General features: G+C 32.2%; 1 protein-coding gene across 3 annotated transcripts; it reads left to right on the top strand.

Annotated features, from left to right (window-relative positions):
• Positions 1 to 648: 648 nt before the first annotated feature.
• On the top strand, positions 649 to 109,473 carry LOC124107713 (ubiquitin carboxyl-terminal hydrolase 15; the record flags this gene model as incomplete). Of its 3 annotated transcripts, XM_046465878.2 has the most annotated exon segments (20): positions 649 to 806; positions 29,520 to 29,647; positions 35,254 to 35,384; positions 40,289 to 40,415; positions 46,532 to 46,677; positions 54,213 to 54,274; positions 68,513 to 68,599; positions 73,843 to 73,987; positions 95,400 to 95,573; positions 98,363 to 98,521; positions 98,599 to 98,823; positions 103,661 to 103,744; positions 103,835 to 103,929; positions 104,024 to 104,215; positions 105,094 to 105,209; positions 105,387 to 105,659; positions 106,047 to 106,117; positions 106,485 to 106,600; positions 107,259 to 107,408; positions 109,370 to 109,473. In XM_046465878.2, coding segments are annotated over 20 exon segments (2,674 nt in total), but the record flags the coding sequence as incomplete, so codon positions are not given.
• Positions 109,474 to 114,283: the final 4,810 nt, after the last annotated feature.

The raw sequence follows: 114,283 nt of genomic DNA on the forward strand, positions 1-114,283 counted from the left end.
TCCCCTTGGTACCTGTCATGATTCAATACATGATTTTACTCCCTGTTCACGGAGGAACTGGGACATGTTTTTCACTGCAGCTTAGTTGTCTAGGTGTGCCTGAGGAGGCGTCACAAAGAGCCTGTAAAAAAGGTCCCTACCTATAGCAAGGGAGCTGGAAGGAACCTAGGAAGGGCACTGCGGCCAAACGTTCGGTTTCGGATTGTTCTTTGTGCCAGTAATCATTGAGTTTGGGTTCTGCAACTCGCAACCAAAAGCCCAAAGTCACGGAGCTGTAAATTTTCTGCCATATCTTAGCCGTCCCCACACTCCCCGCCCCACCCCACCCTCAAGCGTGAGTGAATACGCAAATAAGGGTTTTTCAGGCGTCCGCAGGAAGAAAGGAGGGGTAGGCAAAGTCGAGGCTGGACTGGCCCTGGCACCGCTGAAGCGCAGAACGCCCGAGCCCTCAGCCACCAGAGTTAAAAGCCGGCGGTCCCGGGCCCGGAGGAGGCCCAGGCGAGATGCTGGACGGGCGGGGACCGATGGGGGGCAGCAGACCACAGACGCGCACCCAGTCCACCCCCGAGGCTTCCTCTTGTCCCGAGGCACCCCCTCCCCCCGCGTCTCTTTTGGTTTCGACCTGCCGACTGGGAGGGGCCGCGGGACGCCATTCCCACAATGCTCTGGGCGTGCCGCCGCCGTAGCTGCCGCCTCCGCTGCCGCTAGTGGAAGAAGATGGCGGAAGGCGGAGCGGCGGATCTGGACACCCAGCGTTCTGACATCGCGACGCTGCTGAAAACCTCGCTCCGGAAAGGGGACACCTGGTAGGGGAAAGATGTTGAGGTGGTTGCAGTTGCCTGAGGACGGTGGAGGACTGGGCGGGAACCGCGGGCTGGTGTGTTTCTGTAGTGACAGGTGCGGGCAGGTCCGGCGGCGGCCGCCTTAGGCAGCAGGATTTTGGGGCAAAGGTTAGACCCGAGATGAGGGCTAGGGTTCTTGGCTTGTCGGTGCATGCTGAGAGGTATGTGGGGAGCGGCGTCGGCAGCTCGTGCGGGTCCCTTCGTCCTCCTTCCTTCCGTAGTGCCGCTCCCACCTCAGGCCTTCCCGAAGGATAGGTTGTAGTCGTTCGGCGTGGGTTTTACACTATTTTGACAGGTCCTCGTCCCATAGCTTATCGTAGTCTCATTCGCTTTACTTTTCCAATCATCCCTTCCTGGCATTGTCGGCATCCAAGTTCCCCTTTATTCTGATTCTGGTAGGCTTCCGGGAGTCAGGCTGCAGGATGTTTGCGGTCTGTACTACACAGGTGGCATGTGTCAGGGCTCTACTTAAGAGAAAGAAACCTTAATTTCCAGGTCCTTGTGAAAAGGAGGGAGAGGAGTAGGGAACCTTAAGCTTAAGAGAGATACCACGTGGTCTGGTGCTCTAGTGGAGGCTTGGTAGAAGCCGGCAGTGTTTCTGTTAGAAGTGCAGCCCTTCCCTCCTGTTTGAAGGATAACATAGGCCTGCAAAAAGTAGATAAGTCTACTTGAGGCTTAAGTAACTTGCTAATATTCAAACTTATAAAATACTGTACTTAAAATACTGAAGGAAGTGTGTGGAGCTTTTAATACTTGCAGCCACATCAAGGGACATCCAGAATAACTTGAATACATGAATATTTAACATAAAGGGAAAATACTTTTTGGAAGAAGGATAGTGTGCCTCTTCATTATAATAAAAAATTTTCACGTCCCTCTGTCATCAGAACAGTGATATATAATTCACAGTGTTTTTTTTTTTTTTCCCCCTTATACTCCAGTGTGACTTAGTGGAAGGAATATAATAAGATTTAGACTTATTTCACTTAATTTATTCCATCACTTAACTTGCAATATGACTTTGAGGCAAATTCATGTAAGTCATTGCACCACAGTGTCTTCATTTATAGAATGCACCTTAACAATTTTATTACAGGGGTTATATTTAGATTCAATCAAATATTCCAAAACATGTAATACCTATGAAATATAGTCTTAGTTACCTTTTTATCTCTGCCATTGACTCCTGACCAAATGCTATAGTATTGGAATAGTTATCAAATAAGCTAATAGTTGGCAGATCTGGGACTTGAATTTAAGTACTTTGATCTAAGCCTTAGTACTTTTTTTCGTACTTTGTTATGCTACATACTGTGTTTCTGTAATGAAAATCCCTAAGGGTGCAATATACACTTGTTGCTATACAGCAAATATAGACTTACAAATGACTTAATAATCATTTTTGTTCATACTGGAATGTTGTTCCTAAGATGTTTATTTTTGAGGAGATTTTGAGCATTTCCTAGGACACCTATGTTTACCTTGGCCTGTAAATTTTTAAAGATGAAATCAGGCCTTCTTTATTGTATGCAAAAGAATATCTTTTTTTATGTTTTTAAATATTGTTTAGTTGGCAATGGATGTTTATTTTATTTATTTATAAGTGGTGCTGAGAATCCAACCCAGTGCCTCACACATGCTAGGCAAACGCTCTACCACTAAGCCACAAACTTAGCCCTGCAAAAGAATATCTTTTAAAAAATTTAATTCACTCACCCTGTTACTGTGTCTTAAAATATAAATGTGGATATCCATAAAATATAAATCTTTGAGTTATATATTAATGTCATGTTTTGGGTATATTGAGTAATGATTGGTTGTGTTTACAGTATGATAGAAGCAATATGTTGAGGCATTGAAGTTTGGTATTTTTCAAATGAGTGTATTTTTGCTTTTTGGCAAAGTTACTGAGAATCATTTTTAGAGTAGGTCCATATTCGAGTCATTTCAATACTTTCATTTTAAAGAAAAGAAAACAGGGCACAGATATTCAGGTATCTGTGGAAATTTTGCAAGTTTGATCCACACATTAGTTTTCTCTTTTATTTAAAGGAAAAAATACAGGCAAAAAAGGTATTCGGGAATTTCAGAAACCAATTTGGTTTATCCATGAGCCACTTTGCTCGCCAATTAGCAGGTGAAACCTGTCCAAAAAAAAGAGTGTAAAGTAAAAACTTGATTATAAAGGAAAATAATCTGATAAATAGAAATTATATAATGAACTCATGAGTACAGAACTGATAGGAATATTTAATAAAAATAATTTAGTTGTTAGGCGAATTTTTGAAACTCATTAGAAAGTTTTTATTTTTAGGGCCACTCTGTAAGTCTCTAGATTAATCTTTAATAGGTATTTGGGCAAATCCTGTCATATTAGAGCTGAAACTACCCTTAACAAAAGTGGAATATTTTCCTTACCACATACAGAAAACCATCTCAGAAAGACTGTGCTGCTAATAAAAAATGGTAGGTTTATCATAAAGTTTATTTACTCTTGAGAGTTTAATACAGGTATTTAGAGTTAGAATCAAATGGATTAAATTAGTTCTTGAGCACTTTGCAAATAAGACTTTTTCCTAGACCTCTAGTAACTAACTCTAGTACCTAGGCAAGTATAAAGATTTATTTGATCTTGCATGAATACCAGAATTTGCTCATTTGTAAGCAGTGAATGATTTTTATATATAAACCGATATTCTACAGGTGAAAGTAAATTAGGTAAGTCTGAGATGAAGAGGCACATACCACTGTGAAGTAGTAGAGAGGAAAGTAACACCAATTAGCAAAGGAAGTAAGTCAGTAGTCTCATTATGCTATTTGTTGATCTGTTTGCATTATAATGAGATTCAGAAAATCATGAACAAGATTAAGCTAGAATTTAGAAACTATACAAAAAAGACTTAAAAATCTCAAAATTCTAAGACTGATCTAGGTAAACAGATGAGTTACAAGGAAAGTTACTGGTTTGGAGGTTTCTTTTAAAATAGACTTATTGAGAACAAATAAACATTTATCAAAATGAAATCACTACTTTATTTTCCCCAATTTACTAAATGGCATTCATCTACCAATCATTTTCAGTAATTTTTTTGTTCTGTTTTGTTTTCGTTTTTGGTGCTGGGGTTTGAATTTGCTCAGACCTGAAAGGCAATTACTGAGCTACATCCCAGCCTTTTATATTTAAATTTTTACTTTGAGACAGGATCTCACTAAGTTGTCCAGGCTGGCCTTGTACTACTGGTCATCTTTCTGCCTTAGCCTCCTGAGTATCCAGGATTGCAAGTGTGTGTGTATGACCTTGCCTAGCTTCATTTTCAGTAATATTTATGTCTGATTATATTTAATGATAATGTGTAGCTAAATATTATGTGTCATTTTTGTGTAACCCATAGTAACTCTGTTAGGTTTTAGGTAACTTTGGAAAGTAATGTTTGTTAACTTGTATTTAAGAATCATTTAATATGTCTTTATTTTTGTTTCAATGAATTGTCAAAGAATTTCAAAGATAAGTGAAGTTTTAAATAGGAACCCTTGATTTCAGCTTTTAGAGCTTTCCCTCTATTTCGCAATTTTACTTAGAAATCTTTAAGGTTTTATTTGTTCCCTTATGTTTATGTCACTTTGAGTGACACAGAAAATAACTTTATAATCATAAATCAGTTAATAATGTGAAGGGAAATTATACCCTAACATGAGTTCCAAATTGTTTAGTATGTACTTAAGAAAATTATACATTACTATTTAAATTAATTTTAGTTGTGCCAGGGTGTTTACTACTAAGTAGGATACTTATGCTATTTACAGGAAATGAAACAAGACAGCAAAACTTTTTAATACTGGTAAATGGGTGAAACTAAGGACAGAAATAATGCCATTAAAACACATTTTTCACAATTTAGTTGTTTAAACATCTAGAAAAGCATTTTTTTTCATACTTTAAGCGTTTTTCTGTAAGTTCATTAGTAAATCCAGGATTAATATACCCTATTTAGCCAAGAAAATTCAGTACTAGTCAGTGATTTCATTTATGTAGTTTGTGACATTCAGACTTGATTTTGAACTATTTTCCTATTAGCACACGCAAGGTATTTTTACAGAATAGTTCTATGTTAGTTACTAATCTTGCTTGTACATAAATATAATAAATAATAAGTTTGTCAGGCATGACCTACAATGTTACATTTAAAAATACTATGTGCCAATTACTGTTATACACATAGAGACAGATTTGTTTACTCTTCATCACAATTCAGGGCACTTCATATTTGACAAAATAAGAATCCATGGCTCAGGGAGGTGTTCACATGGTGGTTCAGCTGGGATTTGACCCTAAGTGGTCTGGTTTTTTGGTTCATTCCCTTAACTCGCTAAACTAAACTTGCTCTTATTTTAAAGATTCATTTAAGAGAGTTTTAACTGTAAAAAAAGAAAAAGAAGGACTTTTTTTTTTCCTCTTTAAAGGAAGTCTATTTTATATTTAGCTGCAGAATTCTACCATTTTATCCCACACTTGTCTCTTGTGACTGTTCAATTTAGATATGATGGAGTATGTGGGAAATCTTAACATCTTGCTTCTGGAAATTAAAACATATTTAAAGACTGATAGGTGAATAACTGAATATATAGAACAGATATAATTTTGTTCTGAAAATACCTTCAAACAAAAGAATCTGGGATCACTTATTGTTGAGCTTCTAAATTTTAATTGTTTTATCAATAAGCATAAGCTTTTATTAGTGGCAATATGCCTTTTTCTCATAGTATTTTACAAAGATAACACAGCAAGAAGGTAGTAAGATCTTTAGGGTATTTTGTTTCAGTATTTTGTTCATAATTTAAAAGTATTGGCTTACTGTAAGCTATAGGTACATGAAGTTCTCTTTTTGGACTACGAATCCCTAGAATTAATCCAGTATAAACAACACAGTTATTAATATTTGGTGTTTTATGTTCCATGTTTATCAACTGATATTTTTCAAAAATACTTCATATAATGAATTTTTTTTAATTTGAAGAACATTTTTAAGACAGTGGAAGGTATAGGTATAGTCTTAGGATCTCCTTAGTTTTTCTAAAAAAATGACAGTCCCAGTAGCATTACTGCTGATTTAACAATTTTGTTATCTTAGTCATTGGATATGTTCATTTTGTTTAGAGAGATTTTTTTTCCTCACTTTGAGAATCACTTTATTAATAAGCCTTAATTATTTGGTATAGCTCAGTAGTAGATTGCTTGCCTACACGTGAGATACCAGGTTCAATCTTAGCACTGCATAAAAATAAATGAATTAAATAAAGGTATTGTGTCCATCTACAACTAAAAAGTAAACCAAAAAAAGCCTTGATTATTGATGAAAATGAGTTGGGATGAATGTGTTCGTGTACTCCTGTAATCCCAGCTACTTAGGAAGCAGAGGCAGAAGGATGGCAAGGTCAAAGCGAGCCTGGCCAAGTTTAGTGAGACTCTGTCTGAGAGAAAGAGGGAGAAGAGGGGAAAGGACAGGAAGGAAAAAAAGGAAAGTAAGTTGAAACTACCGGTATATTGGCAGAGAAGTAAGGGGAAGGTTAAAAACATCTTAAGTTGATTACACATATTTTCTGATTTTATCCTCAAAATAAGGATCAAAATATATATTTATATTTCTTTATAGGTGAGGAATCAGAGAAAAAAATTGGCTTGCCTGTGGTTCACTATTGATAATAAACATTCAAAAATGTTTACTGATAGTGGTATTCTGTGCTAGTCACTATTTTAAATGTTTTACACTTGTGTGTCCTTAAAGTACATGTCCTTATTTACCTCATTTTTTGTTTGATGATTTCAGAGCTAGTATGAATACCTGGTTATAATCTTAAAATTATAAATACTGTCAATTTTCCCTTAGTATTAAAAATAGTTTTATGCTATCACTACTCAAATGTAATTCAAACAGTATTTCACATCCTCTTTAGTCTCCACATAGATTTTTTCTTTTTTCTTCCCTGAGTAATGTCAGTTCAGTTTGTGTCTTTTATTTTCATTTCCTCAGTTACCGATGCAGTTCACACTCTGACTCATTTATTGCCCTGAAATAATTTCTCCAGATTCTTTCTCACATCTATTCTTTAAACAGGAAATGTATTATCCAGTTTACACAAAAGTCACTATTTAGAAGCCACATCATAATATTGATAGATAGTGACCTCTCTTTTAGATAAGATTAAAATTAAGTACCTGAGGAAAGGATCAAGAACATGTCTCCAAGCCAAGTGCTATAGTGCACTCCTGTAATCCAGTGGCTCTTGGGAGGCTGAAACAGGAGGATCCTGAGTTCAAAGCCAGCCTCAGCAAAAGCGAGGCACTAAGCAACTGAGTGAGACCCTGTCTCTAAATAAATACAAAATAAGGCTGAGGATGTGGCTCAGTGCCCCTGAGTTCAATCCCTAGTACAAAAAAGAAAAAAACAGGTCTCCAATAAGAAGGAAATTTATTCAGCTTGTGTTCTAAGATAGAAAACCCATCTTTGTTTCATTCATATATATATATATGTATGTATTTATTTATTTGTTGGTGGACTTTTATTTTCTTTATTTATAATGTGGTATTGAGAATAGAACACAGTGCCTCACGTGTGCTAGACAAGTGCTCTACCACTGAACTACAACCCCAGCCCACTTTTACTACATTCATGACTAAGATTCCACATGTTTTCTTTATAGCTTTCCAAAAAAAGAGAGGGAAGTAATTACTAATTATTCTGAGAGAGCTAAGAATGCTAACCATCCCTTCCACTCTCCTTTTAATTTTGAGAAGACCCAGGTATTAGTGTGATAATTCCCACCCTTAGAGACACACCCATAGAAAGGACTTCTTTTGTGAAAGAAGTCAAAGGATCTCACTAAAAAAGCCCAAAAGTGTCTCTGAAGCCAGGCTAGTCATAGTTCCAGGGAGCCAATTAAATCAAAACCTTAGAGCATTAGAGCCAAAATTAATTGCTTGTGTAAAAGAGCATTAGGTTTCTTTATTATGGTAAAATAAACTTTTAATGACTTATTGTTTTCTATTTTCAATTGTGGTTTTAGAACTTATTGAAGAGATTTATCTTTGATAAAGATGGAAAATGTTGTATCTATAATACCTATATATAGGTGTAAATCTATAGATATATTTTGTGGTATGGTATCCATGTTACAGGGGATTAAACCCAGTGGTATTCTACCACTGAGCCGCATCCTCAGACCTTTTTTAATTTTTTATTTTGAGACAGGGTCTTACTAACTTGCCAAGGCTGTTCTCAAACTTGTGATCCTCCTGCCTCCCTAGTAACTAGGTTTATAGGTGTACACCAATACACCCAGCTTTATGTTCATTTATTTTTATGGCTTTCAAGCTGAAGAATTTTTCTATTCTTGTTAGAAAGTACAGCTAAGTAGTTACATGTACCATATAGTTGTGGCTGTGGTTTACAAAAATATTGCTCATTTACTATTTGTTTGGTTTAGATCTGGAATGTCCCCCAAAAGCTCAGGTGTTGAAGACCTAGTCTCTAGTGCAGCAATTTTCAGAGTTGGGGCTTTGGGGAAGTGATTGGATCTTGAGGATTCTGACATCATCAGTGGATTAATCCATTAATAGCTAAATAGACTATGGGGAAGGTGGGACCTAGTTGGAAGAAGTAAGTCCCTGGGAGTATACCTTGGAAGGATTTATCCTCCATCTCCCTCTCCCTCTCCCTCTCTCTCTCTTTCCCTGCTTAAGTGGTGGTATTGTACAGATACAAAAACTGAGGTTGCAGAGTTAAGTATACACGGTCATATACTTGGTCAGTGAGTTTCTAAGTTAGGCAGTCCAACCCTGAAACCTGCATTTTTAGTAAACTAGCTATATTGCCTTCCTGTGCATGAGAGATTTATATCCAGATTATGGGAGCAACTTTTTGAGCATTGAATACCCAGAAGTATTGAAATCAAGAAGTAACAGGTTTGCCATACTAGATAAATATTTTTATCTGTTATGAGGAACCTATAGAATTTCTAAGTCTCCTTGTCTGTTAACCTATGCTTTCCTACTTCCCACAAATTATTTACCTTTTCTTGCCTTATTGGCTTTATACATCATTCCTATTATTTCATATACATTTTACCGATTCCTGATTTTCTCTTACTTCAAAACTGAGCTCAAGCTGGGGTCAGCGCATGTGTAATCCTAGTGGATAAGGAGGCTGAGATAGGAGGATCACAAGTTCAAAGCCAGCCTCAGCAACTCAATGAGATCCTGTCTCAAAATAAAAAAATAAAGGGAACCTAGGGATGTGGCTCAGTGGTTAAACACCCCTAGGGTTCCATCCCTAGTACTAAAACAAAATAAAACAAAACCCACACAAAAAATCTCAATAAAGTCATTCTCAATAATTTCATCCAGATCTATGGCCCCTTCACTCTTTGCTTTTTAAAGAAATACATACATGATAACAAATTATATATACATTTTCATATGTATATAAACAACTTTATTATGATTTAATTCACATACAATACAGTTTACCTATTTGAAGTATTCATAATCAATTCATAATCAATTCCAGAATATTTTCATTATCCTAAAACAAAACCTCCTACACACCAACAGTCATCTCTCATTTCTCCCCAAACTCTTATACTGTAGGCTATCATGAATCTTAATTTCGGTTTTTATGAATTTGCTTATTCTCGATATTTAAATGGAATCATATGTGTGATTTTTGTTTCTTAGTTCTTTCACTTAGCATAATGCTAATGTTCATCTTGTAGCATATATCATTTCTTTTTATTTCTGACCATTGGTTATATAGATTCAATAATTTATCATTTTTATTTCAAATTTTTTTAAGTTCAAATTTTTTAGTTGTCAGTGGACCTTTATTTTTTATTTATTTATATTTGGTGCTGAGAATCTAACCAGTGCCTCACATATATTAGGCAAGTGCTCTACCACTGAACCACAATCCCAGCCCTCAAATTTTTGTCCATTGTGAATAATCCGCCTATGAACGTCTCATGTGCAGGTTTTCATTTCTCTTAGGTATACCTTAGAGGAATTGCTAGGTCTTTAGGTTTAACTTTTTGAGGAACTACTATACCATTTTACATTACCACTAGTAGTGTATGAGGGTTCCAGTTTTTCCACATTCTTGTCAGCACTTGTTAATATCTGTCTCTCTTATTATACTCTTGTTAGTGGGTGTGAAATGGTATCTCTTGGTATCTCATTGTAACTTTGATTTTCATTTCACTGATGATTAAAGCGTTGAGCATCTTTTCATCTCCTTAGTCATTTGTATATCTTTGGATGTCTATCCAAATCCTATGACTATTTTAAAAATCTGATTTTTTTTTCTTTTTATCATTGAGTTGTAAGAGTTTATATGTTCTAGGTACAAGTCACTTATCAAATAAATGATATGCAATTTTTTTTTACCATTCTGTGGGTTTTCTTTTCACTTTGTGTTCATTGAAGCACAGAAGTTTTTATTTTAATGCAGTTCAGTTTTTTTTATTTTGTCATCATCATGTTGTGTGTCATGAATTAGAAGCCTTTGCCTAACTCAAGATCATAAAGACATATTCCTTATTTTCTATAAATTTTATGTTTTTAACATATATAAGTCTATGATCCAGCTAAGTTAATATTTTGGGGGTGTGGTATGAGGAAGTGGTCATTTCATTTTTTTGTATGTGGATATCCAGTTTTATCAGCTCCATGTATCAAAGACTATTCTTCCCTGTGTACTTGTCTTGACACTCTGCTCAAAAGTCAGTTGATTATAAAAGTAAAGGTTTATATTTAGACTTTCCACTCTATTCCGTTAAAATATATGTCTATCCATATTTTTGAAATTTGAAAGTAATGAGTCTTCCATCAAGTTATTTTTCAAGTCTGTTTTGGCCTTCTTATTATATTGAAATGTTATTTTTTAATATTCTTAAATATGTGTCAACATTTCATTAGCTCTTATAAATAGCATACTCCTCTTTTTAGCAATTTGTCTTATTATTGTCTCTCATGGAAATCTCCTCCACTCTTTTCTTAAAGATATCTGGTATGGTAATATTTACTCAGTGAATGTTGTATGTCATTTAACCCACAGATCTCTCACCAACTCTTATCCTTATGCCCCAAAGGCACAAACACTATCTTAAGAATATAGGTAAATATGCTAATTATCAAAAAGACATTTACAGTGTGTATGGAAGAAGGTAGTACAACAAACTCTGCACCTAGAAAATGGCATGGCATGCTACAAGGGGGTTAAACCTAAATTAATCTTTCAAGTGGAAAGGCAGTCAGATACCATGTAAATGTCTGAAAACATTCAAAATGAATCAGGCATGATGGCACATGCCTGTAATCCCAGCTGCTCGGAAAGCTAAGGCAGGAGGATCGCTAGTTCAAAGCCAGAAGCCAGCCTCAGCAACTAAGCGGCCCTAAGCAATTTAGTGAAAGACCCTGCCTCAAAATAAAAAAAAAAAAAAATTAAGCAGGGGACGTAGGCATTCAGCTCCATGGTTAAGCACCCGTGAGTCCAATCCCTGGTTTAAAAAAAAAAAAAAAAAGAAAGAAAAATTAAGCTAATATGTATATCGTTCATGGAAATAGTTATGTAAGAAAAATATAAAAGGTAAGTGCTGAATTCTGGGAAACAGTTGCAAAGAGAGGGATGTTTAGGTATCTATATATTTGTAATAATTTTCTTTTTCTTTAGCTACATAGTTTGGGTATGCACATGAATGTTTATTATTCTCAGAATTATAATATGTGCCAGCATATGATACAATTTTTTCTTAAAGCAAATTTGCTTGTAAGGACATTTTGTTTTGAGAAATTCCCAATTTTTCTTAGTGTTTTTTCTCCCTCCCTCCCTTTTTTTTTTTTCGTTATTTTCTCTTCCTTCCTTATTTCCCTCCTACCCTCCGTCCCCCATTTTTCTACTGTAAAACAATTAAACACATTAGCTCAGGAAATTTATATAGTAAAAATCATACATTATTAATTAATGTTTCCTTCTTGATTCACATATGCTTATCCAAATTTACATGTCAGATAGAGGTACAGGATATATTTAGTAGAGGGAGGCACACATATCTAAGCTATCAGTGATCACATATATGTAGTCTGGATGCATAGTTTATAAAACAAACATACTCTGACCTCCTTCTCAAGTTGCCTATTTGTCTTGGTTTAGATTTGAAAAGAGGTCATAAAAATTAGTTCTTGCTAACTGATGGAGTTAATATGGAGAACAGAAAATAGGTTAGAAATGCTTGAAATCTGACAGTTGAAGATAAACCAGGCCATTGGTTTATTTTAAAATAATTCAGTTTTCTTTGGTTAAGTTTTACTGAAATAATGAAATTCAGAGTTTTAGATATTTCATTAAATAAGGAAATTAGTCAAAAGAGTGAATTAATATCCAAAATTGTTCATGCTCTTAATTCTACACAAAGTAGTTATATTTTTCTAAAGTTAAATGTGCTACATTGTATTAGGCTGAGATTGTTGTGTATTTTCTTATGTATAAGAAATTATAAACTAGAGCTTATATATAATATGCCTACTCTGCAAAGAAAAAGGTAGGATTTTCAAAAATAAGCAATATTATATTTATGTGTTAGTTACCCTGGAACATCTATCTGGAAGCTGTCAGCATAAACATGTACAAATTAATACACACATACACACAGTGTCATATATATCTACAAGTAAGGAAGCAAAGAAACCCCGGGAAGGAAGAAAGACAGATGTATATATCTTCCTTTTATACCACTTTGGCTTCCTAAATCCTGCTATTGGGATTTCTTCACATTGTTTTTAAACTGTTATATCCAGGACTATTTCTGAATCATATATTGGTCCCTATATATCTTTCTTAAATTTGCTTCTAGGGTGATATTCTTCTGTTTTACCCTCCCTTGCCTCCACAATGAAAATCTTAACTTTTTTAGTTCTTATGATAGCTTTACTGCATTTAAAGAATGTCTTAAATTTGACTCAGATGCCCTCAGCTTTTCTGGAGCCATTGAAAATTATTTCATCCAGCCCACAACAAAACTGTGGTCTTTTGAGGCCTTTTAAATATTCAGCACCATACCATTTAGACCTTTTTACTCTTAGTAATATAACTTTATGTAGATTTGTTATTTACTAAGCTTTTCAAAAGCATGTGATTCTCCCAGTAATCTTGTGAAGTATTTCCAGTGATCTTCATGAAATTTAAATCAAACATATCTCTTCATTGTTGAAAATCATTCAGTAGTGTCTAGTACACTTAGGATAAAATCTTTTATCATTTCTTCAAAGATACTTAAAGACTGTATAGTCTTGATTCTAGTCTACCCTTTCAGTCTTATGTAGCTTTTACCTCCTATTTTCATAAATACCAACTTGATGTAGTCAGTTCCTCCAACATAGAAAATTCCCAGAGTCCTTCTGACTGTAGTATATGATGTTCATCCAGTTTAGATAGCTTTCTTAACTTTCCTAGAGTAAATTTCATTCATATGCTAAAAATGTTATTGTTTGGAGAAATTCTCCTTTATTTTAAAGAGCACCCCTATTACATGCTTTCATAGTTTTGGGTTCTTTCCTTCATGGTTTTTACCACATTTACTGTATGTCTCTTCTCGGGACTCCAAATTCCACAAACATAGGGACTTTGACTATTTTACTTACCACTTTATATGTACTAGCACATACGAAGTAGGCCACCAATATTTTTTTGAATAAATGAATTCTCATTTCTAAGATAAGCAATTTAAGGGTTTTATTTTAATTGTCTAAGATGTCACAGCAAATAATGTCAGAATCTACTGGCCTGGTTTCAGGAGATAAGAAAATGTATAAACAAAAGAAATTGTGAGAACAAGTTGAGATTGGGTTTGAAAAAGTTCATCCACAATTTAGTATATATCACAATTCTAGAAAAGCTCGTAAAAGAAAAATAGTGGGTTTTGTGGGTTATCTTAAATGAAACAAAAGCATGACTCTCAGATAGCCATAGCATTGAACACTCAGGCTTTTTGTACTAAGTTCCTGATAGGTGAAGATCTAACATTCACCAAAGATACATTGCTTTGAAAATACTTTCTCAAAATAAGTAAAATGGATAAAAAAGTTAGATTTTGCCTTAAAATTTAAATGTGTTTTAATTCTTACATATAGCTTAGTAATATATCTTCTTACTTTATAAAAAGAACTCTGTCATAATGAGGGAAAGTTGTATATGATTTTTTACAGTATCTGTTTTCTACTTAAGTCTTTCTAAATTAATGAAATTTAATCCATTTTGTCCCACCATCCCATATATGAAACACCTATAAAAATTTAATATAGTATATAGTAGATATATAATATATAATGTAATTATATAATATATTTATATAATAGGAACATAACTATAAATTATAATAATGTTAACTCTATTGATATTATATATATGCTCTAGATTATAATTTCCAACCTATTTTAATGTACCTATATCAGTTGTATTGAAATATTCCCAGAACAGGAAAGTTGAAAATTAATGGGTTTAAATGAGTGTTAACTTTTTTGAGGGCACATTGAAGTAGGAAGACCTATTTATTGTACTAGGTTGGGAAGTAAATAAGAGTTGAGGAAGAAGATTGTAAGACTAAGTCAGAAAAACGAGAACAGAGGAGAAAATGAGTATGTGAGTTTAAAGATGGTGTTGAAATATGCTGAGTGGGAAAAGTCAGAAGAGGGAGAAAGAGGGGATAGGAGCTGTCTGTGGAGAAAGTTTCCAAAGAGGCAGAAGGAAATTGGATCCAAAGCAAAGAAGCAAAAATTTTTGGCCTGGGATTTAAGAAGAATTATATTGTCCACCAATATATAAGGGAATCTCTGAGATTAATGTGTGGTACCGTGGAGTTATACAAAAAAATCAAGGTTTGCTTTCTTGTACGGAAGACAACAAGGTAACAAGATTGTTGAAGTTAGAGACTAGTGAAGATTCAAAAAATTATTGGGAATGACGGAGATTATGCCATAGACAGGAGGATTGCAGGTAGTCTTTAAAGGACTTGATAGATTGAAAACTGTAGATTTTTAGAACGCATTAGATTTTCTTTAATAATTTTGAGCCCAGATAGTATTGATATAGTATTTTCATGTTGATGTACTAGTACGGAAGAATCAAGATAAATGACCACTGAATTGTTACCCACTGAAATGGGGAAATGATGGTGATTAAGCCACAGAGGTCTTAATCATAAATGAAATGATGTTCTTGATTATATGTTAATATATTTACTTCATAACTTTTTATGTGTTTCAATAGTATACAGAAGTATTTCACCTTTGGACTCATCTGTGAAGCATAGACTCCTGTATAGAAAATTAAAATTAGTCTGTTAGTCACAAAAAAGTTAATTATTACTTGTATTTTGGACTATTCTAGATGTTTACATATTAATAATTAAAATTAATCTTTAAATTTTAGATGATTGTAAGCTATAGTCTATTGTAATATTTGCTCCTAAAGTTTGATCAGCTTCAAGTCAGTAAACATGTCAATTTTAGGATTTTTCTATTGTTTATAGTTTTCCAAGATATCAGGAATAGTAATCTCTATATGCTTCTCCTTTGTTATGTGCAGTCACTCCATTTTTATTTTTCTGGCTTATTTACTGGTTGTTCTAGTTATCAAAAGGAAATAATTTCTCACGACTGAATATTCTGATAAATTAAAAAATGATCATAAATGAATCATACTTTTCTAGTGACAATTCTTCAAGCCTCATAGGGATTTTTTTTTTGTTACAATCTAATACAAGTTCATCTGTTTAGAAAACAATAAAAATATAAAAAAGAACATAAATTCTTAATGTCTTTCAGGGTAAATAGTTGTAAGCCAAAGTGATATAAATTTTATTAAATTTACTGTGTATTTTTTATCCCAACTAAAAAGAAAGCTAATCTGCTATTTATAATTGTTTTTCTTGCTTTTCTGCTTAAAATTTCATTTGTCATTTAACCCTATCAGTTTTGGTGGCCTTAGTATTATTCATAGTTTATAGTACGTGTGAGTGTACATATGTGCCATCACTTGATGTGCATATAAACTTATTATTCACATTAAACAGAAAAATTTATTCATTCTTAATTGTAATATTTTATGAAGACAGAAGAATATAAAGAAAAATACAATAAAACACTTGTATACCCCCATGTTAGTTTAAAAATGAAGTATTATAAATACAGTTGAATCTCCCTACATGTTTCCTAATCTCATTCCCTTCCTTTCTTGCTGAGGAAGCCATTATTCTGAAACTGAATTTTATAATTCTCTTTATTTATACTTTACTACTTATGCATTCATTTATAAATAATATGTAGTATCTTTTAAATTTTCATGTAGTTGTACTTGTCTCATATACTTGTATTATATTGCATGTACAATTTTACAGCTTCCTTTTTTCGTTCAACATTGTATTTTTTTTGGATTTTTTTCTCATGTTATATGTAGTTGTAGTTCTTACTTCAGTTTTTATTTAGTATTTCATGGTATGAATAATGCATATTAGAATTTTCCAGTTTTCATTCTTATATATTATGGTGCAGTAAATATTATTATAGTTTTATTCTTGTAAATGTGTGCAAAAGTTCTGTAGGGGTAGAACTTAACAATATCAAAACATGATTGTGTGGAATGCATATCTTCATCTTTAATAGATCTTGCCAAATTGCTTTCCAAAGTGAGGGTTCTTGCGTAACCCATGAGCCCCCCTACTGGCAGTATAAAAATTCCTGTTAGTACACATCTTCTACATGTTTAATAACATATGTGCATACATGTGCATCTCTTTCAGATATTAATTTGCATTTTCCCCATTGCTAATGAGGGTGAGCACCTTCTCTGGTGTAGAGAATATTCTAATTAGGTAGATGTTTGAGATGTGTTTGTGCATTCCTATGAAGCTCAGTACAGATGGGTAATTTTCTGTGTTTACATAGTATTTGAGGTAGAGTTAGGACTAGGATAATGCACCAAGGCGATATTCATTCTCAGTGTCTCTAGACATCTTACTTGCCTCATATAATCTGGCCTTGCTTGTGAATTAAATAGAGCTTAAGCACACAATGTTCATTGTAATTCAAATTATTCCCTAATATATCTGTTTTTATTGTGTTAATACTTGATACAAGAGCTACACTCCATTATTACATCATTGTTAACTATAGGCACAATGTTGTACAATAAATCTTTTGGGCTTATTCATCTTGCATTACTAAAACTTTATATCCATTGAACAGCAACTTATTTCTTCATCGCCCCCGCCCCCTCAAGTTCCTTCCCTATTCTGCAACCTACCATTCCACTCTGGGCTTTTGAGAGTAAGACTATATTAGATGCCTCATATAAGTAGAATCATGTATATCTGTATTTTTATGACTGGTTTATTTCATTTAGCATAATGTATTCCAGGTCCATCCACATTGCTATATATGCGGGATTTCCTTCTTTTTTCAGACTAAATACTGTTGCATCATATATATGTGCCTGGTTTTTCTATATCCATTCATCTATAGGTAGAATTTTTAGTTCATTTTCCTCTATTGGCTATTGTAAAAAATGCTGCAGTGAACATGGAAGTGTGTATATGTCTTCCAGATCTTGATTTTAATTATTTTGGATGTTTGTTTTTTGTTTTTTGAGGAACCTCCACTTGTTTTCCATAGCTAATGCACCATTTTACATTCCTCCCAAGAGAACAAGAATTCCAGTTTCTCTACATACCACTAACAGTTGTTAACCTTTGCTTTTTTAATAATAGCTATCCTAACAGGTGAGACAAACCTCATTGTGGTTTCCATTTATTTAATATAACAATTGCATTCTAATACATTCAAGTTTTCAAAACAAGCATTAGAGCAGAGCTGACTGCGTGTATAAAGTAGAGCTGTAATTTGTTTTTTCCCACGTATGTGGTTCGTTGTCTCAGTATTTTTTAATTTGTTTTAATTAGTTATACATGACAATAGAATGCATTTATGTACTTTGATATATCATACGTAGATGGGATATAATTTCTCATTTTTCTGAGTGTAAATGTTGCAGAATCATATTAGTCATGTAGTCACACACACACACACATATATACACACACACACACACAGTAATAATGTCTGTTTCATTTTACTATCTTTCCTATGCCCACATCCCCTTCTCTCCCCTCCCATCACTTCCCTCTGCCTAATCTAAGGTAATGGTGTTCTTCCCTAGTCCCACCCACCCCATCCCCAGCGCCTTATTGTGAATTAGCATCCGCATATTAGAGAAAACATTTGGCCTTTGGTTTTGTGGAATTGGCTTATTTCGCCTCAGCATGATATTCTCTAACTCCAGCCATTACTGGCAAATGCCATAATTTTAGTCTTCCTTAAAACTGAGTAATATTCTCATTGAGTAGGTGAACTGAGCTGCTATAAACATTGATGTGGCTGTGTCACTATAGTATGCTGATTTTAAGTCCTTTGGGTATAAACCAAGGAGTGGGATAACTGGATCAAATGGTGGTTCCATTCCCAGTTTTCCGAGGAATCTCCATACTGCTTTCCATAATGGTTGTACCAATTTGCAGTCCCACCAGCAATGTATGAGTGTACCTTTTTCATCACATCCTCGCCAACATTTATTGTTACCTGTATTCTTGACGATTGCCATTCTGACAGGAATGAGATTAAATCTTAGAGTAGTTTTGATTTGCATTTCTCTAATTGCTAGAGATGTTGAACACTTTTTCATATATTTGTTGATTGGTTGTATTTCTTCTGTGAAGTGTCTTTTCAGTTCCTTAGCCCAATTATTGATTGGGATATATATATATTTTTTTTTTGGTGTTAAGTTTTTTTGAGTTCTTTATATATCTAGAAATTAATGCTTTGTCGGAGGTGCTGTGGTAAAGATGTTCTCCCAATCTGTAGGCTCTCTTTTCACGTTATTCATGGTTTCCTTTGCTGAGAAGAAGCTTTTTAATTTGAATCCATCTCATTTATTGATTCTTGGTTTTACTTCTTGTGCTTTAGTCTTGTTAAGGAAGTTGGATCCTAAGCCGACATGGTGCAGATTTGGGCCTGTTTCGTCTTTTATTAGGTGCAGGGTCTCTGTTCTAGTGCTTAAGACTTTGATCTACTTTAAGTTGACTTTTGTGCAAAGTGAGAGAGATTTAATTTCATTTTGCTATATATGGATTTCAAGTTTTGCCAGCACCATTTGTTGAATAGGCTATCTTCAGCGAATGTTTTTGGCACCCTTGTCTAGTACGAGATAACTGTATTTATGTGGGTTTGTCTCTGTGTCCTCTGTTGTCTCTGTCTCCTCTGTTTTGTACCATTGGTCTACAAGTCTGTTTTGGTGCCATTACCATGCTGTTTTTGTTACTAGCTCTATAGTATAGTTTAAGGTCTGGTATTGTTTTACCTCTTGCTTCATTTTTCTTTCTAAGGATTGCTTTGAGTCCCTTATTTTTCCAAATGAATTTCATGATTGCTCTTCCAATTCTATGAAGAATATCATTGGGATTTTAATAGGAATTGCATTAAATCTGTATAACGCTTTTGGTAGTATGGCCATTTTTACAATATTAATTCTGCCTATCCAGGAGCATGAGATCTTTCAATCTTCTGAGGTTTTCTTCAATTTCTTTCTTTAGTGTTCTGTAGTTTTCATCTATGGGTATTGATTTTATATCCTGCTACTTTGCTGAATTCATTTATTAGTTCTAGAAGTTTTCTGGTGGAATTTTTTGGATCTTCTGGATAAAGAATCATGTCATCAGCAAATAGTGATAGTTTAAGTTCTTCTTTACCTATTTGTATCCCTTTAATATCTTTCTTTTGTCTAATTGCTCTGGCTAGAGTTTCAAGGATGATGTTGAATAGAAGTAGTAAAAGAGGACGTCCTTGTCTTGTTCCAGTTTTTAGCAGGAATGCTTTCAATTTGTCTCCATTTAGAATGATGTTGGCCTTGTGTTTATTGTACACAGCTTTTACAGTGTTGAGGTATGTTCCAACATCCCTAGTTTTTCTAGTGTTTTGAACATGAATGCTCTATTTTGTCAAATGCTTATTTTGTATCTATTGAAATAATTATATGATCTTGTTTTTAAGTCTATTAATATGATGAATTACATTTATTGATTTCCATATGTTGAACCAACCCTGCATCCCTGGGATGAAAACCACTCGATTATGGTACACTATCTTTTTAGTATGTTTTTGTATGTGATTTGCCAGGTTTTATTGAAAATTTTTGCATCTATGTTCATCAGGGATATTGGTCTGAAGTTTTCTTTCCTTGATGTGTCTTTGTTTGGTTTTGGTGTCAGGGTGATGATATTAGCCTCATAGAATGAGTTTGGAAAGGTTTCCTCCTTTTCTATCTCGTGGAATACTTTGAGAGGAGTATTGGTGTTAATTCTTCTTTGAAAGTCTTATAGAACTTGGCTGAGAATCCATCTGGCCCTGGGCTTTTCTTGGTTGCTAGGCTTTTTTTTTTTTTCAATATTTTTTTAGTTATAGGTGGACACAATATCTTTATTTCATTTTTTTGTGTGGTGCTGAGGATTGAACCCAGTGAGCATGCTAGGTGAGCACTCTATCTCTGAGCCTCAGCCCCGGTTGATAGGCTTTTGATATAGTTTTTCTATTTCATTTCTTGATATTGATCTGTGTAAATTTTGTATGACTTCCTCATTCGGATTGGGTAGATCATATGTCTCTAGAAATTGTCGATGTCTTCGATATTTTCTATTTTATTATAGTATAAATTTTCAAAATAGTTTCCAATTATCTTCTATATTTCAGAAGTATCTGTTGTGATATCTCCTTCTTCATCTTGTATTTTAGTAATTTGAGTTTTCTCTCTTTTTCTCTTCATTAGCATGGCCAGGGGTTTATCTGCTTTATTTATTTTTTCAAAGAACCAACTTTTTGTTTTGTCAATTTTTTCAAATTTTTTTGTTTCGATTTTATTGCTTTCAGCTCTGATTTTAATTATTTCCTGTCTTCTGCTTTTGGTGTTGATTTGTTCTTCGTTTTCTAAGGCTTTGAGATGTAGGGTTAGGTCATTTATTTGTGACTTTTTATTCTTTTAATGAATGCACTCATTACAATAAACTTTCCTCTTAGTACTGCCTTCATAGTGACCCAGAGATTTTGATATGTTGTATCAGTGTTCTCATTTACTTCTAAGAATTTTTTATTTCATCCTTGATTTCTTCTACTATTCATTCATTATTAAATTGTGTATTATTTAGTCTCCATTTGTTACAGTAGTTTCTATTTTTTATTTTATTGTTGATTTCTAATTTCATTGCATTGTGGTCTGATAGAATGCAGGGTATTATCTCTGTTTTTTGTATTTTCTAAGAGTTGCTTTGTGGCATACCATATGGTCTATTTTAGAGAAGGAGCCGTGTGCTGCTGAGAAAATATATTTGCTTGTTGGTGGATGAAATATTCTATATATGTCTATTAAGTCTAAATTATTGACTTATTATTTAGTTCTATAGTTTCCCTGTTTAGTTTTTGTTTGGAAGATCTGTCCAGTAGTAAGACAGGTATGTTAATGTCATCCAGTATTATTGTATTTCGATCTATTTGACTCTTGAAATTGAGAAGGGTTTGTTTGATGCTCGTTTGTTTGATGTTCATTTGTTTGGGGCATAAGTATTATAATTGTTATGTCCTGCTTATATATACTTCCGTTAAGAAGTATGAAATGTCCTTCTTTGTCTCTTCTGATGAACTTTGGTTTGAAGTCTACTTTATCTGAAATGAGAATGGTAACCCCTTCTTGTTTACGCAATCCATATGAGTGATAATATTTTCCCCATCCTTTCACCTTCAGTTTGTGGATGTCTTTGCCCATGAGGTGAGTCTTTTGAAGACAGCATATTGTTGGGTCTTGCTTTGGGGTCCTGTAAGCCTCTTGTATTTGATTTTTCATTAATCCAATCTGCCAGTCCATGTTTTTTGATTAATGAGTTTAGGCCTTAACATTCAAGGTTATTATGGAGATGAGATTTATATTCCCTGTCATTTTGATTTATTTCTGGTTTTTGATTTGTCTTAGTTTCTCATTAGGTTGAATATCCCTTTAGTGTAGAGCCTTCCTTTTCTGGTTTTCACTTTTTTTTTTTTTTTTTTCACTTCATCCTCATGGAATATTTTGTTGAGAATGCTTTGTAGTGTAGACTTTCTAGTTGTGAATTCTTTTAATTTTTGTTTATCATGGAATGTTTTAATTTCAGTTTAAAATATGAAACTTAATTTTTCTACATAAAATTCTTGGTTGACATCTGTTTTCTTTTAGAGCTTGAAATATATTATTCTAGGACCTCCAAGCTTTGAGGGTCTGGGTTGAGAGATCAGTTAAGAGCCAAATTGATTTCCCCCTATAAGTACTTTGATTGTTTTCTCTCACAGCCTTTAAGATTTTATCTTTATCCTGTGTTAGTCATTCTCATTATAATGTGTGTTGGTGTGGGTCTGCTGTGATTTTTGTACGTTAGGGGTCCTGTAAGCCTCTTGTATTTGGTCTTCCATTCCGTTCTTTAGGTTTGGGGAAACTGCTGCTATTATATAATTGAAAAGATTGTACATTCCTTTGGTTTGTACCTCTGCTCCTTCATCTATCCCAATAACTCTTAAATTTGGTCTTTTCATGTTATCCCCTAATTCTTGGATGTTCTGTTCATGGTTTGTTATCTTCTCTGTGTTCTCAACTCTACTTTCAAGATTACATATTTTGTCTTCATTGTCTGAAGTTCTGTTTTCCAAGTGGTCTAGTCTGTTGATTATGCATTCTATTGAATTTATAATTTGGTTTACTGATTCTTTCATTTTGAGGATTTCTGCTTGGTTTTTTTTTTCCACAATCTCTCTTTATTCAAGAGGTCTTTCACTTCCTGTATTTTTTCTTTGATTTTACTCCTTATACTATCCTTTACTTCTCATATCAATTTAACTACGTACAATCTGAACTCCTTCTTAGACATTTCTTCTACTGTGTTATCAGTAGCTTCTGTTGTTGAAGCATCATGGTTTGTTTGAGGTGCTTAATTCCCTTGTTTTTTTTAATGTTGTTAGTGTGTTTTCCCATCTAAAAGTATGGATCAAAGGCAAGATAAATTCTACCCTGTAGCCCTATAGTGTCCCTGAAGGTTTCCATCACCTCACCTTTACTGGTAAGACCAATATCAACAGCACCCAGTGTACACAATATATAGCCTTAAACCTGATAGCTCCCACTAAAGCCTCTACTACTTTCTCACGTTAAACCAAAATGATGAGTTCAATAACTATCCACAGTATAAACCGAATATTTGTTAAAATGATTTACAATTTCAAATGGTGGATGAGAAAATAGGCAGTGTAGTATGCAATATTCACAAGGGAGCAAGAGAGAAGCTAGAAGTAAAAATTCACAGGAAGAGTGGAAGAGTTGCTGACAAAGATTGGCTGTTGGTTGGAGGAAAATTGGAAAGAAAATCCAAGAAAATAGACAAGAGAGAGGAAGAATACAAAGAAAGAGAAAATATTAAAGACAGAAGAATACAACAAAAATGCAAAACACCATTCATATATCATCGTCCTCCACACACTGATGCGTAAAAAAAATCCTGTTCCAAATATGGTAGAGAGATTAGTGAATCAAAAAATAAAGTAAATCTTGCTGGAAAGTCGAACCTCTCTGTCAGTGTTTAGCAGTTTCTCAGACCTGTCTCTGACATCTCTCAGGATCACCAAACTCAGATCAACCCTTGCAAACCCAGTCTCTATACCACCAATCTGTTCTTCAGATACCTCAGGCTTGGCCATGCTGCAGTCCCAAGATCTCAATGTTGCTCCTACTTGCAGAGAGACCACCAGGGATATACTCATGCAAAGGAGCAACCCCGAGATGCAGCAGCAAGACAGGGGCCACCAGCACTCTCAGGAGGAAGACCCCAGGCTTCACCCCCACACTGGACTTGCAGGTCCCAGCTGGAGTCCCCAGACAGAGGCTGGTTAAGGTAAACCTACTGTCACCCAGGCCCCAGGCCCTGGCTGGTGTCCCAAAATGGGTGCAGCCATGAGCAACCAAACCTGGAGTCTCTCCTGAAGTAGTCCTCTAGGCCATGGTAGCAGTGTTTGTGGCAGCAGACAGCAGGTCATCAGTAGCTGCAACTTCAGGTGTGGGGGCAACATCACCAGGTGATCTCTGGGGGTCAGCAGCAGTGTCAGCTTCAGTTGCATCCAGAGCAGCGGTTTCTTCCATGACAGCAGCACCCAGAAAGAAGACCTCCAGGCGACCTCAGGTTGGAAGCAGTGGAATCAGAGGCCCAGCAATGGCGGTAGTGGTGCAGGTGGTGGTTGATTGACAGGAGACTTCCAGTTCAATGGCAGTGACCATGGAGGTAGTGTCAGAAAACGTGTCCGAGGTGACCAAGGTCATGCCCAGTGAAAAGACCTTGACAGCCCAGGAAGACCTCCAGGCGACCTCAGGCTGACAGCAGCAATGGCGGTAGCAGTGCAGGCCTGTCTCAGTATTTTTTAATAGAGGTAGTTCTTTCCCCTCTAGTCTGTAATGATGCTTTTGAGATCTATCATATCTTCACATATATGCAAGTCTAGTTCTTATTTCTTTGTGCTTTTTCACTGGTCTTTTTTTGCTTCTGTGTATGCCAGTATCACGTTTTCTTAATCACAGCTCTTGTACTTTGTAACCTTTGATATGTTAATTTCTGTGGGCTTCTGTGCACCACCTATGAAATTATGATAATAGTACCTAAATCATTGGGTAATTAAGGAATAAGTGAAATAATATATTGAAGTGCTGAGAAGTTTGCAGGAATAAAACTCAAACTTTTATTATTAAACGTAATTTTTATAACCTAATAAAGAGTCTTGGTATGTAGTAGAGATTGCCATCTTCCAAACTCAGAGGAAGTAGGTAGAGGCTTAGAGAAGTAATCCCTGAGAAAGTGTCATTTAGGCTGATTTGTGAAAGTCTGTAGGAATTAGCTAAAAGAAAAAGTCTTGGCCCATTCAAGCTCCTATAACAAAGTATCAAGAAGAGACTTTAAGAAACAACAGGGAGTTATTTCTCATAGTTGTGGAAGGCTGATAAATCCAAGATGGCAAAATGCTGACACATTCAGAATGTGGTGAGGGCCCACTTTCTGCTTCATAGGTCTTCTTCATAGGGTGGATGGAATGAGGTATCTCTCTGAGACTTTTTTTAAATAAAAACACAAATCTCATTCAAGAGAGCTCTACTCCGGCTAGGATTGTGGCTCAGCGGTATTATGCTCACCTAGCACATGGAGGCCCTGGGTTTGATCCTCAGCACCACATAAAAATAAATAAAATGAAGGTATTCTGACCAACTACAACTAAAAACTAAATATTAAAAGAGAGAACTCTGCTCTTATTACCTTATCATCTCCTAATATCTTGGGAGTTAAGACTTTAACATACAGATTTTAGCAGGGGGACCCAAACTTTCATGCTATTTATGTTTTGTGTTTGGGGAAAGGGAGAGTATTTTAGGCAAAAGGAGCCATGAGCCAGAAAACAGTGTGTTGAAGAACTGAAAGAAGGCTCTTTCTTATAGCAGGAACTTAGCACAAAGAAAAGTGGTTCCACCTGCAACTGAAGGAGTAGGTAGGGGCAGATCACCCAAGACCTTTGAAGCAATGTTAAGGATTTTATAACTATTCAAAATGAAACACAGAAGCAAAAATTTGGTTTGTCTAGACCCCAAAGGCATACTGAGTGCTATTGAGAATGTATAAATTCAGCTTTGTTCATTTATTTATAATCTTTGTGATTGATTCTGTTTTGTTGAGATTATTGAGATTTTAGCAGATTTCATAGATTGAGGGGTACAGTTTTTATGGGACAACAAATTTACAGAGATCTTGAAATATAATTTTTTAAATTTACTTGTCTACTTCATCTAATCTTATCTTACTTGTGTATACCTAATAAGATTTCCATGGTTTTTTTTTTTTTTTTTTTTTAATAGATGCCTCTATTATTTGTTTCTCTGATGTTTCATTCCCGCAGAATGTAATAGAATATAATGCCCATTTTTAAGTGAAGGTAGTACTGAATGCAACTCAATATCATTAAATGAGAAAGTAATACTTTATACTTCATATCATTATAGAGAAAGTCACTTCAAGAATCTAGGAAAGAGAGTTGATCTACTGATGTTGTGACAGCAGATAAATACTGCCAATTCCAAACCTCCAGTATAACTGTAAAGGATTCATTAAATACTTTGGAGATAAGATCCCATCTTTAAGAAATATCTCTTAAGTAAATATACATTGAATTTTGATACTATTCCACAAATAGTTTGCAACATAAGGTTTGGAAATGACATTTGTAATTATAGTAGTAACATTATCTCAAGTCTATTTCTATTTTTCAAGCATGTGACATTAGCTATTTAAGAAAATGAACTGGGAAATCTGTGTTTCCATTTTAAATGCAAAAGTCAGTGTTTAAGAAAATTAACTAGAGATTAAAATCTACCCTCCAACAGCTTTTCATACAAGTACGCCAAATCATAAAGGAACAAATTAATCTATCCTTTCAAACTACTTTTATAAGCTAGTGCTGGGTATGGTGCTACAAACCTTTATCCCAGCATTTGGGAGACCAAGTGAGAAGGATCGCAAGTTTAAGGCCAGTCTCACAGTTTAGCAAGGCCCCAAGCAACTTAGTGACTCAGTAGTTAAGTTACAAAAAAAAAAAAAAAAAAAAAGGAAAAGGAAAAGCTACCCTAATTTTGTTCAGTAAGGGGAAAAACATTAAATGCAGAAAAATTTCACACACAATTAATCATGGTAGTCTACACAAATGTTAAGTAGAGAGGAACTTCTCAAACTTATTTAAGAAAACAAAAAAACGGGCTAGGGTTGTAGCTCAGTGATGGAGCGCTTGCCTAGCACATGTAAGGCACTGCGTTTGATCCTCAGCACCACATAAAAATAAATCAATAGGGCTGGGGTTGTGGCTCAGTGGTAGAGCACTTGCTTAGCACTTGCAAGCACTGGGTTTGATCCCCAGCACCACATAAAAAAGCTAAATAAGTGAAATAAAGATATTGTGTCCATCTACAACTAAAAATGTTTTTTTATGAACCTACAGCAAAAATTATCTTACCTAATGTGAAACTTTAGATATTACTATTAACGTTATTACAAAAATGTCTTGTCTTCCCCTATATTATTTTTGAAGTTCTAGTCAGTGTTTAGACAAGGAAAGCAGAAGTAGAATTAGAAAGAAAAAGGGAAAACACATTATTGTTGCAACAAAATGACTTTTTATAGAAAAATTCAAGGAAATGTACAATCAAATAGAGCTATTAATAGGGATGCTGGTGTCTGTTTTATTTTTATTTACTATTTTAAAGACTAATAACTTTAAAAAAATTAATCATTTGTTGGAACAACACTGTGCCCATCAACTGATGAATGGGTAAAGAAAATGTGGTACATATTCACAGTGGTGGAGTACTTTTAAGCTATTAGAAAAAGGATGAAATCCTGTCATTTGCAACAACATGGGTGGAACCACAGATAATTTTGTTAAGTAAAATAAGCTGTGTATAGAAAGGTAAATACCACATGATTTCATTCATGTGAAATTTAATACAAGTTTTAATTTCATAAAAGTTGAAAGTACAATGGTAGTCAAGGTGGCCGGGAAAGGAAGAGTTGGGGAGAGATTGATCAGCATGTAGTAAATTATAGTTAGGAAGTAAGAAGTTTTAGTGTGCTGTTGCCCTAGGGTGACTATAGATAATATACTGTGAATGTCAGAAAGCTAGAAGAAGGGCTGGGGTTGTGGCTCAGTGGTAGAGTGCTTGCCTAGCATGTGTGTGGCACTGGGTTTGATCCTCAGAACCACATGTAAATAAATAAATAAAGGTATTGTGTTCATCTGCAACTAAAAAGATTTTTTTTTAAAGCTACAAGAAAAGATCTTGAATGTTTTCACTATGAAGAAATGATAAATGTTTGAAAAGATGTTTACCCTGATTTTAACATTACACAGTGTATACTTGTGTCAGAGTGACACATGACATGCCACAAATATGTAGTATTTTTATGCATCAACTACAAAGTTGTAAAATGTAACTATTAAAAAAGTAAAATTCACATAGCAGAAATAACTGAGGTTCCTAAGAATAAATTCAACAACTTAAGATCTTTATGGGGAAAAAATAATAACATTTATTGAAAGATGTTAAATCGTACCTAAATAATGGGGAGAGATTCTGTGCCTATGGATCAGAAGGCTCAGGATCAGAAGGCTCATCATTGTAAAGAAGCCAATTCTCCCAAATTAATCTGTCAGTTTAATGCAGTTTCAGTTGAAACTAATAAACTGATTCTAAAATTCATGGGGAAAACATGTATTTAAATTTCAGGGAAGGACAAAGTCTAAAAATGTTTTAGTGAGTTAATTTCTTTTTTTCTTTTTCTTTTTTTAAAGAAATGATAAATGTTTGAAAAGATGTTTACCCTGATTTTAACGTTACACAGTGTATACTTTTTTTCAGTAGTAGGTATTGAACCCAGACCTTGCACATGCTAGGCAAGCAGATAGGGAGTAATTTTAAACCAAGTATGATTTATTTCATTAAAAATTTTTTGTTCCAAATATGATTTTAGAAAACAGTGTTTTCTCAAGACTTAGTGCCTCATTTCCTTTTTTAACAATTCTTAAGTTCCACAATTCTTCCAGTTGCATAACTCTGACAGTGGATTTGGAATACTGGTACATAGATAATTCTGCATATTCACTTTCAGGAAGTTAAAATACTTATGAATATTCTTAAAGAATTATGGGGTTTTGCTACTTCGGTGCCTTTGCTTTAGTTATTTTCAGACATAATTGTGGGTTTTTATTCCTATAGTGTCATATGTGATAAGCCCAGAAGCATTAGGATGATGATCTCCTGAAAATCTGTATTATTACACACATGAGCTATAAACATCTCACAAACCTTCACTTTTGCTTTTGTTTGCAGCTGAACCCAGTTAAATATGAGGAAAATGCCCCAGCAGATTTTACTACTGTATAAGAACAGTCAGGGATAATATTGTTACTAATTTTTGTTGGTAAAAAAAAAAACTTATTTTTCATATTTTTAAAGTTTAATTATAATTATTCTGATCAACTTTGCAAGCTCTTAATAACAAGGTTTTCCTTCCCTCAAAAAAAGCAAAACACATTAAAGTATATGAAATACTGTATAAGTTTCTGGAAAAGAGCCATTTTTTTGTATTTCTTTTTTACCACATTGAATTTTAAAGCTATGTTGATTGATTCTTATAATTATTTGAAGTTTTGTTTAATTAACAAGTATTTTCTTGAATATCTATTACTTGCATCTTTGTAAAATGACATTTTCATGTCAATACCTATCCTCAAATAGCATAGAATAATAGAAATAATACTTAAACAGATATAAATGAAGTATTTTTCTTCCAAATGCTGAGTGGTATTACAGTAATTCTCAGTAATCCTTTGAGATAGGCTTGTTCTTTAATACAAAATGAATCAAAAATAGATAGCTCTTCTGCTGTTCTTGTGTTTCCAGGTATTTTCCTAAACCAATTTCTTTTCTTTTCTAGGTACCTAGTCGATAGTCGCTGGTTCAAACAGTGGAAAAAATATGTTGGCTTTGACAGTTGGGACAAATACCAGATGGGAGATCAAAATGTATATCCTGGACCCATTGATAACTCTGGACTTCTCAAAGGTCATTATTTTCTTCATTAGGTTGTAAATGTGTTAAATTGCAATATGTAAATGTCAATGACTGTAATATGGGAATGTAAATAAATGAACAAATTAGAACTCTCTTTTTGTATTATAGAGTTGACCTAATGAGCTCAGATTATTCTATGATAATTAGTTACTGTTATGTATTATGACAAATTTTGTTTTTTCATTAAGGTTTATTGTTCAAACCTTGAAGTGAAGAATGTAAATTATAAAGCACAGTGTTATTTAATGTTTCAGGAAAATGATCTATATCACATGTATTTTTCCTATAGTATAGGAAACTTTTTTTTTTTTAAGTTGAGAGAATCAGTATATGTTTACCTTCTTGGATTTTTGCATTATCCTTCTACACCCTCATCACTTGCCAGCCCCTCTGTATCTCATTACATTTAAAGGGAGTGAAACGTAAGTACCAGAACTTCCATTTCTGGCCAAAATGAAGAAACTTCAAACTTACCCTTCTGACAAAAAATAAATGAGATAGTGATTCTCAGAACATTGGTTATCAAGCACCTAAAAACGGTGATCCCTGAGAGATGTAAAAATCAGGTGAGTTAATTACTTTCAGCTTTCTATATTGAAAATTTCCAGGAGGCAGCACAGAAAGGAGAAACCCAATAAGACTCTCAAAGTATCCCTTAGTTAAAGAGACAAAATTTGAGTTCAGGAAGACCAGGGAAGAATGAACATCTCTAAGAGAGAGACCTAGAGATCTGCAGAGGATCTGTCTTCTGTCTTTTAACTGACTATTGATCTGCATATGTGTATGAAGAAGCTGTTAAGGCCAGGAAAAGAACCATCCAAAAGAATCTGAGGGAACATTCAGGATTTAGGACCAAAAATAATGGTATGCCCAGCAGCCAGTGAAAAACCTAATAATTCACAGTGTAAACTACTGAGAACAGTTTTATCCTTACAATTGGGTGAAATTAATTCTCTTGCACTGCTAAACTGAAAGCATCAAACTGTTTCCAAGTAACTTAAGCAAATTTTTGGATAAAGGATATGGTAATACAAAAATATCCAGCGTATGATATAATATTTATAATGTCTTGGATTCAACCAAATATTTCCCAGTGTGCAAAGAAGCAGGAAAATATGACCCACGGTGAGAAGAAATATCTTAAAAAACAAACAAAAAAAAACCTCCCTCCAAAAAGTGGACAAAAAACAGATGAGACAAGTGCAAAACAAATAAAGGTCGTAGATTTAAACACAGCTCTGTGAATGATCACACTGATTGTAAACAACCTAATTAAAGGTAGGGACCATAAGATTAGATTAAAAAGTTAAGACCTAAAAAAGAAAAAAGTCAGAAAAAAAAATGTGCCATGCTGATAAGACTGACCTCCAACAACTGTCTGGTATAATCCTCTGCCCTTTGAATAGATGGAACTTGTAAATAGGATATCAGTCCCATGATTGATTATAAGGCAGAGGGGAGATTATCCCAAGTGAGCTTTATCTAATCACATATGCCCTTAAAAGCAGAGAATTTTTTCTGGTTGTGTCAGAAGTAGTTAAATTCAAAGCAAAAAAAAAAGACTCAGTGCATCGTTGCTGGTCTGTAGGAACAAGACAGCCAGCAAAGAAATGGTGATCTCAAACATGCAACCATGAGTAAATAAATTCTGTCAACAACCTGAATGGGTTTGAACCTGAGTCTTCTGCCAGGAAAGGAGAAGAGTGGAGCATCCTGCCACTTAGTTCAGTAGCTACAGGGCTAGTTTCTGCTTGTTTCACTATGCCTGACTGACCCAGCATAGTTTGGATTCCAGAAGTTAAGAACAAAGCAAAAGGAGTCAGTAACTTACTTCAGGTGTGATAGCTCTACAATGTTGGGAGAATATGCAGAACATTCCCTGGGGATTATCCCCTAGGGAAGAGGAGTGGAGTATGCCTTTATATTATTTTGACCTGTGGTATGGTAGTCAGTTATCAGAGGGAGGAAGAGATTATGGGTTCATAGAATAAAAAGAAATCAATGAATAGTTACAATTAGGAATTTACATATTCTGGTACAGAAAAGACATATCCAAAGAAAAAGTTCTCACTGGTCCCTGAAGGTATTTTCCTGTCAAAGCTAATCCATAAAGACTAAGAAGGGGTGGTTGGGGTTTTTTTTTTTTTAGTTACACAAACACCAAATGCAAAACTACAAGGAATATAAAGAATCAGGGAAGCTTGTACGGTGGCACATACTTGTAATCCCAGTGACTCTGGGGGCTGAGGCAGGAGGATTATGAGTTCAGTTTACCAAGACCCTCAGGACTTAATGATACCTGTCTCAAAATAAAAAAACAAAGCTGGGGATGTGACTCAATAGTTAAACAACCCTAAATTCAATCCTTGATACCCCTGCCCCACCACACACAACACATTAAAAAAAAAGAAAAAGCATCAGGGAAAAATGACAGAAAGAAGCAAAGTAAATTTCCAGAAATGGAGATCTGCATGACAGAATCCAAAGCAGTTGTCTAGAAGAAGTGCTGTGAGTTTCAGAGAACAACAGAGTTAGGAAAATGAAAATATCAACCAAGAGATAGAAATTATATAGAAGAACCAAACTAATTTTAAAGCTAAAGAATACAATAACTGAAATATTCGATAGAGTTCTTCAAAGACGGACTTAATCCAGTAGAAAAATTGACAAACTTGAAGACTTATCATTTAAAATTATTCCACCAGAGAAACAAAAAGAATGAAAAAGTAAAGAAAACCTGAGGAATTTATGGGACACCATCAAGCAAACTAATATATGCATTATAGCAATTTCTGAAGGAGGAAGAAAAGAGAATCTGGGAAGGAAAATAGATATACAGATCCTTAAGTCCCAAAGAAAAATTGAGTAACACTGACTGACCTAGCATAGTTTGGATTTCAGAAGTTAAGAACAAAGCAAAAGGAGTCAGTAACTTGCTTGTTTCAACTTGACTTGGTTGACATTATAGAACATGCCACTGAAAAATAGCAGAATAAAAGTTTTTTTCAGGTGTATATTCAGAATATTTACCAAGATAGACTGTATTCTGGGCCATAAAACCTGTCTCAGTAAAGTTAAAAGCATTCAAATCATACAAAATGTATGTTCTCTTATCACAATGGAATAAAACTCACTTTGAAGAAAACATATAGCACAGTGGGAAAGGTAGGCAAATGATTCAAACAAATGCTTTACCAAACAAGGGTTAAAGTTTTAAAAAAGCACATACAAAGATGCTCAGCCTCATTATTATTAAAGGAATGAAAATTAAAACCACAACAAGGGAGCCTGGAGATATAACTCAGTAGTAGAGTGCCTGCCTAGCATGCTTGAGTCCTTGAGTTTGATCCCCAGCACCACAAAACAAATGCACAGTATGGTACTACTACACATGCATTAATGTGACTAGAATTTAAAAGACTGACCCTTACAAAATGTTGACAACAATAAAAAGCAAGTGAAATTCCAAGTTAAACATACATTTACCATAGTATGCATTCATTCTACTCAGGCATTTACCCAAGAGAAATAAAAGCATTTATCTGTATTAAAAATTGTACATGAATGTTCACACAGTGTTATTTGTAATTTAAAAAATTGTGAACAATTTCAAATGCCTATCAACACTTGGATAAACAAATGATAGTATATCCATATAATGAAATCCTACTCAGCATTTAGGAAAGAATGAACTGTTGATAGGTAAAAATATGGATGATCTCAAAATAATAACAACTTGACAAAAAGCGAAAAAGGACATATTGTTTTTATGTATGATTCTAGAAAATGCAAGTTAGTCTGAGTTGTAAAACAGATCAGTTTTCTTAGAACAAGATGGGCAGGAAGAAGAAATGATAAAGAGCCACAAACTTGGGGTTAAGAGAGATTTTCATAATTTTGCTAGTGGTGATGATTTCACACTTATTTTGATAACATCAAAACTTACCAAACTATTTTTTAAATGTATAGTATATTGTATTGCAGTTATATATCAGTATACAGAGACACAGCAAATATCAATTCTGTATTTAGTTTAAATGTGTTCTCTCCTGAAAATGAGTTGATTATTTTATTCTATTAGATATGAATTACTTATTAGATTCTGGCACATAATTTTAAAACTTTCTAAGTTTTTTTCAAGGCAGTGTATTATAATGCTGTGTAAATGGGTATTCAGTAAACAAATTTATGTTTTAATTGAGTCTCTGCAGTTTTCTCGGTGTGTGATTTTTGTCATCCCTAAATCTACATCCCTGAATCTATTTTCTAATTAAAATGGAGATACCTTCTTCATACTGTTACTTTGAAAATTAACTGAGATAACTTGATTTTCTGAAAGAAAACATTTTATAGTATCTATTTAAAAAAGAATTTTACAGTATATGTAATTTCCTATAATTACTTTGGGTAAATTACTCAATATCCCTGAGTATATATTCTAATCTTTAATATTAGAGATAGCTCTCTTATAGGGCTGTTTTGAAATTGACAGATATTTCCTTTTTGAGTGGTAGTATGTCTCATAGTACATGATGCCTAGTAAGACTATATTTCTTTTACCTTCAGAGAGTTTTTGGAAATGTATTATAAAATCTTTTCATCAACAAAATAAAATCTTTTCATCAACCAAATAAATGATTAAATAAAACCTGAGCTAAAAAATTAATACTTGGTTTATATCTGCTCTTGAAATTCATAAGATTCAGAGTTTTCTCAAAGTTTAGAAACGTTGTGACTACAGATTAATTCTGAGTAAGTGACATTCTGTTTACATCTTCATTTTTCTTGCTTGTTGATTCAATCATTAGACCTTATTAGGTCTAATACACTTTTATTATTGAAATGCTGCCAAGAACAGTATTGCCCCCCATATCTATTAATTAAGACTAATTCAGAATAAGAAAATCTCCTTTAAGTTAGCTAAAACCCAGTGAGTTATTTCTGTACTTTAGAAATTCAAATGACCAATTAATAAATGAGTCCCAGATTAGGATTGTGAGGTAGCTACAACTTAGGAAATTGCTTCTAGATTTGGCTGCCCTGCATTTAATTTTTTGTTTTAACTAAAAAATTGAAAGTAGATCACAACATTGGAAGCATGTCAGAATAACTCACCATTTTAGATCTTGGGAAGAATCTGAGCCTTCTGGGATAATGAGACGGTTCACAAGATACCTCTTTGTGATTTCTATTAAAGATCATAGCCCATTTGTCTTGGAATCATTGTAAAAGGTTATTTACTTGTTTCTGAATTTCCTTCATTCATTAATGATAAAATGAACCATGTGGAGATTCTTTGATGCTCAAAATATGACATTCTTCTTTCAGGTATCTTGGCTAATAATTATGTGAGTATATTTTAAAGCCTAATGGATGAAAAATTACATTTTTAGAAAACTGACTAATCATACACATTGAAAACTTTTCAAGCAACAGTGGAATTTGAACTGCTCCAGTGCTTTTTTTTGGAGTTCTCTCTTTTATATACTTCAAAGTAGTCTTCATGAGTCTAAATAATGTGTGATATGTATAATCAGAATACTAGGGTAAAAAACTATTGCTTTGTTTATGTATTGAGTTTATTTTTCATTTCACAGATGGTGATGCCCAGTCACTTAAGGAACATCTTATTGATGAATTGGATTACATACTGTTGCCAACTGAGGGCTGGAATAAACTTGTCAGCTGGTACACATTGATGGAAGGTCAGGAGCCAATAGCACGAAAGGTACATCTGAGAATAACTTAATTGTTAGTTTTCTTAAAATAATTCACATTTTATTGGTTTTTTTTAATATGTATTTTTTAGTTTTAGTTGGACACAATGCCTTTATTTTGTTAATTTTTTTATGTGGTGCTGAGGATTGAACCCAGGGCCTCACACATGCTAGATGAGCACTGTACCACTGAGCCACAACCGCAGCCCATACATCTTATTGTTAATACAATGTACTATGAAGCCTCATCACTTACTCTGGCAAAAAGGTCTAGCAAAATGTTAGTCTACATTGTATTATAAAAATGATACAACAGCTAACACATATAAAGGATTTACTGTATACTATTCACTCTTCTAAGGACATTACTTTTTTAATAAATAATCCTTATGGAAAACTCTGTAAGTAATATTCCCACTTTATAGGTGAGGGAATGAAGACCAAAAGTTAGAAGGGGCCAGGGTAGAAAGTACACCAGTATACAAACTCAGGCAGCCTAACTCCATTTTCTGTACTGCACTACTTTTTTTTTTTTTTTTGCAAATAAAAATCTTCCAATTTAAAAATGTAGATTTTTTTTTGTATCTTTATATTTTTTATTTGGGGGGTACTGGTGATTGAACCAGAAGTGTTACCTAATGAGGCACATCCTCAGTGCTTAGGTCTTTGCTAAATCACTAAGGCTGGCTTTGAACTTGACATCTTACTGCCTCAGCCTCCCAAGCCTCTGGGATTTCAGGCATGTATCACCACACCCAGCTTCATATCTTTATTTTAAAGTTTCATAATTGTAGTCCAGAAATATTAAAAATTGCCAATTTTCCTTTTTTTGCAACTAATGAGAGTTATGAAAGTGAGGTTATTCCTATATTAGAATACCAAATACTCAAGATAAATTAGCTAACCTTACATTTGTATTGATAATTTATATAAATAGAGATTAGTCTAGGTGCTTTATCATTCCTGGAGAATTGAGTGTTTTGACCAATTGAAAGATTGCCTATTTAGCTGTGTAACCATTCTAAAAGAACTTATTTCCCAGGATAAAGGAAAATCTGTGACCAAAATAACTTCAAATGTATTAAACTATATTATTTTTTTTCCTTATACATGTATCGTATTATATCCTACAAGTTTTTACTGTGGTACCAGGTCACCTAACAGTTTCATTGCCATTACTCATTTTTATTCTTATTTTCATTACTCTCTTTTATTGTTAATTTTTTGGAGTGATAAAATTGACATCTTTGGCCATTACTCTTTAAAAGAGGCCTTACTGATATTTCTTAAAATTTGTTTGATAAGCAAATTAAAGTGAGAAAAAAATAAAATAATAAATTAAAAAAATTCATAAGTAAAAAGAAAGAAATTTGAGAAGTCTATTAGAAGACCCTACTTTTATTTTTAATAAGGTGACTGGAATTCCCTGAACCTGAAAAATAGTTTTCAAACTTTAATTTGCACAAAACTGCTTGAGCCCTTATTAAAGATGAATCTTCCCCCCAAATTGAATCACTAAATGTAGGAATTGACATTTTTATTATACCCATGTGACTGATGCAGGTGAACTTCACTTGAAGTAAACAGACTGCCCTTAGAGAGTAGAAAGTTCAACTTGGAATTATAGAATGATTACTTAAAGAATCTAGAGTTGGTAATAGTCTTAGTTATTATGCAGAAACAAAGTTACACATCTTCTCAGGCCTCAAATAATCTCTAAAATGTTTCACTTAGAAATTTGGACACTTAATTTTAATAACAAGCTACTATGAAAACATATAAACAAGAAATACACTAGGACCAAAATCCAAGAAAAACAATAAGCAATAGAAGCGGTAGCGCGCTCACCTGGCATGCATGCAGCCAGGGTTCGATCCTCAGCACCACATACAAACAAAGATGTTGTGTCCGCCGAAAACTAAAAACTAAATAAATATTAAAATTCCCTCTCTCTTTAAAAAAAAAAAAAAAAAAAAGAAAGAGACCCATAAGAAATCCAATTAATGGAGTTATTAGACAGAAACTTTAAACTACATGTGTTATGCTCAAAAAAGGGCAATAATTGAAAAGTAGGGTAAGATTAACAACCAGATGTAATTCTAAAACTGAAAATATGAAAAAATATTGAACTTAGTATTTGGATATTATGCTAAGTAAATGAGAATTTGTAGACTAAATGATAATGTCAGTGGACCATATACAATCTAGAAATTAGGCAAAAGAATGGAAAATTTAGACAAAAGTAAAGAATACATGGAATACAGTGAATTAGTTTAACACACAAGAAATGCTGTGAATCCAACCTGAGAGTATATTAAAATCATACCTAATAAAAAATGTTGAAAATGGAGAAATATAATTCCTAACAGTAGCAACTCCAGAATAGAATTCTGTGATTATGGAAAGAATCATTTGGAAATGAAAGGGAAAGGAGCCATTTTCAGATAAATTTAAACTGATAGGATTTTTTTATCAGCAGACTTGTAGTAAATATTGTGAATAAATGTTAGTATGAATTGTTTAAAACATTAATAATTTATTATGAAGTTGAAAATATATATAAAACTATGTAACTTATAGAAGTTTCTAAAATGACCCCCTATATTCTTCAACTCCTCATATCTACATCTTTGGGTTCCCTTCCGTGTTGTATGATGTTTGTGTGACCGTTGGTATATAGAGAACCAATGGTATATTACTTCAAGATTAGGTTATAAAAGACACTGCAGCTTACATCTTGAGTGTGCATGCACTTTAGTTCTCATATCTCACTTGGGGGAATTCAACTGCATATGGCAAGGTCACTCAGAAAACCTATGGTGAGTAACTGAGATCTATGCTAATAAAGAGGAAGGAGGCCTAAGTTGTAAGCTTGGAAGTGGATTGTCTGGGCCTAGTTGAGTTTTCAGATGATTAAAGCCCCAGCCCACAGTTTTTACAGAAACCTCATGAGAAATCCCAAACCAGATCAACCCAGCTAAACTGCTCCCAGATTCTTGACCCTTAGAAGTGACATGAGAAAATGTTGCTGGATTAATCTGCTAAGTCTCAAGGCAGTTTTTTATGCAGCAAAAGATAACTGATATTGATTTTGGTACCTAGGTGTAGGGTGCTGACATATCAAAAATTGAAATGTGATGACTTTGGAGGTGAGCAGTAGGTAGAAGCTATAAGACTTTATGAATATTAATGAAAACCTAAAGGGCCTTGAATACTGTGAGAAGTTTAGACAGAGCATTGAACTCAGGGGTGCTCTACCACTACATCCTCAGCCCTTTATATTTTTATTTTGAGATAAGGTTTCACTAAGTTCCCCTGGCTGGCCTTGAACTTGGTGACCTCCTGCTTCAAATTCTGAAGTTGCTGGGATTAAAAGTATGAGCTACCATGCCCGGCTGCTTTTATAGATTTTCCAATGACTTTCTGACAATTCAATGACTAGGTTCTTTTCAGAAAAAATATCTATTAGTATTCTGAAAAATGATTCTCAATTAAAAACAAAAAGTAAAAACCTGTGCTTATTTGTAAAATAGATTCCTCAATGTAACTCCTAATGAGGGGTTTTCTTATTTTTTTATTTATCCTATTTCTCTCTTTTTTTTTTTTTGTTTTTGTTTTTTAAATATAAATGAGGCCTGCAGTTTACCTCAGTTTTAGCAATCCAAAAATGTTTAGTAAGTAATACTATTTTAGGATTTTACTCAGATATTGAGTCCCAGAGCCAAAATTTCTGTTTGATAAGAATCAAATATGATTCCTAGTTTTTCTCTACTTAAATATAGCTACCAGTAGTCTTATAAAATTATTAATTTTATAAAATAATAATTCATTAATTTTATAAACTGAATTAAGTTTATTAACAGAGGGAGAGATATAGGCCATAATCTGTTTTAGAAATTTGTAACATGATTAAGAGAATTTAATATGACAGTGTAAAAATTCATATTAGATTATACAGTAAATAATAGCTAAGCTCTTTTAATTTTTTGAGCTGAAAACAGATTCCCTGAAAGTGAAAAATGAATTTGTAAGTCACATATTGAATTGATGTCAGCTTGTGAGTACATCTAAGTTATTTTGGAGCCTCCCTTTCACCATATTTGTCTAATGTATCACATATCAGGCCTATTACTATTTTCAGAAACAGTATTCATGACTGAAATCCTACAGTTAACCTTTAGAAGATCAAAAGGAATTATACTTATTTAAAAGGTGACCCTAATATATAAATATTTTCTCTCTTTATACTTTATTGCTTGCATGTGTGACAGCTTCTTTAAAAAAAAAAAAATCAATTGCGTAGAATTACTAAGCATGCATGTAAAGGTCAAAGAAAGTCATTTTAGAATGAAACTAACATATCAGTTACAGAGCAATAGCCGAGTATTTTGGCAGCAGTAATTTTGAGTTACCATTTTAAAATATTTATTTTAACATACAGAGTAATAATATAGCAGTTGTTTAAATTGTATAAAACTTTTTAAAGGTTTTCTGTTTGGGGATTACTACTAAAAGCTAGATATATGTTTGTGTCTTTAATCAGAGGTGCATTTGTATACTGACACATATTATCTAGAGAAAAAAATACATGCAGTCATTTTGGGTAAACTTTCTAATCATAAAAACTAAATGTATTCACTGTTTATAGTGTACCAAAGTTTCTTTATAAACCAGTAGGCTGCCTTTCACAATGTTTTAAATCATAATTATTCATATTTTGCTAAAATTTCCAAAAATGTGTTTTTTAACTTTCAGCTATAATAGTATCTTTTGTTTTATATTGACAAGTTTTAATAGTTAATTGATTTCCATTAGATATCTGCAGCTTTTTTCTAAAGCCTTTTTAGAGAAATATATTGCTTTAAGAATGAAATATTTTGATATAGGTGAAACTGATTTGTTCCCATTCTTTTAGGTGGTTGAACAGGGTATGTTTGTGAAGCACTGCAAAGTGGAAGTGTACCTCACAGAACTGAAGCTCTGTGAAAATGGAAACATGAACAATGTTGTAACTCGAAGATTTAGCAAAGCTGACACAATAGGTAATGCAAGATCCTGTCTCTTTTTTTTTTTTTAACTTTTTTTTTTTTAAGTTGTTGATTCTTTATTTTGCTTATTTATATGTGGTGCTGGGAATCTACTGCAGTGCCTCACGTGTACAAGGCAAGCGTTCTACTGCTGATTTACAATTCCAGCCCCAAGATCCTATCTCTTTTTAAACCATTGCTATTAGATATTTAGTTATAATTCTCTTTTTATATGCAACTGAATGATAACCATTTTAAGGACTTATTTATAAACATCACAGATTCTTAACCTTAACACAATATATCTTAGCTTAGAGATGAATTATTTATTATTTCTTACTCTTGTTTTCCATTTGTTTAATGAGCTTAACATTTGTGTCACTTTGCTTAACATTTGTGTCACTTTGCTTTAAAAAAATCATATGGTTATTTTTTTAACTTAGTACTTAAAAATATATGTCATGTCTTCTATAAAATGTAAATTAAGGTAGAACTTTAAATAAAAATTTGGTTAAGTAGCAGTGAAAATGGCAATGGCCTATTTCCATTTTTCTCTCAATTTATTTTGTATTCTAAATACAATTTAGTAGTTAAAGCAACAGGCTTAACATTATTATGACACATTGATATTTTTGTTGTGAATGAATAACTTAGGGGGAATCATAATCACAAATATCAGTGGATTTTATTTCTTTCCTTACCTTTATATATCTTTATATATATATTTAAAATATACAAAATTTTCATTCTATTTAAACAGCCATGTTTTATTTTAAAATCAAGAATACATTCAATAAAGTTTAAAAAATAAATTATTGTGAATTTAATAAAAATTACAGTACTTTTATAAACTATAAGTCAAAATAAAAAATACAAAAAATGATTGTTTCATTTTAAATAATGATTTTATAAAACAAGATTAGTGGTGATAATATTGATCTTTTTGGAAAATGTAAACAATGGAGAAGGATACATGACATGTAGAACTCGGCATGGAAGAGAGATTAGCACATTTATTAATTATAACACTGAATAAGATTACCTTATCTGAACCTATCATTAAGAACATTAAAGTAAATAAGGGCTGGGATGTAGCTCCCTGTTACAGTGCTTGCTTAGCTGGTGAGGTCATTTGGCTTTTACCACTTTCAATTTCATAGCAGGAAAGTACTTTTAACCTATATATTTTAAGAAATAGTAACATTCTTCAAAACATTAATTCTAATATTTTTACCAAATAAAATATTATATCATGAATTCTTTATTCTCCCATCTTTATTTAGCTGGAACATTTATAAGTTCAAGGTTGAATTTCAGTAAACTCATTATAATTTATTATGGATAAGTTATTTCGCATTTTGAGTTCCCAGATTTTTAGAATATATTTAAGATAATAAAACATTACTACATATTAAGAACTAGATGTTTTCAAATTGTGAAAATTATGTTAATTGTGGTGATCTGTGCACAATCAGAATCTGTCTTTCTAATAAAATTTGTTCATTAAAATTAATTCAGAAACTAATCCCTGCAATTTGCAGCCAATTGGAATATAAATGAGAAGCTATCTCTAAAATTAGTTGATAAAGTTTTCTAGATATTTTTAAAGTTTGATATTTTCTTCATAGTTTCATATTTACATACATAATATTTACATATTTACATACATCCAAGCCCAGCCTCTGCAACTTGGTGAGACTATAGATAGTTTCATATTTACATACTTTTCTTGTTAAAGTATCTAAATAGTTTAACAGGAAAATTAGAAATGAAACCATAAGAAACGTTATTTTAGATGATTTACTTAATGTTTTAACTTTATGAAAATTAGTAAATGGTTTAATTTCTGAATTCATAACAAGCATTTTATAGTTCTCATGTTAAGTACCAAGTAAGAATTTGTCAGGGAGAAATTCAATTTGTAAAGGATCTCTGCTCCAAAAACTTTATGAACTAGTATAGATTTTAATCAGCAGTCTGAAATATTCTACTTTTCAAAATGCCTCATACACTGAATATATTTCTTAAAATTGAATATGAACTTAAATTTTCTATACAAATTCTTATCCTGTTAGATCAATGTTTTTCCAACTGGCAGTCATTACTTTGGTGTCTTTTTAGACAGTTTTGAGAGTAAATAGAATTGAATGAGAAGTATCAGAGTATAAAATATCAATGCATATGTATGTCTGCTCGCAATTTTTTACGATAGGTTTTAGTTTAAAAAGTTCTGCAAAAATTAAAGTTAATTGAACCAGGCATTTTAGAGGCTTCTATAGTTATAGTTATCATACAACATAACAGCTATTGAACACTTAATATGGTTTTAGGCACTTTTCAGGAATGCTGTTATTTGAACCTTAACAACCATAAAGCCTCATGTTAAACATGATGAAGCTTAGGCTTTCATCTACTTCAGTTCACCCTGATAGCAAATGGGAGAGCCATTTTTTTTTTTTTAGTTGTAGTTGGACACAATACCTTTATTTTATTTTTATGTGGTGCTGAAGATGGAATTTAGTGCCCCGCATGTGCTAGGCGGGCACTCTACTGCTGAGCCACAACCTCAGCCCTGGGAGAGCCAGTTTTTAATTTCATTAACCAGGGCTCTTATCTGAAAATCTTCTTCTTAACTGGTACCTTACACAGTTTGTGCATGGTAAAATAATGTTCATTTTAATTGGACTGATTTTTACTTTTCTAAAGAACATGAGTTTTGAAACATGTTTTGGATAATAAAAATGAATGGAATTTTCCCTTTTTAAAAATCTTGGTTGAAAATGATCAAAAAAGTCATGTACATGAAATGGTTACATTAATTATATAAACAGGATTAAGAAATATAATTTCTGGTACACACTTGTAATCCCAGCCGCTCAGGAGACTGAGGTAAGAAGACAAGTCCAAGCCCAGCCTCTGCAACTTGGTGAGACCCTTTCTCAAAAATGAAAAGGGATGAGGATGTAGCTTAGTGATAGAGTGCCTCTGGGTTAATCACCTAGTGCCACAAGTTTTATTTTTTTAAAAACATATAATTTTCTGGCTTTCATTATCACTAAATTAATAAATGTTCTGTTTTCAGCTAATACTGTCTATATTGATTTATAGTAGAATGATAGAAGCCATAGTCAAAAACTAAATAATCTGCCATATAAGGGTTTAAAATACTTGCCTTTGAATATTTTTCTCCCTAAATTGATGTCTTAGGGTAGTGAACATGCTCCAGTAAGATAATAAAATTAGATTTTATATTTCTTAAAGGCTAACCACTAAAAGCAGTATTTTTGTTCTAAAACTTTTTGAAAAATACTTTGTAAAATTTATTAATAAAATTGGTTGGCACTCTTATTAAATATTCCTACTAGAAATGTTTGTCATAATTTATTTCTATTGCCTATTTGTTTATTTCCTCTTTCTGTAGCTTTTCATTAACTGGCTGATAGAATCCAATTAATATATGGAAAAAAAATGCTCTCAATCTCTGGGAATTCTCAACCGCAGTCATCTTGACTTGCACTTAACCTCAGCTACCAGTTCCCACAGTTATTGTCTAGGCTGTCATATGTAACTGTACTTGCCCATCTCAGTTTCTGTATCTTGCTTTCTGGCTCATCTGCTCCCATTCTCTCTCTAGCCAGTCACATTAATGTTACCACTCCCTAGACATTCCTTCTATCATGGTCTCTGATGACCTCCCTATTTCTAAGTTCAATGGTAATTTAGGAGTCTCCCATCTTCTTAACCTGCCAGCCAACAAAATTTAGCACAGTAAACTACTTTCTGTCTAGAAACACTTTATTTTCTTGTGGTTTACAGGGCACAGTTTCTTCCTAGCTGCATCTTGTGAGAATCCTTTGTAAGATTGTCTTCATATTCCTGATCTCAAAATATCAGTATCTCCATGCTAAGTACTTGGATCTCTTTTCTTTTTCTTGGTGATTCATCAGTATTTTCAATCTTTTAAATTTGTATGTCTTGCCCCTAATTCTTCCTAATTCTAGTTTCATCTACTCCAGATCTTTACTTGTATATTCGTAAAATCCTCAAGATAATTATCATTTATAAAGTGAAACTCTTCACCCTCACTCCAAAATCCCGTTCATTCTTCCTCAACTCAGTAATGGCCACTTCTTCAGGTTGCTAAGGTCAAGAACATTGGTATCATTCTGATTCCTTTATTTTTCACCCTCAAATACTTTACAGTCCATCCTCTGTCTCATCACTTAAATCTAAACACTTCTTCCGTTTCTACCACTTTGTTTTGTATTACTTCCATAGCCTTGTCTCCCACCCTTGAAACTCCTGCCATCTATAAAAGTGAACATGAAGAATGTCAGTCCTGTCATTTCACTTATTTCTCCAAAGCTCCTCCATGGCTTCCTTTCTTACTCAGAATGAAATTAAAATTCTCTGATAGCCCACAAAATTCTATGTAATGTACAGAAATACCTTTAGGTTTCATTTCTATCTCATTCATTATACCTCAGCCACTTTCATGTGCCTTGCTCTCTTCTAAAACATGCCAAGCACATTCCCATTTCAAGGCCTTTGGATTGCTATTCCTTATACCTCTTATGTTCTTTCCCTATATAGAACTAGATTACAAAACTTAATGAAGACGAAATTTCCATGTGTTATTGTATATACTATATATTATGTACATAAATATCTGTATGTCGTAATAGAAAAAAATGTCCGGAAAAGACATTAGAATGTTAACGGTGATTATTTCTTGGTAGATGTCAGTATTTTCAGTATTTTTGCAATGAACAAAAACTATTTCTGCAGTCAGGAGAAATGTATTCATTTTTATAGAAAGACGAAACTTCTTTGGCTTCTTCCTTTCCCTTGATAGGAATCAGGGGAACATAGTGTTCTGTTTTTTGATCTAAGCACTATTTATACAGGTGTGTCATTTTGGAATCTTAATCCAAAATAGTGATGATGAATGCGTTTTTCTTACACATTTCTATTTTAATAAGAACAGAAAAAATATATAGAAAGACAGAAAGCAGTACTGATCATTCATTTAATATTATGTCATTATTTAAATTTCTGCTTAATGTGCTTTGTTTTGAGATGCACTGCAATATTTACTACTAATTTAATACCCTATCAAAATTTCATTGATTACAAGACTATTACCGAAATTTAGCTGCTAAATAGAATATAAATATAAACATTGGGATAAATTTATGTAGAATAGGTATAGCTTTTTAAGTTTCTTAAAAGAACATACATTATGAAGTTGAGTGTTTTACAAACAATGGTTTTCCCAAAACTAACCAACTATTCTAAATTTTATATTATTCCATATTTCATCATATCATTAAATATTTTATTCAGATTTCTTGAGTCTGTTAGGCAAGTTATTAACCAATTAGCTGCGATAATACTGTCCAGTATTTCTTTCGTTTATTTCAAAATCTTAAAAGGTTCATTTAACTATAGGTACTGAAACATAATTACATTTGTACCTTCAGATACAGAGATAATCTTATATCTTATTTTATGCAACTTAAGCTACTGGTATAAAAAATACTCAAAAATATTTGAATTAAGATTAAGGAAAATGTATAGTTTTACCTTGAATATAAGAAATTTTGAAAAATACACACTTCCCATCAAGCAAGGGACATTCCTTTTCATTTTGTGTCTGTATGATCTAGTTAGCTATTCAAACTATAAATTATTTTCTGTAGTATAAATTATTCTTAAATTTTTATGTAGTAAATTAGTAGCATCTTTTAATCATACTTTAATTTGTACATATCCACAGAAAATATTTTGATTTTGTAATTAATCAAAAATTCAAGTCCATCTTGTAAAACAAATTATACTTTAGTATTGTGTGAATGAACTTTTTACCTTTTGAGGTCTTTAATTTTTCAAGTAATCATTTGTCCTAGTTACAATTATTTTTTTTTCCCTATAAACCACAACTGGTTTTACAAACTTTTTTTGTGTATTTATTGTGTTTTTCTTTAAATATTTTTCACATATATGTTCATCTGTTCTTGCTATTCTATTCTTATTTTAAGGTTAGATCTTGTATTCAGGTAAACATCTAGCTTTTCATGGTATGTTTTTAAAATTTATTATATTGACATATCTTTCCTTCTTAAATCTAGATACAATTGAAAAGGAAATAAGAAAAATCTTCAATATTCCAGATGAAAAGGAGACCAGATTGTGGAACAAATACATGAGTAATACATTTGAACCACTGAATAAACCAGACAGCACCATTCAGGATGCTGGCTTATACCAAGGACAGGTATTATTAAAAAATAATGTTTGTTTTAAGCATATTACACATGAAACTTGTTGGATTCACAAATTTTAATGAATATCCTGTAATATATAGTGGGTTCTACTGTCTTCACCTTCTGTCTCTTCTCATTTCTACCCATGCTGGTCAGTAACTATAACTTCTGATTTCCTTGAACTTATGAATAATCTACTTGTTAAGAAGAAATTATTTATGTTTTTTTTAAAAAAGCAGTTAATAGTACAAACTGGGTCAGCAGACTTCCTGTGAAGTTCAAGTAATAAATATTTTAGTTTCTACAGGCCATGAAGTCTTTGTAACTGTAACTGCCCTTGTAATAGCATGAAAGCAGCCATAGCCAATATATAAACAAGTGTGCATGACTGTGTTACCATAAAACTATTTTTAGCAGTATAGCACACTAAGTGGACCATAGTTTGCCAACCCTTACTAGTAGGTATCATCTCCCAACTTGGTCTTTCTTTAATGGCATAACCCAAGAAATGAACATATTGAGAACTTAAGATTTTAATCATAATCAGCAATTGATTCTTTTAAACATCTCTTGAGTTAATCTCTTTATTCTATTCCCAGCCCTTATCTTTCATATTCTCTTAACAAATGCTGCTACTTTCAGTCTCTTATATGTCCACACTCATTCTTATTTGTGCCAGAATATTCATTCTAAAATGTAAATCTGATTGTTTTCCTTTTATATACCTTTTCTCGTTCCTTAATGACTATAAAGTTCAGAAACTTTAACTTACTCGTGGTTTAACCTCTTCTCTATTCTTGCAGCATCTTTAGATTATACTTTGTCTTATGCTTTTTACTGTGGCAATACCAAACTGAACTACATTTGAACACAGTATGCCATTTCATACTACTATACTTTTGCCTACATAATTTATCTGCCTGATGTACCCTTCTTCCTGTTCCCTGCATTCTTCTGGCAAAAATTGCTTTTTATCATCCAAATATTCAAATTATCCATCCCATCCCATCATGTAGACACACCAGATCAAATTATTCATTCTTCAAATTCCTACTCAAATATTATATTTTGTCTTAGACTTTACTCTATTTGTCAATATCCCCTGATTTTTCTACTTTCAGGAAAAATTTCTCCTTCCATGATGATTTACAAATATGTCTTTTGTATTATTCATTTTGGTACTTTAATTATATATATAGTATACTTATTTAGACTATGAGGTTCTTCTGGTAGTTGGATTACATATTTGTAAAAATTTTTATTACTTGACGTAATGCCTGATGATTCAATATATAGAAGTTTAGTTTTGTTCCATTTTATTAAAAATTACTACTAACATCAATAATATATTACTGGATTGTGAAAAATTTAGAGGAACCAACGGAAATTAGTTTTTAATAAAAAAACAGTGATTTTCAATCTTATCTTAGCCATGATATTTTAAGTAAAATCTTATAAAATCCAATATGTAAGGATTAAAAGAGAAATTATCTGATGAAACTGAAGTGAGGACATTGGAGCTCTACCAATTAATCTACACTCCCTTCTTTAGCTTCTTTTCTGTTTTCCATTGTTTACCATTAGAATTTAAGGAGTATAATTTGAAGTTATATAGAATTATTTTTCTAAATTTTTTAAGAAATCCTATGTAATAGGATATTATTCTCCTCACTGTATACATTAAAAAACTGAAGTCTAAAAACTCAACCCAGAATGGATCAAGGACCTAGGCATTAGACCAGAGAGACTGCAACTCCTAAAATAAAAATGTAGACTCAACTTTCCATCATGTCAGCTTAGGAACCAACTTCCTCAATAAGACTCCTAAAGCACAAGAAGTAAAATCAAGAATCAAAAATTGGGATGGTATCAAACTAAAAAGCTTCTTCACACAGCAAGGAAAAGAACATGAAGAAAGAGCAGAATGGGAGAAAATCTTTACCACCAGTACCTCAGATAGAGCATTAATTTCCTATAAAGAACTCAAAAAAAAAAACCCCACAAATAATCCATTCAAAAATGGGCAAAATAACTGAACAGTCACTTCACAGAAGAAGAAATACAATCGATTAATAAATATATGAAAGAATATTCAACATCTCTAGCAATTAGAGAAATGCAAAGCAAAACTACACTGACATTCCATCTCACTCCAGTCAGAATGGCAATTATCAAAAATACAAACAACAATAAATGTTAGCAAGGATTTGGTGGAAAACATACACTCATACATTGCTGGTGAAACTGCAAATTGGTGCAGCCACCCTGGAAAACAATATGGAGATTCCTCAGAAAATATAGAATGGAACTACCATTTGACCCACCTATCCCACTCCTCAGTATATACCCAAAATCCTTAAAATCAGTGTACTATAGTGATGCAGTTATATCAATATTTATACCAACTCCGTTCATGATAGCTATAATGTGTGTCCAATCTAGGTGCCCTTCAGTAGATGAATGAATAAAGAAAATGTTCCTATACACAATGGAATATTATTCAGCCATAAAAAATGGAATTATGGCGTTTGCTGGTAAATGGAACTAGAGACTATCATGCTAAGTTAAATAAGCCAATCCTCCCTCAAGAAAACAAAGATAAAATGTACTCTTTGTTATGTGGGTGCTAATATGCAATAAGGGCAGAGAGAGGAAGAACAGAAGTTCACTGAATTAGACAAAGGGGAAGGAAGGAAGGGGGATGAGAATAGGAAATACAGTAGAATGAATTGGACATAACTTTCCTATGTTCATATATGAATATACCACCAATGAAACTCCACATCATGTTCAACCACAAGAATGGGATCCTAATTAAATATAAGTTATAATCTTAGAAGACATAGAGTCATACCAACATAAATAAAGTTATTTCATACTAGACAGAGGTGCCATAAGCATACATTGTAGAAAAGATAGCCTCTTCAACAAATGGTGCTGGGAAAACTGGAAATCCCTATTAGTAGAATGAAATTGAACCCTATCTTTCATCCTGTACAAAATTAAAAGGGGATCAAGGACCTAGGCATTGACCAGAGACTCTGTGCCTACTAGAAGAAAAACTAACCCCATTGTGTCGGCTTAGGAACAAACTTCCTCAGTAAGACTCCTAAAGCATGCAAGAAGTAAAGTCAAGAGTCAGTAAATGAGACTGTGTCAAATTAAAAATCATCTTCACCACAAAGGAAACAATCAAGAACATGAACAGAGAGCTTACAGAATGGGAGAAAATATTTACCAGCAGCACCTCAGATAGAGCATTAATTTTCAGGATGTACAAAGAATTCAAAAAACTTTACACAAAAATAATAATAATAATAACAAAGGGATAATGTTCTCTCTGATATGTGGATGCTAACTCACAACAAGGGAAGGGAAGGGGAAGATTAGAAGTTCATTGGACTATACAAAGGGAAATGAAGGGAAGAGTGGGAGAATGGGAATACAAAAAATAGTAGAATGAATCAGACATATCTTTCCTATTCTTATGTAAGAATATATGACCAGTGTAACTCCACATCATATATAATCACAATAATGAGATCCTAATTGGAACAAGTTATTCTATGTTGTATAATATGTCAAAATATATTCTGCTATCACATGTATCTAAAAATAACAAATTGAAAAAGAAAAAAAAAACCCTGAAGTTTAGAGAAGTTAAATAGTTTGATATTCTTGCTATAAAGGTATGCATTTACTAGGCTGAAGAATAGGAGAGTAAGTTCATCTAATAATAAGATTGAATATCTTTAAGGATCCTTGAGTTGAAATGTTTCAAAGAATATTCATTAAATATTCTAGATCTTTTAACAGTGCTTTTCTTTTTGAAATTTACTTTTCTCCACCAGGTTGTTAAGATACAATATTAATGTTTAATAAAATATAAGATTCAGTTGCAAATACCTTCATAGACAAGGGAGGAAAGAGCTTGGAGAGAGCTCTTAGAAAGAATTCCTGAGTGTATCTAAAGATGTATAGGATGGGGAGGGAGGGACTTTGGGGGAACACCAGAAGGAACCTGGGCTTCAATCTGAAGACAGTGTCAGATACTGTGAAATACCTCACACTATGTCACCTCCACACCACAGGCAATTTATGAGAACAGGAGGGGTAATTAGCTTCCTCCTTCTCCCAGACCTACAGTCTGTCTCCTTAGTCAAGCTATCCTGCTTTATTCCTGCCTTAGTCCTAGGCCCTACCGTGGAATGTTAAAAAATTTAGCTTTTCCGTCTAATTAGCAATTCTTTCTGTGATAAATGAACTAAACATTATCCTTCTTTTAATAAAACTGAAAGTATCCTCATTAGAAAGTAAGGCAAAGTGTCTTTATTAGAAAGTAAGGCAAAGTAAGTGTCCCAAAAAAGGTAGACTTTCCCTTTTTCCTTTTGTGTATGTGATTTAAAATTTGAAATTTTTCTAAAAATGTCTTCATTTTGATTTAGTTTTAATTATAAGCAAAATTTTATTCAGAGAATAATATAGAGACATTTGAATAAAGAAATGAATTTTATTATTTCTGATGATGACCTTTTAACATTAATATCAGTTGCTGTAAAAACATCAAGTTTTCAGTACAAATACTGTTAGGAATGAAGGTATTGTGACTAAACAATGTTAAATGTATTATTTTGAAATTTTCTGCAGCTAAAATCTCTTGTTTTATAGCTGATTTAAGTTTTCCAAATGACCATGTTATATGTGTCACTAAAATTACAAGTTGTAGTAAAGAAAAACTTTATTCAGAAGTGATCAATCATGGGGCTGGGGATGTGGCTCAAGCAGTAGCGCGCTCGCCTGGCATGCGTATGGCCTGAGTTCCTCAGCACCACATACAAAGATGTTGTGTCCGCCGAGAACTAAAAAATAAATATTAAAAAATTCTCTCTCTCTCTCTCCCCCTCCCTCCCCTCCCTCCTTCCCCCTCCCCCTCTCCCTCTCCCTCTTTAAAAAAAAAAAAAGTAGTGATCAATCATAAATTCTATTAGATAAATCTTTAAAATATATAAAAACATATTGGAATGATAATTTGAAATTGAAGCAATGGCTAATTGTCTCTGGTAGATAGGGAGAGGAATATGACCTGGAGGGGACCAGAATGGTAGGTGGACAATTTTAGGGTAGCTGGCACAAATATCCACGAGACACATCTCTGAGTTCAAGCAAAAGTTTATTAACAGAGAATATCTGCCAGGCTGCCCTTTTGCAAGTCGCAGTAGCCAGTGTCACTTGAATGGAAGCTTATATATCTTTTGGACAAGGAACAAGAGCAAACTAGAATTGACCTTGGGTGTAGGTGGTTGGGTAACAACAAGTTTTTTGTGTTTAGGGACCTTGCAGGGGGCGGGGGTCAAGGGGATAGGGTACCTTAAGTTTCTTTTTCTTAGCAGTTTATAAGTTTTGGTTTCAGGTCAAGATGGAGTCCCAGAGCCAAAATGGAGTTACTAATGTTTAGGGACCTAACACGCAATGCACTTGTTCTTTATGTTATTTATTACAAATACATCATACAACTTTTTTTAAAAGAGACAATTTTAATACATTTTAATATTTTAGCACTATCTTCCAACATGGTTTCATGAATTTTTTAATCAGTGTTTTATTCATTGCATGTTCTGAAATAGGTGTATATTTTACATGGTTAGAATCAAAATGCCAATTTATAAATGACCTGGAATCATATAGTCCATAAAAGTATATTGTTTAAAGTATGTAGAATAGGTTAAAAAATTACAACTATAAGTAAAATTAGTGAAACTGAATATATAGAATGTATCCAGATTTGTAATATATTTATTTATTCAAATCATATTGACTGGGTTATCTTATCACAAATTTCTTTTGGTAATTATTTTAAAAGTAAATTTTTCTTCTTCGCACAAACTCATATAGCAAAAACTGGAAGAAAGACTTCCTTTTTACTCTGGAATATATAAGGAAGAATTTGGGATGTTCAGATGAAGTGCAGCTCTGCTTCACCCTTTCACTTTATTTATTTATTTATTTTTATATTTTTTGGTTGTAACTGGACACAATATCTTTATTTTATTTACTTATTTTTATGTGGTGCTAAGGATCGAACCCAGGGCCTCCCACGTGCTAGGTGAGTGCTCCACTGCTGAGCCATAATCCCAGCCCCTCGCTTTATTTTTTTAAAATTTTTAAAAAATTAATTAATTTATTTATTCTAATTAGGTATATATGACAGCAGAATGCATTTTGACCCATTACACACAATTGCAGAACAACTTTTCATTTCTCTGGTTGTACACGATGTAGCATTGCACGGTATGTGCACTCATATACCTAGGGTAATGATGTCCATATCATTCCACCATCTTTCCTGTCCCCAAGCTCCCTCCCCTTCCCTTTGCCCAAAGTTCCTCCAACTCCCCCCATTATGGGTCATCATCCACTTATCAGAGAGAACATTCGTCCTTTGGTTTTTTAGGATTGGCTTACTTCGCTTACTGCTTAGCATGATGTTCTCCAACTCCATCCGTTTACCTGAAAATGCTATAATTTCATTCTCTTTTAATGCTGAGTAATATTCCATTGTGTATATATACCACAATTTCTTTATCCATTCATCTATTGAAGGGCATCTTCACAATTTAAATATTATGAGTTGAGCTGTTATAAACATCGATGTGGCTGTGTTACTATAGTATACTGATTTTTAAGTCCTTTAGGTATAGATCAAGGAATGGGATAGCTGGGTCAAATGGTCATTCCATTTCAAGTTTTCTAAGGAATCCCCATACTGCTTTCCAGATTGGTTGCACCAGTTTTCAGTCCCACTAGCAATGTATGAGTGTGCCTTTTCCCCCATATCCTCTCCAACACTTATTGTTGTTTGTATTCTTGATAACTGCCATTCTGACTGGTGTGAGATGAAATCTTAGCACATTTTGATTTGCATTTATCTAATTACTAGAGATGTTGAACATTTTTTCATATAATTGTTGACTGATTGTATATCTTCTGAGAAGTGTCTGTTCATCTCCTTAGCCCTTTATTGTCACTCTTTCATTTATTAGATGCAATTTTTATCTACCTCGGGTGTGCTGCAACAGGGAACTTCAGTTTGATTCTCATAAATGTGACTTATTTAAATATTAAAATATTCTATAAACTACATAATGACATAGTAAATGATTTAGCTAAGATCAGACTGTTTAACAGCTGTACCCAATGGTTAAGCATCTGTTATTTGCAGTGTATGTTACAAGCTACCAATACAAATAGAAAACGTACCTTCTGAGTTTATATTCTATTTACTTGGTTTAAACTTTCTTAAAAGTTATAGAACCAATGATTTTCTTTATTTGCCTTCTTTTCTCATTATCATTACTGACTTCTGCTTGAGATCTGTTTATCTCCCTTGCCTAGTTTTGGAATCAAAATGCAGATATATCTTTACTTTGTCTATTGTATCCTTTGAATAGTCACAATTATTTTAGTTCCATAGCATATTTAGCTTATCTTTTAACCTATTTTAACTTGAAAATAATGGGAAAATGCCCTTTATGTGTCATATTTGCAGGTATTAGTGATAGAACAGAAAAATGAAGATGGAACCTGGCCAAGGGGTCCTTCTGCTCCTAAGTAAGTGCTTCCATTCCTTATGACCTAATTGCATGATTTTGTTGCCTTTGATTTCAGATAATGAAATCCAGAATGATAGAAGAACCTGGTTGTATATTGCAAAATTCCTTTTTTTAACTTTTTGTCATCTAAGTTTACAATTGAATTAAGATATTACAATTTACAAAACTTCCAGTTCAGATCTCTTATAAGGTACAGTGTAAATTAATGTTACAAATGGAAAAGTTGCATTGTCTAATATACTTAAATGTTTAAACATTTTGATTTTCTTAAACTATTTTTGTGATTTTTAAGAAAAGTATCTGTTAAGTTAGTACTTATCACAATGAGTCTGATGTGAAAGTAATATTTTTATTTATTTAAATAAATGTTTTAGAATATAAAAACGTAAGTAGAGATGTACCTAGAGTACTAAGAAAGAGATGCTTTTAATGGTAAATGAGGAAGGAATTAAAAATCTTTTTAAGTGTTTTTAGAATTATGAGAGCCACACTCCATTATGAAAAACACTTAACTCTGGTTGTGTATCAATATTTAGACTTTGAGAAATAATATGGTACATTTGCCACCTATAATTGCAATGAAGAATAAATACAAGAGGGACGCTCTATATTCAAATGTGTTATTTTCCTCTAGCAAATATTTATTCCAAGTGAGATAAGTGAGAATTATGAATAGCTTTATATCAGTTCTGTTTAGTTGCTGCCAATGAATTATGAAAAAATATCTGTTTTTAGAGCTTTAGAATTTCAGATTTTCTGATGAGGGATTATGACATTTTGAAACCCTTAAAATATTATGATTTTTAACTAAATTACTAATTTAGTAGATGCTAGCACATCAAATTTAAAATAAAAAGCCTGCTACTTTAGTTTTTTTCAAGACTAAAATGTACCTTCAGTAACTGGTTCTCTATCCTTTTTATCTTGCATAAAGTTTTTTGGTTTAAATTTGTCATGAGAAGGTGCCTAGTAGATATGTTAATTACATTGTCGTGACTTTTATTCTTTTTTTAAAATACTTTTAGTTGTAGATGGACGCAATACCTTTATTTTATTTACTTATTTTTATGTGTTGCTGAGGATCAAACCCAGTGCCTCGTACATGTGAGGCAAGCGCTCTGCCACTGAGCCACAATCACAGCCCCTGATTTTTATTCTTTCTTACCCTATTTAGTTGAACATAATTCAAGGGTAGAACTTAGTACAAAAGTAGAGCTTTTAGCCACTGGGGTTGTGGCTCAGCAGTAGAGCATTAAAAGACTATGAGTTGAATCATACCTGTTAAAGATTTAGAAGGTAATTATATTTTTATGAACATTTATTTATAGTCTTTAGATCAGAACCATTGCTTTTTTTTTCTACCTTAAATTGTAGTATACTTGCTATATCTTTAAATAATTTGTGAAATTACAAAACTGGCTGTAGATTAATATAAAAATATAAATGAATTACAAAGATTGAGAAGTCTTTGGTACATAAAATTACTGATTTTCTGCTAGCTCAATGCTTTATTGTGGTATTGTTTTGCTTTTCTCTCTTTGAGACAATGTTTTGCTATGCTACCCAGATGGCCTCTATCTACTGGGCTTAAGTATATTCCTGCCTCAGCCACCTAATTGCTGGTATTGTAATGCATGCTAACACACCCAACTCAGTATACTTTTTATCTACTCAAACAACTATACTATTTACTTTGTGTAAAAGAAAAAGCAATTTCTTATATAATGTCTATCACACACATGCAGTAAATTACCGTGACCTCCATGGCTGAATTTTAGAAACTGGCGAGGGGCGATAGGAGATTAAGAAAAACAAATACGGAGAGAAAGGTGGGACACTGTCCTCTGATGGAGGAACAATGACCCAGATCTAGTACAACACATAAGTTTTATCATCAAAAGATTTTATGGGAAAGTTTCCACAAAGGATACAGACTTTAAGTTCGCAGCACTTGGAGACATTATGCTTAGAATTCTGTATCCCTGGCAGTTGGTGTCTGAGCTCAATATCAAGACTGTTATGGGTCCATGCCTTTGCACAAAGCTTCCTCAGGCAGGGCATTACCATAACAACTGGACAATCTTGTCCTCCCACCTTTACACAGAAAGTCCCAGTGCAAGCTCAGTCACAGCCATGATGCAGTCAAAGACCGTGATCCAAGTCACTGCTATCTACAGTAAATATCAATAATGAAAGTACAATATTAGACATGCATGGAAGTAAAATTCAGAGTCCCAGACTACACTAAAACTGCTGGTTTAATAAGGATCCTAGATAATCAGATTACTGGGATGGAGAAAATTCAGCAAGACTGCCTAATATAAATGAATAGACTCTTTCTATTCCCAGAGGTCTGCAATCTTTATACAGGAGGAGAAAAATATTTTCAGCTTTGTAGTCCACACGGTCTCTGTCAATACTACATAACTCTGATTTAGTGTGAAAGCAGTCATAGACATTATGTTAAAAAATAAGCATGACTCTGTTTCAATAAAACTTTATTTAGAAGAAGCAAAAGGCTTAGATTTAGCCTGCGAGCCACAGATTTCTGACCTTTCCTATAATACCCATAGTAAATCATGTAGGAATTAATATAATAAAAATTAGCCTAATTATGGTAACAAAAACATCATGACACTGTGACGAGGGAGGCAAGTAGACTAAAATAAACTAGTAAGCTCACAAAGATTTAATTATATATGAGAATGTGATATATGATAGTGTGTACCTAGGCAGTGAGGGTGTTTAAAGCAGATGAATACTTAGATTTTATTAGAACTAGATATTTGGAGAAAAAATTAAAAAGATTAAAGACCTAAATTAAAAACATTAAATTTTAATTTAGAAGAAACTTTGGAGAATATCTACATAAGAATCATAGAGTATAATGTGAAAAATTGATTTGATATCAAAATTAAGACTTTCTGAGCTGGGACTGAAGCTTAGTGGCAGAGCGCTTGACTTGCATGTGTGAGCATTGGGTTCGATCCTCAGCACCATATAAAAATGAACAATAAAATAATGGCATGCTGTCCATCTACAACTACAATTTTTTTTTTTTTTAAAAATTAAGACTTTCTAATGAAAAACCATATACAAAATTAAAATGTCAATTTTGGAACATCTACAACTTACAAGTAAATAATATCTGTAATACATAAAGAACTGTAACAAATTAATAGAAACAAAACAAAATTGCCTTAAAAATAGACAAAAGATAGGAATAGACAGTTTAAAAGAAGGCCAACTGCTGAGGGTAGATGGGGAGACAAACTCACTAGTAATCATAAAAAGAAATAATAATATACAACCTTACATCCGTTAGAATGAAAAAAAAATTAAAGGTTGCTGATGCAAAGTGTTGGGGGGTATATGGAAGTCTTATGTACTGATGACAGAAGTGTAAACTAGTATTGCCAGATTCTGTAAATCAGTCAGTATTGAATTAAAATTGGAGTACCATAATCCTTCTGACCCAGTACTCTGAGGAATTTCTATGGTCCTTAAAGGGTATAATCTTTGCAGCTGTATTTTTGGTAGTAATGGAACGTTGAGGCAACCTTGCTCAATATCCGTTACTGGTAAAGTGAATAAGAAAAATGAGGTGTTGGTTAATAGTGGTAAAATCTTCAAAACATACAGTTGAGAGGAAAAATATCAGAATGAAATTTACAGTTTATACCCTTTTTGTTCATTTTAAACAGAATATTATGTGAAATAAAAATATTACTTAAGAACATAGAAAAAGCACAACAGAGGAGGGGGAAAAAAGGAAAAGGTGAAAAAGTATTACTTGCTTTTATTTGTATTTATATAATTGAAGCAAGGATACAGATTCTTTTTTTCTAGATGAATGTCAGCTTTAAAAAAAATCAACTCAGGGGGCACATAGTGGTGCACACCTGTAATCCCATTGGCTCTGGAGGCTGAAGCAGGAGCCCAGGTGTTCAAAGCCAGCCTCAGCAAAAGCCAGATGCCAAGCGACTCAGTGAGACTCTGTCTCTAAATAAAATAGGGCTGGGGATGTGGTTCAGTGTTTGAGTGCCTGTGAGTTCAATCCCCAGTATCCCCCCACCGCCAAAAATAAATCAAGTGGAATACTTGTGTATTTACTGAGTCACATTGTACGTTTATGTGACTTAACACTAGCAGAGAGAATATTTTAGATTTTTCAAGAAGAAACTTCCAGATAAAGACTTGGTGTGAAAATGCTAGTTCTAATAAACATCACTAATATCCAGTAATCATACCACATAGCACATAACCAGTTCCTACCGAAGGTGTCAAAGGCAAGGAGAAATTGAGTTGTGTTATGGTAGAAAGAATAATCACCTGTAGAGTTTAATTAAAACAGTTTCTTATTCAGTGGATCATTTCTAACGAGTTCACATGTGATGCTAATGCTGACGCCTCAGGATTACACTTTGAGAAATTCTCTAAGTAATGTTTCTTGACATGTACTATGCGGTTCCCACCCAGATCAGCAGAGTATGTCTTTATGGTGTGCCCAGGAATTTGCATTTTAGGTGTTTCTTATGAACAAGAAAAAAATTTAAATGTTACTGTAGAGGGCATATATTAAAGCATTTTACTTGTCTGACTTTCCTAAACCACTGAAAAAAAAGGAATGTTGTTGAAAATGGAAATGAACTGAAACTATGTGTGCTCATCTGAAGCATAAATTTTGGGAGTGGTGGTTTTTACTTTTGAGAAGAAATACTAAATATTCAAAGATGTTAAGGGTAAAATGATTTTTTTAAAAAACATGTAGTTCTGTAGTTACTGTGTGTGTATTTTAATTAGCATATCAAACAATCCATTGTCTACATTAGAAATCTAAGCACTACTAGAAGTTTTCTAATTGAACTTTTCTGCTAAATATCAACATAATTTAAATTTTTCATCTTTATATTTATGCTATATATTAAGAATACTCAATGCTTATTTGTTTTTTGAAAGCTTGCATTTCTAGTTTCTAAGTATCAGATTTCTTACAACCTCTCAAAAGCATGGCCTCTTCTAATGGTACCTTAAAATTTGACCATTTATTTTCCAAGGATATTTTCCTAGCATTAAGTGAATAGTCTAATTATTCTGTTGGGGATGTTTGGCTAATTGAATCTTGAATTTCTAAAAAAAAGATTTTAAAGTAGAAAAACTGTAGAAGCCTTGAGGAGGGGGTCCTAAAGAGTAGAAACCTGCACAATTAGGTTAACTTTTACTTTATCAGAAAAATTAAGGTTGACAACTCATTTCTTAACTGTGGCTTCTAGCTGAAGTACAACCTATTAAATAATTATGTTATGGTCAAAATTCCTTTTTGTGAGGGTAGCATTTGAATTTAATCCATTCATTTTCATTAATTCTTTAAAAAATATTTTTTAAAAATGATTAAGTTTTTGGAGAAAAGAAGCTAAAGAGACAATGATGATTCTAAAGACTGTTTTTATGGACTAGAAAGCATCCAGAGAATTTACCATCAACCAGATAAAGCAGTGGCTGAAAAAAAAAATCTAATGGAAAAATACTGCTGATAATTATACATTGTCTCTCTGCCATTTGTAGAGTTCTGATTAATAAAATTCTAAATTGATGACTGAAACTCTCAAGTGTAAACTTAATCTAATGCCATAATAGTATTTTTACAGCATTCTATTCCTGAAAAATCTGCTTGGAAGAGAAAGCACTTTGTGAATAAAACTATTGCATACTGCTTTTTTTGTTGGCACATATAATAGGAATCATTGTAACTGCAATATTCTGTTTCTGCTTTTCTGTTTCAAACACTTCTTTAGATTATTTTGAAGAGTAATTAAGCCCAGTTCACATATGTAACTGCAAGAATTAATTGATTCAGAAATGGTGCATAGACCTATTTGGTTAAAAAATTATTAAAATACATATTAGGAAACCTTACATAAAGTGTTGATTTCATTTTAACAAATTGTACTGAAGCTTTTACATTTTATCTTATTGTTCCCATTAAGAAACAGTCACGGAATAACTTTTTCTGAGACTTGTAAAATGTGAGATAGTGGAACAGCCAAATAAAAGTGTTATGATACAATTAAAAGATATGGAACTAAAGTTTGGAGAGTAATGAGCACTGCAGGGATGCAGTCACGTTCATAGATTTGGGAAGTTAAAGTGTATGTGAATTATCAGAAAATGTAGAGAACAGTATACAAAATTTAAAGGGTATCACAAAGTATTGATACTAGAGGATCAAATAGAATAATCATGAAGGTTCAGAAAATTTGTTTCTATGGTCAGTAAAGCTAAAAGTTGAAGAGATGGGAGGGATAAAGAACAGAGGGTTAATGAACTTGACAAGCAGAGACCTTTGTTTAAACTAGCATGTAAATTCAGGCAGCAAGATGGGAGTGGGAAGTAGATGACTAGGGAAAAGATGCTAGTCAGAAAATGGTACAACTGGTGTACAAGTACTCCTCATGAAATATACTTATTTATCAAAGGTGGTACTTGGTTGGAGAGGAAGGATTCCCAGACAGGAAGATAAATCTGTTTGTTATTTAAGTATATACATTCTAGGTATTTGTCGCTTAAAGGCAAAGGTGTCATGATAATATTAAAGTAAAATTTCTATATACTGCTATTTACCAATAAATTTAAGATTTTAAATGTTTATATAAATTTTGCATTGTTAAAATATATATGGGTTAAACAGATCATTTCTACATCCAAAACTTCTACCAAAGTACTATTCCACTTTCTGTTGTGAAAAAATAATGTATAACCTAGTACTAGATCTGTTTTTATCAAACAAACCACATGGTCACAGTTATGATTAGCCGATGTTAGCATCAATACTTAAAAGCAGTATCTAGGTTTAGTTGAAGTTAGAAAATTTAGACAGTGAAATACATGTGTAAATGAATATAATTTTAAGTGTAGACTTCTCAGTAAATGCTTGACAACGTTCATAGATACCCAGGAATACTTACAGGTTAAACATATCTGAAATGCTTGGGGGACTGGAGAAAGAGCTCAATTGGTAGAGTGTGGGACCAGAAGTGTTTCAGATTTCTGAATATTTGAATAGACTTCACCAGTTGAACATTTCTAATCCAGAAATCTGAGAAACTAAAATTTGAGAATTTTTGAGTGTCAAGTGCTCAAAAAGTTTCAGATTTTACAACTTTTCAAATTTTAGATTTTCAAACTGGATATCTATCCTGTATTGGATACTTTCTTTCTCTTCTAGTTAGTTCCAAAAAAGATTTGAGCAGTTTATAAAATTTACAGTAACACATAAAAGTCAAGGTTACCTGTTTAAATAGGTCAGAAATTAGGACAAATGTAAAATAATTGTATTTACATTATAAGATGAAATCAGAGAAGATAAGTTAGCTGGTACAAGTATTAAGGGCCTTTTTTTATTAAAATTGATATACATAGGTATGAACTTTTTTGGATCTCAAGTCAAACTAACCAACTGAAAGAAAAAATAATGCATTTTAGATAGTTGGAAAAATGAGCACAAAACTATATTTGGTTGGGACTGGTAATGGTATGTGGTGATTAAAACAAAAAGATCCCTGTTAGGGATGCATGCTAGTATTTATGGGTGAAATTATAAGTCTTTGGAACTTACATTAGTCCACAAAAAGAGGGGAGAAGGGAGGAAAGGGATGCTTAGGGAATTATAGTTAAAACAAGAATGGCAAATGGTCATTGTTGAAGAATTGCTGATATTGAGAGTTTATGTATGTTTCAGAATTTCTGTAATAAAAGTTTAAAATACATTGTGAATTTGATGCTGAGCATAATAATGACTGAAGAAATGACAGCAGCTTCATCTTTTAAAGTGGAAAGTTATATATTACAAATACTTTCTGTAAAATTAAGCAATCAAAATAAGAAACAAAAATAAAACTATGAAAAGCAATGTATTGTAAATTCTTGCGTATCGTTAAGTACCTAATCCCCTGCCTGTCATGCAGGAGGCATACAGAAAACGCTTCTTGAACTGAACTATCTGTATCTCACTTAGAAGATGATATTTTTTAAGAGATTTTAATTTTTTTCTTTAAGAACTTGGCTTATGATTGTTGTTAGAAACAGTTTAAAGTTGGTCTTGCTTTTGTTGATAATTTTTGCTTTGTCTAGCATGATTAGATTTTATAAAGTTGGGTTGTTTTACAATGTTAGGTTTGAAATAAATATAAAAATCTTTTTAATAACTATTTTGCTATGTTAGCATTCAGACTTCTACATTTTGATTGTTCAATATCATGGCATTCAGTTTCCATGTATGATAAATATTCAGGTCACTTACCAAGAAAAACTTTGTTTCTGTTGAAGCAAGAAGCTCAATTTAACCTTGAATTACATGCTTTTAGTTGAAACATATTGGACATAGAGGAATTCAGATACTATAAACATTCAGTTGTCAGGGGTAAGGTTTAATTTTCTCTGAACCACTTAAGCTAAATTAATGTCTTGCCTTTTTTTGTCCTATTTAAGAGATTAATCCCTGCCTTATATTACAGCTAGACCAAACTGGCCAAGATTAGCTTAACGCTAGGTAAGTGGCTTGGTATCCAGTCAGTATATCATATTTCAAACATTTCTTTTCTCCCCTCTAGAAAGCCACTAGAAAATGAAAAATATAATTTCTAAATTACATCATGGAAAGAAAAAAGGGTTCTGATTATTATCTGTAGACTTATGAGTCAACCCTTAAACAACCTGACATTAATTCCACAAATTTTAACTAGATTGGACTACTTAACTGATATGTACTCATTTGTCAGTAATATCAATAAAAGCATTTTTAAATTGTCTTCCTTCAACTTCACCTGTGGACAACATATATTTTTAGCTGATCTACTTGCTATTTAAGGACAACTATAATTTTTATATCATTTCATCCTAGACTTTGCCTTTTCTTTCATTAATTCCCCCTCTCCTACATGTATAAAATGCCTACCATACTGTTTTGTTTCTTTTCTAATGTCATCATCCCTTTTGACCTATGAACATAAACAAATCTCTCCCACATTGAAATATAAAAACGTTAACTTGCTCCAAATACCGCCTTTTTAGTATCCAACTTTTTGCAAAAGGCTTTACTTAATGTTCATTGCCACCCATGCATAATTTAACAAAGTCTTATTTGTTGTTTTTATCCAGTTTGACTTTAATACTTCTTTTTGATTGCTGACTCCCAGAGTTCCCTGAATTTTAATCCACACTACAAATGTTTTTCAAGAACTATTCTCACCTCTCTGACCAATCCTCTCTTCCTCTTCAGTGTCACCACATTTGATTTTGCAGATGGTGTATAGCCTCTTGCATTACATGTGAAAGTCTCTCCCTGTCATGGTCCATTAAACAAGTTCACTGACTATAAAGAGCAGCTGTGCTCAGACCTTAAATGCATTCATAATATACAAAATTTGTCTGAAGATCTTTTCATACCATAGTAGGTACTCAAAGGTTATAAGTTCTATGTTAATCCTCTCCCACAACTCAAAACTAACACAAATATGCCATCCTGTATTCTTGCCTGTAACTCTTTTGAATTCTCAATTTTCTCTAAATGTCACATAGAACTTGGAGATTTCTTAGAAAATTGGGAATGGAACCACCATTTGACCCAGCTATCCCTCTCCTCAGTCTATACCCAAAGGACTTAAAAAAGCATACTACAAGAACACAGCACAATTCACAATAGCTAAACTGTGGAACCAACCTAGATGCCCTTCAATAGATGAATGGATTAAAAAAAATGTGGCATATATACGCAATGGAATATTACTCAGCAATAGAAGAGAATAAAATCATGGCATTTGCAAGTAAATGGATGGAGTTAGAGAAGATAATGCTAAGTGAAGTTAGCCAATTCCAAAAAACTAAATGCCAAATATTTTCTTTGATATAAGGAGGCTGATTCATAGTGGGATAGGGAGAGGGAGCATGGGAGGAATAGATGAACTGTAGATAGAGCAGAGGGGTTGGAGGGGAAGGGAGGGTGGCATGGGGTTATTAATGATGGTGGAATGTGAGGATCATTATTAGCCAAAGTACAGGTATGAAGACACAATTTGGTGTGAATATACTGTGTATACAACCAGAGATATGAAAAATCATGCTCTATATGTGTAATAAGAATTGTAATGCATTCCTCTGTCATATATAAATTTAAAAAAAGAACTTATCACAACAGATTGAACAAAATCTATTTACTCTACTTCCTATCCCCTCAACCTCAACAGTATTTATTTCCTGCATTCCTTGTTTAACTACTATCTCAGAACCATCTTGAGTTCCTCTTTCCACCTCACTCCTTTCAAGTTAGCAAGTCTTGCAGTTTCTATCTCCTAAATCTGAAATTTTTAAGTGTTTTGTCTCAGTTCCCCTTTACATGCTTAAAAATTATTAATGAATTAAAAAAAAAAAACTTCTGTTCAGGTGGGTTTTTAATCAAGTGTTTATCATAATAGGAATTAAAATTAAATTTTAAGGTATTTATAAATAACAGCGCTGAGCCATTATCTTTTGATGTAGCTTACGAAGGATAACTTTTCTTTAAAAAAAAAAAACTAAGAAAAATAGCATTATTTTACATTTTTGCAAATTTCTTTACTATCTACATGAATAGAAAACAACTAAATTCTCATGTGCTTCTGCATTTAATTTATTGTGGCACACTATTTGTATGAAGTACATGAAGGAAATTTATCTTCATATAGCTACGTAGTTGAAAATGGGAATAGTATTTTCTGACATTTGATACCTTATAAAAACTTGACCAGAGGTGGTTTAAGTATTAAAGGTTAATTACAGTGTGGATCAGAAACCACACTGTACAATGAATCTTTTGTACTTTTCCATTAAGACCAATCATTTGTAATTTTATGCATTTTGGTTATTTGAAGAATATTGATTCACTGAATTAGGCAAATCTTTCTTATGTTGATACACTCCATTATATAATTTTTTATAAATCACTTTCTTGGGGGGGGGGGGGGGATACCATGGATTGAATCCAGGGATCCTCCTGCCTCAACCTCCTAAGCTGCTGGAAATACAAGTATATGCCTCCACACCTAGCTGTAATTCACATTTTTAAAAATTTTATGAGAAATGTCTGGGATCCAAGAACCACATGGTAGCAGAACTTTTTTCAAAAATTCTGTTTTTTGATTGAAAACTCAGATTTTTTATTATTGGCGATACTTTTAGTTATTTTCCTTGAAATAGTAGGTTCCCTTAATTCATTTTTGAGAAAATGTGTACTGGATAACCAAGTCTTAGTAGCCACCGGAAGTTGTGTTGTGGTGTTGTTTGGATTTTGGTTGTGTTCTTACAATACTGAGGATTGAACATAGGGCCTTGCACATTCCCACCTCTGCCCCTTTTTCTTTCCTCCCTCCCTCCCTCCCTCCCTCCCTCGTTAAGTTTCCCAGGCTGACCTGAAACATGCAGTCCCTGCCTCAACCTCCAGTTGTTCTCCTGTGTAGGAGTGAAGAGTGGTGCTATAAAAACAGTGACTGGTTTCACTTGCAGTTCAAACAATTACACAAATTTTTCCTCATGAAAGCCATGGTACTTCCATATGTAGCAGATGTGCTGCTTCCTGCAAACTTCCCAATTTGTCATATAATATTAAAAAGTAGCAAAATTAAGAGTCTAGATTTAATAAAAATCAATAATTTTTATTTTTCAACATGATTTTCATCAATGAAATTTTGTTTTCTACTGTGGAAAAGTGAAGAATATAGCATCACTGTTACTGCTTTGATTGATGTTAATGTGCCATCAGTTTTATCCACCATTGTTTTTGCATTATCAGCACAAATACCCACCCAGTAAAAACTGTCAAGTGATATTTAAATAACATATTGGTATTATAATGAAAATAATTTTAACACAAATACCATGAAAGGGTCTTAAAGAACCCTAGGGTCCAGGTACTATACTTTGAAAATGCTTCCAAAACATCGAAGATATGTTGCAGTTGCCCACACCATTTTCTTAACTTCAGCCCTTTTAAATTTTCCCCTTTGTTATCTTTATAGTCTCCTACTGACCTTCCAGCCTTCATTCTATTTTTATTCCTGAGTTATCTTTTCTAGAATGTAAATATGATTTTGTTGATCACCTATTAAAGTTTTTCAACAAGTCCCAGCACAATTGGATCAAATCCATTTTCCTTAACAGAACATAGTGGCCCTTTATTATCATACCTACTTTACTAACTTCTGTTCCTATCACTATATATTGTTTTGCTGGATTTACTGATAATTTCCTAAACACATCATATTTTCTATGATCTCACATTTGCAAATGCTTTTCTTTCTACCTGGAATATTTCTAGTTCTCACCTGTTCCTTTCACTGAACATCATGTTATACCTACAGAATGTTGTATTAAAATTTGTTATCACATTTATATTGTTTTGTAGGTATTTTACTTAGTGTCAATTTTCCCTGAACTGTCTGTCTCTTTTGTATTCCTAGTTTGAATGAATTCCACAGAAACTGTTATCAAAATACAACTTAATTCTTTTTCTTGTAATATAATCCATAGGTAAAGTTAGTAACGAAGAGTTTTAAAAAAAAAGCACAGATGGACAGAAAAAGGAAAAAAAATTAAATAAATACACATCTATATGCTCCTCAGCCATTTTAAAAAAAAAATTTTAATATATTGATGGACCTTTATTTTATTCATTTATTTATATGTGGTGCTTAAAATCAAACCCAGTGTTCACATGTGCTACTCAAGTGCTCTACCGTTGAGCCACAATCCCAGCCCTCCTCAGCCATTTTTATTAGAAGTAGTAATATATTTTTTATTTCCATATTTCTTACTGATTGATAGAAGGGAACAAACATTTCCATTTATATATGTGTTCCTGAAAAATTGTAATGAATCATATTTTGAAAAATTGACATCCTTAATCCATAACTCTAATCATAGTAGGGTTTTTTCATAGTTAAAAAAAACTCTGAATATAGCAGCAAAAATGCCAAGATATTTCTGTTATTGAAAATAATAGTATTCTAAAATTACTTTTAAGTGTGTTTTCTACATTATTTTCTATTAAAGCTTGGTTGATTGTATTTTTTGTTTTAACTTAATATAGTAAAATGACATTTTATTAAAGATATTTCTGTCAGAAAGTTGCCTAAAGAGAAGTTTTACTTAAGTAATCCTTTAATACACAGCCTTCACAAAAGAAGGTTTTTTTGTTTTGTTTTGTTTTGGTGGTGCTGGTGATTGAATCCAGGGTATTATGCATGTAAGAAAATGAAAGAAATTTTTGATAGATTATATAATATATAAAACTTCAAAAGTTGAATTTTTCTTACATACCATTTATTATGTGTAGTACATTTATACACGTGCACATGTATTTTTTTTTCTGAATCCAAATTATCTGAAAGTAGATTTTGTAGATTAAACTTTCCTACCCATTGACCATTTCATAGTTCCTTAGTAACTTAATAGAGGAAACAAAATAATTTTTAGAAACTTATCTGTTTGGGCCTCACTAATTTATAATTAGCAATGAATTAGTTAACTGGCTTGAAACCTAACGTTTTAGAGCCCCTGGACTAGATATTGCCTGGTGAATTGAAATTGTGTACAAAATTTCAAAGGAAATTGAATCTTTCAGAGACCTTTAAGTAATTTAATCATTTCTATATAGTAGGTTTGTTGGTTATAAATTATGCCTTTAAAGTGTACTTATTAGTTAAAAGCCAGAGGTGATTTTGGGCAAATTTTACTACTTAGGTTTGATTGAAACTCTCTGTGCTCTTAGGTCCGCCTTGCCTTAAAATTTTTAAGAATTGATAATATTCTCTGTTCTCTGTCAGTGTATATATAACTAGAATGCCAGTGGTACCTACTGAGAAACAAAAGTAGAAAATTTTCATTCCATTAATTTATGGAAAGTGATTATAAAATGTTAATAGTTGTTACCTTAACTCTGAAATGGGTATGTACAGTTAGTAAATTTATAGGAATAATAACAAGGTGTATATTTAATTTGAAAATAGCTCCCTTTTTATTATATATGAAAAGGACAAATATAGTACAAGTTAAAAACCAAAGGATATATAGTAATTTTGCTCATAAATCTGTTTTCCAGCATTCATTTACTACAAACATTGTCATCTGTTAGTTCTTTTCTTTATTTCATAATTATTTTCAAAATTCTTCATTTTTTATCTAATTTAACATTTTCATATTTTTAAAGGTCCCCAGGTGCATCCAATTTTTCAACTTTACCAAAGATCTCTCCTTCATCTCTATCAAATAATTATAACAACATCAACAACAGAAAGTAAGCACTGAATCTTAAAAACTCTTTGTTTAATTGATCGCCCTATTTTGGTTGCAAAAAAAATCTCTTGTATCTAAAATTTAGGATAAAAGCTTAATGCATTAAACTGGTTTTCTTTTAAATTACTGGTCAGTTCTTCCATGAGTAATTTCCTAAGAAAGAAAGCACATTTATAAACTATTTCTTGATTTAATATGAATACTATAATAGTTAACTGAAAGAAAGAAATGAAACATTTTTGAAATTTTATATTCTAAATATTATTGAAATATATAGAAATTTGTTATAACTCATTTTTTGTAGGACAGATATAAACTTCAGGTGTCATTTTGGAACTAGATGTATAGTCACCTAAAATAATATTTTTAAAGTGTTTATCAGTGCTTCTCAGCTGGAAAGCACACACAAATTTTATGTTTATGAAAAAGACAATTACATTTTCTTAAAAAGAGGTTTAGAAAAACAATTCCTTCCCCCCCCAAATTGGTACAATGTGGAAATTTGAAATTTAGAGAAGTTATGTGAAAGTATGTGCTATATTGCTATAATAAAAAAGGTTGAAAGTCATCTGAGCTTTAAATATAATACCTGACTATGGGTGTATTACCTTGAAAATTGTCATATCTATTTTATTGGAAAAAGTAAAAAGAAAACCTCCTCATTTATAGTTAGCCCAATCAATTTACTAAAAGAACTTTGATCCAGAGATGAATATTTTCCTTTTATTTCATGGATCTGTGTGTGTGCGTTGTGGTTTACATATTAGGTTAACAGTTTAGATAAATATTTTGACTATTTGTCCAGGTCATAAATGGCATCTGATAATTCTTATCAATAAATTCAAAAAGACTAACTTGTGAAATAATCTTTGAAATAACACCAATAATTAAATTCATAAATTTAATTTTCCCTTAAGATTAATATCTTTAGTGGGGGACTTGGTATCTGGATTATAAATAGATGACAATAATTAAAATAATTTTAGAAAGAAAAAATGACAAAGGATTAATTTTACATATCACAACAACATGTTATAATGATATAAAAATTTAGTACTGACCAAAAATACACATACAGATTGATGGATTCAGACAATCCAGAAGCATACCTTCTTATATAAAAGAAGTTAATGTGATCAGAAAGCATTCTAGACTAATGGAGAATGGGTCAGATTAGATAATTACCAGGCATATAAAAAGGGGGAAGTAAATGGAAAAAAAATACTTACTAAAAGTGAATTTTTTAAAAGAATAAATATCAAGCTCTAGAAAATAAGAGAAATGGACAAATGATATAAATGTGTAATAAAATAAAGGAATTAAACGTAAGATAAACATTTTAAATGTCATATTTATCACCAATTAGAGTTTTGTAAATTAAAACCATAAAAAAAACTTTGTTTACTTTCTCCTGCCTCAGTCACATTGAGAAACTTAAACACAGTCTTATTCATTCTTATAAGATTCTCTTTCATGGTTGGAATATTAGTACAGCTTTTCTAGAAAATAGTATTTACATCTTTATATCAGTAATTCATAAAGATACATGTATTTTGTGTATTAGCATTACACTACAATACTGAAAACACCATGAATATCCAAAGTTAAAGTATAACACTTTTTTTCTATTTAAAATTATATATCCACAGGCAAAAAGGATGAAACAGTATTATCCTGTAATTGTTTGTATTTTATGTAATATCTTTTAATTCATCAAAAGCTTTCCTGTATGAGATAAAGTCTTAACTTGTGTTCCTACCAATTGTAAATCACTCCCACATTTGTTGTAAAAGAATTTATTTACAGGTATAACATGTATTTATGGTCATTCTTTGGAGAGATTTTTAACATTGTTTGTATACTGTATTGAATATAGACTGTTTTGATTGGAATCTGTGTGTTTCTGTTTTTATCCATTTCCTCCCCAACATAATAAAAATGGTAGTACGATCTTATATCAAAACCTCTGACTACAGGAATTTTAAACCAGGTTTAATGATTTTATTCCTATGACTAGATTTTATTTTTAGCTAACTAAATTCAAGACAGTAAAACAATCTTTTGTATTAGGAAATTTTAATAGTGAAAACCTACTGAGAATCCACATGCTGTGGTTATTTTTGAATTTAAAAGTAAATTTTATTTATGTATTACCTTTCTTAGGCATAGAACTTAAGCATTCATAGAATGGAAGGGAGTTTTTGTTGTTTTTACCTTTAAAACTCTGAACAAAAAGTTATTTTATGTGAAAGTCTATTTCTTATATTTCCATTCTACGTGTGGAAGTTTAAAGCTTCAAATGGAAATAGCATAGTTTCTCTGAAAGTATGTTAATAGATAATGAATGGCCTTTTTAAATTAAGTGCATTCTTGAAAATTCATGTATGTGGAAATATTCTGTAAGTATAAATTATATAGTAAAATCAGTAGTTATAGTACATAAGCTTATATGAAATATATTTACAAGTTCAAGACTTGAACTATCCTGTACTTATACATTATTAAGATATAAAACTTTCATTTCCAGAAATAAGAATATTATAAAGATAATACCATATGCTTGGAATTATTTAAAGTTAAAAAAGTTTTTATTAAAACTAAAACTGTGAAGAGTCCATTGGTGAAGTACAGTTTGTTTACTGTATGTAATTTTATCTGTAGGTCCATAGTTGTCTCAATTATACTTTATGTGCATTTTTTAATGTCTGTCAAATTGTTTCTCTGGTTATAGGTTTATCACCTGCATAGTTCTCTCCTGCTATATTTGAGTTGATATATTACTAACACTTTCTTAAAAATGTTTTAATGTATTTGTTTTCTGGACTATGGCATTCCACATGAGAACACATTTCTGTTTTTCTAAATTTATTTAAATCTCTCATTTGAAATGGAAATGATTCCCTGTATAACATTAATGCACAAACAGGAACTGTGGATTTGGAGACAGAAGAGTTAGCCATATGACTCTTGACAAGTTCCTTAGCTGAGACAATTGTTTCATTAACTACAAAGTGAGCATAATTATGGTTATTAATATTAAAATATATATGATGTCAAGAGTCAGTACTGATTGAAATTTTTATACAAAGATAAGTTTTGATTTTATAAAAATCTGTTGCATTTTTAATTTATCTTCATTAAAGAGGATAGATTTATAATATAGAATTAATCTAGCATTGTATTAAAATTCCCATATACTTCTGTAAATTTATTTTTGCAAAGTAGCATAAGCTTAAAAGATGATAACTAGATTTTTTTTTTTAATGAAATAATTAGCAGATGTGGTCATAAAAGACTTCCATTGAGGCTTTCTTTAGGACCTAGGTTCCATGTATTTTTTTTGAAGTATTGTAGACAACTGCTAGTTTTGGTATTTTCCATGATGAACTTTAATATATAATTTAAAGTGCACATAACATATGAAATACAAGTGATGAATCAATAATATTTAAGTATTTTAAATTGATTGATTTTCATTATTATCATTGAGTATCTAAACTATTGCAGTCTTTGGGCAAGTTTTATACTTACCCTGTCATTTAAAACAAAGGCATAGATACCCTTTAAAGAGTCAGAAATCTGAATATATACTTTTGGAATGAGCATGTAAATGTGTTTTTAATGTTTACATGGGAAGGCGGGTAGGTATGAGCCTGTGTTAGGGCATTCTTCCCTATGTGCTCTGGCTACTTACATCTTACTATAATTTTACCATCAGACCCATATAGATACATATTATTTTTTTCTTCTCTATGATGTGTACAATGTACAGAAAATGCAGTTCTTAGACTTTTTAAGTATACAAAAGACTTGATTTTTTAAGTTTAAAACAAATTTCTACTAATCTGAATTTGAATTGATCAAGGTTGCATTTCTTTGGGCACTGCTCTTTTGTAAGGTGGATTGTTTTGAGAGTTGGGTCTGTCTTTTTGTTTAGAGAAGGGAGCTTTTTCTGAAAAAATGCATAATATTAATGTGTATGATTTGGGATTGATTTGGTTTTATATTGTGTTTTACTAGTTCAGTTTGGAGGGGTATGTTTACATTTACTAAAGCCTTTGTTAAATATGCAATAGTATAGTTCACTTAAATTATAATAATCTAGGGATAGTATAGTGTATAAAATAATAAAATGAATTATTTTAAATTATAAAAAATTATATTGTTTTAAAATAATACCAGGAATAAATTATAGCCAGAGGAGATAAGTGGAGTTACTGATTCATCACATTTATTTATAAACTGTATTTTATTTACATCATTATTTGCTTTTAGCACATGACCTTGATTCTCATTCAGGTTTGTTCTAATGAGTAAAAAGGAATGATTGAAAGTATGCTTTTCTGAATTATGTCCAAACTATCCATCATAAATATTTTATAAGATAGGTAGGCTATTAAAAATTAAGGGAGAATTCATTCTTTTCCACAAAATTTATTTTTTATTATGTGTAGAAAAAAGGAACCATTTAACTTATTTATGGACTTCTTAATTCTTTCAAAAATTATCCTGATTTTTCTAAATTTTAGATAATAGCTTTTTTAAGATTAACATTTATTACACTGAGAGTACAAATTATCCTGAGTTAATATTTATCTAGTTAAATAACCTGTATTATTCTACCAAGCTAAGAAAAACGCAAGGTAAATAATATAGGAATGTACTTGCTTAGAATCACTTTTTTGCATTCCTGATCACCTAGACTTTTTTCTGCATTTGAATACTAGATTTTGCTGGTCTAGCATAGAATTTATAAATAGAATCTTCAGTGCATCAGAACAGTGATGTCACAGTGGCCTTGGAAATCTCTGCTCTCACCTGTAACTAAAGCACAACTCTTCCTATTTCTACTGTTCTCACTCTACTGGATGCAAAAGGAACATAAATGAGATGATTTATTGCTGCGGGTGGTGTTTAAAATCTGAATGTTTTAAATTTGATGGAGCAATGAAGAATGGAGCAAGCTGTGATGCTGCTCCTGTTAATCAATGGTAGAAAGATATAATAGTGGTTTATATTGGTTGGTGTGGTATTTGATTGCAGTAATTTTGTTGATTGGATAAAGAGTACATTAATTTAGAGGGGTTAATTGATTTGAGAATCATGTCTTTAAAAGTACCTGAATTGTGTTTCTTAAAAGAAATGTAATGACTAACCATCTCAAAAATAAAATGAAGTATTCTGTTCATTACAACTATATTGTAATGTAATTGGCTGCATTTTAAATTTTTTTCTTTCTTCCAGTGTGAAAAACTCAAATTATTGTCTCCCATCATATACTGCTTATAAGAACTATGATTATTCAGAACCTGGAAGAAACAATGAACAGCCGGGCCTTTGTGGCCTAAGTAACTTGGGAAATACGTGTTTCATGAACTCAGCTATTCAGGTAGGTCTTGTTAAACAATGTGAAACTCATGTCTCATGGAATTTATTGATATAAAAATAATAGATAGGTTTTTCATATCAGAACATGAGTATTAGATGTATTTGGGGAATTTATGTACACACATTGACTCATTCATTATACTACTAGTGGTAGAATATTATTTTATTGTTCCTCAATTAGGTAGCATATGATTGATGACCATTTTGTAGAGTAGATTAAATAGTACTTCATGCAAAAATGTGATTCTTAACAGAAAGCTTAGGCTCTCTAAGGAAAAAAGTAAACTAGTGAGATCTCTCTCTTCAGTAGAAGTCTAATGCTTTTTTTTTCCCTTGTCACCTCCTGTCCCTGCCCTTAACCTTAATGGGAAATTTTAAAAATGGGAAATTTTTGTGGACCTTTTCTATACATATTTTAACAAATCACTTTGCCTTCGATATCTTTTAATTTGGGGATGTATGAAATTACTGCCTTTATCCCCACCCCACCCCATTTTCATGTCACTTCCCTTTTCTTTCTATTCTATACCCCCTTCTGACTTAATTTGTTAAATTTGTACTTTGATTGTAAAGTAATAAAAGATGTATTTTAATATCACTGTCACTGTGTGTAAAATTAGGGATAGTTATTCCATTCCCCTTTTACAGATAAAATTCTATGTTTAAAAAAGCCTAGGATAATGGTAAACTGACTATTCTTGATATTTGAATTTTAACCTTTTCTTGTAAATCTTTTTGGTGAATTCTGAATTTTTAGTTTTTAGTCTGAATATTTTATTCTACTCACATTTTAATATTGAATCTCCTCTGCATAGGAATCAACCTTCACATATGTAGGTAACATGTAGATCAAGAATTGATGACATTATAACACATCTTTAAGTGAATTATTTTGTACATTGTCATTAATCCAGTTGTCTCCTAAATTAACCATTGTCTTTATAGCATTCTTGGAAAATTAAAATTTAACTGGGGTAACTGTAGGCCAGGAGTAACCTTTTAGAAACTTGGGAGAAGGGGGAGACCTAATTAGTAATTTTCTGATTTCATTGTATAGAATTGAGCCACTCACAAAATAGCATATCTGTTTAAGTGGATATAATATAGATTAATAAACTCTTCTTTAAATCTTCTTTGAATGAGTAATACTGTTTATTCCTTAATGTGAATTAGTTTATTTAAAATTATTTTTCTAGTATTCCTGTTCTAGCTAAACAAAATAAGTTTTTTTGTTTGTTTTTTCTGGAAGTTAAGAAGGGGGAACTCATCTGAGAAGACCACGCTAAAATTATTATTATCCTGATAGCTCTTTAGATAACAAAAGTAAAATACTGAGTACTAAACTTTCAGAGAAAGGGACAGAACAGGCTTATTATAATTTGGTTTGTGTTTGGACTACCCTCCCTGGCCATAAAAATCCTTTCATATAATCTCTGGAAAGTACTTTATACAAAATGTGGTTGCACCAGTACCAGAAAACCTTCTTTTAGGGTCCCAAAGTCATGTAATTTTATATAACTCTTTACTCTCACAATAGCAAAATTACTTTGACTCCTGAGGCTTGATATTAGCTTGATGTTTTGTTTTGATAATCTGGTATAGAAAATCGATCTCAGTGCTTTTTCATTAAGATTAAGAAAATATTTTTACAACATAGACAATAGAAATTTGAGTCTATCAGAAGAGAACCAGAGTGTTCAAGCTAATCATTCATGGGAGGCTCTGGCCAGCCTTCAAATTAAATTCCTTATAAGGCAGTAATGCTCTCTAGTTTCCTGTGCCTTTAACATAGTCTGTTTAGTTAATTTCCGTATGATTAACTGCAGTTTTTCAAAATGGGTATTAAAATTAAATCATCTAACCAAGCAAGTGAGCTAGATTTAGCATTTGAATAGCTTTCTTATATGCTGTGTTTAAGGTGTAAGAAACTTCATTTTATTCATTTTTGCTTCTGTTCAAAGCTATTTTATTACAATAAATTTGCAGATCTACCACTTACCCTGTCAATATTTTTCACCATCCTATCTATCTTCCATTTTAATTGAGACATAGACACAAGAGTGATGTTTGTAATTTTTATGATAGTAATCATAAAGATTTTTTATGAAAACTTAAGCACTCATTATTTTAAGCAGTGAATATTATTTCATGTCTGTATCTTTCGGAAACTGTACTTTCTCTAAAATAAAATTCTGCAGACAAGTCATAGAAGAAAAAAGTGACTTTTGTTTTGCTGCTTTTGACTTTTAATACAAATTGAGAATTAGGAAAGCTAGGACTTTAGTTTTGTTTTCTTTAAAATGCTATGGTTTTAAATTGATTTAGACATCAGCTCTCAAGCTGAAAATTCATTGTAAAAGGAAATACAAAATAATGATATTCCTCTGCTTCACAAACATCCATGTTCATAGGTCCATAGATGAGAAGACTAAGAGATAACTAATAAAATAGATTTTATCAATAATTGTTTTCAAATACCGTTACTCAATTATGCTTTTTCCAAGTTTTCTTGTAATTTCTTTAAAATTGAATACATTCATGAGCTTCTAAAAATAGTATAAAATAACATTTCTACTGATAGTGTATTTTAGTATAACCACTTAAAATAATTCAGTGAACCTAAAAAGTGTGAGTTGTCACTTTAGTACATCAGCTAGTCTGATATATCTACAAAAAATGGTATGTGTGAATAGCATACCAATTTTGTATGTGTTTGAGAATGAGTGATGCTTAGTCCATTAGTCGCTTTGAGATAGTGAAATTGTTTAGTCACCCATGACTGAAAACTAAGCTAAATGTCATGTAACATAATTGTTATTATTTAATTATATCAGTACTCAGTATTTCTCTGATGTAATAATGGTATGAATATTAACTTTTTTAGTGGATAACGTATTGCCATGTAGTTTCAGTTTATTAAATTAACATTTATTTAACATCAAATATGTGAAATATTTTTGGACTTGTATCCTGACCTTTATGAATGTTATTATCTAGACATTGTGACTTTTAAACTTTTTGCTTTATAGCATCAAAACCTTTCTTTAACTTAAAGTTTAATTGTATCCCCAATATTTAAGCAGTGGTAGTAGTGAAATTGCTTTGGTTGGGTGGAGTTCCCAGAAGCCCATCTGCGTATCTTTATTTTCCTTAATTTAACGGCCCCAGAAACATTCTCATGGAATCCTAGGACTCTGAGGGACAGTTTGAAAACCAAAGTCTAGCTTTAAAAAATGAACAGAAAAACCACATAAAAAAATTACAAGTTAGAGCAGTCCTAAGGAGTTATATACCGGGATTGAAAACATGGATGTCCTGCTTATTAACTGTGTTGCCCTAGACAAGTTATTCCCCAACTCATTTTTGTCTTTAAATGATAAGAAAATAATAGTATCCATATTTTAGGAGTTTTGCAAGTGTTTAAGTGAGTTGTTAAATATAAAACTCATAGAATAGTGATTAGGTTGATACTATTTTTGTGTTAGTCTTTTTTTTTTTTTTTAATTAAAAGAGTTAACCAGAATGACTCCTGAAATATTCTGTCTTCCATGGCCCCAACATTTGTTTTCCTTTTTTAATAATCTCTTATTCCATTTTGACTAGACCTTGTGAATGAGAAAAAGGAATTTGATGTACTTTTTTTTTTCCCACTTAGTGTTGCTGCATTCATGGTTATTTATCATCTGCTCCATTTCTGAGCTGTGATAGTTTAGGTTTCCATAGGCAAACTGATAGACAAAGAATATAATAAAGTATAACTGTTTATTTATATGCAGTCTTCAGGGTGCTCCAAAATTCAAAATTCTTCAGTTCAGGTTATCCCAGAACTCAGCCTCTTGAGTAGTTACCACCATGTCCTGGAGGTACAAATAATATATTTAAAAAATAGTTTTCTAGTGCCCCAAATCTATTACTTCATCTAAAGAATGTCCAGTTTTACAGTTTGCATTTTTGGAGGTAATTTGAATTAGCGTTAGTTCGGTAGATTCAGGAGCACTCCAACCCTTGTCTTTTTCATTGTCAAGGCCTACCTAGGAGGCTCATGATTGGCTTCCTGGAAGAAGCAGCTCTTCAGATGGATTTGAAGCAAGGGAATGATATGGTCTTTTCCACTGGAAAGCAGCACAGCGTAAGATGGTTGTTTTAAAACTCTTTACTTGACAGGGCCCCTTAAATAGATTGTAGGAAGTCATTGAGAAAAGTGAAACTAATCAGGACTTGTTTATTATTCTTGTCATAAAATAGAAAATGAATCGAGATTCCAAGCATTTTAAAAGTTATCTTTTTTTCTGTGATTTGTTGAGTTAGAAAAAAATTTATTAAGTTTAGAGAATGTTAAGTAGAAAATTTGAAGTTCTTTGAAACACTTAAATTTAAGAAAATGAGTAATACTACACAGAAATAGCATTCTTAAAAAAAAAAAAAAACAACACTAGGTCTTTATTAAAACTTAAAAAGTCCTTACTACAACTGTCATTTCTATGTTATACTGCTTCATAGCTTGAATATGATTAAATATAACACTACCCTACTCTTACCTTGAGAACTTCTTTTTGCATTTATTGGAACACAAATTCTCAGAAGTCTACTTAGACAAATTAGCAACCTTATGTTAAAATACATATATATAGTTTCCATCAAAAAAAAAAAAAAAAACTTTGCCCCCTGAGTTATATGACAGTTTTTTTTTTTTTTTTTTTTTTTTTTTTTTTAAGTTGAGGATCTTCTAGAGAATAATTTCTTTTGATAAACTGAGAATGTGGCTAACTAAAACTTCAAACTGTTTCTTTCCAGGCCAAGTGTTTAGTCTAATCCAGGATATTGTTTGAATTTCTTCCAAGTTATGTGCCAAATCTTGCATAGCAAACTATCGTTTTAAAAAATGTTGATCAGGCTAAGAATATACTGGTAAAGCGCTTGCCTACATGCACCAATCCCTGAGTTCTTTCCCCAGTGCTACCAAAAACAAAAAAAAAAAAGTGTCTCTGTGTGTATACACACGCACAGATATATTAAAAAATCTATTCAGTCATCTATCAGATGAAAAATCAAGTCTTCTTTCCATTTTTAAAAAAGCAAAAAAAAAAAAAAGTGGAGGGACAATCTTGCATTAGAGCCATTCGCTTTCTCAACATGGACATCAAAGAAGTATCCCTTCCATTTAGAAAGAAAGAAGTGGGTGACGAAGGAGAACCTGTATTCTCAGGCAGATTATTTTAGGAAAGAATTTGTATAGTATAGTTCTGTAGGAATTTAATATTTACAACTGGGAGAGAAATGGTAACTCTAAAAGAATGCCTTTGTAGTTACGTAACTTGGTTATTAGGGATTTCTTCTCATGAAAACATGCCTTTCTTAAATGGGGGAAGGAAATCGGATTCATCTGCTCTTTACCTTCTCATTTAATAAGTAGATCTCTCTAGGACTAATGCTTTTATTTTTCAATTAATACAGACTTTTAAGTATTTTTTCTGTCCCTCATTCTATGACAGGAAAATGACATGAGTGTAGATCACAGAGACATAATTTGTTTTAAGGATTTATAAATAATTGCATCCGCTTCTAACATACAAAATGGTTTTATATTACTCTGGCTAAAATAAAAAAAAGCCAACACCATAATAATATAGCTGGCCTTCCCTGGATTCAATCAACTGCAAATAGAAAAAAAAAATTTTAACACATCTATACCTAACTTATATAGACTTTTTTTCCTTTCACTATTCCCTAAATATAGTATAACAACTATTTATATGGCATTTATGTTATATTAAGTATTATAAGTAATCTAGACATGATTTAGAATATAAGAATGTGCATAGGTTATATGCAAATACAGCACCATTTTATGAGACTTGAGCATCTGCAATTTTGATATCCATAAATATCAAGAGATGAGTATATTCTTATTAGATAGTATTATAGTGATCACATCTTACAATACACATCTTGTATTGATTGTGATAATTATTATTTTAGTAAAACATAAGGAAAAACCTAAGAAATGTCAGTCAGTGATGTATAGTGAGAGCTCAGTATTTACCTACCCACCACAAGAAAAGAAAGGAAAACTGGTTCCAGTTTTACTTCTGTTACTTAAATCACACAGCTTATTTTCTTAATTAAAATAATACATCCTCATTTACTAAATGTATATTAATATCATTCAACACTTTTTTGATTGGAAGATTCTAAAGTGTTTCGGTTTTATATTCTAAATTATAAATTGGTATGATTGAATGGTCACTAGAAAATTTAGGAGATTGGACTGAAATATTCTTGAAAGAATGAAAGTTATGCCAGATCTCTCTTGGAGCTTGTTTTGATGTCCATTGCCTATTTCTTTTAAAAGTATACTTTTAAATTGTAGCCAGTCAAAACTGTGCTTATTAAAGGCTCTTTTCTACTGAATTTTGTTTCTTTTAAGACAGTTGATCTTGAGATCATCTTTCTGTTTTAGTTTATAAGTAGAAATAGTTTTATGATTATGCTTTTTTTAACATGATCAACTTTCTAGGTGTCATTGTCACTTTCATAGCAAATGTTTTTTTAAGTTTAGTATTCTGTTAAGAAACATTGCAAAATATTATTAATCACTTTTTTTACAGTGATTTATAAACAAAACTATTTGGGACAGGAAAGGGTTAATGGTTGCTGAAACCATTGTAAATGGTAATATCTAAATTACTAGCTATAATACCCTTATTAAAACATGTAGCCCAGTGTTGAAGTTGTAGTCTCGGATAATAGCAGTATCCTTTTTTGCATAGTACAAGCTGTTTTTCATATCATTTTTAGTTTTTTAACTTTCTCTTTTCAGAGGTCTGTGATTTAGGGCCTAAGCATGCCTATTTCACTAATAAAGAAATTGAGGCAAGGAATGTTCAAGTGACTTTCCAGTTACTAAGATAACTTAATAAATTGAAATTGAGTTGTTATTCAGAACATTCTGAGATAATGTATTTTTTTCAAATTATGCTAATCAACTGTTAAGAAATGCTTTAAATACATTTTATTTTATGGTGGTAAAATATACAAAAAAAATTCACCATTTGAACCATTTTAAATGTATAGTTTAGTATATTCACATTGTTACACAACCATTAAAAATAAGTTTTTTAGTTGTTTTTGTTGTGCTAGGAATTGAACCCAGAGCTTTGTGCATGGTAGGCAAGTGCTCTACTGCTAAGTTATATCCCCAGCACTTGTTAACAATGCTTTTGAGGCCGGGCATGGTGGCACACACCTATAATCCCAGTGGCTCTGGAGGCTGAGGCAGGAAGATTGCAAATTCAAAGCCAGTCTCAGCAAGGGTGAGGCACTAAGCAACTCAGTGAGACCCTGTCTCTAAATAAAATACAAAATAGGGCTGGGGTTGTGGCTCAGTGAGTAACGACCCCTGAGTTCAGTCCCTGGCCACCCTCTGCCACCAAAAAAAAAAAAAAAAAGCTTTTGAGGTGAGGATTAAACCCAATAGAATAGTGTTTGCTTGACTTACATGAGACCCTGGGTTCAATACCTAGGACCACCAAATAATTTTTAAAACCACCCCCAAAAAAAGTTTTTATATTTATGCCAAGAGAATGGTCTCTATATTTCATGATACTCCCATAAAATAGCGTTATTGTTTGGTTATAGCTCATCAATTCCCTTAAGAAGTTATACAAACACTTATTTATTTAATGGTAATAATGTTCAAAATAGTTCAAGTACTCCTTTTTGAAATTGTTTCATTCTTCTGAGCATCACTGGTAGGTATTTTTCCTTCTTGAATAAGTTGGTTTTCAAAACTAGAAATTATTGAGAATATTATATTTGGAATATTGTAGGTAATCAAGCTAAATAATTTTTCCACTAAGATACACTTATGATGTTGTTCATTTACTCAGCAAATATTTCTTGAGGCCCTACTGAGTGTCTTTTTCACTCTGAGCACAAATTACAACATCATGAACAAAGCAGTTTCTATTTCCACAGAGTTTACAGTCTAGCAGGAGAGATAAGCATTAAATTAATCATAATTGCATTAGGCATCAAGAAGAGGAAACAATGGAATGCTGTGAGTGAATCACAAGAGCCCAGAAAACACCTAATTTACACTGGGCATCTTACTCAGCAGAAGTAACATTTGAGTTGGGCATAGTGGCACACACCTATAATGCCAGCAACTTGGGACACTGAAACAGGAGACTTGCAAGTTCAAAGCCAGCCTGAACAACTTAGCAAGGCCCTATCTCAAAATAAAAAGTAAAAAGGGATGGGGAGGGCTGGGGTGGGTTGTGGCTCAGCCGAAGAGCGCTCACCTAGCACGTGCGAGGTGCTAGGTTTAATCCTCAGCACCAAATAAAAAATAAATAAATAAACAATATAAAGGTATTGTGTCCAACTACAATTGAAAAAAAAAGGTGGGCTGGGATATGGCTCAGTAGTTAAGTAACCCTGGGGTTCATCTGAGCTATGACCAAGGAATAGGTAAATTTGGCAGGTGAGAATTAAAAATGATATAAAAAGTGCTCTAGGAAGGGCCAGTTTGAGTAACGTATAAAATGACAAAAGGAGAATAGGACAAATTAAATTTGAAGATATAGGCCAAAGCCAGAGCATACAAGGAGAATTTAGATTTTAATGCATCATAAGGGTATTGAATATTTCAGGGTACCATTATCTTACCTAGATTACTGCAGTTATCTTAGCTGGGTTGTTTGGGGGATTTTTGTTTTGTTTTATTTGCTTTTACCTTTAATTCCTGTAGTTTGTCCCTTAAAAGAACAGCCAGAGAGATCCTTTTCTGTTGTTATTGCTGACAACACTAAAAGCGGAAGCCTTAAAATAGTGGAAGGCCTTATAGGATCTGGCCCCTGATGTGTCTTATATTCTATTATTTTCCACCAAGCTCACTTCATTCTATCTTTACTAGCTTCTTCTACATGCCAAAAATATTCCTGCCTCAAGGTCTCTGATCTTGCAATTTCCTATACCTGTGATGGTATTTCTCTAAATATTTATTTATAGCTTTACTTTCTTATTTTTGTTAGATATTTATTACCAGTCAGATTCTTCTCCATTCACCCTATCAAAAAAAAAAAAAAAAGAAAAGAAAGAAAGAAAGAAAGAAAGAAAAACGGGTAACTGCCCTTTCCACATTCCATTCAGCACTCATCACCTACTGACATGCTTTTCTTATATTTGTCTTTTTTCTTTCTGTCTCCCTCTACTCCCAACACACACACACACACACACACACACACACACACACAAAAGCTCCATGGGTACAGGGATTTTGTGTTAGTTACTACTATAGCTTCATTACCTAGAATAACACTTGGCATTAAAAAAAAAAAAAACTCAAATTAATGAAAGGTGAAGTTTCTAGTTTCTGTCTTATACATCATGATGATGGATATAACCATTTAGCAAAATCAGGGTAGTGGGAAAGGAGACATGGTAGGAGGACTAGATTCAGGGTGGGGAGAAGATATGAATTGATTTTTGGCATGTCTGTTTTGTGTTGCCTATGAACCATCTAAGTAGCTAGATCAGAGGTAGGTGAATATTCTTGTATGGAATATTAGATCAGAGCCTAGGCTGGAAAAAAAGAAATATGTTATTATAGGTGGTATTTGAAATCATGGAAATGAATGTATCTAAATGAGGAGGTCTGTGAAATAGAGGTTCTAGAACTAAGCCCTGTAATGCAACATTTTAACCAAGAGAAGACACTGAATGTTGAAGTAGGAGAAAAGAAAGATTATGGATGTCATTTCTAGATACTGCAGTGACTTCCATTATCTCCAAAATATGAGACCAGATCATCAGCTAAGAATTGAAAGGGGAAGATTGCTCAACAATATTGAGATCTCATTTGAGATTGGGAAATATCAGTTTAGAATGATACAGATTTATTCACTTAAGATTTTCTCCAGCACTGTTTACATGGTGTATAAAATAGAAAACTGAGTTCATCTAGGGTTGGACAGAGAAAAGGGGAAAAGGATTGCTCTTAAATCAACTAATGTTCTTGTTTTATATATTTAGCTGACCCAGCAAATATCCACTGAATCTCTACTATGTACCCAACATTGTTTTAGACAATGATAAAAAGAGAGTGGCCATCCTTTAGAAGTTCATAAACTAGTGAATGAAATAGACATAAAAACAAACAAGATATGATAGCATGAGTAGCAAAATGTTATGGAGGCAAAGAGAGCCATTCGGAAATAAGTGAGGCTTCACCAAAGTGACGTTTGAATTGAGTTTTAATTTTATTTGGTGGAGTATGTAACTATCCATTATGACTTATATTTTATTCATCTGATCATAAAATAGCAGAGAATTACCAGAAATACAAACTATATCGTTATAGCTTATGTATGTTTCTACATATTTTTTTCACCATAGAAATCTATACATAAGAAATCTGTTTTATCAAAGTAAAAACATTGTTCATACATTCAATAAATACATACTTAAATTTCCTACATGTTAACTGTTGATGCTTTTTCATGTATGCAAGCTCTAAAAAGAGGTGTACCTAAAATATTTTGAGCTATATGTAATGCTTATTCATAATGCTTCGCTTACCAGGTTTCGTATATACCAGACAATACTGCCTCACTTGCATACTAGATTTGATATATAATTGATGCATTATGAATAATGCCTAGGGCTTTTTAAAGTATAATATGCTTTACCAGGAGAAATCAATCTTTTTAAAATAAATTTCTGACAAAAATATTACTAGTAATTAAGTTAAAAAAATACTTTGAGATTCCTCTTATGCTTAATAGTATACAGTATATTGAGTATTGCACAAAAAATTTCTGTTGCCACATTTATATCACTGTCTTTCTGGAAGCTCCATTACCTTCCCCAAAACTTGTTCCGTTGTTGTTCATTCTTTGTTCCTTTAAATTCACATTTTTACTGCTCCTTTCAGCTTATATACATGTCTTTTTTAATAAATGAGGAGTGGTGCAAGGGGGATCCATGACCTTGTAAAGAATAGTCTGTGCTTTCTATCTGCTTTCTTATTTTTCTTCAATCCACATCTTATTTAAATCTATCAAGTGCCTAGCAGGATAGGTAAAAGCATGGATTTGAAATCAGACTGCTTGGATTCAAATCTTAGCTCTGTCATTGGCAAATTGTATGACATTGAATAAGAAACTTCCTAGTTTCTTCATCAGTAAAGTGAAAATTTAATTGTTTAAGAAGTGCTTGATGCATAGTAAACAGTATATAAATATCAACTCATGTTGTCATTGTGATATTATACCACTCCATAGAAATTTTGAAAAGGTCATTCTTGACCTCCTTGTTTGCTAGGTTTTCTGTAGCCCCTTTACCTTTGAGAATTTGACGTCCATTTTTACACTGGCAAATCCTGAAGCTGTCTCATCCATAATTCTCCCTCCTCAGTTTCCCTCCAGTATGAATCTTTTAAATGGACATTGATACAGATATAACCTACAAATAACTCAAACATGTTTACTAAGACTAGTCCCAGTCCTCTTTATTTCTTATACTTACTCTTGTAACTACAATTGTCCACCCAGTAACCCACGTTAAAACATGAGATTTATCCAAAGTTATTTTCACTCTTAAATAGCAGTTATATCCATTGTTTCCTCCAACAGGACATTATTCCAATACTCAGCATTTTTAAGGTGAACTATAAAAATATATGCCAAGTCATTCCTGTTGCATTATTTATCCTCTTCCAGCCCATTTAGTACACTGCTTCCAAATACATTGTTTTGAAAAGAAAAATGTGATTATAATATGTTTAAAGTTTGTTTACCATCCTCTGAAGAATAAAATTCATACCAGATCCTGATTACTTTTTTACCCAAAATTACTTTCAATTCTTAGAACTCATTAAGTTTCAAAACTCTTTGCACATATTATTACCTCTTCTTTAGTTGTCTTTCCTATACTTCCCCCTTTTCTTCTATCCCTTCCTCCTAGACAAAATATCCATTACACAGAATCATGAAAGTAAAAGCTGTCTTTGGTTTTTTATATCCCCTATATTTAGTATAATGCCTGATGTATATTAGGACATTGTTTCTCATGATTTGCCTGTGGATTTCCCAGTGTTGATCAAATGAAATAACTATAGAAATTGAAAATGGTTAAAATTTTCTATAGCAATCTGATAGAGCAATTTTATAGCTATTAAATCTAATTAAAAAATCAGACTTGGCTTTTGTATATTGTTTTTTAGTTTTAATTTTCCTACTGGTTTGTACACAAAAGTACCAATCTTTGATTAAGTAATTAAAAAAAAATTAGTCCTTCCAACACAAATGTTTTGAGAAACACTAATTAGAAAAATTATTACCAGAAATGTTTGGAATTCAACCTGTACCAGATTTATGATATTTTTAGAGCTGCCTAAACTCCAAAAGAACTCAATAATTTAAAAAAGAATTAAAGTATGTAATAAACAACTAAAAACTGAAACTTCTTGCAACTGAAAAAAATACCAACATAGAAAGTCCAAGAAATCTGATAATACTTGGATTGGGTCACCATGTTAGTCATAATTTGACAGGTCATACCAGCACTGCAATAAAAATAGTTCCTTGAATAATTTTACAGTGAATCATATGAGAAAATCCTTTTAGAACATATTTTATATACTTTCAGAGGCTTTTGAAATAATGATCTTTTCTTAATAAATACTTGTTGAGTGATTAGGTAAATTTGAAGTTTTCAGATTATGAAAATAGACATCTTCATAGTTCATGCTATCACATGATGTTTAAATTTCTATTTCACTTCAGCTTAATTATTATCAGTTATGGGCCTAGTGTAATGAAATGACAAAGAAATATATGGCTTGGTTATTTAGAATGTAATAAGTCAGTAAAACTTAAAAAAAATTCTGCTGCCCCTTCTTATATGCCCTTGCAAGAGAATTAAAGATTAATAAATCATATAATTCTTAATATTCAGTTACTTGAAAACATTTTTTATTGAATATTATCTGCAAGGGATTGAATACCAATATTACGTACGTTTGTGTGCACGTGCGCATGTGTGTGTGCATGTGACTGTATGTATGGACACATAAAGAATCTTTTTCCCTTAAAACTTCTATCTTGCCTGCCAAAAAGTTAATATTGGCATTTATTTCATTGTGAGCCTGTTTTGAATTATTAATGGGCTAAGAGATGGTTTCTAAAATATTAAAATTATTTATAAACTTTAGTTTTTAAATATAGATGTAACTTAACATTGTTTCTTAATGTTATTATAGAACCATTTGGTTTTAGCATGCTTTCCATAAAGTGAATACCTTAACATAAAATCAGTCATAGTCTGTTGCTAAAAAGTAAAAAAATAGTTTAAAAATCAGAATTGCTGTCATAGTCTAGTGGTCTAAAGCCTGATTTAAATACACCTTACCTGAAGCTTATAGCTTTGTTGGTATAATAATAATTTATAGCCAGAACTTTCAAATTTATCTTTATCACAAAGGATCTTCTGTCCAATTTCTTTCAGCTTTCAATATGAAAATCAGTGATCTTTACATAATCATGACGTTTTTAACAGGGACATCTATAGTTGCAGGATTACAAGGTAATCTTTTTGACAAACTTAGAATTAGTTTTCCTCAATCCTATAGATGAGGGGGAAAGGATTGACATTTTTTTGCTAACCAACAAAGTGTATCCCATCATTTTTCGTATTTCCCAGAACTTTGATAATAATTCTTCATTGAATTCAAGTAACATATAAAGAAGATATATCATAGAATTTGAAGGAAGGGGAAACAGTGGGACTTTTAATTTTATTCATGTTGTTAAACCTAGGGAATGAGTAATTAAATAAAAATGATAGAACAGCATCTAGAGTATGTAGTTCTTGATTTTACCAGTTAGTTATATAGAGAAGAAAACACAGCAAAAGTTTTTAAAAATAGATAAGAGGAAAATTATCTCCATCTTTTTAAAAAGCTCAAAGAATAAAAATGTAAATCAAGATAGAGCTATAATTTTGTTTACTCTCACAAAATATTTGGAGATCTTCAGAATTAATCTCAAATCTCATATGAGATTTGACTTTTCTAGAAAAAAAAATAACAAAAAATAAGATCATTAAATTACCAGAAAGCTTATTTTTTAATCTATTTGATGATGGCACAGGCCTATATTTTAGTTCCATTGTGAAATCTTACATCAGACTTTCTAGTATCATCCACTGTTTTGGTTTGGTTTGTTTTGGTTTGATTGGTTTTTTGAATTTTACAAAACTAATGCCAGTATCCCAATATTAATAGAATGCTTTTAAATTATGGCAGTACCTTTTCAGAATACTGATACTGTTCTCATGACAAATTGGAAAACAACCGGCAAATTTAAAAATTCTTTATCCGTCTAACCTTAAAATTCAGGGTGGAAAAACATATTTGAGGGTATTCTAAAATGACATTTACTGTGAATTACTTTAGGTTTTATTTTTTAAGTCATAAAAATAAGAATGAATCCCTTATTTTAGATTGGGTTTTTATTTTTACGTTTGGTCAGTTTGAAGGTGTAGCTATTTTTTAAAGGGTTGTGAGTGGCATTACATTTTTATCAGTTACAGAATGAGTTGCACAACTCAAAAACTTTAGGTAATCAAAAATTAAGTTTGTTTTCTTTCCTGTTCTAGTTACCGGTTTACTAAATAGTGAGCATACATGATCACTTGAGAATTGGGCTTCTGGAGCACCTGAACAGAAAGGGAGTGGTTCATATTCAGCATTACAAAAGACAACTTTCTCTTTTTGAAGGGGATTACTTTGGCTATTTTCCAGGTACTGGGGAAATTCCAGTTCGTTACAAGTTATGGGATGGCTATTAATTATTCATTTCCTAAAATATGTTGATTACAGACTTGAGATTTGGTTATATAGTAGGACTTTGTCTTCATCAGTTTAAAACAACAACAACAACAAAATCTACATTGAAGTTTATAGTGAAATACAAAATTGAGACTCTTACTTGTTACTTATTTTTTTAGAAATATCAATCTTAGTGATCAGAACATATATAGTAAAAGACTAAGTCTTTTACTTTCAAAAAGTAAGAACAGTAAGTTTTGTGCATGTGTATGTGAAGAAAATATGTAAGATGCTTTGCATCTTCAAAGCAATTAAACAATAAAAGAAAATTATATTTCCCATATATATTAAAGTTTTAGGATGTTGGGTTAAGGAAGGAAGTTTGTAACTAGATAGTTTTTATGAAGAATTAATACTTTATGAACAATTTGAATGTTTATTATTTTTTAACAGTTCTTCAGGGTTGCAGTGGATGAAGGTGTGTATACATTTGAACCATAACAGCAGAATGTCTTTTGATGAGACATCTGATTATTTAAGAGAATTCTCTTTAGAATTTTCATGTCTAGTTCCAGGGTGAAGATTTTAGGGAAAAGAAAAAAAAACTGCATTTCAAAATATATTTTTTTAACTTATCTTTTACTTATACAGAGTTATCTTATATATATATATATATATATATATATATATACACACACACACACACACACACACACACACACACACACACATATGTGGGGTATATACAGTAGTTATTTTCTTCTACTAAGGAAATCTCTCAGGTATTATTTGGACTATAGTTATTTTTGAACTTGTAGAATTTTGGTGTAGAGTTATAATGGGTCAATTTAGATGTCCTTTTTAGTCTGTTGTTTTCCGATTGCTTTCTTACTTGAGGAATGTTTCTTAGTCTCTCTACTGTACAAGTTTTCATTTACTCACACACTTTAATTGAGCTATGTGTCAGGTACTGTGCTAAATTCTGAGGTGTAAATTATAAGACATGGACTCTGCCGTATAAGTAAGTTGAAGGTGGTATAGTTTTAGCCCTGATGATGGAATATTAGTTTTTGTTTGTTTGGTTGCTGGTTTTTTGTTTTTTGAGGTGCTGAGGAACTTGTAACTTTGAGAAGATGCTAAAGTAAATTTAAAGAATTTTAAGTGTGAATTTCTTACAGGGGAAGAAATTTCTAAGGAGAGGAATGAATACATGTGAAGGTGCAGTCTTAATACATTAAGCTAAGGCATATATCTTAAGATTCATAATTCAAATACAAGGATAATCTTAAACTTGAAATTTATAATGTGAAATACATATATATTATAAAATGCATGTAGAGAAGAACCCCATAGCCACTTCAAAGAACAGATACGTAGCAGTCTCTACTCACTAAATGATTAGCTTGCGCATACACCAACCATTCTTACCATTCTACGTAGATCAACAGCCTTTCATTCATAGTAGCTTATTTCCTGAACCTTACCTTTAGTCATTCTATCACAAATGCTAAATTAGTAAATTCCAAAAGCCTACCATCTACTAAACATGTTATTTCGTTTTTTAATCCCTAAATCTGCAAGTGCTCTTGCCAGTTTTGTACACAATAAACTTGCATTAAAAATACTTTACCTGGTTAATAGTACCTATTCATTAATAGAAATTTTTTACTTTTTAACTTTTGCATTGAGTTGGAATGTAGGTATAGAACCTTTTTATTCTGTCTGGTTACTGCTTTAATTGTAACATGCTGTTTGACAAAATGAGTTGAAATTTTAAGACCAACTCTAGGCACAAATAATGATAGAAACAAAATATGGCTTAAACATAAAAGCATTTTATGATCAGTCACATTGCTTTATAGGTAAAACTCATTTTATTAGAGTTGAAGTACAAGATTTAGTTCTCCCAAAGCACTGAGATTTTGACATTCATCTTTGTCAGAGAGTTGACTTCAGTAAATTAACAAGAGACATAGCTCCAAATAACATGAGACTAGTAGACATGTTTAAAACTCGGACGTATTTACAAACATAGCATACTTACAGTGTATCCACAAACTAAATCATACTGTTTATATGTTTATTTTTTATGACATATTTATACATACTCTCAGTTTTTGCTAAGAACAATTGTGTTGTTAAGAAAGGGTGAGTTTTGTTATTTTACAGACCAAGAAGCATTGAGAATAAGAGAGATATTCACATAGACACAACACATGTTAGATGACTTTTATATCATATCATTTAAAGTATCTTACAAACTAAAAGGAAAATGTCCTACATACAAAGGACTTTTAAAATATGTGTCTTTAAGAAAGGAAATTGTTTTAGGACAGTCTCATCTAATAGAAAATGATACTTGTATAGTAGAAAAGCTTAACTCTGATTATGGTTTTTATTATTGAACTGTATAGAAATTACTATTCTGTAAAGCACTGTGTTTTATGGCAGCCAGTCCAATTGTACAGTTTTCTTGCAGTAGTCAAAGATTTTCATCTTTTCAAGATAGCTTGCATAAAAAGGATTGAATAATGAGTTACATGAAGTATTACAAATCAAATTATATTATAAAAATATTTTAATAAACTGACTTTCTTCTTCCAGAATGGTGGTACTGATTACTAGTAGAACATCACCCGGGGCATGTAAATATTTTAGTTGTTTGATCTTTTTTCCAAATATGTCTTGAAATTTATACCAAAAATTATAATGAAATTTTTAATATTTTAACTTCATCTTATGCTATTTCAAGAATTTATTCCTCATGTAGTGGTATTTTCAAAATGAGGGAGGAAAGCCTGACATCACCTTAGTTTTTAAATAAATAATTATGTGTTAGTATGTATGTATGTATGTGTGTGTATATTTATTTATTTATTTATTTATTTATTTATTTATACTGACTATTGAATTTCCATATTTATGTGTGTTTTTGCAAATTGTTAGATAATTGTAGCTTGAGAGTTTCTTAAAACATTAAATTCCAGAAATAAGAGGCTTGTTTTGGCCCATTTAGGACTAAATAGCTAAAACGTAGATACTAGTTATGGTATCTTCATAGGTAATTTGTATAATTACTTCTCATTAAAATTATTTTTGGCTGGGGTTGTGGCTCCATGGTAGAGCACTCGCCTAGCACACGTGAGGCACTGGGTTCAATACTTAGCACCACATAAAAATAAAATACAGTATTGTGTCCACCTACAACTAAAAAATAAAAAATAATTTGTGTTTCTTAAATAGTGTGTTAACAGTGAATCATAATCAGTTTCAAACTAACATGTGTCACTGTGAAAATAAATGCTAGTCTAAAAAGTCCAAATACAGAAGTTCATTGCAAAACAGATCATAGATTAACTAAAGATCAAATAAAGAGTGGACGTTTTTAACATGCATTGCCCTTCTTTTGGTTTCATATTCAAGTACTTGGAGATTCTTTTTGAGATTACTCATTACAAGTAAATATATTTTTGCTGCATCTAGTAATATTTTATTTGAAAATAAATTATTGAGCAACTGAACCTAACATTGAAAGAAAAGAGTAAATCTGAGAAAATAAATGCATTAGTAAAAATAGGCCAAAACATTTTTATTAAGCACATATTTACTATACACATTCTAAGGGCCAAATGAAGTAGTGCTCAGTGCTAGAGGTGTAAATATAAAAGTTATTTTGGTACCTGCTTTCCTGGAGGCAGACCATTTGTCAGACCATTTTGTTTGTCTTTCCTTGTCAGACCATTTGACAAGACAGACAAACTAAAAATTAAAGCTATAGTTTATTATAAAATCAGTGCGGAAACATACAGGAAGAAACAAGTATTACGAAGGCTTCCCAGACACAATATCAGAATCTTCATGGATTGGTAAACATTAAGTAAGGCAAAAAAAGGTACATTTTCAGATAGCTAAAGTTGCAAACTTAGGATGCTTAGAGGTCAAGGAACCACAGGTAAACTAAAATAAGGCTCAATAAAGTGGAACAGAAAAGATATTGGCAAAAGATTGAGGGTACATAGGTGGGCAACAGACCCATTTAAGGATTTGGTATTCTAATCTGAAAGCAAGGAAAGCCATTAAACAATTTGTAGCAAGGAAGTAACTTGGTAAAAGATCATCCTTGGGCTGAGGTTGTAGCTCAGTGGTAGAGCACTTGCCTTGCACACGTGAGGTGCTGGGTTCGATCCTCAGCACCACATAAAAAAATGAACAAAATTATTAAAACAAATCACCCTTGATGATATATGAAAGCTAAAATAACTTTTTATCTTTGCAAGATAAGGATATATGTGAATAATTAAGTAAAAATAACTCAGGAATTATTTATATTTACACAACTTGGTTCTTTGAGATTTGGTAAAACGTAAATTATGTTGTTATGATTGCATTAATAGATGGTAGTGGAATATGTTATATTCTTATCATAACTCTGAGCTGATCAAATATAAAGACTTGAAAACTAATTGATAATTGTTGGAAATTGCTATTCAATCTCCCTTCACTTAATTGTCTTTTAACATTGATCCTATCTGTGCTAATTCGGTGATATAAGATGGCATTTATGCTCTTTATAGCTGTATTCTAGATTGCCTGGACCTCCCTCTCCCAAAATGTTTTACACTAAAAGTTTTATACTGAATTTGGGTTTATAATTAAAAGAGGATGTATATAATAAAAAAGAAGAGAAAATTAAACTCCAGAGGAGTATGAGATAAGGAGAGGTGTTGAGATAAAAAAGAAATTAGAAAGGATAATATCCTTTCCCTTAGTTGCCTCCTACACTGTAGCCTACTTCTGTCTTCCTCTTGCTAATATAAATAAAAATTTTTACGCTGAAAGTGATATGTAAATGATCTTAAACTGTATAGCCCATCCTAGATATTTTTAACTGTATAAAAATCTGATAATACAAATTTCATGGCACTATAAGTAGTTCTCCTTTTTGCCTTGAGATTAGGGGCTAGACTACTAATTTAGACAATATTATTCTTATAATATAGAAAATTCCTAAATAGATACTGTGATTACTTGAGTAAACATAAATTGATTTATAATTGAAACCACAAAATTAAGCTCCATAATTTACTTGAAAGACCTGAGTATAAGTTGAATAAGTTTATTTTACAGTTTTAGCTCAAAAAGATAGTTTATAATTCACAACATCTGAGTTATCAAAAAACCCCGCAGACTGAATCTTTCACCCTGAGTATATTTAATTTAATAGCAAGCACTCTTTGAAAAACTTTGAAAGTAAAATGTTTTACACTAAATGTTTTACACTGAATTTCCATTAATGTAAATCCAGGTTCTCATCAAACTGGGTCTTTACTATTTTACATGCAAGCAACTAGCTCCTTATGTAGCAATTTGTCATTTGACTCCAAGACAAATATTTTCCCTGCAGCAGGGGAAAAAGGAAAAAAACTAATTACCTATATGGCTATATGTCTATAGCAGACACTGCATTTTTTAGGCATCTCATTAATTAAGTAGTAATATTTGTATTAAAATCAAATTATATGGTATCGTCAGCTTAAAGTTATTCTATCTTGAAATAAAATATTGTGGAAACTGAATTTTCATCTATTTTTAAAGAATATATTGTTTTATTTAGAATGGGAGAGAGTTGAAGAATTAAATTACTCATAGTTTTTATTTTGCCATAGAAGAAAACTGGATTGTATTAAAACAAGAACTGAAAAAAGTGAGAATACACTTACCCAGAGTCTACATAACTGAAATTTATTTTCTCAGTTTCAGCTAGTTTATACTATTCCTTATAAAGGTAGTTGGCCAGACGGAAGGCTTAAAGGCTGCTCTTTAATGATAAGTAACTAATAGTGGAAGCAGTAAATTTAGTCATCCCTCAGTATCAATGGTAATTGGTACCAAAATCCATGAATGCTCAAGTCCTTGATATAAAATGATGTATTATTTGCGTATAACCCATGCACATCCTTTCATATGTCTTAAATTATCTCTAGATTACATAAATTCCTGATATATATGCTGTGTAAATTTCTGCTATATTGTAATGTTTAGGGAATACTGAAAAGAAAATAGTCTCTATATTCATTGTAGACACAATTTTTTTCCCCAAGTATTTTTCTATCTATGTTGGTTGAATCTACAGATACAGAGAGCCAGCTAAACCTCTTTTTTTAAGTTAATTTCTTGCTTGCACTCTATCTTAGTTTTTACCTACTCAGGCTAATTTATAGGTTCCTGGGATGAGTAGACAATCCATAATTTCTACCAATCAAGTAAAAGAAGGAAAGAAAACTCTGAGCTTCTCTCCCAGTTAACAGGTAGTTTGCTGTGTTTAAAATTAATGCAGATTTCACAGCAACAAATATTAACATTTCATTTATTATAAATAATTTATTTGAAATTTGGGAAATGAATAGTTGAGTGCATCATTTCAGTGTTTATTTGAACAGTAACTTCTTAGTGCTAGAGACCATCTTATTTTTTTCTGATTGCTGTGGCAAACAATTTGTTTCCCTTTAATTTTAGCATGTTTTAAAAAAAAGTGTGTGTATGGTTACTTTTACTTGAAAATATATTTTATTCTTTGCAGTGTTTGAGCAACACACCTCCACTTACTGAGTATTTCCTCAATGATAAGTATCAAGAAGAACTGAATTTTGACAATCCCTTAGGAATGAGAGGCGAAATAGCTAAATCATATGCTGAACTGATCAAGCAAATGTGGTCTGGAAAGTTTAGCTACGTCACCCCAAGAGCATTTAAGGTTAGTATGATAAATACATTCTCAACAAGAGTGATATCATCCCCAAGAGGGCAAAAACTAGTTCCTAGAAGAGAAGGATGAAAAATAGTAGCTATCACAATGACTTATAAGCCCTTCAAAGGAGTACAGTATGGATGGATGGATGGATGGATGGATGGATGGATGGATGGATGGATGGATAGATCATCTGTGGTATAAAATTTCAGATGACAGAGTGGGTGATTAGTTTTCAGAAAGTCTAAAAAGGATTTAGGAGGGGGGAATAATTTAAAAAGACTGAGAAAAACACTGGTATGATAGAATTACTACAGAGAAATAGCAGTGAGCATTTATTTGCATAGTTATTTTAGAATACATCTCTGAAAAATCTACATGACTATTTCATATTATACAACCTTAAAAAAATAAATTTGAACATTTCATTAAAGTCTAAGAACTCGAGTATTTCAATAGTCATTGCGAGTTTGAAAAATTAAAACTAGTCTGCAAAACAGTCACTAAATATGAATGTGCTTCCAATGTAATTCTTAAAGTCAAAGTTTATTCAAATTTGTGAATAGATTGCTTTTTAGAATCAGTAAAATTACAAATGATTTTTCATTCAAACAAGAATTAAATTAAAATTTGGCTTTATGTGTTAAAAAGTTTTCCTAATTAATTGTAATAGGAGTAGGATGAGAAAGTATGTATTTTTGAAGAATAAGCAATTATAATAAGCCATAATTTTTACAATCAACTTAAATGGTATTCATGTAGGACATGTACTAAGTAACCGTATACTACTTCCTAAAAAGTAAGAAGCGACTAACAAATCATGTACCCCTACATTTGGACAGACTAGTCTAGACAAACCATCTCAACACAACCCTCATTCCAATTAGTTTTGTTAGATTTTTTTTCCTCTTTAAATTTTATGTAAAAATGCAGGCTCTTGATATTTGACTTCTTTCATATTATGATTTATTTTTTTTATTTATTTTTAGTTTTAGGTGGACACAGTATCTTTATTTTATTTTTATGTGGTGCTGAGGATCAAACTCAGTGCCTTGTGCATGCTAGGCGAGGGCTTTACCACTGAGCCACAACGCCAGCCCCTCATATTATGATTTATATTATTACATTTCTTTGTAGTCCAATCAAAAAATAGTATTACAAAACTAGGAAAATTGAACATAAATATTATTGTTATCTTTGTGAGATTCTTCCTCTTTTTACACACAGAAACTGAAAGATTTGTAGTTTTTTCCCCAGTGGACCCAAAGCAATATGTTACTAAATTTTTTAAGTCTTCAGTGTTTCCCAATTTTTTGTACAATATTTTATTATATGTTCTCCTTGTTCTTTTCTCATGTCAACATTTCTCTATTTTAGAGAGTAGTTATTTTCAAAATTCTTTTAGATGTATGATTATCTGTATGATAATAATAGCCAGAATAAAAACTTGTCTTTTATTGTCTGCCTGACAAACATTTACAGGAAGAGGCAATAGGAAAACCAAGAGCTAAAAATTAAGAGTGCTGAAAACTCCTTTGACAAATAGTGAAATGGCAATTAGTAACAAATAAATATAGGACCCATAATGATCAATATACATTTTGGGGGGTTTTGTTTGTTTTTCATCTATACATTTTTTTAAGGAGTCCATGTTCTGTTCTGTTTTGGCCTAAATAAGCTTCATTGAGGACTGGGATTGTAGCTCAGGAATAGAGTGCTTGCCTAGCATAGGTGAGACTGGGTTCAATCCTCAGCACCACATTTAAAAAAAAAAAAAGTGAATAAAATAAAGGTTAAATTCTAAAAAAAATAAATAAGCAAGCTTCATTGAATGTATACTGGAATGCAGAACAAAATATATGTTCCTATTTTGTATATATACATTTTCATTATTCACAATAGTTATATTCCTTAAATTTATTGCAAACACTGAATAACCATACTAAACTGTTGCTACTAAGGAAAATATAGGTTTTGATTCTATCAAACCTTCTAGTTGTAACATTTTCACATTTTCACCAACCAACCAGTGTGTCATTTTGTTTTATGTGTATTTTAGTTTAAAGACCCTTATTTACCATGTGTGATGGTGCATACCTGTAATTCCTATGGCTCATGAGGCTGAGGCAGGAGGATTGTGAATTCAAAGCCAGCCTCAGCAATTTAGGCCCTAAGCAATTCAGCAAGACCCTGTCTCTAAATAAAATATAAGAGGACTAGGGATGTTCACAGTGGTTGAGTGCCACTGGGTTCAATCACTGGTACTAAAAACAAAAAAAGGAAAAAAAAAACTTGTTTAATATGTGTTGTTGATTCATTAGCATTGAATTCATAGCCAACAGCACTGTAACTTATGTCTGAAGGAAGCTTATCTAACTATGTTTTCTCCAAAAGGTACATCACAGCCTCCTTCTAGCCAACACTTCAGCACTATGTATGGGGGGCTCTTTAAACACTGAAATAACCAGAAGACAGCACAGAAGTGTGAAAAAAAAATAGCACTAAATCAACTACAAAAAGACATTTGTTTATATAGTATGAGAGCTAAAACAAAAAGGGGAGAGGATCACTTTGTTTCCCAGCTGAGAATGTGCATGTTAGATGACTCAAATTTTTCACCTCTCTGAGGATATCCATAATGACTGCTAAAGTGTTTTAATTTTATTTGAGGGTTAAAAATAAATTTTAGCAAGTAGGCAACTCATAGATATGGAGTCCATGAATAATAAGAATCAACTGTAGAATTTTAAAGGAATCCTGACTCTGCTGAGTTCATGGTTTTGTTTTTCTCACAGACACAGGTAGGACGTTTTGCACCCCAGTTCTCTGGATATCAACAGCAAGACTGTCAAGAACTATTAGCTTTCCTATTAGATGGACTACATGAAGATTTGAATAGAATTAGGAAAAAACCATATATACAATTGAAAGATGCTGATGGAAGGCCTGATAAAGTAAGTTTCATGATATTATTGTCTGCATTGTTGCAGTTCTATAATACCTCTATAACTTGATCTTATTTTCTTTATAGGTGGTTGCTGAAGAAGCCTGGGAAAACCATTTAAAAAGAAACGATTCTATCATAGTAGATATATTTCATGGCCTTTTCAAATCAACTTTGGTTTGTCCTGAATGTGCTAAGATTTCAGTAACATTTGATCCTTTTTGTTACTTGACACTTCCATTGCCCATGAAAAAAGAACGTACCTTGGAAGTTTATTTAGTTAGAATGGATCCACTTACCAAACCTATGCAGGTAAGTAGTGATTATTTTCTGTACATTTGTTACTTTTTATCAAATATTATAGTGTTGAGTACTATATAAAATTAGTTTTGAAGCTGGGCCTGGTGGTGTGTGCAATTTAGGAAGCTGAGGCAAGAGGATTATAAGTTCAAGGTTAGCCTGGGCAACTTGGAAGACCCTGTCTCAAAATAAAGTTTTGAAAAGGACTGGGGATGTAGCTCAGTGGTAAAGCACTTGACGAACATGTGCAAGGCCCTGGATTTAATCTCTAGTACTATATGTAAATTAAAAATTAGTGTTGAATCCTAAAGCACAGTTTAGTAATAATGTTTGTGTAGTGTAAATGTACTATAAGCTTAACACTTTGGAAATTAGTATAATTTTTAGAATCTTGAAAGGATGAAGGATGTCATGTAAAAAGTATTCTCAAAGACTTTTTCTCATCAAAGAAAACAGACATTGTTTTACAGTGTTGAAGAATATTAGCTTACAAAAATGAGAAATGGAAATTTAGTTAGATTAAAATATTTGATTCAGTAATGTTCTAATCTTTAATACTTTATTTTATCACATATTGTTTATCCTATGCAAAATCACTGGTAGTAGGCATTAATGATCATGTTTGATTGCATAGTGTAGTGTTATAATTGAACTATTTCCTATTTTGTGAATAAAATCCTATATTTTCTCCCTTCTTTATCAGTGCTTTTCTGAGACTTGACCCCTCCCATCGAAAGTATCTCCTTTCTCTTCCTACCTCCCCTAAATTCTGTTAACAGCACTTAGCAAATTTTATTTTGACCTTTATTTGCTCTTGTTTTTCTTCCCTAGACCATAAGTTATTTGAAGATAGGAGACTTACAAATCTTGTTTTCGATGCTTAATTTGTGTATGTTAATGCAACAGTATACAAGCAAGGCATGGTGATACACACCTGTAATTCCAGCAACTCTAGGAGGCTGAGATAGGAGGACTCAAGTTCAAGGCCAGCTTTTTAGCAGTTTAGCAAGGCCCTGAACAACTTAGAAAAAAATTTTAAAGGCTGATAATGTAGCTCAGTGTTAAAGTACCCCTGAGTTCAGTCCTCAGAATCCCTCCCCACCAAAAAAAAGTATTCACAATGCTGTATTAGGCACAAACAGTATAAAGTTTTTGTTCACTAAACAAGGCAGATATGGTCCTACTTCAGAATATTGTTTTCTCTAAATCCTTAGAGTTCCAGCCAGGTAGCTCAACTTTGTTTGGTGCCTAATAGTCACAAAATCTATATGAAAGTTATGCTCTGAACAAAATTATGATTTTACCACTCAGGCAGGAAATTGAGTTTACTCTTAACAAGAAAAGGATATTTACAACATTCTGAAAAATAGTTCTTTCATTCAAGGTAACTGAAGTCTAGTTGTAACAAATAATACAATCCCATATATAAATTTCACCCTTTTTTTTCTGCTTCTTTATGTTTCCTTCATGAACTAATCAAATCTAGTGACTTTATATCAGTATTTTGTTAAGTAGTGCTGAGAACTTACCCTTATCTATAAGCAGGACCAACAAAGTACTGCTTTTACTTTTTACACTTTTTTTTGTGTTCATACTTGATAATAATATATTGTCTTTAGGTACTCTCTTATTCATTTGTTTGTAAATGCAGAATTGTCTACATTATTTTCAGTTCTATCAGTGTTAAACTATACCATTACCTCACTAGCTTGTAACTTTGCAAATACATGCCAATGGAGCAAAAGAATATGAAAAATTAGTAAAAATGTATTACAACAACAACAAAAACGTAGATGTTTTATTTATGTTCAGCACATTTGTTAAAGACAATACTTTTCCAGGCTAATATTATAAAATAATCTGTTATATAGTGACAGGTTACATTAAAGCTACACATTAGCCCTTAAGGTATATGGTGAATGTTCTTCTGTAATTTGGCTTTAAATCATTTTCCAGCATTGTGAATTTCATTGAGTTACTTTTTTACTCACTTGGTGACCAAGAATATTAATTGTGGGAGTTAGGTCCACGATCAACACAGGAATTGGATTTGGGTGTTGTTTATGTTCTTTTTTAGAGGGATGGGGGTGGTATTTTTGTTGTTGTTTTTTGTTGTTGTCATTTTTTTCCTCTTAAACACAGCTTCCATACAAAGCGATATCCTCATTAACACTATGGTTTAATCAGCTGGTAAGGAAGTGAAATTAGCTAACATCCTGTTACTGAAGTTGATTTAGGTTATATTAGTAATCATATTGAGGATGTATTATATGTTGCTCTCATACTCTAAGGGGTTGGAAATATGAAAGTGTTTCTAATCCTACTTCTTAAGAAGTTTGTCATAGAGTGTGAGAAGTAGTATGACAGTACCACAGGAGCTCACGGAAAGAATAATCTGCACAAACTGATATACGTGTGATGAATCATGAAGAATGATTAGATTTTAAGTAGGTAGCAGCTGGAAATGAAGATATTATAGGCCAAGAAATTGGCATGTACAAGGCCTGAAGACAAAAGAAGTCATGGCCCTACTTTTAAAATTTATAAGTAGCTAAAAATATGGTAAGCAGGAACTTTACCAATGAGTATCACAAAGATGTTTGATACCATGATAGGAAATTTGGACTTCTTCCTAAAGCTAGGAAAGCTTTTAAAGGTTATTAAAAAACCTTTAAAAGCATAGAGATTATATGGCTATATTTGTGTTTGAGAAATAAGAATCTGGCTAGCACATAGATTAGATAGGAAAGACTTAGATCAGAACTATGAAGACCACAGATAAGAGGCTTTTGCAGTGTTCAGTTGACAAGGGCTTGAAGTTGTGTCAGTATGTCAGTTTGATTGTAAAACTAGTTTGAATGTAGGAAGTGAAAATGTGTAGATGTATTCAAAGATGATTTCACGTTTCCTGGACTAGAGAATTGAGAGCTTAATGGTGCTCTTTGTTTTAATGGGATGTATAAGAAGAATAAGTCTAAGAAGAAACCTTTTTAGTATTAAACATAATAACATAACCTATTAGTGTTGGATACATTGACTTCAAGATGCAGAAGGAATATTTAGATGGTGGTAATCTGATAGGCATTAAATTTATGTATTCACACTGGAGGAGAAAGACTGTGATTAAGATTTAAATTGAGTAGTGAGCTCTTTGAGAATGGTAGTCGGTGGTTTAAAAGGATGAGATCACTTAAGACTAGAGTGACTCTGATTTATCATCTAAACTAGAACTCTCCTGAAAATAAAAAGGGCCTTTGTTAATAATTATACTAGGATAAGAGTCTAATCCAGGACTGGCCAAAGCAAATGGAGATATATTGTCATTAGTCTAAAAAGTGTATATAGAATCAAGGAGAGGTCGAAGAACAAAATTTTAAAGAACAATATGGAGGGGCTGGACTGTAGCTTAGTGGCAGAACGCTTGCCTAGCATGCATGAGGCACTGGGTTCAGTTCTCAGCACCATATAAAAATAAAGGCATTCTGTCTATCTACAACTACAAAAAAATTTTAATTAAAAAAAAGAATATGGAAGAGCTTCTAAGACAATATTATCACAGCAATAGAAAAGAATTAAGAAGTAGTGTTACATAAGGAAAGAAACATTTTTAAAGATTGGCGTGGTCAGCAGTCATTCTACATAGAGATCAATAAAATAGAGTCTGATAAAGAGTGAGTTGTGTAGTAGTTTTGGTAATGTTGGCAATAGGTTAAATAAAGGGGTGAAGACAAAAGCCAGAAAATGGGTTGAGAAGTGAATGGGAGATAAGGAAGTTATAATAGTCAGTGTAGAATATTGTTAATAAAGTCATTTATAAAGCATGGGAAATAAGGGAAAGCAATGAAGGACTATTTTTATTTTTGTTTTGTTTTTTGAGATGTTTATTGTATTCCAGTGCTTATGCAAAAAAGTCAAGATAATAGGAAAGTCTAGTTGCTAGATTTAGGTCTTAGCAGAGGATAGAATTCAGAGCATATAAACTAGGGTTCTCCCTTAATGGGAAGAAAAACACTTAACTTGTATTGCAAGAGACAGGAAAGGAAAAAAAAAAAAAAACAACCTATATGTCCTCAGGTAATTTTTTAAGGGAACTAGAAGTTACAGATTTTTACCACTTGGCAGCTTCATTTTCTTAGTAAAATAGATGTTCTTCTGAAGGGAGATACAGTGAAATAGGAGGCCTAAGTAATGGTGAATATTTTAAATAGTAATTGAAATGAGAAAAACAGCAAATAAGATTCAGAGAATTGTTTCTGGGCAGTGTTAAGGATCAGTTGAGACTGTGGATTTGAAGTTCACTGGCATCTGAAGTTGGGGAGTTTTCTGCAGCTTATCTGAACTGCTTTGAGAAAGTTCAGCAAGAGTGGAACTGAGTAATAGAGGTTAAAGGTTTTATAATGGAATGATTGAATTGATGAAGAATATGGAGTCGGGATGGAAGTGCATGAAGACAGTAGGGAGAAAATCTGAGTGTCATAAGGACTAGAAATCTCTATAAAAGATAAGAATAGGTAAGAATATGTTTCCAGGTGAAGCAGGTAGTGGTAGTTAGTGTAAGGTATCAGAAGCAAAGCAGATTCACGTGGCGACAAGGTCCAGGAAGTTGACTATACTTGAATGCAAGGATAGATCTTTGAATTGAGAAACTGAGGAAAAATAAGGGGTGGGATGAATCATCTATATGGACATTATCTCCTAGGGTAATGGCAAGATTGGAGGTAGACATTATAAGCCAAATGCTGAATACCAAATGAATGTAAGAAAACAATCATGAGGTCAGTCTCATCTACTCAGTGTTTTTTTTCCCAGTATAATAAGTTCATTACAATTTTTTGTTTTTGTTTTTTAGTACAAAGTGGTTGTCCCCAAAATTGGAAATATACTAGATCTTTGCACAGCATTGTCTACTTTGTCAGGAGTACCGGCAGATAAGGTAAGATGTTTCTGGGATTGAAGAATTTAAATTGGTGTTTAGTTTCTCGGTGTTAAAAAACCAGCTTAATAGAAATTTATTTCCTTTTAGATGATAGTTACTGATATATACAATCATAGATTTCACAGAATATTCCCTATGGATGAAAACCTTAGTAGTATTATGGAACGGGATGATATTTATGTGTAAGTATGAAATTTATTGTGCAGAGTATTACTTGAAAATAATCAAAAAAAATAACAAGATTTTGAGAGTTTATGGTCCATTGTGTTCTTATAGGTTTGAAATTAACATCAATAGGACAGAAGATACAGAACATGTGATTATTCCTGTTTGCCTAAGAGAAAAATTCAGACACTCAAGTTATACCCACCATACTGGTTCTTCACTTTTTGGTCAACCTTTTCTTATGGCTGTCCCACGAAACAATACTGAAGATAAACTCTATAATCTTCTCCTTTTGAGAATGTGGTAAGTGCCAGACAATTCTACTTCAATAAAATAAGCATGGGAATGAAATACAGGTAAAAAAGTAAACATGCAAGGAACTACCAGAATGTAATTGAACATTATCTCAACTTTGTTTAGACAGGTAGCAATTTAAAAATCAGGTTATAGTCATCTACTTTCATGATCATGAAAAAATGCATTACTGAGGTTATTTTAAACCCAGTATTATCAATAACTGTGATACATGTGTACACTCTGGAATCATAACAAATGGCAAAGTCTCATATCTTTATGCATACTACTAGCTCAAGAACTCGTACTAATTGTCTTAAAAGAGTAAATATTCACAATGTATAGTCCATTTTTTGCCTTCCTAAAAATCTTGATTTGAATTATATAAGGTAATCATAAACACCATTTGATCCTTTTTAATTTTTTTATAGTTGACATGTTCAGTATTATTTCTTGTATACCTAATTATTGTAGTTTCATGACTCATACATAAAGATCACATTATCCTCATTTTGATCACTAGTGCCACAAAAAATATTATTAAAAATGTTCACATTATATAAAAGCAAGCTTTCTTAGCAATAACATATATATCATTTAAATGGGAATCTTATAATACTTTAAAGTTGAGAAATTATTTGCCACAAACTTTAATGTATAAAAGACAGATATAACACTCTAGAAGTAAGAAAATATTCTTTTTATAAAGACAAATAAAACACAATTAATTCTACTTATGGAATTGTAAGCTTTGAGTTTTAATTTATTTTTAAATCTACCAAATAACCACTGTTATTGCATTGAAAAGCTCCATTTTATTGGTAGAGTGGAAAATAGTTTTTAGATCTCTGTAGAATTGAACTTGTTTGATTTCTGATTTTATTAAGCCGATATGTCAAAATATCTACTGAAACTGAAGAAACTGAAGGATCCCTGCATTGCTGTAAAGACCAAAATATTAATGGGAATGGCCCAAATGGCATACATGAAGAAGGTTCACCAAGTAAGACTTTCCTGTTAAATTATTAAAATGTTTCACTTGGATTATTGCCTCAGAGAAAAAGTTTAAAAAATGGATATTAAGGAACTAAAAACAAACCATCTGTAAATCTAGGTAAAATAATTATTTCAGAAATGTTAACACTGGATTTATTTAAAGATCTCTAATATCTAAAACTAGGTGAAATGGAAACAGATGAACCAGATGATGAATCCAGCCAGGATCAAGAACTTCCCTCAGAGAATGAAAATAGTCAGTCAGAAGATTCAGTTGGAGGAGATAATGATTCTGAAAATGGATTATGTACTGAGGAAACTTGCAAAGGTCAACTCACGGGACACAAAAAACGATTGTTTACATTCCAGTTCAACAACTTAGGCAATACCGATATCAACTACATCAAAGACGATACAAGGCATATAAGATTTGATGATAGGCAGCTTAGGCTAGATGGTAAGTATTTTTTGTGAAAAATGACTTGAGCATCAAATTTCAGTAAGTGGGGTTTTTAAAATATAAAAACCATGAAATTCAGCCCAACCATGAAAAATACCATTTATCTATTTTAAAATGTTAAATAAAAGGCCTTAATATCCAGGTACGCTAAAACATGCAAGTGTTTACTAAAGCAGGGTTTAACTTCATGCTTCAGCTTTGTATCTTTTTGTCTTTTGATCTCACATTGTTAAAGGCTTGGAAACAGTTATTTGTCCTAATCATCTGTGCAAGTAGAAAAAATTGCTCCTTGTTTATTTTTATATATACCGTAATGTTAAAATATACAAATTTTAGTTGTAAAACACATTGAATTTTAAAGAAAAAAAATGTTTTTCACCTTAGAAAGATCTTTTCTTGCTTTGGATTGGGATCCTGAATTGAAAAAAAGATATTTTGATGAAAATGCTGCCGAGGTAAGTTATCACTCAAACACTGCTTCTTTACCTTTTCTTGGCTTACTTTATTCTAATTGCTAGAGTTAATCACACTCTTTTGTACACTTTCTGCTTCCTTGAAATTAGTTTATATTTTGCCATTAAAAATTTGGTCACAAACTTTTTTTCAACTAGAGGGGTTTTGAACATGCTTTTTGTTGACATGTTTTAATTATAGAAGGTCATTTAGGAGTTATTAAAAAGTATGATAAAAATCTCAGCTGAAATAAGTTTTATGATTCTCTTGAAAATTTAGGAGTTTTCATTATTATTCATAGTAAGATGGTATCACTAAAATGAGTTTTGTTTCATTTGTTCTCTTAACTCAAGAAATACTTCTCTTTAGGATTTTGAAAAACATGAAAGCGTGGAATATAAACCTCCTAAAAAACCCTTTGTGAAATTAAAAGACTGTATTGAACTTTTCACAACAAAAGAAAAGCTAGGTGCTGAAGATCCCTGGTAAGAGACAAAGTTAAATAATTGTTTCTAATTATTTTCTTTAAGGCTTTATTCTGAAGTATGTGGTACATCAAGTTGAAAAAATGATTACTAAATATTCTTATTGCTATAAATTTCTGTAATGTAATAGTCTATTAAAAGGAATGGGAATATCTCCAAAAGTATTATCCCATCATTAGCTTTAATCTCATTACTATATTTTCCCTAATAGTCATTTTACTATTTATAATTACCTTTTTCCTAAGAAGTTTCAGCTGTGTTGGAAAAAGCTTTTTAGGGAAATTATTTTGTGATATCATTCCATTAAAGTCCAAAGTTTTGAGATTTTTCTGATATCTATGTCTCAACACACATTTGTAATATTATGTTACATGGTTCATATCTTTTTTAGCATACTGAAATGTAAGTAACCTAGCCCTCATCATTTATTTGAATATTTATTTGCGTATTAGTTTATAATGGTTAGACTTATTTAAAAAATGTATTGAAAATAAAGAGGAGTTGCTGTTAGACTGGTATATATTACTCCTAAAATAATTGCTCACAAAAATATAGGGTTCCCCCCCCCCCACCCTTGGGTTTTGGCTTGTTATTTTTGTTAATGGAGCTAGCCATTTATACCTCTGTCAAACTTTTAAATATTTCTTTTTGGTTTTAGGTATTGTCCAAATTGTAAAGAACATCAGCAAGCCACAAAGAAATTGGATTTATGGTCCCTTCCTCCAGTACTTGTGGTACATCTCAAGCGATTTTCATACAGTCGTTACATGAGAGATAAATTGGATACTTTAGTTGATTTTCCTATCAAGTAAGTTAAATTGTACTTAATAAACATTGAGCATTCTAACTTTTTTCAAACTTATTTTGATGCTTTTTGTCATTGTATCTTAGTAAAAGATTTGAATTTATTTTTGAGTAGATATAACCATTTTAAGGGTTGATATTTCACGATTTTTATTCCTAGAGATTTTTCCAAAAACAAAAGTGAATATTTTCTTTTTAAATAAATATAACTCACTATGTCTTGCATTACCTTATGTGTTCATTGACCCCATTTATAATTATAAGATTTTTTATGGACTTAGCAATTTTGTTTTTCCTAGGATTCATTTTATCATTATTCATCAATTATTCCTAAATTTTTTAAATGACTAAAATATTATAAAAATAGAAAAATGGAATTGCTTAGAATGTTGATTTAATAATGAAATAAATTATCCCTATATGCATTTATCCTTCAGTTTTTCTTGTTGCATAGTATGACATCATACTTGTAAAAAGGTATAACAAAGTCTGGAAACCATCTTCATAGTCTCTTTTTGTTTGTTTGTTTGTTTTTTAGCTTTTACTAAACACAGTTAAGAATTCAGGACAAAAAAGGGAACATTGTATTCTCATTCACTTCTCATTCACTTAGTCATGCAGCAGGAAGGACTTCATCACACAATATTTTGTAATAAAGAGCTTGGCATTATCCTGTATTGCAAAAAAGAACATGTGACAGTATTCTTTCATATTTTATGATATTTGTGCACCAAAACTTACTTGAATCAGTTAGTAAGTGGACAAATGCTGAAGGCAGGTGTGTATACAAAAGGGACTGGAAAGGATATAGGTGATTTTAAAAAACTGAAAATATTAATTATTCATTCCATTTATTGAGCAGGAAGAAAAAGGTTATTTATCAAAATTGTGAGCCATTAAAATTTTCAAGAATATAGCATTTTGACAATGTAAATGCAAGAAAACTAGATTCTAATATAGGTATATTTGGAAGTTAGAATTATTGCTTTTGCAGGGCGGGGGTGCTGGGGTTAGAACCCAGGGTCTTACACATGCTAGGGGAGTGCTCTACCAACTGAGCTACACTCCCAGTAGAGTTGTTGCTTTTTAATGATGTGAGGATAAGAACAACAACCAGAAATGATGCAAATGTAAGAACAACAATAATAAACTATAAGATGGTGTGTTCCAAGTTCATGCATATATGATTATGAACAGTCAATTGCATTCAAAGAGTGCTGCCCATTTCTGGTCTATAGGTTATCAAAATCAGGAAAATGTGGAATAAAAATGGTCTTCAATTGACTTGATTGATAGATACTGGGAATTGAACTTAGGTGAGCTACATCCTCAGTCCTTGTTATTTTTTATTTTGAGTCAGAATCTCACTCAGTTGCTGAGGCAGACCTCAAATTTGCAATCCCGCCTCAGCATCTGAGTAGCTGGGATTACAGACATTCTTGATGTTCTAGTGTCTAGCTTAATTTTTAAAAACTCATAAGAAAGTTGTTTTTCACTCTCCCTTTATTTTTTGCTGTATAAATCATTCCTAAAAATTATTTTAAAATAAAAAGCTGGACATGGTGGCACATGCCTGTAATCCAAGTGGCTCGGGAGGCTGAGGCAAGAGAATCACGAGTTCAAAGTCAACCTCAGCAATGGTGAGGCACTAGGCAACCCAGTGAGACCCTGTCTCTAAATAAAATACAAAATAGGGCTGGGGATGTGGCTCAGTGGTTGAGTGAGTGTCCCTGATGCTCAATCCCCAGTACCAAAATAAATAAATTAGTTGATTAAATAAAAACAATTCATTGGGTCTAAATGATAATGAGTTACTTGACTCTTGATAATTTCTTTGGTGAAAAATATGGAGAGAGGCAACACTGGCAGAAGGGAATAGAATTCATTGCATTTCAAAGAAAAAAAATGAATTTATTATATTTAGGGAAAACATAACACTAACTTCATTTCTCTTTAAAAAAACAGTGACTTGGATATGTCGGAATTCTTAATTAATCCAAATGCAGGTCCTTGCCGCTATAATTTGATTGCTGTTTCCAACCATTATGGAGGGATGGGAGGTGGACACTGTAAGTTGACAGTTTATATTTTAACATGATGATGATGTTCGAATAACTATTGATTTTTTTTTCCTTAAGGTATTTATTACGTCTGGTAAAATGTCAGATGGGTCTTTCATATAATAGTTATGCAATATTGATTAATGAATGAATCAGCTTTTGAACCCTTTTAAATCTGAAAAGAAAGGATTGAGTTAATCATACTCCTCATTGTCAGTTGAAGGCACTGGAAGAAGTGTTACTGGTCCATTTGGGGTTCCTCTTCTCCATTGTTTTTCCCTTCTCTTTGTAACATGTTTAATGCATGTGCTATAAACCATGCATATTTGCTCACTTTTGTAATTGGTACTGTACTACAGATCTCAGCAGATCTTGCTTGTTTTCTTTATACTTTTGTTATCTATTTTGTCCATTGCTCCTCACTACTCATGGTTTACATTCACCATATGGTGGATATCCAACTTGCCTTTGAGACTGGTAAATATTATTGTTTCTGGTCTGTTACATGAAAATTTCTTTGAACTGTGTACTCAGATGAAACTGCCAGGTTTAAATGAGTATTTAAATACTGCCAGATTTCTTTCCATGTTGAAACTAACAAATCCACCCTCTCCTCCACTTGATAGGTTTTTCTATTGAACGATCTTTGCATTCTTGGGATGATCCTACTTGTCTTTTTGTGGTTTTTGATACACAGTAGAATTTCATTAACTAATTAAGATTGTTAAAATTTCATAAGTTCAGTGGTCTTATAATTTTTTATATTGTTATTTGACTTTGAAATCAAAATTATAGCCGTAAAACAGATAGGATGCCATACTCTTCTTCTGTATCCTTTTCATCTAGGTTTTCCAATATACTTCAGAATGGTTTATAATACTTTTATGCTATGTTTTTGTCCCTTTTTTTCATTCCTTTCTTTTTTTTATCAATTCTTCCAGAAGTTCGCTTTTCATCTTATTAATTTGTTAATTGTACTTATTGTCTCATTTCATTTGTACCTTGATGACAGTTTTCTTCTTGTTACTTTGGTTCAGATTAACAAACTCAAAATACACAATGGCAGAGCTTACTTAAATTTAAGAACAGATATAGAGGCTGGAGATATAACTCAGTTGGTAGAGTGCTTGCCTTGCTTGCACAAGGCCCTGAGTTAAATCCCCAGCATCACAAAAAAGAAAGAACACATATAGGAAAAGAAACAACATAACATGGACAAAAACTGTTTAACAGAGGTCCTAGGTAATTGGCTATCATTTTATGTTGCTATTTTTCTAACTTCTTGGGTTGACCACTTAACTTTTTGCTTTCCATTGTTTTTGAAACTATATTGAAAGCTATAATTAAAACTATAAACTTCCTACTAATATTGCTTTAGGTCTTGGTGATGGATTTTGAAATGTAGCATTTTTATTATCTTTTAATACTGTGACTTTTTAAATTTCCTTTTGATTTTCTGCTAGCCCAGGGTCATTTAATTATTTGCTTAATTTTCAAGTACATGGGGGGTTTTTTGTAACAGTTGGGAGCTTTGTCTATATTAATCTTTAAGAGTTTGAAGCTTTGACAGTAGCCTAATACATGGTTTCTTTAAATTTTCATACATTTGAAAAAAACATGTTACCTATTGAGACATAAATCCGTATGTTTCTTCTTTTAAATATTTTTTTTAGTTGTATATAGACACAATGCCTTTACTTTATTTATTTTTATGTGGTGCTGAGGATCAAACCCAATGCCTCACATATGCTCTCCAAGGGCTCTACCACTGAGCTACAACCCCAGGCCCCCTTATGTTTCTAAATAGTTTTGACAGTTGTACCCAAATCATTACACTGTATGATTATTTTTTATGTTCATTCTATTCTGAGAGAAATTTATCAAGACTCCTATTTAAAGTGTTGATTTGGTCTGTTTCTCCTAATAGTTTTATTGGTTGTTTTGCATTAATAGTTATATTCATTTTTACAATGGTTAGCTCTTCTCTCTGTGTAGTTCCTTTTACTGGGATTTGGCATTCTTTCTTGTCTTTATGTCGGATATTACAAGTGCTGCTCTAGCTTTCTTTTGATTCAATCCTCTAATTGGCTAACTTTTGTTGGAGATTTGTCTCTTATATAATTCACAAGATTGTTCAATCTTGTCTTTTTACTCAGCCTGAGAATATGTTTTGCTTCACAGTGGTCTTGAATTCAGATTAACAAACACAACACACAATATGCTTCATCCAGCAAAGAGTTTACTTAGATTTAAGAAAGGATATAGGACAGAATACAACATGTACAGAAGTTGTTTGTCAAAAGTCCTAGGTAATTGGAAGGGGAAAAATTGGGGAGAGGCTGTACTCAAAGGAAGCTATTCAGTGCATGGCTGTTTTCCTCAACTCCTTGCAAAACTAGTTTTTTATCAGAGTACATGAATGAGTATTGCCACACTAGTTGTCAAATGTTTTGTTAATCCAGCAAGTTGTACAAGTCTTGTAAACAACATCATGCCTTTGATTCAGGAGACCTGAGTATTACTGATAATATAATCTCTGACAAAGAATCAGGCAATGGTTGTCCCATATGTGGAATTTAAAAACATTCTTTTAATCTGTCTTCTTCTTCCTGCCTCTAGCCAGGTTTTTTTGTTTTTTTGTTTTGTTTTGTTTTAAGTTTGACTCTCACTTCCCTCTTACAGCTTTTTTCATGGTTGATTTTTGGGAGGGGAAACAAACAGCAGTCAAAATATGAGACATTTATTTCACATGGTAGGTGCTTAGTAAATATTGTTACGAGTTTAAGCTATTGCGTAGATGATTATAGAGTTTTGAGAATTCCCTAGATCATTTTAGTCATAGAAGTGATTTTATTTTCTCATTAGATACTGCTTTTGCAAAAAATAAAGATGATGGAAAATGGTACTATTTTGATGACAGTAGTGTCTCCACTGCATCTGAAGACCAAATTGTGGTAAGTATATTATATATTTCCCAAAAATTGTGGGATCAACTGTTTTTATGAATAAGAATTCGCAAAATGGAAGGGATGATGGTGTAGTTCATTGGTAGAGGACATGCTTAGTTAGCATGTATGGGTTCAATCCCTATCTTGTACACTGCCCCACCACAAGAAAAAAGGCAAATTAATAAAAGGGGCCCATGGAACACTATTGTATATATTCTAGCATGCCTAGTAGCTAAGAGACACTTGCTCTGATTTAAAGAAACATAAAATTGTACCCTAAATGGACACTTGTCTTCAAATTTGCCCATAACAAAAGCACAAAATGCAGTCTGAAAATTTTTCATGTAACTTGTACAATGGAGTTTCTAATGAAAATTAGTTTTCCTCTAAAAAGTAGGTCAGCTCTTACCATTTTAGATATTGACTACTTAAAAGTCAAAATCCTTTAAATGCCTTACCATACCTATGATCTTTAAAGCCTAAGACAATTAGACATTTAAGTTCAAAATGACATAATCTTTTAAAAATTATTAACTTCTTTTAAACAATATAATTTTTAAAAGATTAACTCCTTTTGTATGCTTGTTACTCTGGTGTTCTGTGACTAGTAGAAAAATAAGAATGTTACATCTGTTTACGCTGGCATTCATTTATCATCCACATTTGTTGTGTTTTACATCTGAGCAGATTTTCAGATGTTGAGATGGAAAATGACTAGTGTGTTTTTAGAAGAAAGTTAAAAATTGTTTAATAAGTGTTTATTTTTCTATAAATTTTGCAGCTCTATAAATTTTACCCATTGTTAGAATACTACGAAGAGTGAGAAATATTGTATTTGCTCATATGATAGTATTATTCAAAAGGCTTTCTGTTGATGTGAGAAAAACTAACTTACTTTATTTCCCAGATTAAAGTATGTTCCCTGAGGGCAAAGACTAACTTTTTAGTTTTTGATGCTTTAAAGTCTTCAGTTTATAAAAGCAAATTGATAAATTTCTGAGCCCAATTATTGGCATAGTTTTATTCTGTCCTTGCATGAATAGCACTGAAATGTTTGTTTCTCTCTTCCCTTTTTCTCTCCTTCCCCGTGTGTGTGTGTGTGTGTGTGTGTACAGTCATATATCACTTAAAATAGGAACACATTCTGAGAATGCATTGTTAGGTGATTTGTTGTACAAATAGCATAGATTATTCTTACACAAGCATAGATTATATAGCCTACTACACACTTAGACTATATTATAATCTTACGTGATAACCATCATATATGCTTTCCATCATTGACCAAAATGTCATTCTATGGTGTGTGCCTAAGTTAACATTTCCAATTTATACTTAAACTCCTCATTCTTTTGTCCTCAATTTTTTTCTGTTCTCTTTTATCTCCTAGCCCAAATATCCTAAAATGGCCAACATCCCATCCTTCAAAGTCTCTTTAACATTATTGCCCTAGTCTCCCTTTCAAGTAATTTATCTTATTTATATACACTACATGAATTTGATTTTGCCATGCATTTAATAATGATGGTTCTTTGTGTGTGTGTGTACATACACACAATCGTGGGTCACTTAACAGGGATTCATTCTAAGAAATGCATCTCTAGGTGATTTGTTGTGCAAACATCACCAGTATTTGAATACCTTACTTACGGATGTGGTGTCTTTTATATGAGGGACTCTATTACAAGCAGCATTAAAAGACAGCTATATCTCTTCTGGGTAGTGCACACCTATAACACCAACTATTCAGGAGGCTGAGGCAGTAGGATCGAAAGTTCAAGGCCAGGCCTAGCAATTTAGCTAGACACTATCTCAGAATAAAAAATTTAAAATGTGCTGGGGTTGGAGCTCAGTGGTAAAGCACCCCAGTG

Source organism: Marmota monax, unplaced genomic scaffold (assembly GCF_021218885.2).
Source record: "Marmota monax isolate L192 unplaced genomic scaffold, Marmota_monax_Labrador192_F-V1.1 WCK01_AAM20220418_F8-fsc00304, whole genome shotgun sequence".
Lineage (NCBI taxonomy): Eukaryota > Metazoa > Chordata > Mammalia > Rodentia > Sciuridae > Marmota > Marmota monax.